Raw genomic sequence first — 127,253 nt, forward strand, 5'->3', positions numbered from 1 at the left:
AAGTGTATGAACTATGTAATATATGATTAATAATGATATATCAGTTTATCATTAAAGCCAATTAAGGGGGCCGGGGGGGGGCCTTCGTCAAAATTTTCTCGAAATTGACTTTATAGTTGTTTCTAATAGAGGGGAGTGATATCTATCAGATGCTTTTGGTCCCATGGAAAAATATTGTTTATAGACGAAATTATTATCGGTCAAATGTCAGCGCTTATGTGTAATTGTATTGCGCAAGCGATTTTCAATTTTTGAAAATCTTGAACCTCAAAAAATCGTCAAAAAACGAGGTTCAAGATTTTCAAAATCGAATAAAATATGTTTAAAGGCCTATCTCAAAATTCTGTTTGGCTCATCTCTTTTAAATTATCTCTAGAACATATCCTGAAAGTTTCAGGGTGATTGCTCAAAACATGTAGGAGAAAATAGATTTTTAGACTCGATTTTCAGGACACGTGATTGAAAATCGCTCGCGCAATACAATTACACATAAGTGCTGATCTTTGACCGACAATAATTTCGGCTAGGAATAATATTTTTCCATGGGACCAAAAGCATCTGATAGATATCACTCCCTTCTATCAGAAACAACTAAAAAGTCAATTTCGAGGGAATTTTGATGAAGACCCCCCGGCCCCTTAATTGGTTGATTGATCCACTGATTGGGTCCACAGTTAGCCCAGTTATACAGAGTAGGTAGGTGGGCGTAAATGTACGAATGTTTCCCAGCTCAAAAATTTGTGTTCAAGCAGGCCACTGGATTTTCTGTAAAGTAAAGTATTATTTATATTATTATATTTTCGAAAAGTCAATTTTTAACCATTTTAAACCATTTTTATAGATTTCTTTAATGAAATTCTGACCAGAACCAATCTATTATCACTTTTAAATAACTTTTATTCTGTTTGACAATCGTTACTTGTTGTGTTTTACTACTATTACTGAATAAAAAGCATATGTGTAAATTACTTGCCACGTAAATTACTTGACATGTAACTTACTTGACGCTGGTATTGACATGATCTGATATCTATGGATCTAAATAAACAAGTACATTATGTCTTGACATCAGAGTTAGCTTGTTTTAGCAAGATTTCAGCAAGAAATAACATGAAATGTGGCCAGCAGAAAACTTTTTTGTTTTTTATGTATAGTAATTTACACTAAAAACAGGAGAAAGTAGAATAGCATTGCTCCGAATCTGCTTAAATTTTGAGTCCCAAATTTTGCATACAGCTTCAGTGAAGTGGTATGCACCTTTAAAGATCAAGAATTAATGAATATTACAACAATCTCTTTTTAGTAAACAGCTTTTATTATAGAGTAGTTTTAGCCTGTAAAACATGACAATTTATGGGTATTTTGAAAACGCGATAACACAGAAACGAAGTGAGATATTTATAAGCGGTTTTTTGTGTCTAACAGTTTATAATCTTCTCTTTCAGACTCCAATCAAAGCTAGTGCCATAACTGAAATTTATTTTTTTCCATCCTTGTTCATGTTTCATGAAATTGCCCATATATATACTGTTTAATTCTGCACCATAGCATGTCTATTATAATATGTGCCTATTTTTCATCAGAGCTTAGGATTTGAGGTCCCTTCTGATAGCTGGTATCCTTTTGAGCTATTTCGTACTTCGTTATGCTTAACTTTCTTTCTGTCATAACATGTTTTAATATTCCATATTTTATCATTTCCTTCCTTGTTTATGTACAAAAATTTTGTTTTCCTTAGTTCTAATTTATTTGCCTATTTTAAATGTTTGATTGTTGAGTTTGATATGTTCTGTCATTCTTTTTCAAAAATTTTGTTTTCCTTAATATCATCATGTCATAAATTAAAAGAACAGGTTGTTGCGTAGGAATAAAATTGTAGATTGATGTATAAAATCTGGTTAATCCCATATCACTTACTCAACAGGCACTAAATGTTCATGTGAAGACTGCAGTGATAGGACTCTTCGATGTGGAACTTGGATGGTTTAAAACGAGTTTAGGAATCTCATACTCCTACTTTTAATACAGAACAACGCATCAAACAGTCACTGTTCACAATCTTCTATTTCTAGGTAAGCATGCTATACTTATAGCAGCTAGATTTTAGAATGTATTTCTACACTGTGCTCTAAGTAATGTTAACTAAACATAGTGCTTTTACCAAAACTCAACAGATATAATGTCAAGCTTGTTAAGAGTAAAATGAAACGCGTTGAGTAGAATGAAAGGCGCTGATACGATCACAATTACATACACAAATACATAGTACTTCCAAGATGGGAGTGATGGTTAATTATAAGGTAAAATGTATTATACTAAAATATAATATATAAAAGGCCCCTGACAATAATATAGATATTAATAAATAGTGAGTCCAAAGTGCCATTTGTTTTTAAATATTTAAAATTTCAGGTCATCTCCTACAATCGAGGATGGTATGGACTCTGTCTACAACTCTGAACTCACTTTTTCACCCAAACTAAACGAAGCAAGCTTGAAATTAGCAGAAAAAGCAGCTCACAAGTGGAGAAGCCGTGCTCCAGAAATACGGAAATCTCGAGAAAGGGCCCTTGTTGCTGAAGCTAATGCAGCATTTACTTTTCATCCAACAATGAATAGTAAGAGTCAAAAAATAATTTCAAGGATACGCAAGCATGACGATCACGATCAAGATAATGACTACAAAGGATCTAATGTTCAGCTTTCCTATGAGCAAGGAGATTATTCTTCCAACACTGTTCATTCATCCGATGAAAGCATGAATCTTTCATCCCGTGAACCATCATTCGAGACAGCATCTGTTCATGTTGCTCAAGAAGCTGAAAATTTCATTCAAGAAGTTTTATCATCATGCAAAGGAGAGATATCTAGTGATGAAGAAGATGAACCAGAGCAAGAAGACAAAAGAACAGAAAAGCCAAAAGAATTATCCCCTGCGCAAGAGGAGTTACCTAAACCACTTCCACGTAAAATGCTCAATCTTCCAAGGTCATTGCCGTATAACAATGCTGACTATTTATTTAAGATCAGATGTGCTAAGGAAACGGCTTTAGATGCTATTCGTTTGAAAAGAATTTTCACTATATTAGGGCCATATCCTTATTTGCGCAGAGCTCTGGTAAAAAGGGGATGGGTTGAAAAATTTAGTGACCATAGTTGTCAACCAATACTTGGTTCTCCACAAGCGATACGGCCTAGGCCCGCCAAAAAGAAGAAAAGAGCCTCAGTTAAAAAGAAGATTTCTGAAGTTCAAAACTCCTCTGAAAGTGAAGACTCAAGCTCAGATTGTGAAGATAGTGACCCAAGAAATGACCCAGAATTCCACCGTATTGTGTCAAGACTTTTGAAAGATATTTCTCCAACTTTCATATGGACCATAAAAAGAGATGATATAGACTTTAAGTACCTTAACCGAGAGCAAATAGTTAACCATTACTGCAAAGCGTCTTCTTTTACAACAAAGATTGGACTTTGTCAACATCTAAGGAGTTTACCTTGGTTTGATGCCAGTGATCCCAATGAATTTTTCCCCAGGTATGTTTTCCACAAACTAATTTCATTATGGGTAGGACCATGACAAATTTTAAATGATTCCACTATATAATTGCATACTTTTCATTCTGATATTAGTTGCAAATAGATATCAAAACTGATTGGATTTGTGCAATTCTCGTGTCGACTAATTTAAAGTCTTATTCTAAAAAAATAAGTACATGTTGATTGTTATGCATCTGTTATATATTAGATAATATTATGATTTTGAAACTTTTTCTTTAAGTAAATGTATGTAAGGTAAGTTTTCAAGATTAAAGAATCTCAGCAACCACTTTCTACAGTATCAAATAACAATCGTAAATTCCTCCAGGTGTTATCAACTCTACAGCGAAGAAGACAGAGGCGATTTTATTGAAGATTTTGAAATCTGTGCCTCACTATCCATTCTAAAAACGTATTGCAAACAGTATGAGGAGAACCTTAAAAAGGAAGAACTATCATCAAGTCAGGCTGAATCTGACAAAGACGATATCCCTGTTGTAGATGCTGTGAACTTGGTGCCACTTTCCGCTATCACTTTAGCTACAAATCACCTGAAATTTGTTATAAGAAAAGTTCAAAACGAGTTTTTAGATTTCCCACCTGATCCAAAAGACGAGATGAGTCATTTTAAAAGAAAGCAGCTTCTTGGATTCTCTTATTCGTTGACATCAAAAGATTTTATATTTGGATCTTTTGATAAATCCACTCATGCTCTGGTTACAGGAATGATAGAAGTGTTTGAAGTGATGAACTTAACTCAAAACAGTATTGATGGGCATACCAACACTTGGATAATGAAACCAGGAGCTAAATCGAGAGGGAGGGGGGTAGTGCCCCAAAACAACTTAGATGATATTTTCAAACTTGCAGACAGTTCAAAAGAGGAAAAATGGGTGATCCAAAAGTACATTGAGAGACCTCTTCTCGTGCATAGTATTAAGTTCGATATAAGACAATGGTTTATGGTCACCGATTGGAATCCTCTAACCTTATACTTTTACCAGGACAGCTATCTCCGTTTTGGTTCACGTGCTTTCACTCTTGACGATTTTGATCCTTGCATACATCTTTGTAATAATTCTATCCAAAAGAAGTTCTTATCTTCTCAGACAAAAAACGAAACTTCTTTCGCCCAAGGAAACATGTGGACAAGTAGTGCATTCAAAAAGTATCTTGATAGACAAGGTCTCCTCCACAAATGGGACGATACTATATATCCAGGGATGAAAAAATCTATACAAATGGTGATGATGACGATACAAGACATAATTGAGGACAGGAAAAACTCTTTTGAGCTGTATGGTGCTGATTTTATGCTAGATGAAGAGTATAACCCGTGGCTAATAGAAATAAACTGTAGTCCTGCTATGGGAGGCACTACTAAAGTCACTGAACGGCTGTGCTCTGAGGTTCTTGATGATTGTTGCAAAGTTATCATTGACAAGCGAGAAAACCGCTCAGCTTCAACAGGAAAATGGGAAATTATCTACAAACAACCTCTGGTTACCGTTCCACCATACATCGGCGTTCAGCTTGCTCTGGAAGGAAAGTATGTTCCCAAACCTACCCCTATTAGAAAGAAACTACAAGCTGAAGCTGACATCGACCGGCTTGCCAAGAAAGTGAAATCTCCGCGTAAACCCCAACCTGAAGTGATTGTATCACCTCGGAAACCACACGTTCAGAAACAAGAGCTGAAAAGCAGCAAGATAGTGGGGATAACGGTAGCTGATGAAACCCAGTGTAACATGAACTACAACACACTGGTTTGCAAACACTCTAAGAAATACGACACTGAGTTCTACACCACTGCTCTTGCTCTCAGCAAGGCACCCTCCACTGAACTCAAAACATCAACATCTGTCCCATCCTCCCTGCCCGTTTCACCGACCAAGCAGGTTGAGGCGTCTAACTCCACCACAGCTCTGCCTAGCATTCCAACAATTGTCGCCACACAGGAGAGATCCTCGCCACATCTATCCTCCCTGTCCATCAGTCCCATCTCGTCTACCCTACAGAACGAAGACAAGTGGACCGTTAAAAGGAAGAAGGGTCCTCCTAGTCGTGTCGTCTCCGAGTTGATACCTCACCAAATAAACCCTTACAGGTTGCAACAGATCATCAGTAGGCAGGCCAAGCCTAAACATTTGGATATGCTTGCTCTTCAAAACAGGTATTCGCATGGTAATGTTGGCTCAGTTGCGGTGTTAGATGTGAAACCAAAACGTCGGACTAAAATGGCCATGTCAAAAAAGAAGGTAGCTAAAATCAAGTCCCTCTCTAAAATGTCGAGCTGTCCGCACTGCGAGACGAAGAGTCAGACAGGTATTATCCTGAACTTACTGAAAGCAGGATCTCCGAACAGCTGTAAACCCAACCTTGTTACAAAGAAAACCGACCTAACCATCCAAAACCAGAGGCCCAAGAAACACTTTCGAGTTTCGTTAAGCCAGGTGTCAACGATGTCTCAAAGTGTTGTAGATATTCAGCAGACTGGATCGTCGTTGAAGATCGTCGGGGAACAGACTTCGAGTTAGGGTTTGTTGGGTATCTTTAGTTTTTACATTTTAGGTTTAACGTTAATCATAGATTTATTGTCGTTCAAGCGATTTTATTTTGATGAAAATCAGAGAGTCGACCATGTTATCCAATTTGAGATTAAATCGTGTTAAAGTATTTCGATCGGTTCTGAAAGAAATTCACGGAATTAATATTGAGTTCTTCACGGTATACAAGTATTATAACAAACAAGTTTGTCACAATATATAATCATATATGTTACGATCTATTCAAAGATTTAAGTTTAATTATATATCACACCATCGCATTATTAGAAATTTTAAGTCAGAAGATTGCATACTATTCACTTTTTATTTATTGAATGTAATAATTCTTCTCTAATATGATTAATAAGTTATTCTGAAAAATTTTTAAATTGAACTCTGAATCAACAGTTCATTGCATGAATTTTACAAACAAGGGGTATACTAGGAATTTAGGAGATTAGTATTATCATTACCGCCACTTGAAAGATGATTCGGGTAATTTTGCTTAAATTGATTAAATTAATTTATTCCAGGCTGGAGTTCAGTATCAAAGCCGTAAGGTTACTTTACTTAAGTAACCTTTACTTACTTTACTTAAGCCTAGCACATTGCTCGCCGGGTGTTAAATTCATTGATACTTTGATTTATAGATTATTAATAACGTATTAATAATGGATAACTAAGCTCTTTTGAGAAACGAATCACTTTTATGTACAAAGATGTGTAAATATTTAAATGAGAAATTGTATGTAAATATTAAGTTCGAAATGAAATGTGTATATATAAATATAGATCAAGAATCAATAGTTCCCACAGTCAGACAACGAATGAGTTTAAAAATTCCAACAAAATCTTTATAACATCATTGGTAAAACATTTTCGGACATCTTCAGTACCTAATAAAGATAAGGGTTAATACTCCAATTATATCAGAAAATTTTAATTTGAACTAAAGGATGTTAGCTGTAAAAAGAAGCCAAACTCTCAAAAATGGAATGGGAAGCACTCGGGTATGGGGGGTTGTGAGGCCCCAACTAGTCGGAAAAAATATACTAGTCCCTGCATTAAGGGTGAAATAATTTAAGGACCATTATCAAAAGTTTTATTTTCAAATAAAAGTGGCATACCAAAAGGATCACATGAATTAATACCATATGGTTTCAAAGTTCTGAGTTTTTGAATAAGTAGATGTTCGTTAACTTCTAAATTACTAGGACTAGAATTCTTTAGGATAAAAACATTATAAGAAGCATCAAAATCAGGTCTATTGGAAAGGTTATGTGAGTCTATTAGGTGAGCTGCTAAACTGTAAGTGTCACTATCATCAGATAAAAAATCATCACTATGTTTTAAGGAAGGGTCTTTCAATAGTTTATAATAGTTAGCTCTATGTTCGGTTACTCTTTCATGCAAAGTCCTAATGGTACGTCCAACATAGCAGAAAGGAGATGGACATAATTTACAAATGAATATATAGACTATGTTGTAGCTAGAACAGGTCCCTGGAGCTTGTCTTATCTTGACTCCATTAATACAATAACACTTTTCACTTCCTAAATATAGAAATGTACAAAGTTTTTCTTAACAAGTTACTTTAGTAACAGAGTGTTAAAACAAGTCGATTCATTGCAAATTCTGATTTGAACTGTGATCTTATAATACAATTTGGCATTTCACTGATAACGTGTTATGAAATGGGAACGCAAGTTTCAGTACAAGTTCTAAATAATTTCTAACTAATTTCCATAACAACTTATAACACTTATATAACACAGAAGATTCTATTATAAACTGTAGAAAGTAGAAACCACTGTCTATTATAGATGTTCCACTTTATATCGTATGTGTTCCATAGTACACCACAACTCCACATCACTCGTACGTAAGTAGTACACCACAACTCCATATCACTCGTACGTAAGTAGTACACCACAACTCCATATCACTCGTACGTAAGTAGTACACCACAACTCCATATCACTCGTACGTAAGTAGTACACCACAACTCCATATCACTCGTACGTAAGTAGTACACCACAACTCCATATCACTCGTACGTAAGTAGTCACCTCTACTATTCACTGTACTACTACTACTACTATAACTAGTAAGTAGTCACCTCTAGACTATGCGAATGTCGTGTGTAGGTCAGATTATCGGCAGATCTGTGGTGAGAATTGAGCAGTGAATACGGTCTGAACATAGGTTCGGCAAGCTTTGCTTATGAATGAGAGTTTTGTGTCGTGTAGTGTGGGAAAATACTAAACTTATTAAAAATATTAAACTTACTGATAGAAGTGAAAACAAGCAAGTTCAATAGTCATCAGCAAACTTTATTATCAATTATACTTTTACATCTTATATTTTTACATCTTTTTAATATTTTAGATAGTTTTCCTTCATGCAGGACTAATTAACTCTTTAAGAAGTTATTTTACTATCGAATTGTTAGAACACAGCACAGTGCAATATAATAATATATATATTATACTGTACAGGGTGGGCCAAAAGTCACTGTGCAAACGTTGGCCTTAATAGCTCAGTCACTGAGTGCCCAATTGAAACATTTTTTTCCGGTATGACTTACTACCACCACTGGTTCGAGGAATTTGCCAAATCGAAAAATATTCGTGTTCATTTTTTTTCAAATGAAGGTTCATTTTTGCATTTATTGGATATTCGGATCGAGCTAAATTTCATTGAATTGTGTTTGGCCATCCGAATTACGTTTGTCCTGAAAAATTAGAGTTGTAGCTTCTCAGATCACAGATGACCGAGATACGAAGCATAATGAGTTTATTCATTACGTGTGATCAGGTGATTGGCTTACCTAATCACGTGATTAGGTGACCCCGTTAAACATTACGGGAATCGTTAAGGTTGCCAAATTAAGGTGTCGTGTCACGGTGTCACATAATCACCCAGTCAATTTTGTTAAAACGAGATACACAAAATGCTTGATAACTTCGTCATTTCTAATCTGTTTTGCCTCATTTTTTTCAGATCAGAGGCAACATTTAATAATCTACCGTCTCTGAAAAAATTTGGCGTCCAGCATTTTCAGAGAGAACAATATAGGTGTTTAAATATTGAATGGGCGTAGTCTAAAATATTCGAATTTTCAAATTTTGGCGACAGAATCCTCGAACAAGAAGGTACAGTATGCTATCTGCAAAGCAACAGCTCTCAAATATAAAACACGGCGGAGGTACAAGACCAAACGTTTGCACAGTGACTTTTGGCCCACCATGTATAATCAATTAATATATTATCATGCTAATAAAGTATCAACTTCTTACGAGACGTTTTAACATTCTACATAATATTGTATGTTATTAATATAGTAATATGTCGCATATTTCACCCCTCCAGTCTAGCAAAACTATCTGTTTTTCTGCCAGCTGTGCAAGAAGCAAATAAGCAGCTTATCTATGAAATATCTGACTTACATTCAAATGGTCGGACATTTCATACCACAATATTGGTCCCTGCTTTCAAGTATCGGGTAATCAAACAAAATTTAAGATTGCACTAAACGTTTTAGCAGTGTGTGTCATCTGCAGTAGTAGTAGTATAGTAGTAGTAGTAGTAGTAGTAGTAGTAGTGCACACTCTGCATAGTGGGTGTAATCTGCACACCCTGCACACTTGGTCCTGCAAAGTGTCTGGCTCCAATGCACCAGCCTAGGGCGTGCAAACTGTTTAATACCTCCAATATACGTAATCTATTTCTTTTGATCCTTGCCGGCCCTTTTGTGACACGATGGATAGATAATAGAGTGTGATCAAGCTTAGCATGTTACGTAAAGTCGGTTAAAACAGCATCTGCACACGCTACAACGAGCAGTGGATGCTACTCTAGTAGCAGAGAGGGGTGTGCACAACGAGCAGTGCACAGTGGGCAGTGGATGCGGAGACTGCCGTGACTGTAAACGTGAATGCTAAAATGTTAAGAGTGTTAAGAGTGCAAAGAGTAATGTAAGTGCTATGAGTGCTGTGAGTGCTGTGAGATGATAAAGGCAATATTGAGAGTGTTACATTATCATATACATATTAAGCTAAGTGTTCCAAAACTTCCGTGTGTTTCGCGAAATAAAACCATACTCTGTATTATTGTGGGCACATCTTTATAGAACAGGTCAGTATAAATTAGTGTAACTGTATTGTTGTGTAACTGTCTAGATCTCACATTGTGGTCATGTTTACTTTAGGCACTTTAGAACGTAAGTACTTAAACGCTTAATTAGTTACAGGCTATGAAAGGGTATTCTCACTGGTTTAGCGCTGTGAATCCTACCACTTAGAGTCTTCAGCTATGAAAAGATGTGTTGGCCTTTATTGCAACTGGTTTAGCTCAGGAAATTCTTCTATTTAGACGCTCATATCAGAGAAATATCATAATATGAAGAGATGCATACTTTGTTATAAGTTATTTGTTAATTAGCGAAGACAATTCCGCATGTATTATAGTGGTATATCTGAGGGATATATCATAATATGAAAGGATAAGTTAGACTCCATTGTCATTGGTATAGCGCACATAATTCTAGAAATTAGATTCACATATTAGACTGTCATATATCTGTCTAAATACTACCTAATTAATTAACTAATTACTTAATTAGTCTGGAACTACAGTAAATGTTCTAAATCATGCTTTAGGATACAGTTGCAGGTTTAAAGGATTTTAATATTTGCTCATTAAAGCTTCAGAATTGTAAATTCCACAAATTTGATTTCTAAATTCTCTTAAAATGTCAAATTTTGACTTTTAATAATTAATATAATTAAATAAAGCAAATTCTGTTGTAGAGGTTTAATTAACAAATTTACAATTCCAGCATGGAAGAAGTTCCCGTTATTGTCTTTGAAGAGCCTGTATTTGGACGCAGTTTTCCTGCCAACCCCAACAAACGTAAAATCTCCAAAAAGTCAGAGCCAGAAAAGGAGCCCAGCATAAAACGGTTAAAGTTCGAATTTGAGAAATTCGCAGCGCAGAATACAAAGGAGAAGAAGAAGTACCGGTACAGTAAAATAGTTGAGTTAGGAGGATGGGCGGAGAAGGAGAAGACTATGCCGTTACCTCTAAAAAGGAAGATAGAAGAAGCGAAGAAGAAGAGACAGTTGAAAGATATTGAGCTGGGTAAGCTGGACGCCAAAAGTATGAGTAAAAGTAAAAAGAAGAATAGTAATAGATCAAGAAAGAAGGGAAAGGGTGGGGCGTAGTTTGAAATTGTAATAGGTTTTTAACTGTTAAACCTTCGAAGGTAGCTTGAATTCCGGACCTGATTTACTCTCTCGGGTTTTATTCATTAATATGACGTTTAAAGTTTAATTTATTGGGTTTCATTTACTGATTTCAGATTTTCAATTGACCAACATGGACATTTGTTTTACCAGTTTTGATAGAATATGATTTGAACTTATATTGACATGTACATTATGGGAGGCATATACCCGTATTCTTCTGAGCATTACTAAAAATGGGTGTCTGATTGCTTTTAGTACAAAGTCTAATGCCTCGTTACGGTCAGCCGCTCCATAATGTTAAATACTTGCTCTGCAATATTAAAATGCTCAATTTGAAATGGTGCCAGATCGTAATACGATAACGATGAATTTAGGGTAGGTGATGAGATTAACTCATTACCCTCCTATGGCAACTGTTGTATTTACTGTTTTATAACTTATTGTTGCACAGCAACCCTTGGATACTTTAGAATGCACTCATATAACTTAAAAATATCAATTCTTAAAAAATGTTACGGCACGTGAATCATATTCTGTGTCATAATCATTTGTTATAATCATTTGAGGTTATAAGAACATTCATGAACAGCAGCGGAGACTATGTAATTCTTCCAAGAAATTTCAACCACAATCTGCATCAACCTGTAATTGCATGCAACTCTGCCTCACTGTGTCTCGCCTGGTCGAGTACGTTATTGTGATTTCAAACTTTAAAACTCTGCAGTTTGAAACGACACTCTACAATTTACAACAAGTTCTCGAACATTCCAACAGCTAATTCAAACTCTGAAAACATTTAAACTATGTAAGAGAGCACTAATGTATAATGTTATGGTAAGCTGTAGGTTAACACAGGGAGCACTCTTTTTATTTTAACCGCACTTTAGCTCGTCTAGCAATCAGCATTATATCATGTACTAGTGTAATCCGGCCTTTATATCATGTACTAGTGTAACCCGGCCTTTATATCATGTACTAGTGTAACCCGGCCTTTATATCATGTACTAGTGTAACCCGGCCTTTATATCATGTACTAGTGTAACCCGGCCTTTATATCATGTAATAGTGTAACCCGGCCTTTATATCATGTAATAGTGTAACCCGGCCTTTATATCATGTACTAGTGTAACCCGGCCTTTATATCATGTACTAGTGTAACCCGGCCTTTATATCATGTACTAGTGTAACCCGGCCTTTATATATAATATGTATCATGTATCCTGAGCTCCAAACTGTTACCTCTGGAAGGCTGTTTAAAATATGTGAATTATTTAAAATATGTTTACGTTTATTATTAAAAAAATGTTCAAAATGTTCAAAAAATGTTCAAAAAAAATGATGTTGGTTGCTCTGATTGGTTTTAACATGATGTTGGGTGCTCTGATTGGTTGTGCCATGATGTTGGGGTGCTCTGATTGGTTGTGACATGATATTGGGGTGCTCTGATTGGTTGTGCCATGATGTTGGGGTGCTCTGATTGGTTGTGCCATGATGTTGGGGTGCTCTGATTGGTTGTGCCATGATGTTGGGGTGCTCTGATTAGTTGTGCCATGATGTTCGGGTGCTCTGATTGGTTGTGCCATGATGTTGGGTGCTCTGATTGGTTGTGACATGATGTTGGGGTGCTCTGATTGGTTGTGACATGATGTTGGGGTGCTCTGATTGGTTGTGACATGATGTTGGGGTGCTCTGATTGGTTGTGACATGATGTTGGGGTGCTCTGATTGGTTGTGACATGATGTTGGGGTGCTCTGATTGGTTGTGACATGATGTTGGGGTGCTCTGATTGGTTGTGACATGATGTTGGGTTGCTCTGATTGGTTGTGCCATGATGTTGGGTGCTCTGATTGGTTGTGACATGATGTTGGGGTGCTCTGATTGGTTGTGACATGATGTTGGGGTGCTCTGATTTGTTGTGCCATGATGTTGGGGTGCTCTGATTGGTTGTGACATGATGTTGGGTGCTCTGATTGGTTGTGACATGATGTTGGGGTGCTCTGATTGGTTGTTATCTGGTGGGAAAGTTACACACCCCCTGATGAAGTGCGGGATCACACTATACAACCACAGCTGACATTGAAGTAACAAGCAGGCAGTGAGCTGACCAATCACAAGCCATCCTTTTCCTTTTCAGCCAATCAGAGATCAGTATTGTCAGCACGTGGGCGGTGTTGGTCTAATGAGGAGGCCGGCTTCATCAGTGTATTAATTTGTGCAGTTGTGCACAAATACTACTAGTAGCACTAGTAGGAGCTGTAAGACATTGTGTGTTAGTCTCCACATCACAATATCTATTCAACATCAGCCACGCTCCTTAATGTTGTTATTTTTATATATATATATTGAATTAGCTCACATAGTCATAAAAGAAAAAAAAACACTTTTTTTAGTAAACAAAACTGGTCACGTGTCGTAGCAGGACTAAAACCAGCTCATTTCATGGATATGTGTTGAGTGGTAGTGCAACGTGACCTCACCTCACGATATAAAGCCATTAAGCCCTGCATTTTATATCAGCAAGCAAGCAATCACGAAATTTAGTGCTACCACATAAAAGTTTATTAGATCCTTCTTAAAATGCCACACATCTCCCATCAAGCTCTTTATCAACAGTAATAGCATTTTCTGAGCTGCAAACGTACATAATCATTGCGGAGTGTTCTAAATATTTAGGCTTTTGAGCTGCAGGAGTGACAAAAATAACAGGACACAGAAATTTGACGTTGTGAAAATGTGTTGCATGTCGAAAATAAGATCTGAGTCAGAAGTTGAAAGCTGAATGTGGCATTCATAAGTAGTAAGGACATTTTATTCACTCACATAAATGTGTCAATTAAATTAATTTAAAAGAAAAGAAAATGGTACACAGTTAAATAAAGACTTTATTAATGTTTTTGAAAGTAATTAAACGGCAGCGTTGTTAATTTATAAGCTAACTGTCGTTGAAAACTAAATTTAAAAGATCTCTAAACCTATTCCACCAGGATATGACGTAAAGTAAAGGACATGGCAAGTGTAGAGTTAGATCACACCCTCGCCTGCTACCCCCTAGATACAATGGACTACATTGCTCCTTTATACCACGAACCGAAAGTAGAAAGTGAAAGAGAAACTGCCGATAAGGAACCAGATTATGAGCCAGTTTATGGAGTTCTCATGTCGAGGCCAGAGATAATGGTTGAGAACAGTTTGAATAAACAGAACAAGCAACAGTCCTTGTTTGATCTTTTCAACGAGTATTCCCCCAACGAGAAGAAAAGAAAAACAGAAAGTGAAAGCGAAACTCACGTGATCCCCATCATGACAGTTGATCGTTTTGAAGAAGAACAAGCTAACCTAACCTACACACCCCCAGTAAAAGTCCAGAAATACGCCCCACTAGCACCACCCTCTCCTCCCTCTCCTCCACGTGACGGTTACCATGGTAACCCACGTGACATGCCCATGTTACTGTCTGAACCAGTGGAACAAGTCCACATTCCCTGCTCCTCTCCAATCACTAAACCAGTTACAGTGAGTTGTAACGAGGAAGAAGGGGTGCTCCACCCTAACCTGCTGTGTAGAGGATCACGTGGTAAATGTATTTACTACCAGGGGCAGTGGCTGACTCCCAACCAGTTCGAGTACCACACGGGCAGAGAGCGGAGCAAGTATTGGAAACGTAGTTTGTATGTGGATGGGAAGAGTCTGGTACATATCATGAGGGAGGGTAAGTTGACGGAACATGATAGGAGTTGCACTTGTGGACCCATGGAGAGGCGGAATGAACCTAAATTCTTTACTGGGGTCTCGTGATCAGCCCCCCCCCCCCCCCGATCAGGGTGATGTGCGAGTTTTTAAAAGTACGCTGTTATATTTGATTATTTGATGGGTTGTGGCTGGTCAAGAGAATGTCCGAGACGGAGTTCTCAGTTATTTATACTCAATATGCGCTGTTTACTGTATTTTATTCAGTTAGTGGTTAAGTGTCCTCTGGTGCGTTTTATCAAGGGGACGGATGAGGCTGTTTTCCAATTTAATAATATTTATTGTCTTTTGTGGCCCTTTTCATACCGCCGGATGGTTTTTAAAGCGATGACCGATATTGATTTTAACTGGTTGAACTTTGTAATCAACCCTGGTTTACCGCTTGTTGTTAAGATATTTTATATTTTATCTAAATATCGTAATTGAATATTTTTTACTTAAACGATATTATATGTTAAATAACTATTAATTTTAAATTGTATAATTTTAATTTCTTATTTTCTCCTGCAAATCATTGCTTCGATAGTTAAATAGACTTCACATAAATTGCAACTAACTCTTCACAATGATAACAAGCACTCGATTGGAAATATTAACAGTAATAGCATTTTCTGAGCTGCAAACGTACATAATCATTGCGGAGTGTTCTAAATATTTAGGCTTTTGAGCTGCAGGAGTGACAAAAATAACAGGACACAGAAATTTGACGTTGTGAAAATGTGTTGCATGTCGAAAATAAGATTTGAGTCAGAAGTTGAAAGCTGAATGTGGCATTCATAAGTAGTAAGGACATTTTATTCACTCACATAAATGTGTCAATTAAATTAATTTAAAAGAAAAGAAAATGGTACACAGTTAAATAAAGACTTTATTAATGTTTTTGAAAGTAATTAAACGGCAGCGTTGTTAATTTATAAGCTAACTGTCGTTGAAAACTAAATTTAAAAGATCTCTAAACCTATTCCACCAGGATATGACGTAAAGTAAACGATATTATATGTTAAATAACTATTAATTTTAAATTGTATAATTTTAATTTCTTATTTTCTCCTGCAAATCATTGCTTCGATAGTTAAATAGACTTCACATAAATTGCAACTAACTCTTCACAATGATAACAAGCACTCGATTGGAAATATTAACTGTCGACTGAACATGTGGTTATGGAAATATCAGGAAGAAACACACTCAAAGCCGCGGTTCAACATGAATCCGAGTCTGAAAAGGTCTACCGAAAATGACATTTTGGCGACTAGAATTTTCATTGAGAGCGCCTTGTAATTCCACATTGCACGCACGAACTTATTGCAAACATTGTAGAATTAACGTAGCTACCGCTGGGCCTTGTGACAGTCAACTTCTATCTCAAATATCTAAAATATTTTGCGCGATAATATATAAGTGAATAATATATATAAGTGATAACGCAATTGAAAATGCTATCAGAATACTCTTGCACTTCCCATGCTGTTATCTGTCAAATTACTTGCTAGCCAGTTCTTCCGTCGTTCTGTCAATCTTCAGTATGATCACTTCCTAGTCTCTCGACAGGTTCGGAGCTGATTACAGGAAACAGGACTGGTTTCACATCTAATGAGATCACCTGTTAAGCAAAAATATCACTTTTACTAAATTCTCAATACAACTGCTACTTGAAGCACTATTTCCTGTTCTCAAACCTATTTCACCCGATCTCTTATGTCTGGCTAAGTATCAGTCACGTGCAACTCCACCTCCACCCTATTGGCTGACAGTTATCACGGGGTCTGATTACACGACTATGACTGGTCCCTCAAGATCACGTGTCTCGTCTCCCGTTACCATGAGAACTTCTAACACTCGATTCAAGGTGGGGTGGGGTATTGCCATGCAATAACTGATGGGAGTTTCAGAGACCCAATTAAGTTATTACCCTCATTAGCAGCTTCTCTGACGATGTTCCAGTCAGTGTCATTTGATCAGAATCTCGTTCATAACACCACTTAGTTTTATCCTCGACATTAGCTGCTCTTTCTAACTGTTCACTTTTTGGCAGGTGTCTTGATTGGACAGCTGCTGCTTTTGATTTGGTTTTGATTGGATTTCCATCCTTTTCAGCTTGTCCGTACAGTATTTGATTGCCTTGTCTTCGTAAATAAAAATCATGTTGGCCGTATTGAACACCCTGGCTTTGATTGGATTTCTATATTATTATAAGCCGTTCTGAGCAGTATTTGATAATGGTCGGTGTAGTAGTATATAGTAATGTAGTAGTATATAGTAGTATAGTATAGTAATGAATCATCAGTGATTGGAATTAAGCACCTTGTCAGATAAAGAGATTATAGTGCACTGTTGAATTTAAAGTTTACTTTGTCTGTATGTTTAGTAAGCAAGATCTCCGCACGTTTAATCCTGCCTTGTGAAATACATGAGTTATGCAGCAGTAGTATATATATAATTGCAGCGGCTCGACTTCAAACGTTAGGGATACTTCATCGTGATTGTGTTATTTTCCGCTTGAGGTGAAATTTGTGAGCCAATCTTCCAAGAGAAGACTCAGATTTATTCGTTCACTGACAAATCGGCTAATTTGGGTTTTAAAGTGGCCCTCGAATTCGATGTTTTAATATGTAATTAAGTAGTCAATATCTACAAAGGGTTATTGTTTATTCAATTAAGTAGTTAATAACTACACAGGGTTATTGTTTATTTAATTAAGTAGTTAATAACTACACAGGGTTATTGTTTATTTAATTAAGTAGTTAATAACTACACAGGGTTATTGCTTATTTAATGTAACTCCTTTAATTCGATTTAACTGAGCCCTTCTTCCCAAGTGTTTCACATGGATAATCTGGGGATGTTTACAGACACTTTCCCTGCTAGTGTGTGCCCTTTCCCTAAATCCTTCAGCTTTCAGATCAAGAAAATAGGTACGTTTTTATTTTTCTCTTTTGTTTTTATATCTGCTGCAGTTTAAAGTACCGTACTTAAAATTCAGGCTAATAGGGTGGATTAATCATATATGCGATAATAGGCACATATAAATCACCCAGGACAAATATTCAGCCATGACTTCATTAGGGGTCGTTCAAATATTACGTAATCAGCCGAGGGGAGAGGGGGTTTCCAAATGATTACGCTAGTGTAATTTTGATACAATAGCTATGTGTAAAACTGATAACGGAGAGGGGGGGGGTTAAAAATGGTCCAAAAAGTGATTACCCCTAATAGAAATAGTTGAAATAGCAGAAAGAGATTAGTTAAAACCTTAACAAAACGAAATTGAATTGAAATTATTTTGGCCAAATGTTCAATCTATCAATGTAAAATTGTTTTGACTATATTTTATCTCTAAGATTTTACGATTACAACTTAAATTAAAGTTAAACTAAAAAGACTGAAAATCAGATTTCGGAAGTAGCAGTTAAGCATTGTAAGTCTTTCAATGTTAGATTGAAAGACAATGAGTTAGATGTCTCCATTCTTCTACTGCCTTTACCTAAAGTTACCTACAGTCTCTACTCTCTGTAGACTACCAAGCTAGTTAATATCTAGGGGGAACGGAGTAAAATGTCAGTAGAATCTATCGATCATTCACCAAGGCTTCTATCGTATCAAATTTTGAGAGTCCTGAATATGTTTCATACTTTTTTAGAAAACACGACTGAACAGATTTAATTATAAAAACCTGCAATGTTTGTTCCGTAGTGAGGTTTTGTTAGATACCCAGTTCTTCTTGCCTGCTTCCAGAACGTTCTTCGTCTCCTGCTGGAAATGTAGGTACCCGACTAACCCTCACTCCCCCGCCAGGTGACTCAGTGAAGACGAGCTCCACTGTATTACCTGACTAACCCTCACTCCCCGCCAGGTGACTCAGTGAAGACGAGCTCCACTGTATTACCTGACTAACCCTCACTCCCCCGCCAGGTGACTCAGTGAAGACGAGCTTCACTGTATTACCTGACTAACCCTCACTCCCCGCCAGGTGACTCAGTGAAGACGAGCTCCACTGTATTACCCGACTAACCCTCACTCCCCCGCCAGGTGACTCAGTGAAGACGAGCTCCACTGTATTACCCGACTAACCCTCACTCCCCCGCCAGGTGACTCAGTGAAGACGAGCTCCACTGTATTACCCGACTAACCCTCACTCCCCCGCCAGGTGACTCAGTGAAGACGAGCTCCACTGTATTACCCGACTAACCCTCACTCCCCCGCCAGGTGACTCAGTGAAGACGAGCTCCACTGTATTACCCGACTAACCCTCACTTCCCCGCCAGGTGACTCAGTGAAGACGAGCTCCACTGTATTACCCGACTAACCCTCACTCCCCCGCCAGGTGACTCAGTGAAGACGAGCTCCACTGTATTACCCGACTAACCCTCACTCCCCCGCCAGGTGACTCAGTGAAGACGAGCTCCACTGTATTACCCGACTAACCCTCACTCCCCCGCCAGGTGACTCAGTGAAGACGAGCTCCACTGTATTACCCGACTAACCCTCTCTCCCCCGCCAGGTGACTCAGTGAAGACGAGCTCCACTGTATTACCCGACTAACCCTCACTTCCCCGCCAGGTGACTCAGTGAAGACGAGCTCCACTGTATTACCCGACTAACCCTCACTCCCCCGCCAGGTGACTCAGTGAAGACGAGCTCCACTGTATTACCCGACTCCACGGAGGATATAAAGATGTTCGAGTCCCCGGAACGGGATTCGGAGGATTTTGAGAGGAGTCTGAAGAGGACAATGGAGTGTATTGCCCAGGTTAACTGCTTTTCTTGTTTCATCAGAACGTTATAAAATTGATTCGTAGGTTTGTTTTATTGGTCAAAACTTAATATTGGATGACGAAAACATTTTCGATAAGTATTAATATTATTTTAACCTGTTTTCACCATAATTTTATCCCATCAACAGACTCATTAACCGAGCCTTTTTATCAGGTCTGCGACACCACTGTACCAGATCCCTCCATCACTCCACTGAAACCCTCCTCAAATCTCGACTCCGCCCCTCTCAAACCCCTCACAGCCCCCTCCCCTCTCAAGCCCTCCAAACCACCACCGTACCCGGACCCAGCCCAACCCCCCACCTCTCCAAGACACCAGATTCTGGAGAACATTGGTCGGGAGGAGACTGTAGGGCCAATCAACTGTAAGAAGTTCAGTACGCCGCCTCATCACCCTTATCAGCGCCCCAAGAGGAGTAAACCTGATCGTACCGCGGAGTTAGAGGAGAATTGGCTAGAAGCCAGGGAGATTTGGGAGAGAAAACAGAAAGGTAATCAGTATCCTGTTGAGCAGGAACTGGGGCCGAAACCACCTCAATACCTATCAGACGCAGAGAAGAACCATCATCAGTATTTACCAGAATCAGACAGAAGACTTCCTCACATTAATTTACCAGAACCAGACAGAAAAGTTCCCAATTATCAAGTTCCAGAGTCAGATCCCAGGAACCTGATATTCCCCGGACCCCAGCAACAGACAGCGTGCGATAAGAAAACTAATGCTAACCCTGAACACTTTATTTTCCCTGAGTGTAACCAGGATCTACAGAAAGAGTTCTTCATGTTCTACATGCAGAAGTGTCTTCAGCAGAACATCATGGACCCTCCCCCTTATAGCGCTCACGGTTAGCAAAGTTATAATATTACATATTAAAGTTATAATATTACATATTAAAGTTATAATATTACATATTAAAGTTACAATATTAATATTAAAGTTATAATATTACATATTAAAGTTATAATATTACATATTAAAGTTATAATATTACATATTAAAGTTATAATATTACATATTAAAGTTATAATATTACAATATATTAAAGTTGTAATATTACATATTAAAGTTATAATATTACATATTAAAGTTATAATATTACAATATATTAAAGTTATAATATTACAATATATTAAAGTTATAATATTACATATTAAAGTTATAATATTACATATTAAAGTTATAATATTACAATATATTAAAGTTGTAATATTACATATTAAAGTTATAATATTACATATTAAAGTTATAATATTACATATTAAAGTTATAATATTACATATTAAAGTTATAATATTACATATTAAAGTTATAATACCTTCCGGGAATTATATCCACTAAAAGTCTCCGACACTGAGAGCTGATAATTTGCCGATATATCCCGCAAGGGAAGCCAAGGTATTATCAGCATAGACCTCAGACTGGCTGGCGGCAAGTTGTAAAACAAATAACACTGGCGTTCTATATATTAGACACTATATTGTATCATGCGCACGTATCGGATTACACCCCTTCCAATTCGGAACCGGAAAATATTATAATACATAATTGCTTGGCAATTTCGTGCCCGCGCGTTCCCTCCAGCAAGCTGTCGGGAATTATCGCGCTCAGCACTCATTAGCCAAGCTATTATTATATTATAATATTACATATTAAAGTTATAATATTACATATTAAAGTTATAATATTACATATTAAAGTTATAATATTACATATTAAAGTTATAATATTACATATTAAAGTTATAATATTACATATTAAAGTTATGATATTACATATTAAAGTTATGATATTACATATTAAAGTTATGATATTACATATTAAAGTTATAATATTACATATTAAAGTTATAATATTACATATTAAAGTTATAATATTACATATTAAAGTTATAATATTACATATTAAAGTTATAATATTACATATTATGTTATTGTTATGCTCGACTTATTGATATGATGTTCATCAACTAGACTTGTTGATGTTCATTACTTACTTACAAGTTGAGTTATCTAATCTAGATTGGGTAATAAATTCACGGCGTTTTTCGTCGCCTGTTTCAATCTATCCGTTATTAATATTTCTACCTGTTAATAACGTGCCATGTTTCTCTTCAGGGGGACCCTCAGCTAGCATGATGACGTCACGTGGTGGTATGATGACGTCACAGGCAAGTCCTCTTAACCAGTCAGAGAAAAGATTCGTTGACAGCACCACCTCTCCCATTCACCCCCAGTATTTGGAAAACAAAGAGAACTTCAGCCCTTCCCCTCAGACAAGATTCCAGCCAGATCAGAGTTGTCAATATAGTTCACCTCCAGTACCTAACCAAGGTGAGTTCCATTTTTCAGCTGAACAACAGTTTTAAATGAGATTACTAGGAGTTGGTTTTGTTATGGTTAGGGAGGGGGTACCAATGGTACCCCCCCGTTAGGGATCGTTCACATATTGCGTAAGCTAAACTTTCGTAATTTTTCTATTTTAGACCCCTTTTCCGTAAGCCACTTTACTCACAGCTATTGTGTAGAAATAACACTAGAGTAAGCTTTCCAAACATTCCTCCTCCAAAACTTCCTGCTTACGTAATTAATGTGAACAATCTCTTTGACAGTATCGAATTCTGTACTTGAGTTGATAAAATTCAAAATGTTAACATTTCCTGAGAAACTAAATCGCTTCCTTCTCGCAGGTATGGATGTAAAACCCCAGAGATTACACTTCAACTTCCCTAGCCCAGGTCCCGTGGGCACTAGTCACGTGGGCCCAGCGCCTGACCAGACCGGACTACCGCCCCCACAGACTCCCAACCCCGCCACACCCATCATGGGGCCCTCCCTCGACCAGTCAGCTGCTGTTCTGGGACCTAGCCCTGGGTATTACAACAGAACAGATAGCGGCACTTCTGCGGGGTATCCCAGAACAAACTTACCAGAAAGTGCTAGATTACCGCATCCGGAACATTCTAGAATACCACAACATTCCAAACTTTCAGTTCCTCTGTCAGAAAGTTCTAGACTGCCTGGTTCAGACCACGTGATAGAACGAGGAGAATCCCTGTCATCAATTCGACCAACTCTCCAACACGAACACCATGCCAAGGCTCAAGAAGTCCAGGATCAGAGATCACCTCACAGTCCCACACCCAGAGTTCCCACTCAGTTCAGAGACAGTTCCGAGAAGAACTATCAAGACACTTGCCCACGTGACCAGGGCCCACGTGACCAGGGCCCACGTGATCAGGGCTCACGTGATCATACACCTGATGGCCCACGTGACCTGGACCGAGCCGCGCGACCAGCAGAACTACACAAGGCGCCTCACCCGGCCCACAGACCACATCACTTAGGAGGGAGACCTCCTAACCTACCCTCCCATCTGTTCCCTAACGATACGAGACCTCTCCAATTCCACACCCCACCCCCTACCAGAGGGTTCCAGCCCCCACTACCTTCAGGGCCCAGATCAGCTAACCTACCTCTACACAACGTTAGAGGAGACTTTCTTCAAACCATGAGACCCAAACAAGAGCCCATGCCTCAACTTGATATGGGGTATTTTGACGCCGCGCGGGGTCTTGGAGAGAGAGGGCTGTCCCGAAATACCGTCAACATGCCCCTGGACAAAGAGAGAGGAGAGGTGTACCTTGGTAACCCTGGTAACAAAGCAGTACCAGACAACTTAGCTGCAGGGTATTTACCTTACCCTGATACGATGAGTAAACCTTATATCCCCGGAGGGGAATTCTTTACGAATAGCTCTGCTAAAGAGCGATTTAACTTCAGTTTCAAAGAAACTATTGGCAAGATGTTGTCGAAGAAGAAAAATACAGCAGCTTCAGACGTTAATCCGGCGGGGAAAAGGACCAAGTTTTCCAACGAACAGATCAGAGTTCTGGAGCACTATTATCAGAACGTTAATAAATATGTAACCGGGACAAACAAAGGAACTTTGTGTCAGGTTACTGGACTGGAGCTCAGTACTGTGTTGATGTGGTTTCAGAACAAGCGTGCCAGGGAGAAGAAGCAGAAGACTAATGTGTAAAGACTTTAAATTCTTCAGATACTTTAACATTTTTTATTTATGTGAATGCTTGGTGAGTTCTTAGTTGATTTAGATTTTCTTGAGTCAGATTTATTTTATCGTTACTGTTTTTATATTACTCTGCAGGTTGCTTTAATAGATTTGATTTAATTTTAAACCGAACTAATTTATTTTTATAACTTGTTACTTAAGTGCATGAAAACATTTTTAGGACACATAATTTTATAATATTTACAAATGTAATATGCGTTTACGTAAAACTTCTCAAATGGTCTGGATTGCGACAAATAGTTATGTTTATGTCAAGGTACTGTATTCTGCCGACTGTCGAGTAAATGTGTCGCAACATGTGTAGGGATTATTTCTATTTGTTTAATTTTACTGACAATCCTTGAATTTCTTGAACCAATAAATGATTAAAAATTGATATTTTATCAAATAATAGAAGTTACTTTTTATACCAAGCCAGTTTTAAAGCTTTATTCAGATTTCTGTCGATCGAAATAATTAAAACTGCTTCGAAGGGAACTTAATCTACCAAATTATAAGATTATCTAATTACATTTTAATTTGCGAAATGGTTTGATTAAAAAAGGTGAATAACAGATTAAAATATATTTACAGTTGTGGGAGATGAATTCATGTAAATAGTAAATTTATTTCATTGCAAAGCTTTAACTTGGAGTGGTTATTGTCTTTATAAAATAAACATTCCGCTACATCGTATTTACTTTTAGCATCTTGGAAGTTTTGGAAATGTATGAGCATTTGAGTAGTGAAACGAACTTCTTTGTCAAAGTTGTCAAATTTAATATTTATTGAACACGAACATAATCTACGAAAATCAAAAGATTCATAATATGTATTTTATTAATCCTAGAACTAGAAGATGAGAAATCAAGATCAGATACCGGGTTCAATAATTAAATATCATAATTATCGCTACTTAAAATTTGCACAAATAGGCACAGATGAAATATTAAGATTCACATCAGCATTAACTTTCTGTGCACAAATAGGAAATCATAATGAAAAATAAAAACATAGAAAGAGATGAATACAAGAGTTAACGAACTGAAATTAAAATGTAATTATTAAACTTAAAGTCAAGGGATACCCCTTCGAAATTACAGTAAAGAGTATTCAAACTGAAAGTCTGATCACAAAAATCGATTCTATCCTTGATCCTTTAATCACTCAACCAGACAAGGATGAATATTTGCCACTCAATTTATCTCAAAAAATCCAACACAAATTTATGGATGCGTTCTCCGAATAACCGTTAGAAATAAATGTTCTAGTTTTTAGTAAATGCCACATTTAGCTATCGGCGTGGCCGGAGGAGTTTAAGTTCATATTTAACTTATTCTCTTGAGTTTCCTTATCAACGTACGAACATGCTTGATCAAACTGAGGTTTCGTCAGATGGCGCCTTCTCATCAGGTATTATTCCTCCGCTGTCTTTATCTACAGGGAATAAGTTATAAATATAACATGTCATTTTATTATTAATATTATCTATCCATGACTCATTCAACAGGCGTTTTATCAGTATCATATTAGATTTTTAGAAAATACTATCTGTATTGTATTGTAAATATATAACCAAACTTAAATTAATAAAAACGGTAATTTAAAAAACCTGTAATGTGCCGGGAGTTCTGTAGTGAGATCTGGTTAGGCAGTGAATTTTTCTTGTCAGTTGTTTTTATTTCTTGGTTGTCACCTGCTGAAAATATATTTGATCAGGATTCCTCACTGTGAGTACTGGGTCCATTGCTTGAAAATTGATAAAATAGTGATAAATAATTAGTTGAGTAATTGTTAGTTAGTCAAGTAACTGTAACAGTGATAGTTGGTTGAATAATTGTTAGTTAGTTAAATAAGTAATAACTGTAACTTACCTGCTGTGGATGTTATGTTCGAGGTCTGTAACGAAACTAGTAGCGAAACAACCGAACGAATTTTGGAAAGGAGGAATTGTCGGAAACTTCTGATCGTCAGAACGTATATGTAAAAGTTGGCTACAACATTTATCATCGTCAAGAAAAAGAAAAATTTATAGAATTGGACAAGAAATAACTCGGAGGGATCTTTCATGCAGTTGATGGCGATTTCGTTAACAGCGTAAGGTAAGGTGGAGATGCAGTAGACTAAAGCAGTGAGGACCACAGTGAGAGTTCCTTGCCATGGAACACTTCCACCAACTCGTCTTGCAGATTTCCCTGCATCAGCTAGGTACTTCAGTATAGGAACTGTAGTGGCGACGATGATTATGTTTGGAACTATACCGAATATAAATCCCAATATCGGTGTTATTGTCTTCCAGGCATCAGAGTTGTGACCATAGTCACAGTTGTAAACTCGGTAGTCAAATTGAACATCATCTTTGTCTACAGCAAGGCATGATATTGGAAAAATAAGGGAAAAAGCCCAAATGAAGCTGCAAACTTGATGAGCTCCTTTTGTTGACCAACTTGCTGCTCGGAGAGGATATTTGAGTATCAGAAACTTGCTTGTAGTGAGCATTGCGATGAGAGACATGCTAGCTGGGAAAGCGAGGTAGCTGACGTACACCTCAACATAGCAAAGTGTTTTTCCTAAAACCCACGAGTTGGCTAGCAAGGAGATAGCAGCAGGAGCAAGGGCAGAGATAGAAAATATTAAATCAGAAACTGCGATGTGCTGGATTGTTGTGACTAAGATTTTGTTAATTTTGAAGGCGTCCTTCTGGAACGATGCAATCAAGATCAGAGTATCTCCAATAAGGGATGACAGGACGCCAAATAAATGGTAAGACGCCCAAAAGTATCTTTCTGCATTGTTGTGCATCCCGAATTCGATGTCCGAGTAGTTGTTTGAAGTGGTCATAACTCCGAAAAGATCTTTAGAGGTGGCTATATATGCTATATATATTCAATTCATGCTAAAATTCAATTAATTATTGTAATTGTATAATATATGAATATATAATATCATTTATAAGATCTTAAGCTCAATATGAAGGAGGATATCGTGATTTATAGAATCGAAGGCCTTAGCAAAATTAAAATACACAACATGATTTATAATGTTTTCATTCAGAGACAATGCCAAGCTATCACTAAAATCAACCACATTGGTTGTTCATGACTTGTGCTCTATGGAATGCCATGCTGCCTAGGATCAAGAAGGACGTTTGTCAAAGAAAGAAAGTTACTTTTAATAATCCGCCCAAAATGTTCATGACTTAACAAGTAAGAGATATTGATCTTAGTTTTCAACCTTTTATCTTTCTTAAATATTGGGACAAAATTGGCAAGTTTCCACTCTTGCAGAATTTTGCCGCTATTGCAGGATCCATGAAAATTTCATGTAATAGAGGATAAGCATTAAGCTATAAACCAATGGACAAATTTTTAAGAATGTTACCGTGTATACCATATTAGCCCTGCGCTTTATTTGAACTAGCAGGAACCCGTCTAACCCTAAAGTGGTGTCAAGACTCGAGAGACTAAAATAATTATTACCTATTTAATTCGCGTTTTTGACACCACTTGAGAGTCCAAATTTTGGGCACTAAAATTATTATTCCTTGGCCAATTTTTTATTTTTTCATGCTGATTTGAAGGCCATTAAAGCATTTGACCCAGTTACTCTAGTAGCAGGGAATAGTTGAGTGTGCACTTCGATGTACACGATTTCTGACAACACAGGGTTTTTTGTTAGATCATTCTTAACCAAAATCGATTAGGTACGCAATTTGTGTCGCTAGACATAACCCTACAGGGCAAATTTTCTAAATTACCCTCAGTCGCGTATACGGGATTTTTGTATTTCAGCTCCTAAAGGTCATAGAGACTTAAATTTTAGCTTAAAATTACCGCAATGGCCACATTTATATACAAGTTATGAAGCAACATAAGGTCTCCAGTGCTTCGTTTTATATATATTGACAAAAAACTGTTTTTTGGCTCAGCGAACCAAAAATGGCACTGAATTTTGGTAACTTGAACTAGGAAGGTCGTAGAGACATGAATTTTAGCTTAAAATGACCGCAAACATCATATTTATATACAACTTATAAAGCAATATAAGCCCTTCAAGGCTTATTTGTTAAGATATTGACAAAAATCAGTCATTTTTGTTAATGATGATATTATATAAATAAGTACATCATTATTCATTAAATACCATACTAACATTATTTAATCCATTCTAGGAAAATGATGTGATCTCGGAGGCTATTCGTCTACCCGACGTTGGTGGTTGCTCTACGGTGGACCAGTGCTACTAGCCACGCCAGTTGCAGTTGTATGTTGGTGGACTTGTGTTAGGAGTCGTGTTCTTCGGTGTGACAAGTGTGTACTATCGGTGAGAAGATAGATTACAGTTGCAGTGTACGGTCGGTGTGACCAGTGTGTGTACTATCGGTGAAAAGATAGATTACAGTGTACGGTCGGTGTGACCAGTGTGGACTATCGGTGAATATAAGTCAATTGGATTGTACTTAAGATAGATTCCAGAACGAAGAACTTCAGAGAAGAACTCCACAGATCTCAACAGAAGACAAGTGATAGTGTCGGTGTATTGTAGAGATCTCAACAGAAGACAAGTAATAGTGTCGGTGTATTGTAGTAGAGAAGTTACATTGATTGATAGTGTTTTGGGTACTTTATATAATTGAAGTGATTGAGTTATTATATATTGAATTACTATTTACCTTTGTTAGTCATTGCAGTGCGAGTGCGTAGTGGAGTGTGTTAGTTTGGAAAGCAATTGACTAGGAAAGATTCACTTAGTACAATATTGTGTATTATCTCATTATCAGTGTTCAAGTAGATAGTATTGTGTATTATCTAAATCTAATTATTCCAGTTTTATAATATCGTGTTTATCTTATTATCATTGGTAGCAGGTAGAGAAAAGATAAAGACATGGGAGGAGACCAACCACCTTTGTTGACAGAGGGGATGGATTACTTGAAGTGGAAACGTGAAGTCGGCATCTGGGAGTTGGGAACTTCAATAGCAGCTGCTAAGCAGGCAGCGGTGTGTGTCTTGAGGATCCAGGATTTCAAGGCAAGAGATTTTGCAACACGCTTAGATGTGACAGAGCTCAAGAAGACTGAAGGTTTGAAGTACTTGATGGCAGAGCTTGATAAGTATTTTAAAGAGGATAATACTCAGAGTATATTTCTAGGTATAGAAGATCTAGAAAAGTTTGTTAGACCGGAACAAATGAAAATGGCAGAATATATCGCTGAGTTCAAGAGACGATTGAACCGGATCGGAGAGTTGTTTAATGACACGAAAGATATTTATCATGATGGGATGTTGGCATACAGGTTGTTAACTCAGGCCAACCTGACCAAAGATCAACAGATATTGATCAAAGCTGCAATGGGGACTCAAGAGTTGACAAGTAAAGCAATTGAGGAATGTTTGAAGAGGTGTTTCGGTGACGCTGTTTTCTGTCGTAGATCCAGAATGGAGTTAGACACAGTGAAGATTAAGGTAGAACCTGGATCGGATGTGAATTACCATAGGGGTCAGTTTGATGAAAAGGATACTGACATCAGTGGTGATAACGGAGAATATGCATTCTATCAAGGATACAATAATCGAGGCCAAGGAGGAAGGAAATCGTTCTCTTCTGGCGGTTATAACAATTACTCCAATAGCAGATGGAAATCTGGAAATTACAGCAAACCATGGGAAAGAGACAAACAGCTCAATTCAAAAGAAAGGAATAACTCAGACTACAAAGATGAGTTAAATGCTATCAGTCACAAAACTGGCGATGTAGCAAGATGTTCAATTTGTGATTCGAATAAGCATTTCCGGGCAGATTGTCAACATAATCCCAATGTTAATGATGTTCGAAAGAAGGATTCGAGCTCAGTGTGTATGTATCAGACGTGCACGAATGGTAAAGAATCAAACAAAATTGACAATGACTACTGTGAGACAGTTCTGTTAGTCAATGAGACATTCAACAAGGTGTTGATTGACACTGGGACAACCAATAATGTGTGTGGTGATGTTTGGTTGAACACATTCTTAGAGTCAATGCCTGAAGAGTTGAAGAAAAAGGTCAGCAAAGTCGAGAGAAACTTGAGTTTTTGTTTTGGAGACGGACGCGCGGTCGAATCTATCAAATGTGTCATGTTACCCGTCAAGTTGTGTAACAGAGATTTCATGTTAGAAACATTTGTGGTTCCAGGAGAATTACCATTTTTGTTCTCTAGATGTAGCATGAAGCAACTGGGAGTATCATTAGACATAGAGAATGATCAGATTATGATTGGCGGAGAACGGCAACAACTGAAAGTGACCAAATCAGGTCATTATGTGGCAGATATCATGTTATGGGAAAATATGAAATCAGAGAAATATACCATTGAACAAACTGGTAGGGAAGAGAGTGTAAGGAAAGAGGAGATTGTTGATAGTGATAGTGACAGTGAAGATGAATTCTGTCCGAATGAATCAGAGGAAGTAAGCAATGAACCATCAGCAGAAGGAGTGGAAGTTTCGAGTGGAACTGAACCTTCAATAGAAGAATCTGGTAATGTAGAGACCAGTAGTGAACTAGTGAAGTTAGTTAAGTCAGAAAGTGTCGGTGATGAAAATAGAGACACAAGTGAGCCTGATGAATTTCAGAGTGCTTCTTCGTCTGATGAGAATCAAGACTGGGTAGATGTAGTAGTCAAGAGGAATAAGGTATTAGACTTTAAGAGTGAGGATGTCATAAGGTATAAATCAGCAGATCATACCAACGATGTGTGGCAGAGAGCAAGTGTAATTGGACCTGAATGGAAAGAAAATTCTGTAAGGAAGGAAGACATCAACGTCTGGAACTTGGTGAAAGAACCAGAAGGTACAACAATTCAATTGCGTCTCAGTGAGTGTCAAGTGCAGAAAAAATCACATGATTCTCCAGACACAGAGTCTAGTATTGATACTGTGATGATACCAAAGGAGAGATATGGTCAGGTGTGATGTGTAATCAGTTGAAGTGGAAACTATATATTTGTGCTAACTTGAAGAATCAGAGAGAAGCACGTTCTGATGAAAACAATATATTACTATTAATAGATATATACTATGTGTATTTTATACATATTAATTGAATATATACACTTTTGTATTGAGTGTATAAGATTTTCATTGTATACATTTCTAACACAAGAATATCTCAGATAGATGTATGATTGAAGAGAGACTATAAGAGGTAAGTATAATCAGGTAAGTGGATTAATACTTGTTTTAGAGTGTACTTTTCTGTAATGTCAGAGTTTTAGGAATAAATTATTATTTATGGGTAATTGTTCGATGTGAGTTTTCATCACGTCAGTTATCATTAACTTTTATTAACTTACTTTTGTGCCGTGGAATTTTATATCATGTTCGATTTTCATTCTTTTTACCGTGGATTTTATATCTTGTACGAATTTCATTTTTTTGCCGTGTTAGAATTTTACAGAGTTAAGTATTTTTAATGATAGATTTCCGATATTTATAAAGGGAGAGTACTATGTGATAATGTTCACAGTTGTTTGTGTTTTTATGCATGTTTTGTCGAGATTTGACTTGAAGGTCATCTAGCGATAGGGGATTGTCTTTATTTTAACAACAATATAGCATGTTAAGTTTTTGTTAAGCATGCAATGAGGGTTTTTTTTAAACAGTTAAAGTAAAATGTTTTAATCATGTGGGTTTTAAAGAGTGTATTAGAATGTTAAAAGAGTTTATTAGAGCTTTTGGCAGTGTTTTGAACGCTCGCGTGTGTAAGTTTATTGTCACAATGAGATTTTAGACGTAAAGGGTCTACTGGAAGTTCAGACGTAACGCGCGATTGGAATGTTATAGATATTTTGTTAAGTAATTACAGCATCTGTTTGATAAGTTTTGTGCCGCGCGCACGTACGAGTTTACGAATTTAATTTGCTTGTTAGGATTTTCGGGTTTTAAGTTTCGTATTTAATTGGCTTGTCTGACGACGGCAGTTTACTTTTAAAAAAAAAGTGGGGAAGATTGTTAATGATGATATTATATAAATAAGTACATCATTATTCATTAAATACCATACTAACATTATTTAATCCATTCTAGGAAAATGATGTGATCTCGGAGGCTATTCGTCTACCCGACGTTGGTGGTTGCTCTACGGTGGACCAGTGCTACTAGCCACGCCAGTTGCAGTTGTATGTTGGTGGACTTGTGTTAGGAGTCGTGTTCTTCGGTGTGACAAGTGTGTACTATCGGTGAGAAGATAGATTACAGTTGCAGTGTACGGTCGGTGTGACCAGTGTGTGTACTATCGGTGAAAAGATAGATTACAGTGTACGGTCGGTGTGACCAGTGTGGACTATCGGTGAATATAAGTCAATTGGATTGTACTTAAGATAGATTCCAGAACGAAGAACTTCAGAGAAGAACTCCACAGATCTCAACAGAAGACAAGTGATAGTGTCGGTGTATTGTAGAGATCTCAACAGAAGACAAGTAATAGTGTCGGTGTATTGTAGTAGAGAAGTTACATTGATTGATAGTGTTTTGGGTACTTTATATAATTGAAGTGATTGAGTTATTATATATTGAATTACTATTTACCTTTGTTAGTCATTGCAGTGCGAGTGCGTAGTGGAGTGTGTTAGTTTGGAAAGCAATTGACTAGGAAAGATTCACTTAGTACAATATTGTGTATTATCTCATTATCAGTGTTCAAGTAGATAGTATTGTGTATTATCTAAATCTAATTATTCCAGTTTTATAATATCGTGTTTATCTTATTATCAATTTTGGCTACACAGCTACACGCATTAGGAAAAATACCAAATTAAGCAACTACTTTGGTCTTTTTTTGACAAGTTTTGTGCTCAAGTTATTAAAATGTGCTTTGCAGTTGTATATCGGGTGTTTTCTTCCAATATGGGTTTCGGTATAAATCCGGAAGCACCCGGTTCATGGGTGATAGGGGTTAAAAACCCTGAAATGTCAGGCGATGGGCGAGCAATTGTATGAATTTGGTTATAAAATCACTCTTTGCTAGGGTTTGCTTTTTTAGATACATGATTTCTATAAGTTCTTGAAGGTACATCCGGCATGATGTAAAGTCTATATCAAAGCATTTTAATGTGGTTTTAACAAGTTGCAAGATATTCAAGTTCACAAATAAAACAAAGATTGTAGGTTATCCTTCTTTTACATATTGAATAATTTTGGCTACACATGTGAGGAAAGATACCAAATTGGTTTACCAAACAAAGATTGTAGGTTATCTATTATTCTTTACGTGATTATTGACGAAACTTCATAGTCAAACCTGTATTATTTTTTAATATTTAATATTTATCCACACTTTCTATAAGAATATTATTGGGAGTCATTTTTGTGGTTACAATTCGATTAAATCAGTATTTCCAAGCAAAAAAACTGTCCCAAGTATCTCCTCCAAATATGGTCCGCTAGTTCGAAATTTAAGCGCTTATAAACGTTATATTATATTATTGTTAGACATTACATTAGGGTAACACTATTGAGACCAGATGTAGTGATCTATTCAGATAAAGCGAAGAAGGTGCATCTGAATGAGGACAACTTTGCTGATCAAGAGAAAATAATATGAAGAGATATCAGCAGCTGACAGAAGAGATAGAAGCCAACGGATGGGCTTGCAAGCTCCAGACAGTACAAGTTGGAGTTCGAGTCATTTACAACTGCAGCCTCCAAACCTTTATGAACCACCTGAGCGTAAACTAAAGAGAAAAAGGCCTGCATGAAGATCGCTGAAATTAGCATGAGGGCACCATACACCATCTATCTGTCCAGAAACACCATTATATGGACAGATGATTTGGAGTAAGGCCCATAAAACATGTTTGATACCGCTATGAACCCGTTATAAGCCGGGGACTACCATGGAAGTGATATTGCTGTGTCGCTGAAAGACCCTACTACCATTCAAAGATGTACCTTATCACGCCAAACATGCTTGTAGGTGAATACTGAATATGCAATTATATAGTTGAACTACTGTATGATACTCCATTCAAAATAGATTTAAGATGACGTTAATGTACACTGTACAACATCCGCATCCACATCGTTTATCTGTGATCAAAAAGTTACGCTTTGATTTCCCGATTCAAAATACTGTCAACCCGAATAATTTGATAATAACTAAAAATGTACCTTTGAAGGTTAGTATCACCTTGGAAATAATTATTTTTACAAACTACCGTTCAAAACTTATAGAACGGTAGTTAGATTGGCTACCCACAATTATATTACAACGTCGTGGCCCGTGGGGTCAGTCGATATTGTTGCTATACAAATCAGGAGCAAGCGTCTTGAAACAGGATACCATAAATCTGTATAAGTAAGTAGTTTCATTCTACTTTTAATATTATTATTGGGTCGTTTACGTTTAAATTATATTTGGCCATTTTATAGCCTCCCCCTCAAAAAGCCCACAATTACTCAATATGTAAAAGAAGGATAACCTACAATCTTTGTTTTATTTGTGAACTTGAATATCTTGCAACTTGTTAAAACCACATTAAAATGCTTTGATATAGACTTGACATCATGCCGGATGTACCTTCAAGAACTTATAGAAATCATGTATCTAAAAGAGAATGATGTAGAGGGGGATGATTAGTAGTAAGAAAGCGGATCGATGTAGCGGAAAAAAGCAAACCATAGCAAAGAGTGATTTTATAACCAAATTCAGACAATTGTCTCGCCCATCGCCTGACATTTCAGGGTTTTTAACCCCTATCACCCATGAACCGGGTGCTTCCGGATTTATACCGAAACCCATATTGGAAGAAAACACCCGATATACAACTGCAAAGCACATTTTAATAACTTGAGCACAAAACTTGTCAAAAAAAGACCAAAGTAGTTGCTTAATTTGGTATTTTTCCTAATGCGTGTAGCCAAAATGACTGATTTTTGTCAATATCTTAACAAATAAGCCTTAAAGGGCTTATATTGCTTTATAAGTTGTATATAAATATGATGTTTGCGGTCATTTTAAGCTAAAAGTCAAGTCTCTACGACCTTCCTAGTTCAAGTTACCAAAATTCAGTGCCATTTTTGGTTCGCTGAGCCAAAAAACAGTTTTTTGTCAATATCTATAAAACGAAGCACTGGAGACCTTATGTTGCTTCATAACTTGTATATAAATGTGGCCATTGCGGTAATTTTAAGCTAAAATTTAAGTCTCTATGACCTTTAGGAGCTGAAATACAAAAATCCCGTATACGCGACTGAGGGTAATTTAGAAAATTTGCCCTGTAGGGTTATGTCTAGCGACACAAATTGCGTACCTAATCGATTTTGGTTAAGAATGATCTAACAAACAACCCTGTGTTGTCAGAAATCGTGTACATCGAAGTGCACACTCAACTATTCCCTGCTACTGGAGTAAGTCAAAAAAGTTTCAGTTGTATATGTTTTACGGTTTTTGCGGAAAGTCGCGTTAAAGTTGATGCCGTGGTGTCAGTAAAATGGCACGGATATATACACATATATATATCGTCTCGCTTTATATATAGTAAGATTAATAGCTGAAAGAAGCTTACTAACATGATCAAAGTCAATTTTAAAACCAGCATCATTGACATATGACTAGGAGATGACGAAGCAAATTAATATATCTCGTGCACTATACAATAAAATATTGTGTAATTTACGTGTTTTCAAATCCTACAAAGAAACAGCTTACCCCACAAAACCTAAAATTCTCATTTTTATTCACAAAATGGGCTACTCAAATCGTACAAAAAACTACTCACCCGCAAAACTTGGAAAATTTCCCATAGAATTGTATTCTGCAATAATTGTATCTTAACAATGATTTTGATAATTCACCTACAAATGCACTATTAGTTCCAATTTGTATTAGAGGTGGCCTAGTGACCCAATTGTTGCGTCATAATCAAGTCCCTTCATATCTGAATATAGATAGTCAAATGTATCCGCATAATTCGGTATCCTTTATATTATTGGATCTCCAGACAGAATCTTTTATCAAGGCGAAATCGAGTGATTTCCATATAATATGAGCAATGAAACGAACTTCTTTGTAAAAACTGGTCATATTTATTATTTTATTGAACACTAAAATCTGAGAAAATCAATAGTTAGGAATTCACAATATTTTAATTATAGAAGATGGGAAATCAAGTCAGGACTCAGATAACGGGTCTTCGATGATCAAATATTTATCAATACTTAAAATTCACACAGATAGACCAAGATTACTTATTATGTATGAACATTCGCATAAATTTTCTGTGAGCTATTATAGGAAATCATCTTGAAAGATATTAAATAAAAACACAAATAGGAATAATAATGATACAAGATTAATTAACACATTGAAATTAAAATGACATTATTGAGATCAAATGTTACCCCAACTAAAATCTGTCATTGTTAAATTGTCCTTACTTTAGAAGTGGAACACAATCATAATTTAAATTTTCTTTGGCTAACAGTAACTCTAAGATTTTCTGATTTGTCATAAATCTTACAGTTAATTTCAACTTAATAATAGTCAGAAGTATAATTCACAGTCTAACTGAAAGTCTGATTCCGAAAATTAGTTCTATCCTGCAATCACTCAACCGGGCAAGGATAAATATTTGTCACTTAATTACTCACAAAATCTAACATAATTTCCTGGAAACGTACCTCCGAATTCCCGTGAGAAATAAATCGTAATGTTCTAGTTTCTAGTAAATGCCACATTTAGCTATTAGTATTGGTCATGGTGTGGAGGAGTTTAAGTTCGTTAACTTCTTCTCTCGAGTTTAAGATCGTTAACAGCAGAACATCATGGACCCTCCCCCTTATAGTGCTCACGGTTAGCAAAGTTATAATATTAATATTAATATTAAAGTTATAATATTAATATTATGTTATTGTTATGCTCGACTTATTGATATGATGTTCATCAACTAGACTTGTTGATGTTCATTACTTACTTACAAGTTGAGTTATCTAATCTAGGATTGGGTAATAAATTCACGGCGTTTTTCGTCGCCTGTTTCAATCTATCCGTCATTAATATTTCCACCTAATAATAACGTGCCATGTTTCTCTTCAGGGGGAACTAGCATGATGACGTCACGTGGTGGTATGATGACGTCACAGGCAAGTCCTCTTAACCAGTCAGAGAAAAGATTTGTTGACAGCACCACCTCTCCCATTCACCCCCAGTATTTGGAAAACAAAGAGAACTTCAACCCTTCCCGTCAGACAAGATTCCAGCCAGATCAGAGTTGTCAATATAGTTCACCTCCACTTCCTAACCAAGGTGAGTTGCATTTTTCAGCTGAACAACAGCTTTAAATGAGAATACTAGGAGTTGGTTTTGTTATGGTTAAGGAGGGGGGGGGGGTACCAATGGTACCCCCCGTTAGGGATCGTTCACATATTACGTGAGCTAAACTTTTGTAATTTTTCCTATTTTAGACCCCTTTTCCGTAAGCCACTTTACTCACAGCTATTGTGTAGAAATAACACTAGAGTAAGCTTTCCAATCATCCCTCCTCCCAAAATTCCTCCTTACGTAATTAATGTGAACAATCTCTTTGACAGTATCGAATTCTGTACTTGAGTTGATAAAATTTAAAATGTTAACATTTCCTGAGAAACTAAACCGCTTCCCTCTCGCAGGTATGGATGTAAAACCCCAGAGATTACACTTCAACTTCCCTAGCACCTGACCAGACCGGACTACCGCCCCCACAGACTCCCAACCCCGCCACACCCATCATGGGACCCTCCCTCGATCAGTCAGCTGCTGTTCTGGGACCTAGTCCTGGGTATTATAACAGGACAGACAGCGGCACTTCTGCGGGGTATCCCAGAACAAACTTACCAGAAAGTGCTAGATTACCGCTTCCGGAGCATTCTAGAATACCACAACATTCCAAACTTTCAGTTCCTCAGTCAGAAAGTTCTAGACTGCCTGGTTCAGACCACGTGATAGAACGAGGAGAATCCCTGTCATCAATCCGACCAACTCTCCAACACGAACACCATGCCAAGGCTCAAGAAATCCAGGATCAGAGATCACCTCACAGTCCCACACCCAGAGTTCCCACTCAGTTCAGAGACAGTTCCGAGAAAAACTATCAAGACAATTGCCCACGTGACCAGGGCCCACGTGATCAGTGCCCACGTGACCAGGGCCCACGTGATCAGTGCCCACGTGATCAGACACCTGATGGCCCACGTGACCTGGACCGAGCCGCGCGACCAGCAGAACTACACAAGGCGCCTCACCCGGCCCACAGACCACCTCACTTAGGAGGGAGACCTCCTAACCTACCCTCTCATCTGTTCCCTAACGATACGAGACCTCTCCAATTCCACACCCCACCCCCTACCAGAGGGTTCCAGCCCCCACTACCTTCAGGGCCCAGATCAGCTAATCTACCTCTACACAACGTTAGAGGAGACTTTCTTCAAACCATGAGACCCAAACAAGAGCCCATGCCTCAACTTGATATGGGGTATTTTGACGCCGCGCGGGGTCTAGGAGAGGGAGGGCTGTCCCGAAATACCGTCAACATGCCCCTGGACAAAGAGAGAGGAGAGGTGTACCTTGGTAACCCTGGTAACAAAGCAGTACCCGATAACTTAGCTGCAGGGTATTTACCTTACCCTGATACAATGAGTAAACCATATATCCCCGGAGGGGAATTCTTTACGAATAGCTCTGCTAAAGAGCGATTTAACTTCAGTTTCAAAGAAACTATTGGCAAGATGTTGTCGAAGAAGAAAAATACAGCAGCTTCAGACGTTAATCCGGCGGGGAAAAGGACCAAGTTTTCCAACGAGCAGATCAGAGTTCTGGAGCACTATTATCAGAACGTTAATAAATATGTTACCGGGACAAACAAAGGAACTTTGTGTCAGGTTACTGGACTGGAGCTCAGCACTGTGTTGATGTGGTTTCAGAACAAGCGTGCCAGGGAGAAGAAGCAGAAGACTAATGTGTAAAGACTTTCAATTCTTCAGATACTTTAACATTTTTATTTATGTGAATGCTTGGTGAGTTCTTAGTTGATTTAGATTTTCTTGAGTCAGATTTATTTTATCGTTACTGTTTTTGTATTACTCTGCAGGTTGCTTTAATAGATTTAATTTAATTTTAAACCGAACTAATTTATTTTTATAACTTGTTACTTAAGTGCATGAAAACATTTTTAGGACACATAATTTTATAATATTTACAAATGCAATATGCGTTTACGTAAAACTTCTCAAATGGTCTGGATTGCGACAAATAGTTATGTTTATGTCAAGGTACTGTATTCTGCCGACTGTCGAGTAAATGTGTCGCAACATGTGTAGGGATTATTTCTATTTGTTTAATTTTACTGACAATCCTTGAATTTCTTGAACCAATAAATCATTAAAAATTGATATTTTATCAAATAATAGAAGTTACTTTTTATACCAAGCCAGTTTTAAAGCTTTATTCAGATTTCTGTCGATCGAAATAATTAAAACTGCTTCGAAGGGAACTTAATCTACCAAATTATAAGATTATCTAATTACATTTTAATTTGCGAAATGGTTTGATTAAAAAAGGTGAATAACAGATTAAAATATATTTACAGTTGTGGGAGATGAATTGATGTAAATAGTAAATTTATTTCATTGCAAAGCTTTAACTTGGAGTGGTTATTGTCTTTATAAAATAAACATTCCGCTACATCATATTTTCTTTAAGCATCTTGGAAGTTTTGGAAATGTATGAGCATTTGAGTAGTGAAACGAACTTCTTTGTCAAAGTTGTCAAATTTAATATTTATTGAACACGAACATAATCGACGAAAATCAAAAGATTCATAATATTTTATTAATCCTAGAAGATGAGAAATCAAGATCAGATACCGGGTTCAATAATTAAATGTCATAATTATCACTACTTAAAATTTGCACAAATAGGCACAGATGAAATATTAAGATTCACATTAACTTTCTGTGCACAAATAGGAAATCATAATGAAAAATAAAAACATAGAAAGAGATGAATACAAGACTTAACGAACTGAAATTAAAATGTAATTATTAAAGTCAAGGGATACCCCTTCGAAATTACAGTACAGAGTATTCAAACTGAAAGTCTGATCACAAAAATCGATTCTATCCTTGATCCTCAACCAGACAAGGATGAATATTTGCCACTCAATTTATCTCAAAAAATCCAACACAAATTTATGGATGCGTTCTCCGAATACCCGTTAGAAATAAATGTTCTAGTTTCTAGTAAATGCCACATTTAGCTATCGGCGTGGCCGGAGGAGTTTAAGTTCATATTTAACTTATTCTAGATTGAATTCCCTATCAACGTACGAACATGCTTCAAACTGAGGTTTCGTCAGATGGCGCCTTCTCATCAGGTATTATTCCTCCGCTGTCTTTATCTACAGAGAATAATTTATTAATATAACATGTCATTTTATTATTAATATTATCTATCCATGACTCATTCAACAGGCGTTTTATCAGTATCATATTAGATTTTTAGAAGATACTGTCTGTATTGTATTGTAAATATATAACCAAACTTAAATTAATAAAAACGGTAATTTAAAAAACCTGCAATGTGCCGGGAGTTCTGTAGTGAGATCTGGTTAGGCAGTGAATTTTTCTTGTCAGTTGTTTTTATTTCTTGGTTGTCACCTGCTGAAAATATATTTGATCAGGATTCCTCACTGTGAGTACTGGGTCCATTGCTTGAAAATTGATAAAATAGTGATAAATAATTAGTTGAGTAATTTTTAGTTAGTCAAGTAACTGTAACAGTGATAGTTGGTTGAATAATTGTTAGTTTAGTAACTGTAACTTACCTGCTGTGGATCTTATGTTCGAGGTTTGTAACGAGACTAGTAGCGAAACAACCGAACGAATTTTGGAAAGGAGGAATTGTCGGAAACTTCTGATCGTCAGAACGTATATGTAAAAGTTGGCCACAACATTTATCATCGTCAAGAAAACGAAACATTTATAGAATTGGACAAGAAATAACTCGGAGGGATCTTTCATGCAGTTGATGGCGATTTCGTTAACAGCGTAAGGTAAGGTGGAGATGCAGTAGACAACAGCAGTGAGGGCTACAGTCAGGTTTCCTTGCCATGGAACACTTCCACCAACTCGTCTTGCAGATTTCCCTGCAATATATAGTATAGGAACTGTAGTGGCGACGATGATTATGTTTGGAACTATACCGAATATAAATCCCAATATCGGTATTATTGTCTTCCAGGCATCAGAGCTATAACCGTAGTTACAGTTGTAGACTCGGTAGTCAAAGTGAACATCATCCTTGTCGACAGCGAGGAAGATTATTGGAAAGATAAGGGCAGAAGCCCAAATAAAGCTGCAAACTTGATGAGCTCTTTTTGTTGGCCAACATGCTGCTCGGAAAGGATATCTGAGTGTCAGGAACTTGCTTGTAGTGAGAACTGCGATGAGAGACATGCCAGCTGAGAAAGCGAAGTAGCCGACATATACCTTAACATAGCAAAGTGCTTTTCCTAAGACCCACGAGTTGGCTAGCAAGGAGATAGCAGCAGGAGCAATGCTAGAGATAGAAAATATTAAATCAGAAACTGCGATGTGCTGGATTATTGTGACTAAGATTTTTTTAATTTTAAAGGCGTCCTTCTGGAACGATGCAATCAAGATCAGAGTATCTCCAATAAGGGATGACAGGACGCCAAATAAATGGTAAGACTCCCAAAAGTATCTTTCTGCATTGTTGTGCATCCCGAATTCGATGTCCGAGTAGTTGTTTGAAGTGGTCATAACTCCGAAAAGATCTTTAGAGGTGGCTATATATGCTATATATAATTCAATTCATGCTAAAATTCAATTAACTATTATAATTATATAATATATGAATATATAATATCATTTATAAGATCTTAAGCTCAATATGAAGGAGGATATCGTGATTTATACAATCGAAGGCCTTTTTTTTATTTTTTTTTTATTAAATACTTTTCAAATTTTACAGAGTACAGCAATAGATGAATATAAAATAGAATCGTTCAAAATATCGCCCCCATCTGTAAAATATGATGGGCACCCAAACACGGTAAACACATAGTGAACTATGTCCGCAGTAACTTGGACCCATTACATCGAATCAATCTAAATCCAAAAATTTATGAAAAACTATTTAATAACAAACAAATCCATGGTGAATAACTGTGGATATATAGTCAAAATTGGTATTTCAATACGTCAAATTCCAGATACATTAGATACAGGTCTGATATGGTCATTAATGTGTGAGAAGGTGTGCGGGTGAAGTGTGATATGATGTTGAAAGTATAGGAAGGTAGATAAAAAAATTAATAAAACAAAAATAATAATAATATGGGGAGCAAGGAGACTAGGCTAGGCTGTTGTTTCACTATCCAATAAACATTTCCATAGATGCTTAGTGACCTCAGCTTTGAAAAGACTAGTAGACACAATCTGTCTTACCTGTAAAGGGAGTCCATTCCACAGTATATGAGTTCTGTAGAAAAATGATTTTGCCAGTGGGCTATTTGAGGTACATAAGGTGTGTGAATTCTGACTTAACTTAGGTAAAATTGATGACACAATAGACAGACTGTCGAGGTGGCAACGTCTTAGTCGAGAAGTCCCCTGATATAAAGAGAGATAGTGAGGCAGCGATACAGGAATTAAATTGTTCAGAACTTTGTGGAAAAAAATAAGATCATTCAAGTCAAACTTTTGAGACAAAGGGAGAATGTCGACAAGCTTGCACTTTTTGACATATTGCTCAGGTGGATAACTGCGGCCCTCTTCAGACAGAATCCATTTAATAGCTCTCTTTTGGAGACTTTCTAATTTATCACTAAGTGATTTATTACAAGGGCGCCAGATTATGGAGCAATTTTCGAATTGGCTACGAACCAGGGAGAGGTAAAGCGCCCGGCGACGTTTCTGATCAATGACAATATGGCCATTTCTTCTGACCATACCAAGTTGTTGGCAGGCCTTAGTATAAATTCTGTCGCACTGACTATTCCAACTTAGCTTAGGAGTAACATCGACTCCAAGATCTTTTTCTAACTCTACATACACAAGAGGAGAGCCATCAAGATTATATGCGAATGGAGGAGATAAAGATGGTTTTCCTGAAACAATAAGCACTTTACATTTTGCTGGATGGAATCGCATTTTGTTTCTTAGTGCCCAGTCAGAGAGATAGTCTATATCCATTTGCAAATTAGTATTATCAGAAGATGAATGTATTTTACGCCAGATTTTTGTATCATCGGCATACAAAACAATATCAGTATTATCCGAAAGGCCAAGAGGAATATCATTGATAAACAATACAAAAAGTAAAGGACCAAGGATAGAGCCCTGGGGGACACCAGAATTAACTGAGAGGGTAGATGACATCTCATTACCAATAACCACTCTTTGGTAACGGCCTTGAAGGTAATTGGTAAGAAATTTGAGAAGTGTACCATCAATGTTATATAAGGTCTTTAGCTTATGAAGAAGGATATCATGATTTACGGAATCAAATGCCTTAGCAAAATCAAAATACACAACATGATTGATAATGTTTTCGTTAAGAGACAATGCCAGGCTATCACAAAAGTCAACCATATTGGTTGTGCATGACTTGTGCTCTAAAAAACCATGCTGTCTGGGATCAAGAAGGGTACTTGTCGAAGAAAGCAGTTTACGTTTAACAATGCGCTCAAAAACTTTCATGACTAAACAAGTAAGGGATATTGGTCTATAGTTTTCAACCTCACTTTTCTTACCTTTCTTAAATATTGGGACAACATTTGCAAGTTTCCATTTTTGTGGAATGTAGCCGCTGTTGTAGGATCCACGAAAAATGCATGTTAGAGGGTAAGCTAAACCTACGGAACAATTTTTAAGAATTTTACCGTGTATGCCATCTGGTCCCTGGGCTTTATTTGAATTAATATTTGAAAGAAGCTTACGAACATCCCGATGATCGAAGTCAATATCAGGCAATTCAGTAGTGTGGCATAACACGGTTAACGCACGGTTAAGGCACGGTTAAGGCACAGTTAAGGCACAGTTAAGGCACGGTTAAGGCACGGTTAAGGCACAAGGGTTACATAAGGCACGGTTCTTAAGGCACGGTTAACGCACGGTTAACGCACGGTTAAGGCACGGTTAAGGCACAAACTGCCCAAAAGCAACCATTATGGTCGCTTAAGGCACGGTTAACGCACGGTTAACGCACGGTTGGGGAAATATAACATATAAACATACAAGTGGTTAACTAAGGCACGGTTAAGGCACGGCTAGGGAACAAGGGTTACATAAGGCACGGTTGAGACACGGTCACTTAAGGCACGGTTAACGCACGGTTAAGGCACGGTTAAGGCACAAACTGCCCAAAAGCAACCATTGTGGTCGCCTAAGGCACGGTTAACGCACGGTTGGGGAAATATAACCTATAAACATACAAGTGGTTAACTAAGGCACATGATCTGAATGTGACGATCTGTAAATTTTACAGTGCGATTCCCGCTATGAATAAATTTTCTAATTGTAAAGCAACAGCCCTGCTTCGTTTGACCGTCCTATATTTGAAATCCTTATCTCGATTAACGATCTCTTCAGGTAACAAAGCTCTTCAAATTAAGTTAACATCTCCTAGAGCTCACACCTGTTTATTTGAGCGAGGTGATCTACACAACCTACTTCGCAGTCATGTATCAGATCACATCACCCAACCTTGCTGCGTGCTGACACCACCCGCACACCATCAATACATGCAAACTTTTGATCTCGTTGATCAGCTGACATGGATCATATACCGAAACTAGCGCCACAGTGAAGGCATTTAGGGATGGGGGCGGCAGCAGAGTGTCGAGTTCCTCTTCGAGTTACCATGGCGAGTAAAGTAGTACTAGTAGTATTTTTAAGAGTAGACAATGAAAAGATGGGATGGTTGTGTTGAATAAAGCTGCGTTTATATACAACTGTGATAGAGTGACAGAGCTTGTTTATTTCGGGATATGATCCATGTCAGCTGATCAACGAGATCAAAAGTTTGCATGTATTGATAAGTGTGCGGGTGGTGTCAGCACGCAGCAAGGTTGGGTGATGTGATCTGATACATGACTGCGAAGTAGGTTGTGTAGATCACCTCGCTCAAATAAACAGGTGTGAGCTCTAGGAGATGTTAACTTAATTTGAAGAGCCTTGTTACTTGAAGAGATCGTTAATCGAGATAAGGATTTCAAATATAGGACGGTCAAACGAAGCAGGGCTGTTGCTTTACAATTAGAAAATTTATTCATAGCGGGAATCGCACTGTAAAATTTACAGATCGTCACATTCAGATCATGTGCCTTAGTTAACCACTTGTATGTTTATAGGTTATATTTCCCCAACCGTGCGTTAACCGTGCCTTAGGCGACCACAATGGTTGCTTTTGGGCAGTTTGTGCCTTAACCGTGCCTTAACCGTGCGTTAACCGTGCCTTAAGTGACCGTGTCTCAACCGTGCCTTATGTAACCCTTGTTCCCTAGCCGTGCCTTAACCGTGCCTTAGTTAACCACTTGTATGTTTATATGTTATATTTCCCCAACCGTGCGTTAACCGTGCGTTAACCGTGCCTTAAGCGACCATAATGGTTGCTTTTGGGCAGTTTGTGCCTTAACCGTGCCTTAACCGTGCGTTAACCGTGCGTTAACCGTGCCTTAAGAACCGTGCCTTATGTAACCCTTGTGCCTTAACCGTGCCTTAACCGTGCCTTAACCGTGCCTTAACTGTGCCTTAACCGTGCCTTAACCGTGCGTTAACCGTGTTATGCCACACTACTTTTGGGCAGTTTGTGCCTTAACCGTGCCTTAACCGTGCGTTAACCGTGCGTTAACCGTGCCTTAAGAACCGTGCCTTATGTAACCCTTGTGCCTTAACCGTGCCTTAACCGTGCCTTAACCGTGCCTTAACTGTGCCTTAACCGTGCCTTAACCGTGCGTTAACCGTGTTATGCCACACTACTGAATTGCCCAATATCAAAATCAACATCATTGACATAGGAGATGTCAGTGTCATAAAGTGAAGGATCCGAAAACTGGTTATAAAAGAAAGAATTGAAAAGTTCAGCTTGATCTTTGGGTTTGAACCGAAGCTGTCCAGAATAACTAACACAATTAGGAATACGGCAGGAGTTAGATTGATACTTAACATGTGACCAAAACTTCTTAGTTATAAGCGCTGGATCATCACTATTGAAAAGATTGTCTCTTATTTTGGCTGATGAAAGCCTCTTAAAATCTTTACGGCTAGTAACAAACTTTAACTCATCAGAAATAGAACCAGAAATTTTAAATTTAGCTCTGAGTCTATCTTTTTTACGGCATGAAGAAAAAAGTTCACTATCGAACCACGGGGGTTGCAAAATAAAAATACACAACATGATTAATTAATTAATTAATGAGGTTGATTTTTGTGATAGCTTGGCATTGTCTCTGAATGAAAACATTACAAATTTTGTAATGTTTTCATTCAGAGACAATGCCAAGCTATCACAAAAATCAATCACATTGGTTGTTCATGACTTGTGCTCTATAGAAAGCCATGCTGCCTAGGAGAAGGATCAAGAAGGACGTTTGTCAAAGAAAGAATTTTACTTTTAATAATCCGCCCAAAATGTTCATGACTTAACAAGTAAGAGATATTGGTTTTAGTTTTTAACCTCACTCTTTTTATCTTTCTTAAAAATGGGACAACATTGGAAAGTTTCCACTCTTGCAGAATTCGGCTGCTATTATATTATTATATTGTACTATCACCAAGATGCAGTTAAGTCTAACTGGTTAGACCTAACGCAGAGTTAGGCCTAAATTAGGCGTTAGGCCTAACAATAACTGTTACCAAGATGCAGTTAGGCCTAACGCCTTATTTAGGCCTAAACCTTACCAAACTGGTTAGGTCTAACTGGTTAGACCAAACTGGTTAGGTCTAACTGATTAGACCAAACTGCATCTTGGTGACAGGTAGGATCCACGAAAAGTGCATGTTAGAGGATTTGAAGCTATAAACCAACGAAATTTAAAATAATAATGTTTCCGTGTATATCATATCAATATGGGACCTGGGCTTTATTTAATAAAGTCCATTGGCTAGTTTCCACTCTTGCAGAATTTAGGAATCCGCGAAAATCCATGTTTAAAAATTCATAAGCCTTAAGCTATAAACCAACGGAAAAAGGAATGTTACCGTGTATACCATATTGGCACACCATATTGGCACTGGGCTTTATTTAAATTAATAGCTGAAAGAAGCTTACGAACATTGCATGATTAAAGTCAATTTTAAATTCAGCAACATTGAAATAGGACTAGGAGATAACGAAGCGAATTATCTCGTGCAGTATACAATATGCAATAAAATATTGTGTAAAATCTGGTCAAGTTTTTACTTTCAATTTCATTTTATATCCTTCCATCAGTTACTTCGAAAGAACTGCTCCTTAATCTTAACTTTAAGAAGAAAAATTATGATAATGCAGTAGAATTTGCTTCTGGTAGCTAAAGGGCCAATCAAATAGTTGCAAGCTGAGCTGGTGCCAAGGGATCATTCTCTGTAACTGAGAATTGATTAAATGGGAACTGTAAATAACGGCAAGCGCTATTTATTCTTAACTTTAAGAAGAAAAATTCATGATAATGCAGTAGAATTTAATATTGCTTCTGGTAGCTAAGGGGCCAATGAAATAGTTGCAAGCTGAGCTTTTGAAAATCCGAGCAAGTTTATTTTAATCGTGCTCCCTAATCTTAACTTTAAGAAGAAAAATTCATGATAATGCAGTAGAATTTAATAATAATATTGCTTCTGGTACTGGTAGCTAAAGGGCCAATCAAATAGTTGCAAGCTGAGCTGGTGCTAAGGTGTAAGGGATCATTCTCTGTAACTGAGAATTTAATTAATTCTTATAATAAGATGGAGCTACTCAACAAAAAACTTAGCTGCCAGCTTGGACCAAATATCATTTTAAGGAACTAAAAATTTGAGCAATGGAATTTCAATTATGCTATGGACTGACCTGGCAAGCGCTACTTTGTACTTCGCAAAGCCTTACTGGGCCTTGATGGATGATACTCGCATGAGCTTCCTTATCGAAATATTTCCTTTCTACCACTATCAGAAACAAGCACTAAATGTAAAAAGTCTATGTCGTGAAAATGTTCATGAAGGCCTCCCCTCTGCCTAGCCGCCTTAAGTCCGTTTTGACTCATTTTAACACAAAATAGAGGATGATGCATTCTTACCTGGGGACCCCAAGCTGATAGTGTTCATATACATACACTATTAAAGCTACAGCGGAATGACACTGTCATTGACAGGCTGAGCGTCGCCCAGTAAAATGCGATCTTACCGTTGATCGACACAATTTGAACTATTTTATCATTTGATTAGCCTAAGATTTCTAGGCTGCCAGAGTTTATACATCAAACTATTATACTTATATTACTGGGCCGCACTCAGCCTGTCATTCCGCCTAATCTCTATGTTTATGAACATGATAGCCTGAGGTCCCCAGGTAATACTTATAGAGTTATAGTGTTCAATGGTTGGTAAGGTTGCCAACTTAAACCTGTGGCTGTAGCAAAAAATACGATGTTTTGCCCGTAAAGCCTTTTAATAATAATGTATGTTAATGTAGGTAATTTTTGGTTTTTCTAAAATGGCTCCAATTGGAATAAATAATAATTTTATGTCCAGGGGCTGTATTCCGCCGACTGCCAAGTATTGGTGTCGCAACAATAAACATTTTGTATTTGTTACCTCATTCCCAACTTATAGAAATTAGAATTCCCATACTATCCCAGCGAGCGCTACACCAAGCATGCATAATGCATATGTGTCTATCTGCTATAATTTGAAAATTCAATTAATTATTGTAATCATTTAATAATTTATGAATATATATCATTTATAAGGTCTTAAGCTATGAAAAAGGATAGGGGATATCGTGATTTATAGATTATAGAATCGAAGGCTTTAGCAAAATCGAAATATACAACATGATTTGTAATTGTAATGTTTTCATTCAGAGACATTACCAATGTCAGGCTATCAGAAAAATCAACCACATTGGTTGTTCATGATTTGTGCTCTATAGATAGTCATGCTGCCTACGATCAAGAAGGATGTTTGTCAAAGAAGGAAAATTACTTTTAATAATCCGTTCAAAAATGTTCATGACTTAACAAGTAAGAGATATTGTTTTCAACCTCACTCTTTTTATCTTTATTAAGTATTGGGACAACATTGGCAAGTTTTTACTCGGACGCTGAAGCCAGCCGCCTTAAGTCAAGTAAATCAAGTCATTCGCTAGTTTCCACTCTTGCAGAATTTGGCCGCTATTGTACTTGTAGGATCCACGAAAAATTCATATTAGAGGATAAGCATTAAGTTATAAACCAACGGACAAATTTTTAAGAATGTTACCGTGTACACCATATTAGCCCTGGGCTTTATTTGAACTAGCAGAAACCCGTATGGTGTCAAGACTCAAGAGACTAACATAATTATTACCTATTTAATTCTCCGCTGTCTTTATATAGAAGGTCTCTATAGAAAGCCATGCTGCCTAGGAGTAGGATCAAGAAGGACGTTTGTCAAAGAAAGAAACTTAAACCAATTAATAGCTGAACGAAGCTTACTAACATGATCAAAGTCAATTTTAAAACCAGCATCATTGACATAGGACTAGGAGATGACAAAGCAAATTATTATCTCGTGCACTATACAATAAAATATTGTGTAATTTACGTGTTTTCAAATCCTACAAAGAAACAGCTTACCCCACAAAACCTAAAATTCTCATTTTTATTCACAAAATGGGCTACTCAAATCGTCCAAAAACTACTCACCCGCAAAACCTGGACAATTTCCCATAGAATTGTATTCTGCAATTGTATCTTGACAATAATTTTGATAATTCACCTACAAATGCACTATTAGTTCCAATTTGTATTATATTAGAGGTGGCCTAGTGACCCAATTGTTACGTCATAATCAAGTCCCTTCATATCTGAATAGCAGCTGTAGGATAGTCAAATGTATCCGCATAATTCGGTATCCTTTATATTATTGGATCTCCAGACAGAATCTTTTATCAAGGCGAAATTGGGTGATTTCCATATAATATGAGCAATCAAACGAACTTCTTTGTAAAAACTGGTCATATTTATTATTTTATTGAACACTAAAATCTGAGAAAATCAATAGTTAGGAATTCACAATATTTTAATTATAGAAGATGGGAAATCAAGTCAGGACTCAGAGTCAGATAACGGGTCTTCGATGATCAAATATTTATCAATACTTAAAATTCACACAGATAGACCAAGATTACTTATTATGTATGAACATTCGCATAAATTTTCTGTGAGCTATTATAGGAAATCATCTTGAAAGATATTAAATAAAAACACAAATAGGAATAATAATGATACAAGATTAATTAACACATTGAAATTAAAATGACATTATTGAGATCAAATGTTACCCCAACTAAAATCTGTCATTGTTAAATTGTCCTTACTTTAGAAGTGGAACACAATCATAATTTAAATTTTCTTTGGCTAACAGTAACTCTAAGATTTTCTGATTTGTCATAAATCTTACAGTTAATTTCAACTTAATAATAGTCGGAAGTATAATTCACAGTCTAACTGAAAGTCTGATTCCGAAAATTAGTTCTATCCTACAATCACTCAACCGGACAAGGATAAATATTTGTCACTTAATTACTCACAAAATCTAACATAATTTCCTGGAAACGTACCTCCGAATTCCCGTGAGAAATAAATCGTAATGTTCTAGTTTCTAGTAAATGCCACATTTAGCTATTAGTATTGGTCATGGTGTGGAGGAGTTTAAGTTCGTTAACTTCTTCTTTCGAGTTTAAGATCGTTAACTTCTTCTCTTGAGTTTCCCTGGCAACGTACGAACATGCTTCAAACTGAGGTTTCGTCAGATGGCGCCTTCTCATCAGGTATTATTTCTCCGCTGTCTTTATATACAGGGAATAAGTTATAAATATAACATGTCATTTTATTATTATTTATCCATGACTCATTAAACAGTTGACCATTGTTAATGATCTGGCCCGGCGCGCGCTACTTCGTAGCTCTTGCCACATTTCGAGAAGAAAGCGGCGCGCGCTACTTCGAAGAAATTTAGACGAGTAACATCCGTCAAATTAAACAGGTGTTTTATCAGTATCATATTAGATTTTTAGAAAATACTGTCTGTATTGTATTGTAAATATATAACCAAACTTAAATTAATAAAAACGGTAATTTAAAAAACCTGTAATGTGCCGGGAGTTCTGTAGTGAGATCTGGTTAGGCAGTGAATTTTTCTTGTCAGTTGTTTTTATTTCTTGGTTGTCACCTGCTGAAAATATATTTGATCAGGATTCCTCACTGTGAGTACTGGGTCCATTGCTTGAAAATTGATAAAATAGTGATAAATAATTAGTTGAGTAATTGTTAGTTAGTCAAGTAACTGTAACAGTGATAGTTGGTTGAATAATTGTTAGTTAGTTAAATAAGTAATAACTGTAACTTACCTGCTGTGGATGTTATGTTCGAGGTCTGTAACGAAACTAGTAGCGAAACAACCGAACGAATTTTGGAAAGGAGGAATTGTCGGAAACTTCTGATCGTCAGAACGTATATGTAAAAGTTGGCCACAACATTTATCATCAACAAGAAAGTGAAAAATTTATAGAATTGGACAAGAAATAACTCGGAGGGATCCTTCATGCACTTGATGGCGATTTCGTTAACAGCGTAAGGTAAGGTGGAGATGCAGTAGACAACAGCAGTGAGGACCACAGTGAGGGCTCCTTGCCATGGAACACTTCCACCAACTCGTCTTGCAGATTTCCCTGCATCAGCTAGGTACTTCAGTATAGGAACTGTAGTGGCGACGATGATTATGTTTGGAACTATACCGAATATAAATCCCAATATCGGTGTTATTGTCTTCCAGGCATCAGAGTTGTGACCATAGTCACAGTTGTAAACTCGGTAGTCAAATTGAACATCATCTTTGTCTACAGCAAGGCATGATATTGGAAAAATAAGGGAAAAAGCCCAAATGAAGCTGCAAACTTGATGAGCTCCTTTTGTTGACCAACTTGCTGCTCGGAGAGGATATTTGAGTATCAGAAACTTGCTTGTAGTGAGCATTGAGATGAGAGACATGCTAGCTGGGAAAGCGAGGTAGCTGACGTATACCTTAACATAGCAAAGTGTTTTTCCTAAAACCCACGAGTTGGCTAGCAAGGAGATAGCAGCAGGAGCAAGGGCAGAGATAGAAAATATTAAATCAGAAACTGCGATGTGCTGGATTGTTGTGACTAAGATTTTGTTAATTTTGAAGGCGTCCTTCTGGAACGATGCAATCAAGATCAGAGTATCTCCAATAAGGGATGACAGGACGCCAAATAAATGGTAAGACGCCCAAAAGTATCTTTCTGCATTGTTGTGCATCCCGAATTCGATGTCCGAGTAGTTGTTTGAAGTGGTCATAACTCCGAAAAGATCTTTAGAGGTGGCTATATATGCTATATATATTCAATTCATGCTAAAATTCAATTAATTATTGTAATTGTATAATATATGAATATATAATATCATTTATAAGATCTTAAGCTCAATATGAAGGAGGATATCGTGATTTATAGAATCGAAGGCCTTAGCAAAATTAAAATACACAACATGATTTATAATGTTTTCATTCAGAGACAATGCCAAGCTATCACTAAAATCAACCACATTGGTTGTTCATGACTTGTGCTCTATGGAATGCCATGCTGCCTAGGATCAAGAAGGACGTTTGTCAAAGAAAGAAAGTTACTTTTAATAATCCGCCCAAAATGTTCATGACTTAACAAGTAAGAGATATTGATCTTAGTTTTCAACCTTTTATCTTTCTTAAATATTGGGACAAAATTGGCAAGTTTCCACTCTTGCAGAATTTTGCCGCTATTGCAGGATCCATGAAAATTTCATGTAATAGAGGATAAGCATTAAGCTATAAACCAATGGACAAATTTTTAAGAATGTTACCGTGTATACCATATTAGCCCTGCGCTTTATTTGAATTAATAGCTGAAAGAAGCTTACTAACATGATCAAAGTCAATTTTAAAACCAGCATCATTGACATATGACTAGGAGATGACGAAGCAAATTAATATATCTCGTGCACTATACAATAAAATATTGTGTAATTTACGTGTTTTCAAATCCTACAAAGAAACAGCTTACCCCACAAAACCTAAAATTCTCATTTTTATTCACAAAATGGGCTACTCAAATCGTACAAAAAACTACTCACCCGCAAAACTTGGAAAATTTCCCATAGAATTGTATTCTGCAATAATTGTATCTTAACAATGATTTTGATAATTCACCTACAAATGCACTATTAGTTCCAATTTGTATTAGAGGTGGCCTAGTGACCCAATTGTTGCGTCATAATCAAGTCCCTTCATATCTGAATATAGATAGTCAAATGTATCCGCATAATTCGGTATCCTTTATATTATTGGATCTCCAGACAGAATCTTTTATCAAGGCGAAATCGAGTGATTTCCATATAATATGAGCAATGAAACGAACTTCTTTGTAAAAACTGGTCATATTTATTATTTTATTGAACACTAAAATCTGAGAAAATCAATAGTTAGGAATTCACAATATTTTAATTATAGAAGATGGGAAATCAAGTCAGGACTCAGATAACGGGTCTTCGATGATCAAATATTTATCAATACTTAAAATTCACACAGATAGACCAAGATTACTTATTATGTATGAACATTCGCATAAATTTTCTGTGAGCTATTATAGGAAATCATCTTGAAAGGTATTAAATAAAAACACAAATAGGAATAATAATGATACAAGATTAATTAACACATTGAAATTAAAATGACATTATTGAGATCAAATGTTACCCCAACTAAAATCTGTCATTGTTAAATTGTCCTTACTTTAGAAGTGGAACACAATCATAATTTAAATTTTCTTTGGCTAACAGTAACTCTAAGATTTTCTGATTTGTCATAAATCTTACAGTTAATTTCAACTTAATAATAGTCAGAAGTATAATTCACAGTCTAACTGAAAGTCTGATTCCGAAAATTAGTTCTATCCTGCAATCACTCAACCGGGCAAGGATAAATATTTGTCACTTAATTACTCACAAAATCTAACATAATTTCCTGGAAACGTACCTCCGAATTCCCGTGAGAAATAAATCGTAATGTTCTAGTTTCTAGTAAATGCCACATTTAGCTATTAGTATTGGTCATGGTGTGGAGGAGTTTAAGTTCGTTAACTTCTTCTCTCGAGTTTAAGATCGTTAACAGCAGAACATCATGGACCCTCCCCCTTATAGTGCTCACGGTTAGCAAAGTTATAATATTAATATTAAAGTTATAATATTAATATTATGTTATTGTTATGCTCGACTTATTGATATGATGTTCATCAACTAGACTTGTTGATGTTCATTACTTACTTACAAGTTGAGTTATCTAATCTAGATTGGGTAATAAATTCACGGCGTTTTTCGTCGCCTGTTTCAATCTATCCGTTATTAATATTTCCACCTAATAATAACGTGCCATGTTTCTCTTCAGGGGGACCCTCAACTAGCATGATGACGTCACGTGGTGGTATGATTACGTCACAGGCAAGTCCTCTTAACCAGTCAGAGAAAAGATTTGTTGACAGCACCACCTCTCCCATTCACCCCCAGTATTTGGAAAACAAAGAGAACTTCAACCCTTCCCCTCAGACAAGATTCCAGCCAGATCAGAGTTGTCAATATAGTTCACCTCCACTTCCTAACCAAGGTGAGTTGCATTTTTCAGCTGAAGAACAGTTTTAAATGAGAATACTAGGAGTTGGTTTTGTTATGGTTAGGGAGGGGGTACCAATGGTACCCCCCCGTTAGGGATCGTTCACATATTGCGTAAGCTTAACTTTTGTAATTTTTCTATTTTAGACCCCTTTTCCGTAAGCCACTTTACTCACAGCTATTGTGTAGAAATAACACTAGAGTAAGCTTTCCAATCATCCCTCCTCCAAAACTTCCTGCTTACGTAATTAATGTGAACAATCTCTTTGACAGTATCGAATTCTGTACTTGAGTTGATAAAATTCAAAATGTTAACATTTCCTGAGAAACTAAATCGCTTCCTTCTCGCAGGTATGGATGTAAAACCCCAGAGATTACACTTCAACTTCCCTAGCCCAGGTCCCGTGGGCACTGGTCACGTGGGCCCAGCGCCTGACCAGACCGGACTACCGCCCCCACAGACTCCCAACCCCGCCACACCCATCATGGGACCCTCCCTCGATCAGTCAGCTGCTGTTCTGGGACCTAGCCCTGGGTATTACAACAGAACAGATAGCGGCACTTCTGCGGGGTATCCCAGAACAAACTTACCAGAAAGTGCTAGATTACCACTTCCGGAACATTCTAGAATACCACAACATTCCAAACTTTCAGTTCCTCTGTCAGAAAGTTCTAGACTGCCTGGTTCAGACCACGTGATAGAACGAGGAGAATCCCTGTCATCAATTCGACCAACTCTCCAACACGAACACCATGCCAAGGCTCAAGAAGTCCAGGATCAGAGATCACCTCACAGTCCCACACCAAGAGTTCCCACTCAGTTCAGAGACAGTTCCGAGAAGACATATCAAGACACTTGCCCACGTGACCAGGGCCCACGTGATCAGGGCCCACGTGATCAGACACCTGATGGCCCACGTGACCTGGACCGAGCCGCGCGACCAGCAGAACTACACAAGGCGCCTCACCCGGCCCACAGACCACCTCACTTAGGAGGGAGACCTCCTAACCTACCCTCTCATCTGTTCCCTAACGATACGAGACCTCTCCAGTTCCACACCCCACCCCCTACCAGAGGGTTCCAGCCCCCACTACCTTCAGGGCCCAGATCAGCTAATCTGCCTCTACACAACGTTAGAGGAGACTTTCTTCAAACCATGAGACCCAAACAAGAGCCCATGCCTCAACTTGATATGGGGTATTTTGACGCGGTGCGGAGTCTGGGAGAGGGAGGGCTGTCCCGAAATACCGTCAACATGCCCCTTGACAAAGAGAGAGGAGAGGTGTACCTTGGTAACCCTGGTAACAAAGCAGTACCCGACAACTTAGCTGCAGGGTATTTACCGTACCCTGATACGATGAGTAAACCTTATATCCCCGGAGGGGAATTCTTTACGAATAGCTCTGCTAAAGAGCGATTTAACTTCAGTTTCAAAGAAACTATTGGCAAGATGTTGTCGAAGAAGAAAAATACAGCAGCTTCAGACGTTAATCCGGCGGGGAAAAGGACCAAGTTTTCTAACGAGCAGATCAGAGTTCTGGAGCACTATTATCAGAACGTTAATAAATATGTAACCGGGACAAACAAAGGAACTTTGTGTCAGGTTACTGGACTGGAGCTCAGTACTGTGTTGATGTGGTTTCAGAACAAGCGTGCCAGGGAGAAGAAACAGAAGACTAATGTGTAAAGACTTTCAATTCTTCAGATACTTTAACATTTTTATTTATGTGAATGCTTGGTGAGTTCTTAGTTGATTTAGATTTTCTTGATTCAGATTTATTTTATCGTTACTGTTTTTATATTACTCTGCAGGTTGCTTTAATAGATTTAATTTAATTTTAAACCGAACTAATTTATTTTTATAACTTGTTACTTAAGTGCATGAAAACATTTTTAGGACACATAATTTTATAATATTTACAAATGCAATATGCGTTTACGTAAAACTTCTCAAATGGTCTGGATTGCGACAAATAGTTATGTTTATGTCAAGGTACTGTATTCTGCCGACTGTCGATTAAATGTGTCGCAACATGTGTAGGGATTATTTCTATTTGTTTAATTTTACTGACAATCCTTGAATTTCTTGAACCAATAAATCATTAAAAATTGATATTTTATCAAATAATAGAAGTTACTTTTTATACCAAGCCAGTTTTAAAGCTTTATTCAGATTTCTGTCGATCGAAATAATTAAAACTGCTTCGAAGGGAACTTAATCTACCAAATTATAAGATTATCTAATTACATTTTAATTTGCGAAATGGTTTGATTAAAAAAGGTGAATAACAGATTAAAATATATTTACAGTTGTGGGAGATAAATTGATGTAAATAGTGAATTTATTTCATTGCAAAGCTTTACCTTGGAGTGGTTATTGTCTTTATAAAATAAACATTCCGCTACATCATAATTACTTTTAGCATCTTGGAAGTTTTGGAAATGTATGAGCATTTGAGTAGTGAAACGAACTTCTTTGTCAAAGTTGTCAAATTTAATATTTATTGAACACGAACATAATCTACGAAAATCAAAAGATTCATAATATTTTATTAATCCTAGAAGATGAGAAATCAAGATCAGATACCGGGTTCAATAATTAAATATCATTATTATCACTACTTAAAATTTGCACAAATAGGCACAGATGAAATATTAAGATTAACTAGATTCACATTAGCATTAACTTTCTGTGCACAAATAGGAAATCATAATGAAAAATAAAAACTTAGAAAGAGATGAATACAAGAGTTAACGAAATGAAATTAAAATGTAATTATTAAACTTAAAGTCAAGGGATACCCCTTCGAAATTACAGTAAAGAGTATTCAAACTGAAAGTCTGATCACAAAAATCGATTCTATCCTTGATCCTTTAATAACTCAACCAGACAAGGATGAATATTTGCCACTCAATTTATCTCAAAAAATCCAACACAAATTTATGGATGCGTTCTCCGAATACCCGTTAGAAATAAATGTTCTAGTTTCTAGTAAATGCCTCATTTAGCTATCGGCGTGGCCGGAGGAGTTTAAGTTCATATTTAACTTATTCTCTTGAGTTTCCTTATCAACGTACGAACATGCTTCAAACTGAGGTTTCGTCAGATGGCGCCTTCTCATCAGGTATTATTCCTCCGCTGTCTTTATCTACAGGGAATAAGTTATAAATATAACATGTCATTTTATTATTAATAATAATATTATCTATCCATGACTCATTCAACAGGCGTTTTATCAGTATCATATTAGATTTTTAGAAAATACCGTCTGTATTGTATTATGAATATATAACCAAACTTAAATTAATAAAAAACGGTAATTAAAAAAAACCTTCAATGTGCCGGGAGTTCTGTAGTGAGGTCTGGTTAGGCGGTGAATTTTTCTTGTCAGTTGGTTTTATTTCTTGGTTGTCACCTGCTGGAAATATATTTGATCAGGATTCCTCACTGTGAGTACTGGGTCCATTGCTTGAAAATTGATAAAATAGTGATAAATAATTAGTTGAGTAATTTTTAGTTAGTCAAGTAACTGTAACAGTGATAGTTGGTTGAATAATTGTTAGTTAGTTTAGTAACTGTAACTTACCTGCTGTGGATCTTATGTTCGAAGTTTGTAACGAGACTAGTAGCGAAACAACGGAACGAGTTTTGGAAAGGAGGAATTGTCGGAAACTTCTGATCGTCAGAACGTATATGTAAAAGTTTGCCACGACATTTATGTTCATCAAGAAAGCGAAACATTTATAGAATTGGACAAGAAATAACTCGGAGGGATCTTTCATGCACTTGATGGCGATTTCGTTAACAACGTAAGGTAAAGTGGAGATGCAGTAGATGACAGCAGTGAGGACCACAGTGAGGGCTCCCTGCCATGGAACACTTCCACCAACTCGTCTTGCAGATTTCCCTGCATCAGCTAGGTACTTCAGTATAGGAACTGTAGTGGCGACGATGATTATGTTTGGAACTATACCGAATATAAATGCCAATATCGGTGTTATTGTCTTCCAGGCATCAGAGCTATAACCGTAGTGACAGTTGTAGACTCGGTAGTCAAAGTGAACATCGTCCTTGTCGACAGCGAGGAGGAGTATTGGATAGATAAGGGAGGAAGCCCAAATGAAGCTGCAAACTTGATGAGCTCGTTTTGTTGGCCAACATGCTGCTCGGAGAGGATATCTGAGTATCAGGAACTTGCTTGTAGTGAGGGCTGCGATGAGGGACATGCCAGCTGCGAAAGCGAAGTGGCCGACATATACTCTATAGCAAAGTGCTTTTCCTAAGACCCACGAGTTTGCTAACAAGGAGATAGCAGCAGGAGCAAGGGCAGAGATAGTAATTGTTAAATCAGAAACTGCGATGTGCTGGATTATTATGACTAAGATTTTGTTAATTTTGAAGGCGTCCTTCTGGAACGATGCAATCAAGATCAGAGTATCTCCAATAAGGGATGACAGGACGCCAAATAAATGGTAAGACGCCCAAAAGTATCTTTCTGCATTGTCGTGCATCCCGAATTCGATGTCCGAGTAGTTGTTTGAAGTGGTCATAACTCCTAAAAGATCTTTAGAGGTGGCTATATATGCTATATATTGAATTCATGCTAAAATTCAATTAATTATTATAATTATATAATATATGAATGTATAATATCATTTATAAGATCTTAAGCTCAATATGAAGGAGGATATCGTGATTTATAGAATCGAAGGCCTTAGCAAAATCAAAATACGCAACATGATTTGTAATGTTTTCATTCAGAGACAATGCCAAGCTATCACAAAAATTACCCACATTTGTTGTTCATGACTTGTGCTCTATAGAAAACCATGCTGCCTACGATCAAGAAGGACGTTTGTCAAAGAAAGAATTTTACTTTTAATAATCCGCCCAAAATGTTCATGACTTAACATTAACAAGTAAGAGATATTGGTCTTAGTTTTCAACCTCACTCTTTTTATCTTTCTTAAAAATGGGACAACATTGGAAAGTTTCCACTCTTGCAGAATTCGTCTGCTATTATATTATTATATTGTACTATTACCAAGATGCAGTTAAGTCTAACTGGTTAGACCTTACGCAGAGTTAAGCCTAAATTAGTCCTAACTCTGCGTTAGGTCTAACTGGTTAGGCCTAACTGGTTAGGTCTAATTGGTTAGGTCTAACTGGGGCTAAGACCTAACTCAGAGTTAAGCTTAAATTAGGCCTAAATTAGGCGTTATGCCTAACAGTAACTGTAATACCAAGATGCAGTTAGGCCTAACGCCTAATTTAGGCCTAATTTAGGTCTAATTTAGTCCTAACTCTGCATTAGGTCTAACTTGTTAGGCCAAACTGGTTAGGTCTAACTGGTTAGACCAAACTGGTTAGGTCTAACTGGTTAGACCTAACTGCATCTTGGTGACAGGTAGGATCCACGAAAAGTGCATGTTAGAGGATTTAAAGCTATAAACCAACGGAAATTCTTTTAAAAATGTTACCGTGTATACCAAATCAATATGGGACCTGGGCTTTATTTAATAAAGCCTATTGGCTAGTTTCTCACTTTCCACTCTTGCAAAATTTGGCCGCTATAATTGTAGGATCCCCGAATAATTCATGTTTAAAAATTCATAAGCCTTAAGCTATAAACCAACGGAAAAGGAATGTTACCGTGTATACCATATTGGCACTGGGCTTTATTTGAATTAATAGCTGAAAGAAGCTTACGAACATTGCATGATTTAAGTCAATTTTAAATTAAGCATCATTGAAATAGGACCAGGAGATAACGAAGCGAAATATCTCGTGCAGTATACAATATCAATATGCAATAAAATATTGTGTACAATCTGGTCAAGTTTTTATGTTTTAAGAGCTACTTTCAATTTCATTTTATATCCTTCCATCAGTTACTTCGCAAGAATTCTGGTAGCTAAAGGGCCAATCAAATAGTTGCAAGCTGAGCTGGTGCTTAGGGATCATTCTCTGGAACTGAGAATTTAATTAATTCTAATAGTAATAAGATGGAGCTGCTCAACAAAAAACTTAGCTGCCAGCTAGGACCAAATATCATTCTAAGGAACTGAAAATTTGAGCAATGGAATTATGCTATTAGCATATTACGTAATCAGCCGAGGGGGGAGGGCGGGTTTCCAAACGATTACGCTAATGTTATTTTGACACAATAACTATGCGTAAAACTAATTACGGAGGGGGAGCTGGGGGGGGGGGGGGGGGGGTTAAAATTGTCCAAAAAGTGATTAAGTAGATCCTAGAATGGATTAAATTATGTTAGTATGGTATTTAATGAATAATGATGTACTTAATTATATAATATCATCATTAACAATAATATGTGAACGACCACTAATAGTAATGGACTGGTACCGCGACAATTGACCCCCCGACAATTGACCCCTATGTAATTACACTGGGGTCAATTGTCGCGAAATCTAGGGTTGAGTACGACAATTGACCCCCCGAAAATTGACCCCCCGACAATTGTAATTAATCAAACTGGGGTAAATTAATCGGGTTAGGGTCAGGGTTAGGGTTAGGGTTAGGGTTAGGGTTATGGGTTAGGGTTAGGGTTATAGGTTATGGGTTAGGGTTAGGGTTAGGGTTAGGGTTTGGGTTAGGGTTAGGGTTAGGGTTAGGGTTAGGGTTAGGGTAAGGGTTAAAGGGTTAGGGTTGGGGTTGGGGTTGGGGTTGGGGTTAGGGTTTGGGTTAGGGTTGGGGTTAGGGTCAGGGACAGCTGTTCCTGGGTCAGGGTCCTGGGTCAGGGTCAGGGTCAGGGTCAGGGTCAGGGTCAGGGTCAGGGTCAGGGTCACTGGTCAGGGTCAGGGTCAGGGTCAGGGTCAGGGTCAGGGTCAGGGTCAGGGTCAGGGTCAGGGTCAGGGTCAGGGTCAGGGTCAGGGTCAGGGTCAGGGTCAGGGTCAGGGTCAGGGTCAGGGTCAGGGTCAGGGTTAATTGTATTCAATTATATTTTCGGGGGGTCAATTGTCGGGGGGTCAATTGTCGCCCACCCTAATGGACTGACCCGGCGGCCGGCAAGCGCTATTTATTCTTAACTTTAAGAAGAAAAATTCATGATAATGCAGTAAAATTTAATATTGCTTCTGGTACCTAAAAGGCCAATCAAATAGTTGCAAGCTGAGCTTTTGAAAATCCGAGCAAGTTTATTTTTATCGTGCTCCCTAATCTTAACTTTAAGAAGAAAAATTTGTGATAATGCAGTAGAATTTAATATTGCTTCTGGTAGCTAAAAGGGCCAATCAAATAGTTGCAAGCTGAGCTGGTGCTAAGGGATCATTCTCTGGAACTGAGAATTTAATTAATTCTTATAATAAGATGGAGCTACTCAACAAAAAACTTAGCTGCCAGGCGCCAGCTAGGACCAAATATCATTCTAAGGAACTGAAAATTTGAGCAATGGAATTATGCTATGGACTGACCCGGCAAGCGCTACTTTGTACTTCGCAAAGCTTTACTGGGCCTTGACGGATGATACTCGCATGAGCTTCCTTATCGAAATATTTCCTTTCTACCACTATCAGAAACAAGCACTAAAAGTAAAAAGTCTATGTCGAGAAAATGTTCATGAAGGCCTCCCCTCTGCCTAGCCGCCGTAAGTCCGTTTTGACTCATTTTAACACAAAATAGAGGATGATGCATTCTTACCTGGGGACCCTAAGCTGATAGTCTTCATATACATACACTATTAAAGCTGCAGCAGAATGACACTGTCATTGACAGGCTGAGCGTCGCCCAGTAAAATGCGATCTTACCGTTGATCGACACAATTTGAATTATTTAATCATTTGATTAGCCTAAGATTTCTAGGCTGCCAGAGTTTATACATCAAACTATTATACTTATAGTGTTCAATAATTGGTAAGGTTGCCAACTTAAACCTGTAGTAAAAAACACGATGTTTTGCCCGTAAAGCCTTTTAATAATATTAATAATGTATGTTAATGTAGGTAATTTTTGTTTTTTCTAAAATGGCTTTATAATTGGAATAAATAATAATTTTATGTCCAGGGGCTGTATTTCGCCGACTGCCAAGTATTCGTTTCGCAACAATAAACATTTTGTATTTGTTACCTCATTCCCAACTTATAGAAATTAGAATTCCTATACTATCCCAGCGAGCGCTACACCAAGCATGCATATGTGTCTATCTGCTATAATTTGATAATTCAATTAATTATTATAATCATTTAATAATATATGAATATATATCATTTATAAGGTCTTAAGCTATGAAAAAGGATATCCTGATTTATAGATTATAGAATCGAAGGCTTTAGCAAAATCGAAATATACAACATGATTTGTAATTGTAATGTTTTCATTCAGAGACATTGACAATGTCAGGCTATCAGAAAAAATCAACCACATTGGTTGTTCATGACTTGTGCTCTATAGATAGTTATGCTGCCTACGATCAAGAAGGATGTTTGTCAAAGCAGGAAAATTACTTTTAATAATCCGTTCAAAAATGTTCATGACTTAACAAGTAAGGGATATTGTTTTCAACCTCCCCCTTTTATCTTTATTAATTATTGGGACAACATTGGCAACTTTTTACTCGGACGCTGAAGCCAGCCGCCTTAAGTCAAGTAAATCAAGTCATTCGCTAGTTTCCACTCTTGCAGAATTTGGCCGCTATTGTACCGCTATTGTACTATATATTGAATTACTAATTACCTTTGTTAGTCATTGCAGTGAGAGTGCGTAGTGGAGTGTGTTATTCTGTAAAGCAATTGACTAGGAAAGATTCAAGTAGTACGGTATTGTGTATTATCTCATTATCATTGTTCAAGTAGATAGTATTGTGTATTATCTTAATCTAATTATTCCAGTTTTATAATATCGTGTTTATCTTATTATCAGAAGGATCCACGAAAAATTCATATTAGAGGATAAGCATTAAGTTATAAACCAACGGACAAATTTTTAAAAATGTTACCGTGTACACCATATTAGCCCTGGGCTTTATTTGAACTAGCAGAAACCCGTATGGTGTCAAGGCTCAAGAGACTAAAATAATTATTACCTATTTAATTCTCCGCTGTCTTTATCTTCAGGGAATAAGTTATAAATATAACATTTCATTTTATTATTAATATTATCTATCCATGACTCATTCAACAGGTGTTTTATCAGTATCATATTAGATTTTTAGAAGATACTGTCTGTATTGTATTGTAAACATATAACCAAACTTAAACTAATGAAAAACGGTAATTTAAAAAACCTTCAATGTGCCGGGAGTTCTGAAGTGAGATCATCTGGTTAGGCGGTGAATTTTTCTTGTCAGTTGTTTTTCTTTCTTGGTTGTCACCTGCTGACAATATATTTGATCAGGATTCCTCACTGTGAGTACTGGGTCCATTGCTTGAAAATTGATAAAATAGTGATAAATAATTAGTTGGAGGACTTCGCCGCTTCGACGCGCCGCGCGAACTAGCATTCGTCGATCGTTGCTCTGCTTCGCAGAGCAACGATCTCGATGGGTTGACATCGTCAACCAAAATAATTAGTTGAGTAATTGTTAGTTAGTCAAGTAACTGTAACAGTGATAGTTGGTTGAATAATTGTTAGTTAGTTAAATAACTGTAACTTACCTGCTGTGGATGTTATGTTCGAGGTCTGTAACGACACTAGTAGCGAAACAACGGAACGAATTTTGGAAAGGAGGAATTGTCGGAAACTTCTAATCGTCAGAACGTATATGTAAAAGTTGGCCACAACATTTATCATCGTCAAGAAAACGAAACATTTATAGAATTGGACAAGAAATAACTCGGAGGGATCTTTCATGCAGTTGATGGCGATTTCGTTAACAGCGTAAGGTAAGGTGGAGATGCAGTAGATGACAGCAGTGAGGGCTACAGTCAGGTTTCCTTGCCATGGAACACTTCCACCAACTCGTCTTGCAGATTTCCTTGCAATATATAGTATAGGAACTGTAGTGGCGACGACGATTATGTTTGGAACTATACCGAATATAAATCCCAATATCGGTGCTATTTTCTTCCAGGCATCAGAGGTGTAACCGTAGTTACAGTTGTAAATTCGGTGGTCAAAGTGAACATCATCCTTGTCGACAGCGAGGAAGATTATTGGAAAGATAAGGGTGGGCGCCCAAATGAAGCTGCAAACTTGACGAGCTCTTTTTGTTGACCAACTTGCAGCTCGGAGAGGATATTTGAGTATCAGGAACTTGCTTGTAGTGAGAACTGCGATGAGGGACATCCCAGCTACGAAAGTGAAGTCGCCGACATATACTCTATAGCAAAGTGCTTTTCCTAGGACCCACGAGTTGGCTAGCAAGGAGATAGCAGCAGGAGCAATGCTAGATATAGTATATATTAAATCAGAGACTGCGATGTGCTGGATTATTGTGACTAAGATTTTGTTAATTTTAAAGGCGTCCTTCTGGAATTGTAAGCCGTGATTATTTGATCTAGATTATTTGATAGATTTTAGATAGTATTGTGTGTAATAAGGCAGTATTGTGTAAGAAGGTAGTATTGTGTAATAAGGCAGTGGAAGTGGAACATCCAGTTCTGGTCTGTGGTTAGGAAAAGTTAGGGAAAGAGAAGACAATGGCGATAATGGGTGGAACCTCACCTGGGCAGGCGAGAAATATATCACCCTCTAGAGGAGAGACAATGAATTTAGGAAACCTCAGACGTAAAGCCTTTGTGTAGATATAGAGTCAAAGATAGATGTGAGTTCTAACAAACTATGGATTCAGAGGTCATCAGACAGGAAGCTTCGGTAAAAAGATGAATTGTCGTAACACCTGGACTCGGGACAATGAAGCTTTAGTGGGAGATAAGACCAGCTGCCAAAGGTGTGAGCAGGGGCACGTGAGTCTGGTTAGAGAGGTCGGGTGAAAAACCACGGACGGGTCAGTATTTATATCTGGGGCTGGACCTGGAAAAGAGAGATAGAGTTTGCCCGATTCGAGGGCCATTGATATAGGTTACTTTGGAGCCAGGACCTGTTACGTCAGGGTCCCGGAAAGAGCATTATCGTGGTCTGTAGTTAGTGAACTGTGCGGAGGACATGAGCAGTCTGGCTTAAGCGTAGAGAGAGTCAACAATGGTTAACTCAGGAGAGCAGGAATAGGCTGTGTTGTAGCCAGGGTTAACACGGGTTAATCCAACACGAGTGGGTTCGTGTCAACAACAATCGGGCTCAGGTAGAGCGAGAATGAACTATAGTGGATTTGGGCCTGATATAAGGACGGTCAGCGAGGACTGAAAGTGTTATGTAAGTGTAGTTTAAGGGTAAGACTTCGTTAGAGACGGTTAACGATGGTTAACCGTGATAGGTAAAGGTAGAGTAAGGACGTGTGTTTTACAACTTAGATGTAGGGCGTTATAAGTCAGAATAATTAGGAAGTGTATTTTGTAAGTAATTGAATTGTTAATCATTTTGTTTTTACCCTTTTTTAACATCATTATTACTTTCGTTTTTTTTGTTCGTAACCTAAATTACTACAAATAATCTACGAATCTGAAGCAAGTGATGACTGCTTACAAATGGCGCGAACGGTAGGATCCTATTTTATTATAGGATAGATTGTTTGTAGTTTAATTAAGGTAGGGAGGAGATTACTTATTATTCAAGGGGGAATTGACAGGTTTGAGGAGTATAGTTACGTTATGTTGTAACAGTGTTGCCAGGTACCGTTGTCAGATTAGTGCAGTGCAAGAGCAGTAAATGAAGGCACGGTTAAGCGTGAAGTTTAAATGATATTTTTGGGTTTCTTTCATCATGGAGGGGAAGGGAGGTTAGATACCGGAGGGGCACAGGTTAGGAGGGGCTGAGGAGATATTTTGAGGAATAAATGTCAGTCCGTTGAGAGATTTTATCGAGAGAGTGTTATGATTATTATCGAGGGGGGTACGTGAGCAGTTCATGGTTTACTGTTTCTTATTTTAAGTTTTAAGACGGCAGACTTGACATACTTTCAGCCACCAGAGCCTCAGTGGGAGTGGCTGCCTGCTGAATCGTTCTGTTGTGTGTCAGACTTGTTTTCTTTTTGTAGCGCTACGAATGTTTATATTATGGAAGATAGCGAGAGGGGGAGTTTGGAGAGGGGGAGTTTGGAGTGGGCGAGAGAGGTATGGGGAGAGAGATGAAATTTATATAAATGAGACCCGGGTGATGCTAGCATTGGAAAGGGAGAGAGAGGTTATTCGAAGAGATGTGACGTCACTAGTGAATTTAAGCAGTGTATTGGTTTGAAAACGTGGTACGTTTTGAGTGCGTTTTATGTTTTGAGGGGTGCCAGGGTATGGTATTTTCTATGATGAAAGAAACTAGTTATAGTTATAGTACTGCTTTTTATGTGAAGAATGTGATGAATTAGCAGGTCGAATATTCGAATAGGATGATACGAAAGCAGTTTTGTAATTAAAGTCAAGATGTTACTGTGTGAGACACTGGTTTAATAATGATAGTAAAACCCGAGAAATACAGGGCTGAGAAATGTAACGGACAGGTGAGTATTGTATTGAGTGAGTGAAGTGCAAGATAGAAAGGTATGGTTGTACTTTTATTGGTGTGCACTTGAAACATTTATATTAGGTTGAAGTATAATATCGTGTTACGTCTGAGCTGTGTGTTTAATATAATAAGAGCACCTGGGGCTGAGCCATGATCTAAGATACATATAGAGTGGCTGTCGTTAAATGTTTAGTTATAGTTTGCGAGTTTTTAAAAGTATTCAGTTTCCTCTATTAAACAAGATAGCGGTTGTTTGCTCAGTTGCTTGTTTTGCGAATAGTTCCAATTTGATACTAGTGGTGACTAGTGGAATTACTATTGGAGGTGGTGGTACTAGTGGTGACTAGTGGAATTACTATTGGAGGTGGTGGTACTAGTGGTGACTAGTGGAATTACTATTGGAGGTGGTGGTACTAGTGATGAATAGTGGAATTACTATTGGAATATGGTCACATGGTGAGAGAGGATAAATAGTGGAATTACTATTGGAGGCATGGCGAGAGAGGATAAATAGTGGAATTACTATTGGAGCATGGTGATTGGTAATAAATAGTGGAATTACTATTGGAACACGGGAGGTGACAAATAGTGGAATTACTATTGGAGCATGGTGAGAGAGGATAAATAGTGGAATTACTATTAGAGCATGGTGAGAGGTGATGAATAGTGGAATTACTATTGGAACACGGAGGTGACAAATAGTGGAATTACTATTGAAACATGGTCACATGGTGAGAGAGGATAAATAGTGGAATTACTATTGGAGCATGGTGAGGGGTAATAAATAGTGGAATTACTATTGGAACACGGGAGGTGACAAATAGTGGAATTACTATTGGAGCATGGTGAGAGAGGATAAATAGTGGAATTACTATTAGAGCATGGTGAGAGGTGATTAATAGTGGAATTACTATTGGAACACGGGAGGTGACAAATAGTGGAATTACTATTGAAACATGGTCACATGGTGAGAGAGGATAAATAGTGGAATTACTATTGGAGCATGGTGAGGGGTAATAAATAGTGGAAATACTATTTAAGAGGTTATAAATAGTGGAAATACTATTGGAACATGGTGAGAGAGGATAAATAGTGGACTTACTATTGGAACATGGTGAGAGAGGATAAATGGTGGAATTACTATTGGAGCATGGTGAGAGGTGATAAATAGTGGGAATACTATTGGAGCATGGTAAGAGGTGTTAAATAGTGGAAATACTATTGGAGCATGTGCATGGTAAGAGTTGATAAATAGTGGAAATACTATTGGAGCATGGTGAGGGGTAATAAATAGTGGAATTACTATTGGAACATGGTAAGAGGTGATAAATAGTGGAAATACTATTGGAGCATGGTGATTGGTGACGGGTGAGAGGTTGTATTAGAAATAGACACTTCGAGGCACAAGGAGATATTGCGCTGGCGATACTAGAGGTAATTATAAAGGTGCTGTTGGACCGTGGTGAGTACTGATATTGGAAGGAGACACGTAAATCAATTTGGAGATATTGGCATTGCAGTGGCAATACTAGTGGCAAATAGTGGAAATACTATTGGAACATGGCGAGTGGTGACAAAGCATTAACCATTATTCCAGGGTAGATCTAGAAGGAGAAACATTTGAAGGAGACACAAGGAGACATTGGATCGGAGGCATTGGATCGGAGACAGATTGGATGACAGATGGACTGGAGGTCACATAGAAAATTGGATCGGAGACAGATTGGAGGACACATGGATTGGAGGTCACATAGAAGCATGGATCGGAGACAGATTGGAAGACACATGGATTAGAGGTCGCATGGAAGTATGGATCGAAGACAGATTGGATGACAGATGGATTGGAGGTCGCATGGGAGCATGGATCGGAAAAATAGAGAAGCCGAAACAGAGAATAGATAGCTTGAAGAGGATGGTCGAAAAAAGAAGAAAAAGGGACCTAAAAGGAAAAGAAACTTAAAGAAGAAGTGAATGAAAAGGAAAGACGGATAAAAGACCCAGCCATGAAGAATGAGAGTTGCCAACAATAGAAATAATGCGGACCTGCAGAAAAAGAAAAGAAAAAGGCGTGAAAGAGCAAACAGGGAAGAGCCGAAAAGAAGAAATAGTCCAAAAGAACTGATGCACATTGCTCAGTACGTAGGGACAATTGATGAAAAGCTGGAAGGAAGCTGGAAGATGGATGAAAAATACACGTTAACACATTGGAAAAAGACACAGGGGAACATTGGAAGAAGGCACATGGAGTCCTGTGAAGGAGACAGATGGCATTGGGAAGAGACATGTGGAAACATTGGGAGGAGACACACGTGTCTCCACGTGTGGAGACCTGTGAAGGATACACGTGAACACATTGAAAGAAGACACATGGACACATTGGAAGAAGACGCATGGAGACATTAGAAGGAGACATGTGAACACATTGGAAGAAAACACACAGAGAAATTGGAAGAAGAGACATCTGAAAACATTGGGAGGAGACACGTGGAGACCTGTGATTTGGGAAGAAGACACAGATATGGAAATCTGGAGGGAAGAACAGTACGATAATACAGGGGACTGTCCAATATGTTGGAAAACGAGTGGAAGACGGAGACATGGTGTGAAAAGAAGAGAGAGACGCAGAGAGGTTGACAAGTAAGAGGAACATCAGTGGAACAAGAGAGATACACAGTAAAAGAAACAATGGAACGATGTTTGGAGGAGACTCGGAGACTTGGAGACTTACCAGGTTGTAAATACATTCTAGTAGGAGCAGTTGAATCCAAATGGTTTTACGCTATTCTTCCAACCTAAAAACGAAGATTTGATAGATGTGGAAGAGTAATGAATTTATAAAGTAAACTTAGACTGGATTGAATAACTATGGGGGATTATCATCCCCCAGGGGCGGTGGAGAAAAGCTGATCAATACATACCTGGAAATGAAGATAGGGAGCGAATCTAATCATCCGGAGAGGAGCTGCTCACCATATCATTTTGGATAGGAAGACTTGGATTCGGAGTCGGAGCTGTCGGGGCAACAAGTATAGTGGGGAAAAGTACCCGACATAAAGTACAAAGTGACACGAGGAGGAGGAGCAGGGAGATCGTCAGAAGAACTGATTTCGCCATGTTGTACAGAGTCAGACATAATTAAGACGGAGTGAAGTAAGTCAAGCATTATACTTATATAGACAATAGAACATAATATGAAGATGAACAGTGAATAGATGGCCCGTCATGGTGTTCAAAAAAGAACAATTTTATTTGGTTCTGGGACAGAGTAATGAGTTTGGTAGAGTAAGAATTTTGAAAAGTGAGTTAAAGATAGTCTTGAAACGATAGTCTGTAGTACGAGATTTTCTATAAAGTTATTATATGCACTATTATAGTAAAGTTCTAAAAAAGCTCAGTTTTTGTAAAGTTGTGTAAGCCGTGAATATTGAGTGATTAGGAGCAGGCATGGAAAAGAGTCTGTAGTACGAGATGTTCTATTAAATTATTATACTACATATATTATAGTAAAGTTCTAAAAAAGATCATATTTTGTAAAGTTGTGTAAGCCGTGATTATTTGATCTAGATTATTTGATAGATTTTAGATAGTATTGTGTGTAATAAGGCAGTATTGTGTAAGAAGGTAGTATTGTGTAATAAGGCAGTGGAAGTGGAACATCCAGTTCTGGTCTGTGGTTAGGAAAAGTTAGGGAAAGAGAAGACAATGGCGATAATGGGTGGAACCTCACCTGGGCAGGCGAGAAATATATCACCCTCTAGAGGAGAGACAATGAATTTAGGAAACCTCAGACGTAAAGCCTTTGTGTAGATATAGAGTCAAAGATAGATGTGAGTTCTAACAAACTATGGATTCAGAGGTCATCAGACAGGAAGCTTCGGTAAAAAGATGAATTGTCGTAACACCTGGACTCGGGACAATGAAGCTTTAGTGGGAGATAAGACCAGCTGCCAAAGGTGTGAGCAGGGGCACGTGAGTCTGGTTAGAGAGGTCGGGTGAAAAACCACGGACGGGTCAGTATTTATATCTGGGGCTGGACCTGGAAAAGAGAGATAGAGTTTGCCCGATTCGAGGGCCATTGATATAGGTTACTTTGGAGCCAGGACCTGTTACGTCAGGGTCCCGGAAAGAGCATTATCGTGGTCTGTAGTTAGTGAACTGTGCGGAGGACATGAGCAGTCTGGCTTAAGCGTAGAGAGAGTCAACAATGGTTAACTCAGGAGAGCAGGAATAGGCTGTGTTGTAGCCAGGGTTAACACGGGTTAATCCAACACGAGTGGGTTCGTGTCAACAACAATCGGGCTCAGGTAGAGCGAGAATGAACTATAGTGGATTTGGGCCTGATATAAGGACGGTCAGCGAGGACTGAAAGTGTTATGTAAGTGTAGTTTAAGGGTAAGACTTCGTTAGAGACGGTTAACGATGGTTAACCGTGATAGGTAAAGGTAGAGTAAGGACGTGTGTTTTACAACTTAGATGTAGGGCGTTATAAGTCAGAATAATTAGGAAGTGTATTTTGTAAGTAATTGAATTGTTAATCATTTTGTTTTTACCCTTTTTTAACATCATTATTACTTTCGTTTTTTTTGTTCGTAACCTAAATTACTACAAATAATCTACGAATCTGAAGCAAGTGATGACTGCTTACAGAATGATGCAATTAAGATCAAAGTATCTCCAATAAGGGATGACAGGACGCCAAATAAATGGTAAGACGCCCAAAAGTATCTTTCTGCATTGTTTTGCATCCCGAATTCGATGTCCGAGTAGTTGTTTGAAGTGGTCATAACTCCGAAAAGATCTTTAGAGGTGGCTATATATGCTATATTTTCAATTCATGCTAAAATTCAATTAATTATTATAATTATATAATATATGAATGTATAATATCATTTATAAGATCTTAAGCTCAATATGAAGGAGGATATCGGGATTTATAGAATAGAAGGCCTTAGCAAAATAAAAATACACAACATGATTTGTAATGTTTTCATTCAGAGACAATGCCAAGCTATCACAAAAAACAACCACATTGGTTGTTCATGCCTTGTGCTCTAGAGAAAGCCATGCTGCCTAGGATCAAGAAGGACGTTTGTCAAAGAAAGAATTTTACTTTTAATAATCCGCCCAAAATGTTCATGACTTAACAAATAAGAGATATTGGTCTTAGTTTTCAACCTCACTCTTTTTATCTTTCTTAAGAATGGGACAACATTGGAAAGTTTCCACTCTTGCAGAATTCGGCTGCTATTATATTATTATATTGTACTATCACCAAGATGCAGTTAAGTCTAAGTCTAACTGGTTAGACCTAACGCAGAGTTAGGCCTAAATTAGTCCTAACTCTGCGTTAGGCCTAACGCCTTATTTAGGCCTAAACCTTACCAAACTGGTTAGGTCTAACCAGTTAGACCTAACTGCATCTTGGTGACAGGTAGGATCCACGAAAAGTGCATGTTAGAGGATTTAAAGCTATAAACCAACGAAATTTAAAAAAATAATGTTTCCGTGTATACCATATCAATATGGGACCTGGGCTTTATTTAATAAAGCCCATTGGCTAATTTCCACTCTAGCAAAATTTGGCCGCTATAATTGTAGGATCCCCGAATAATTCATGTTTAAAAATTCATAAGCCTTAAGCTATAAACCAACGAAAAAAGGAATGTTACCGTGTATACCATATTGGCACTGGGCTTTATTTGAATTAATAGCTGAAAGAAGCTTACGAACATTGCATGATTTAAGTCAATTTTAAATTCAGCATCATTGAAATAGGACCAGGAGATAACGAAGCGAAATATCTCGTGCAGTATATAATTATAATCACAGTGCTGGCAAGCACGAGCGGTGTCTTTATTGGGGGTATACTATGTACCCCCTTTACTATTGTACCCCCTTTACTTTTATACCCCCTTTACTATTATAACCCCTTTACACCCCCTTTGGTACACGTCGGAAGCCTCTTTCGTGCACGCGAAGCGTGCACTCCGGCCGGAGGCGGCGGCCGAAGGCCGCCGCCTCCGGCAGGAGTTTTTCAGGCATTAAGACTCATCGGGAGTCGTTCAGCAGATTTATTTTTAGTTCAAAACATTCTAATTTGATGTCAAAGATGACAGGAATAAAAAATAGTTATGTTGAGATTTTTAAGAAATTTGCATAAAATACTCGCCAGCACTGTTATACGAAATTCGGTAAAAAACCCAAAATCGCCATATTCAGGTGCCTTAAATACCATGTTAAAATTGAGTTAGAGATCTGAAACTTTGCAGGGCGTCTAGACGTTGACCAAATCGACTGCAAAAAAAGTTTCAGGTTTCAGGAGCATCTGGAAATGGGTTTTCTTGAACCCCTGTTTTACGACAGATTGTCGGGATATATATCTATCTATCTATCACCTTAATAACACCAGAATGTGTGTGTGTGTGTGTGTCTGTCTGTCTGTCTGTCCGTGTGTAATTTCCGGTCGGTTATACAAAAAAAACGGTAAGAGTTACGGGACTGATTTTTTCGGTATAGTGTCGACAAAACTCTGATGAAGCCCATAGGAAATTTTTAAAAAAATCGGCCGGTGGTTAGTGGTTTTATTGATGGTTTTGTACCACAAATGTTACATAAAGTTGCTTGAGCAGAACGGCAAGAGTTACGGGGCCTGCTCTCTCTTTCTCTCGCTCTCTCTCATTACTGTGTAATATGTTATCTGCTGCATTTAAGTAGCGTCATAATTGGATTAGCCCGGAAGATTTGCTGTAATGTTATACCTTAAGCTTATTAGGGGAGGGAGTACTGTTAGTGTTTGGGGTCTGTTTGGACTGCAGAGAGAGAGTTCATACGACAATGTTATGCGTGTTTTCAAATATAATATGCGGGTGTGGTGCGGAGTTAACAAGGGTTAATTTCTATAACGATTTAAATAAAAATAGAAAGCGGTTCAGGACGGGAGTGATGAGGTGTAATACTCGGTGTTCAGACCTTATGATCATGGAATGTGGTGCCTAATAATGATTAAATTATCCACAAGAAATAACTGATTATGAGATTATTGTTTAAGAAACTATTGGGTCACCTAATGCGGGTTTTGACTCAGCGGGTAATTACTCCTACCCTTTTTAGCTGCGGCAGTGAAATCCCGGCCGTAGGCCGGGTTACACTAGTATACATATATTCAGGGATAGACGCTTTGCCAGTCAATTATAGGCTATATTTAGGTGTCCGTCGATTCAGAAGCTTTAAAGATACAGCCATTTCGGACCACAGGTCTTGAAGATAATTGTTTAAACTTTAGTTTACATTATGTTAAAAAGTAATTTAACGTCATCATCACCACTTGATGACGTCATCAAGTTAACCATTTTCAAAACTTGATTTTTCACAAAGTAATCATTTTTCAAATCGATTTTACGCCATTAAGGAGTAATTTTATTCAGAATTTGAGGACATTTTCATCTTAGATAATTGTTTAAGCATTCTGAAAATCTACCGGAAAGTTTTTCTAGCTTGCTCCTTCATAAAGATATTCGCTATTGAAGTTATTGCTTTTTTAAAGAATAATTTTATAAAAACGCTAATTTTACGTTCTAGTATTCTCTGGTGTTACACCATCCCTTGGGTTGTGGAGCTCAATTTTGCTTCCTAAAGGTCTAAATTGTGTCATAGGCTAGTTTTAAAGTTGAAAATCGAAAAGTTGCACACGTGGGGCCACGCCCAAATTGATAGAAAATTGCTAAAATCACTGAAAATTGCTGTTTTCACCAATTTCCGTCAACTTTGGAGTGCCGTTGTGATAACAGTTCTTCTTGAAATACTTTAAAACTTTTCATGCTTATCAAACTATATATAAAACACCATCATGCAAAAATTTACGGTGATTCAATATTGGAAGGGTTTCAAAGGGTTTCAAAATAAAATGATCATTACAATAAACATTGTGTCGGATCTAAATTTTAAAAAATAAAGATAAAATGAAAGTCAAAAACGAAATAACCGAAACCTGTCCTGAAAAATGCACGGTTGACGGTTATAGTCTAAAGAGTTTAAAAACCGAGCTATTCTAAAAAGGAATGTTCATGACGCGAACAACCAGTCCTTTGTGTCCATGCCTAAGATCCACACATAAATTCCACACTAAATCAAAAGTGTGAAACGCACACGAAAAATAACACACTGTCGGATCCACGTTTCGCATGTTGAGTCCGTGAGTCATGTTGTAGGTCCTTCCTTTTCTTTTCTGTCACTCGGGGGGAACCTCCGCTTGTTCACTTTACTCAAGAATCTGGCAGTTTCTCTGATCAATAGGATATCCTTGAAGAGGTCGGCAAAGGTCTCCGCTCCAGAGGTGATCATGGTTCTCGCCTGCTGACCTATGTTTCGCCTCAGGTCGTCGTAAAGCGAACAATCCGTGAGAATGTGTTTCTCATCTTCAATGATCGGCTCAAACATTGGTAGTTCGGCCAGTATACCGACAGCTTCAAGGTCTGATGAAGAACAGTGCTTACAAATGCGACTGAGCGGATTTTCACGGTTAATGGCGTATCTACCGGTCTCGATGTTGAACTTATGAGCACTCATTCTGAACTGCGCCAGCCGCTTCACCTCTTCTCCACTGAGCTGCAGGTTCAGGTACGCTTCAGCTGTGAATTCACTTTTGATAGTGTTGTAGAAACTGAGCTTCCGGTTGTTTTGCCGCTCCTCGTTCCAACAGTTAATAAAAGTACTACGTAGTGCTGTTTTGAATTGGTTGGGGTAGGTCAACCTGCGAGATGATACTGACTGAAGGCTTTGTCGGAGATCTTCTATACCTTTGTACCATGGCAGATTGAGTGTGCGTTGTTCTATGAACGCCTGTCTGGCTAGACTTGTGCAACCAGCTCTGTCCATTTGCTCAAGTCGGTTGAAATACCCAAATACTTGCTTTGATGCCTTTATCACTAGGGGGCAGCGGCCTGTATCACCCCATACACTCGCATTTGAGGTTTTTCTGCCCACTCCTAAGGTCCACTTGAGGAATGAGAGATGAAGCTTTTCGAGAGGATCTCTTGCAGTCTCCTTCAGGAGAGATTTGGTGTTGATATTATCTTGATAGTTTCTGACAAAGAGAGTCTCTGGGAGCCACACCTGACATCCGTATGTCACAATCGGTACCACAAGCGCGTCGAATAGCTTGAATACGATTGTTCGCCTGAAGTGTCTTAAGTCAATACTGCTTTTTAGCGCGAAGTAGCTTCTGAGACCTTTTTGCTTCAGTTTGTTCTGTGCTACTGCTGAAGAACCGTTGAGGGTAAAGGTTATCCCGAGGTAGCAATATTCTCGAACTGATGTGATGTTGGATGCGCACGCAACTTCCGCTCAAGGTTTGCACGCGCGCGCGAAAAGTGGCATGCAACGTATGTCAACGAAAGGTTCAAATTTTGCTCATTCGTGATTTTGAACAAATTCTGCTTTGCCACGACAGTTCAATGTCATTATATATGAATTTAATGCCAACTTGAATGAGCATAAAGTGGCATATTCAGTCAGTGATCGACCGATATGCTTACCTAAACACAAGGAAATGTTTTTAAAGGAAAAATTTCGAAATTGTTGAAATCACCTCCTTATTAATATTAATGAAGTTATGAGTTTACATTTCGGCTTTGTAAAGTACCCTGACATTATATAATCAAAAAGAGATGATATTTGACCAAAACCCATAATCATGGGTAGAGTGGAGCGCTGCCAGTGTCTCTCTTTCCCAAACAAAAGGCAATGATATCAATTTGAATGACCGTTATCAAATGCAAAATGATACCGAGAATGAAATCGGTCGCTCGCTTTTCCCATTCATTTACAATTTAAATAGATTACATGTTATAAATCGAAACTTATTACAATTCGTAAGCCATGAATGAGTGGGAAAAGCGAGCGACCGATTTCATTCTCGGTATCATTTTGCATTTGATAACGGTCATTCAAATTGATATCATTGCCTTTTGTTTGGGAAAGAGAGACACTGGCAGCGCTCCACTCTACCCATGATTATGGGTTTTGGTCAAATATGCAATAAAATATTGTGTAAAATCTGGTAAAGTTTTTATGTTTTAAGTTACTTTCAATTTCATTTTAATAATTTATATCCTTCCAGTTCCATCAGTTACTTCGCAAGAATTTCTCACTAATCTTAACTTTAAGAAGAAAAATTCATGATAATGCAGTAGAATTTGCTTCTGGTAGCTAAAGGGCCAATCAAATAGTTGCAAGCTGAGCTGGTGCCAAGGGATCATTCTCTGGAACTGAGAATTTAATTAATTCTAATAAGATGGAGCTACTCAACAAAAAGTAGGGTTTCCAAACGATTACGTTAGTGTAATTTTGACACAATAACGGCCAGGTAGCGCAGTTGGTTAGCCAGCTTTGCAATCGTGAGGTTGCGGGTTCAAATCCCACTGCCTGCCTGGTCGTGGGGTGAGTGTCGTTGACATTCAGCTAAGGATCGTGAGTGGTCTATGCAGCCCCCGGTGTACTCAGCCGAATACTCGAGAAATCGGGTGTGAGGGTTAAATGAGGAGCTGCACATTGCAGCAAAGTCTCGGGCGAAGAAAGTATGGTACACACTACCTTAACCGTCACTGGCTAAAAACAAATTCTTCGGCTTCCTGTAATTGGCTGGTTGCACTTGTGTAACAATATGGCTGTTGGAATACTCCGAAGTAAAATAAGTGTCTAGATTATAAAAAAAACTATTCGTAAAACTAATTACGGAGGGGGAGCTAGGGGGGGGGGATAAAAATTGTCCAAAGTGATTACGTAATATGTGAACGACCACTAATGCCATAGCGCTTGCCGGGTCAGTCCATTAGTAATGGACTGACCCGGCAAGCGCTATTTATTCTTAACTTTAAGAAGAAAAATTCATGATAATGCAGTATAATTTAATATTGCTTCTGGTAGCTAAAGGGCTGATCAAATAGTCGCAAGCTGAGCTTTTGAAAATCCGAGCAAGTTTATTTTTATCGTGGTCCCTAATCTTAACTTTAAGAAGAAAAATTCATGATAATGCAGTATAATTTAATATTGCTTCTGGTAGCTAAAGGGCCAATCAAAAAGTTGCAAGCTGAGCTGGTGCTAAGGTGTAAGGGATCATTCTCTGTATCTGAGAATTTAATTAATTCTTTCTCGTCAGGGTTAGGGTTTCAGCATATGCTTTTGTTAGAGATTGGGTTAGGGTTTCGAATAGTCGCTCAGGGCCAGCTAGAGAACCTGTAGAAAAACTCACGTGACAGTAGAGTGTAGTGATAGTCATCCTCTACTGTACTCAGATCTGGTTTTGAAGTAAGGCACTCAGCCAGGGGTGATTTTCAGAATTTTACTAATAATAAATTTTACTATAAATTTTAATTTTCCTTTCCCTATATTCAATTATACTTATAGTCACATCATCAAGTACAGTCAGGAAATTATATTTTATCAACTATGTAAGAGCATACTTATCACTCAATTTTCCAGATCGGAATCATTTGAAGCCGGTTCATAGACAATGACACCTTTCATAACCAAAATTAGTAAACTCGTATACGTATTTTAATTAAACTTTGAATTCACCGATCGAAGCCAAATGATTTGATAAAAACCTACGAAAAGGTAAACAGTAAACAACAAATCTCATTCCATTAAAGTATATTTACAATTAATTTATATAGTTATACTATATATACTGTTTTTGTGAACAGATACATTGTGGTTGCAGGGATGGATTAGTGTACATCGCAAACCTTAATCTAGTAGCAGGGCATATAATAGTTGAGTGTGCACTTCGATGTACACGATTTCTGACGACACAGGGTCCTTTGTAATAGGTCATTTTGACCCAAAATCGTTAAGGTACGCAATTTGTTTCGCTAGAGACAACCATACAGGGCACATTTTCTAAATTACCCTCAGTCGCGTATATGGGATTTTTGTATTTTGGCTCCTGAAGGTCATAGAGACTTCACTTTTAGCTTAAAACAACCGCAAAAGTCACATTTATATACAAGTTATGAAGAAACATAAGGTCTCCAGTACTCCGTTTTAAAGATATTGACAAAAAAATGTTTTTTGACTCAGCGACCCAAAGATACTAAAGTATTTAACTTCGAGTGGTTATTATTTAGTAATCTTTATTTTCAAAAAAAAGTCTTTCTGCTTCTTTAAATTTAGTTAACTCACATTAGCAGTCAACACAGTTTCATCAATAATGGTAAAATGTTATACTTCTAGGATTAATTCTTTAAGAAAATGAAAACCTTATCAAGCTATTTAATTATGTAAAACATTTAGTGGGCTCTACTCAGGGCATACGAAGCTTTATAAGTATATAATTAGCTACTTATTTTAGCAGGATAAAGCCCCAGTGTTATCGGTAAGTTGATAGTAAAACATCTTTTTTGCAGGCAGCTCGGCCTCAATTATGGGCACCACTGTTTCTTGAGAAAACACAATCTTTAGTCAGATGATATGGTCTCAGCAAATCACATACAAAGCAGCCATTTACACAACATACACTTCCGTCTTGTTGTTCGTCAGATTAAAACACGAGTAGTGTAGTGTTACCATGGTTACACTACTAGTTACCATGGTTACACTACTAGTTACCATGGTAACACTACAGAGTAGTGCAGTGTGCACAGAGGGAGGGAGGGAGGGAGGACACGTTTACCACAAATCTGTAGTGTTAAACTATCCCCGGTTTAATTTTATAGGATCCTATGGAAATCCTTCCAAGTTGACTCATTCTACAGTATCACGTAGAAACAGAATCCTATACTTGTTACAGTATCCCATGGTTACGGGGTCACGTGGTTACAGTATCCCATGGTTACGGTATCCCATGGTTACGGTTTCACGTGGTTACAGTATCCCATGGTTACAGTATCCCATGGTTACGCTGTCACGTGGTTAATGCTCACCTCCGACTTGTATATCTGGCACAAATTCGATCCAAGCGGGAAATAATACTGCGTCCTGGCATGATTTGAAATGTGGTTTGATAATTATTTAATTGAATAATTGGTCCATCAATTAACTCCTTAACGACTGCCTCTTTTCGTTCATTTCCCGTTTGAATTGGACGCCGTGTTGTGGGGTGTTGGAGGATATCACGAGGGACAGCTCTGTTCGTGGGATGTCCTTGTTAGCAAACATCTGAAATATTACTAATATTACTGGAAATATATATATACTTCTGTATACTTCAGTGATTGGGCTGATGACTCCAGTGAAAGGGCTGGTGACTCTAGTGAAAGTGCTGGTGACGATGAGAAAGACCATAAACCAGGGATTCCTTCGGGAGCATGTAAGATTATATCCAAAGTTTGTTCGCCAATGGGGTGTGTCTGGGTGTCAAAGATCTTCAAGGTGGGTGCTACTTGTGATGAACTCTAGAAGGATGGGGTGGTAATACTCGGTCTGGCCGTCTGGAAGCCCATAGAATTCCAGTTCAGAAACCGAGTAAGGAGGTGCGGCTACTGATGAGAAGCCTCCTTAAAGTTTATTTGGGTTAGAAACGACATCTGGGTCCCTACCCTCGCACAAGATTATTCTCAATTTTCTTGTTGTGTTCCACAACTATACTTCTGTATACTTCAGTGATTGGGCTGATGACTCCAGTGAAAGGGCTGGTGACTCTAGTGAAAGTGCTGGTGACGATGAGAAAGACCATAAACCAGGGATTCCTTCGGGAGCATGTAAGATTATATCCAAAGTTTGTTCGCCAATGGGGTGTGTCTGGGTGTCAAAGATCTTCAAGGTGGGTGCTACTTGTGATGAACTCTAGAAGGATGGGGTGGTAATACTCGGTCTGGCCGTCTGGAAGCCCATAGAATTCCAGTTCAGAAACCGAGTAAGGAGGTGCGGCTACTGATGAGAAGCCTCCTTAAAGTTTATTTGGGTTAGAAACGACATCTGGGTCCCTACCCTCGCACAAGATTATTCTCAATTTTCTTGTTGTGTTCCACAACTATACTTCTGTATACTTCAGTGATTGGGCTGATGACTCCAGTGAAAGGGCTGGTGACTCTAGTGAAAGTGCTGGTGACGATGAGAAAGACCATAAACCAGGGATTCCTTCGGGAGCATGTAAGATTATATCCAAAGTTTGTTCGCCAATGGGGTGTGTCTGGGTGTCAAAGATCTTCAAGGTGGGTGCTACTTGTGATGAACTCTAGAAGGATGGGGTGGTAATACTCGGTCTGGCCGTCTGGAAGCTCATAGAATTCCAGTTCAGAAACCGAGTAAGGAGGTGCGGCTACTGATGAGAAGCCTCCTTAAAGTTTATTTGGGTTAGAAACGACATCTGGGTCCCTACCCTCGCACAAGATTATTCTCAATTTTCTTGTTGTGTTCCACAACTATACTTCTGTATACTTCAGTGATTGGGCTGATGACTCCAGTGAAAGGGCTGGTGACTCTAGTGAAAGTGCTGGTGACGATGAGAAAGACCATAAACCAGGGATTCCTTCGGGAGCATGTAAGATTATATCCAAAGTTTGTTCGCCAATGGGGTGTGTCTGGGTGTCAAAGATCTTCAAGGTGGGTGCTACTTGTGATGAACTCTAGAAGGATGGGGTGGTAATACTCGGTCTGGCCGTCTGGAAGCCCATAGAATTCCAGTTCAGAAACCGAGTAAGGAGGTGCGGCTACTGATGAGAAGCCTCCTTAAAGTTTATTTGGGTTAGAAACGACATCTGGGTCCCTACCCTCGCACAAGATTATTCTCAATTTTCTTGTTGTGTTCCACAACTATACTTCTGTATACTTCAGTGATTGGGCTGATGACTCCAGTGAAAGGGCTGGTGACTCTAGTGAAAGTGCTGGTGACGATGAGAAAGACCATAAACCAGGGATTCCTTCGGGAGCATGTAAGATTATATCCAAAGTTTGTTCGCCAATGGGGTGTGTCTGGGTGTCAAAGATCTTCAAGGTGGGTGCTACTTGTGATGAACTCTAGAAGGATGGGGTGGTAATACTCGGTCTGGCCGTCTGGAAGCCCATAGAATTCCAGTTCAGAAACCGAGTAAGGAGGTGCGGCTACTGATGAGAAGCCTCCTTAAAGTTTATTTGGGTTAGAAACGACATCTGGGTCCCTACCCTCGCACAAGATTATTCTCAATTTTCTTGTTGTGTTCCACAACTATATTACTAGAAATCTTACAAATATGCAGTATTAGTAAAATATGAAACATATTACCAGACTGATCGTTTTTTAAGAGATTGAGGATAAAAACCTACTAATGAGTGTTTAACAAGTTAGACAGGATAAACTGTTTAACAAGTCTAAGATGTAAAGTTATATATTCTGTGTGCTTGTCTTTAATTAGCATACAATGACAAGTTACATGAAGTATAATTAACTGTTAACATACTAATTGCTCATAATTAATTATACACTTTTGTGTTTCAGCTGAAATTAGATTTATTTTTAAATGGAGCCCAACAATATTCACACTTAATACTTTCAAAACTATTATATAACAAACAATTTGACGATATGAGTATGACGTAAAAATGTCGATACGTTATTCAGCTATTTATTTCCATTAGAATCTGTCTTCACTGAGTCTATTCAGAAACAATCAGAAATTTGAATGAAAGAACTATCAAATCATGAGACTCAATAACACTACACGAATCCACCAGAATATTCACACTGTTTAACTTATTATATATATATATCCAAAAATTCACAAATTGTTCCAGAAACATTGTGTTGCGATACATCTTCTGTTTTTTACATGATCGATCAATTATTTCTCAAAGATATTTTGTAAATCAAATGTTCGGAGAGTTGTCCAGAGTAAAGAGTAAAGAGTTAAATAACTGAAAGGTAAAATGTTATGGAACTGGATAACTACTATTTTACTGTTGGCAAAATGCCAGGCTGGTTGATGTCTGGTAAGCCAAAGTGTTTATAAAAGTATTTAAGTAGTCATGTTTACTGGACAACGCCAGTAACAAGACGTCGTAACAAGTGGTAGCTAGTGGTAACTATTGGTAACAAGTAGCAGCAAGTGGTGGCCAGTGGTAACTATTGGTTACAAGTAGCAGCAAGTGGTAACAAGTAGCAGCAACTATTGGTTACCACTTGTAACCAATAGTAATAAACATTAAAAGATTAAAGCCTGAGTTCCCATGAATCGTCACATAAAGTTTAGAGTTTGTATGTTCCAAGGAAGTATAGTCATGTCGTCATGGTTTTGATAAAAGTGGGTATAGTATCGGCACGGTTAAAAAATGTCGTCATAGTTATTGGTTATGAAGTGTTGTCATGGTTACGAAATGTCGTCATGGTTATTGGTTATGAAGTGTTGTCATGGTTACGAAGTGTCGTCATGGTTATTGGTTATGAAGTGTTGTCATGGTTACGAAGTGTCGTCGTGTCCGTCACGTGCCAACGCTTCGTACACGCACTTTGTCGTCAAGAACAGGGATATCTTGTCCCTTGGGAGCTTGTTAGCATGTCCAAACATCTGAAGATAATTATAATAGTTTACCCACTATTATACATTATAATTTATAATATAATATAATATATAATTATAATAGCGTTGCTGGAAAAAGTTCAGTCATATGTCTAAACAGTGTAATATCCGGGTTGGAACACAATCTATTGGTCGCATTGTTGGAATGTTTCTGGGGACAAATTTATAGTGTTCCCGTTTATTATTGCGACTAGGAAAACAAACTGTATAAACAGTATTTAAATGTACGAACTTGCAGTTTTCACTTTGTCGGATAAAAAATATTCTGTAAACTTTACCTGGAAGTATTTAGTATTCATTTATGGTTGAGTTTGTAATATCTGTGAAGTGTTGTCATGGTTACGAAGTGTCTGTGATCGTTTAACACATAGTTGACAGTTGTCAGAATTTCATGGTGTTATAAGTATAATGGGTATCCCCGATGTTGTCAAAATGTTTGAGTCAATTTTTGACGGGTCACATTTACGAAGTATAGTGTGCATGAGTGAATAAAAATCTAAAAATAGAATTTGGGTAGAATGTGATCAACAAAACCGGCTATTTATTCTTGACACTTTCAAATTACCCAAGATATCATTATTAACTTCAATCCTTCTCAGATCTAAAAATGTGGATTCCGGTGGGGTGGAGGGTGGGGGGAGGGGGGGGGGGGTTGAGGGATGGTGGGGAGGGGGGATGGTGGGGTGGGGTGAGTGAGGGATGGTGGGGGTGAGGGAGGGTAAGGGATGGTGGGGTGGGGTGGGGGTGATAATGTTTTGATAACTGACAGCAATAAACCACCCAGCTTCCACTATTAAATACACAGTTTAATCACTGACCTGAATTGGTTATTGGTTATGAAGTGATGTCATGGTTACGAAGTGTTGTCATGGTTATTGGTTATGAAGTGTTGTCATGGTTACGAACCTGTATCAACCTGCCGCTTATTTCGGCGACCTGCTTATCGTTGAGGTTAGTTTTACTAATCTTAGACAGGTCTGAAATCATTTTAGGGAGCTGTTTAGCTGTCACCATTCCTGATTTGTTGGTGTCGTACTGGTCAAATAATCTGAAAGATTTGATATTAATGGTAACTAGTGGTAACTAGTGGTAACTAGTGGTAACTAGTGGTAACTAGTGGGTACCGCGACAATTGACCCCCCGACAATTGACCCCCCGACAATTGACCCCCCGACAATTGACCCCCCGACGATTGACCCCTATGTAATTACACTGGGGTCAGTTGTCGCGAAATCTAGGGTTTAGTACGACAATTGACCCCCCGACAATTGACCCCCCATGTAGTTACACTGGGGTCAATTGATCGGGTTAGGGTCAGGATCCTGGGTCAGGGTTAGGGTTAGGGTCCTGGGTCAGGGTAACGGTTAGGGTTAGGGTTAGGGTTAGGGTTAGGGTTAGGGTTCCGGTTAGGGTTAGGGTTAGGGTTAGGGTTAAGGTTCGGGTTAGGGTTAGGGTTAGGGTTAGGGTTAGGGTTAGGGTTAGGGTTAGGGTAAGAGTTAGGGTTAGGGTTAGGGTCAGGGTCAGGGTTAGGGTCAGGGTCAATTGTATTTAATTATATTGTCGGGGGGTCAATTGTCGGGGGGTCAATTGTCGGGGGGTCAATTGTCGGGGGGTCAATTGTCGCCCACCCAACTAGTGGTAACTAGTGGTTAAATGTTGGGTCACCTAACCATATCTGCCGACATTTGATTGATAAATCGTATCGTTAAACTATCGTAAATAATCTTATGGCAGTGGTTGTCAAAATAAGTATATAATTTAATATTATATATATATAATATTAACGTTGTAAATACTAATTCTCTCACTTTGATTTATATGTTTATTTGAATGACAAATTCTTCACAAGGTTGAGAATTAATGAATTATTTTGTCAAGCATGCTCCCAATAAATAATACTGACTACCAAATAGATATTTTGCATATTTAGCGTGCGAGAACTATTGTGATTTGTGATATATACCGCAACTAGCGGTAACTAGTGGTAACTAGTGGTAACTAGTGGTAACTAATGGTAACTAGTGGTAACTAGCGGTGCAACTAGCGGTGACTAGTGGTAACTAGTGGTAACTGGTGGTTACAAGTAGTAACTAGTGGTAACTAGTGGTAACTAATGGTAACTAGTGGTTACAAGTAGTAACTAGTGGTAACTAGTGGTAACTAGTGGTAACTAGTGGTTACAAGTAGTAACTAGTGGTAACTAGTGGTAACAAGTGGTAACTAGTGGTAACTAGTGGTAACTAGTGGTGACTAGTGGTGACAAGTGGTAACTAGTGGTGACTAGTGGTAACAAGTGGTAACTAGTGGTTACAAGTAGTAACTGGTGGTAACTAGTGGTTACAAGTTGTAACTTGTGATAACTAGTGGTAACTAGTGGTAACTGGTGGCAACTGGTGGTAACTGGTGGTAACTGGTGGTAACTAACCTATCAAATTCCTCCTTAGTAAATCTTTTCCTCTCTTTCAGAGCATTCGTAAACCTTTCCTCTACCGGGAAGATAGCTGCCATCTCATCAATCTCAATAACACCTGGATAACATTAACAATTACATAATTACATAATTACATAATTACATAATTACACAATTACACAATTACATAATTAAATAATTACATAATTAAATAATTACATAATTAAATAATTACATAATTACATAATTACATAATTACATAATTACATAATTACATAATTACACGATTACATAATTAAATAATTAAATAATTACATAATTACATAATCACATAATTAAATAACATTGCACATGCACAAGAATTTTGACATTTCTGGCTGGGATTTTGATAAGATCATATCAAAATGTTGCAAATACAATTAGTACTTATGAGACTGATGACGTTTGGAACAATTTCTCTTTTGAAATTACTAGTGGTGACTAGTGGTAACTAGTGGTAACTAGTGGTAACTAGTGGTAACTAGTGGTAACTAGTGGTAACTAGTGGTAACAAGTGGTAGCTAGTGGTAGCTAGTGGTAACTAGTGGTTTCTCTTACCGTTATCATCAGTATCAAATGTTTTGAAGAAAGTGTCCAGGTAGGTAACGTTATTCAGGTCAACTTTCACACTGTTCACTTTCAGCATGTCCTTCATGAAGTCCTTCGCCTCTGCGGGTGAATATAACTCATGAGATTTTTGAATTTTCATTCAAGTTTTGAAGAACAAGACTTAATTTAACACGTAAATAAATTAAAGGCGACATTTTCGGTGATCTACGACATCAATTCAATTTTGATTTGACACCGCTTTTTAATGATTATTCAGTAATATAATGATTATTCAGTAATATAATGATTATATTAATAATGATTACTCAGTATTACCTGTAAAATCCAGATACCCACTACAATCCTTGTCATAATGGCACCAGATCTCTAAGAAGTCCTGACTGGAGAGCTGGGCCCCCAGGTTCTGGGATTGTATGCTGTACGCTAGCAGGAAGTTCTCTTCTGTCGGAATTATCTTGGACTGGGGGAGAAGGATATATAGCATAGGCATAGGACTAACCCCCTTGAACAGGACTAACCCCCCTTCAACAGGACTAACCCCCCTTCAACAGGACTAACCCCCCTTCAACAGGACTAACCCCCCTTCAACAGGACTAACCCCCCTTCAACAGGACTAAGTGCCCTGGCACGGAGTGGCTTAGGCCTACAGATAAGGAGATAAGACCCTCAGACCATCCCAACTCTGGGGGTGACCGACCTTTGCTGTGATATAAGCACTTTTCTATCAAATGTGGATTTAGCTGCTACTCCCATAACATGTGTTATATTAAACATATTTTAAGAGCTTCACGTTGCGAACAAAAGACCCATTTCAGCTGAAGTAGAAGTTTACAAAATGGATAAAAACTAATTAAGTTCATCTAGATCAGCTAACCAGTTCTTTAGCTTCTAACTTTCCGTTCTCGTTGTCATCTATCATTCCCATAATCTTGGTTTTGAACTTCTCATATTCTGCTTCGTCAACGTCTTCTCCAAGAGTTACCTCTGTGAGATCCCTGAGCAAATTATTAGCAAGTCTTTACACTATACTACAAGTCTTTCCTTAGTCTCTTGTTGAAATCAAAGACAGATTTCATTAGGTTACATTCTTACCAGTCCTTATTTAGAGGTAATCAAGCCAGATTAAAAAAGGCTATGTGATTTTTAGGGACGAAATTTAATACTTAAATTTTTTGGATTTTACCCGAATCATTGTACAACGCAAACGTAGGATGGAAACAATTACAGGGCCTATTCTTTGTTAAACGATTTAAAGTTTCAGTTTTACAATTACCTTAGGAACCTTTCAAGTTCGGAGTACTCCAAAAAACCACTACCGTCTTTATCATAGAAGTCCCCTGAAATTAGATATAATAATAATGTATATATATATTATATAATGTATTAACCCATAATATATCCAGAAAAGGAGAATAATCTGTAATTAACATGTGTTTTCATCAGTCGATCAAAAGGTTTAATAAGTACATACAAGTTATAGATTTTGTCTCTCGATATAGCGTTGAGTAGAAAGTATACCGTTTTACTCGTATTAAAATTATTATATTCGATTTTTTTCTCTGAAATTGTAACGCGGTTAATTTTCAAGATTTTATTTTTATAGCTCTCTCTCGATTTTTTCCTTTTCACCCTTTTGAAAAAAGGCAATAGTGAAAGGTTACGAATGGAGGTTTTTGCAGAAAAACGTGGATTTTGGAGATAGCAGTAGGCGGGTTTGAATATGATGTCATTCCGTCCGTTACCATGCAACGAAAAAGTTGCGCGCGCGCGAGGATTGCTTGCGGAGATGTGATGTATAGATAGCCTGTGATCTATGAATGCGCGGCGCGACTGTGTTTTAATGTATATGATGCATGTAATGTATAATATTACTATTAGGTAATACGCCCAATTTGTACGTGGCACGCATAGTGTATTGATGTGTACACGAGTATAGTTTACCTTTGCTGATAATTTCTTGAATTACAGATACAAGTTAAGTTCTACGGCAATTGAACTGAATGTCAAGTGTTTCCCGTATTTGATGCATAATTTATCAATATTATTATCATGCACATGAAGATTGAAGTGAGCTGATTGGAGCTTGTACTTAAATTTATAGTAAATGTGAAATGGAAATCTAGCGTCCGCCAAAACAAAACAACGGGCGCAATTCTTGTTAGAGTTCTGATCGTCTTTATGAATTGCTGTATTACCAAGACGAGTTCGTTAGTGTTCTCCTTGGTCATTTCATGTTTAATTCCTGCTTAAAGTTTAATTCCTGTTTAATAACAACACCTAAACGAATAGGTAACTAGGTAGGTTACTAATAGGTAACTGTTGCTATGGTAACTAGGTAGGTAACTTATAGCAGAGCTAACAAACATATTCCTTGCATTAAACCATGTACTGTATATTTTTATCGTTTCTTCGACCGAATTTTCGACCAATCGTTCAACCGACCGATGGAATCTTCATGCGTCACAACTAAAATTGTGGGTGATCTGAGGGCGCAGTCTAAACTAAAATAGAATCTATAATTTGTGGACGGTATTTTCTAATTGCCATGACGTCATAACCACGGTAATACGTCACAGAATCCAATACCTCCGCATAAATTCCTCCACTACAATCTACTGTGCACGTCAGGTAATACGTCACAGCATCCAATACCTCCGCATAAATTCCTCCACTACAATCTACTGTACACGTCAGGTAATACGTCACAGCATCCAATACCTCCGCATAAATTCCTCCACTACAATCTACTGTGCACGTCAGGTAATGCGTCACAGCATCCAATACCTCCGCATAAATTCCTCCACTACAATCTACTGTGCACGTCAGGTAATACGTCACAGCATCCAATACCTCCGCATAAATTCCTCCACTACAATCTACTGCGCACGTCAGGGAATACGTCACAGCATCCAATACCTCCGCATAAATTCCTCCACTACAATCTACTGTGCACGTCAGGTAATACGTCACAGCATCCAATACCTCCGCATAAATTCCTCCACTACAATCTACTGCGCACGTCAGGTAATACGTCACAGCATCCAATACCTCCGCATAAATTCCTCCACTACAATCTACTGCGCACGTCAGGTAATACGTCACAGCATCCAATACCTCCGCATAAATTCCTCCACTACAATCTTCTGCGCACGTCAGGTAATACGTCACAGCATCCAATACCTCCGCATAAATTCCTCCACTACAATCTACTGTGCACGTCAGGTAATACGTCACAGCATCCAATACCTCCGCATAAATTCCTCCACTACAATCTACTGTGCACGTCAGGTAATACGTCACAGCATCCAATACCTCCGCATAAATTCCTCCACTACAATCTACTGCGCACGTCAGGTAATACGTAACAGCATCCAATACCTCCGCATAAATTCCTCCACTACAATCTACTGCGCACGTCAGGTAATACGTAACAGCATCCAATACCTCCGCATAAATTCCTCCACTACAATCTACTGTGCACGTCAGGTAATTCAAATAAATTGGATCTTTTGAACGTTCATTACACCTTTTCATTCAAGATCGTCATATTATACCATATCTACTCACCACAACATAACACATCACTACATTACCAAGCCTATATATAAGCGCTGTATAATACTCAAAGAGTCAGTGTACAAACTTTCAAATACTAACAGAATGAACAACCTGGTTTGATCCTTCTGTACTAATCTTCTTATATTGTTATCTATTGTTACCTTTTTATCCTCACGAGTTAATTAGGATTTTGGGTACCTGGCTATGGTTCCTCCCCTGGTTACCCTGGTTACCCTGGTTAACCAGGCTATGGGCCGTTAACCTGGCCCATGCAGGACTAGTTTATTTATAGTTGATTTAGTTCGATAGACTCAGTTCTGCATTTGGTCGTATCACCAATTTTCCCGGAAATTGATAACAAATTTCGCAAAATGACTCACAGAGTCTCCTGAATTCTTTGCTGGTGAAGTGCTTTTTCTCGTACAGCTGGCACAGGATAGAGGACTTCCTGTTCAGTGCCATTGGTCTCCTGAAAGAGTTTGATTGTTATGTTGTAGTCGGAGATAATTGGGATTTAATTCCTTCTTTTGGTTCTAGTCGGTTGTTATTACTTTATTAAGTGTCGTCGTGTGAACTTATACTATGGTAACTGGTAACCATAGTAACTGTGCCGTCGTGTGAACTATAGACTGTTGTTGAGGAGTAATATTTTGTCCGAACGGGTAATTTTGAGTTTGAAGCTTGTTAAACCTGTCACTTGTTTAAATATATTGAGAAAAGTTTGATTTTTAGTCTTAAATCAAAACCATTCAGAAACCAACTTGGTAACTGGTAAAAAATGGTAACTGGTAACCAATGGTATTGGTAACTGGTAACCAATGGCATTGGTAACTGGTAACCAATGGCATTGGTAACTGGTAACCAATGGCATTGGTAACTGGTAACCAATGGCATTGGTAACTGGTAACCAATGGTAACTGGTAACCAATGGTAACTGGTAACCAATGGTAACTGGTAACCAATGGTAACTGGTAACCAATGGTAACTGGTAACCAATGGTAACTGGTAACCAATGGTAACTGGTAACCAATGGTAACTGGTAACCAATGGTAACTGGTAACCAATGGTAACTGGTAACCAATGGTAACTGGTAACCAATGGTAACTGGTAACCAATGGTAACTGGTAACCAATGGTAACTGGTAACCAATGGTAACTGGTAACCAATGGTAACTGGTAACCAATGGTAACTGGTAACCAATGGTAACTGGTAACCAATGGTAACTGGTAACCAATGGTAACTGGTAACCAATGGTAACTGGTAACCAATGGTAACTGGTAACCAATGGTAACTGTATATATCACTGATTATTGTTGACAACAGTTAAACACTACTGTCTGGGTCACTGATTACGATTTGTCCCTGACCACTATTATAAGTGACCACAATCTAGTGTATACTGGTGATTGGTTACAACTAACCAGTGATTATTGGTCACTGATTAACATTTGGTTTGGTAAATGGTTGTCACTGGTCTTTGATGACCGCTCTTCTAAGTGGTCAGTTATCATTTCAGTGCCCTTGATCAATAATAAGTAAAAACCATTTCATATCAGAGCCCAGGTAATGACAGTTATCATTGCAGTGCCCTTGATCAATAATAAGTAAAAACCATTTCATATTAGAGGTAATGACAGGGACAATTGTTTTGGATGAGAGCTGCAATGCTGAAAATGACAGCCGAGAACTCAAAAAAGCAATGAAGGGGATTGGAACAGACGAGGCTGCAATTATTAAGATTCTGAGTAACCGGACAGTTGAACAGAGATTAGATATTTGTACCAAATTCAAGGTAACGTTTTCTAATCCACATTGTCATTTTATTACTTTGGCATATAAATACGAGAATTTTACAGTGATTTTAGTCGTCTCATTTTAATGTAATGGTATTTCATCTTTACAAATAACAACAATGGCGATCACATTAAATTTCAGAAAATGTACGGCAAATCCCTCAAAACGGAACTGAAATCGGAGCTCAGCTCCCATTTCTTAAAACTGGTAAAAAGTTTAATCCTGCCAGTACCCCAGCTGCTGGCTAAAGAAGCTCACCGAGCCATAAAAACGAGTATGCCCCACTCACTTATAGAGGTATTAATTGGCATGGATAATAGGAGCCTTAATGAACTAAAAATATTCTACATCCAAAAATTCAACGTTTCAATCGAAAGGGACCTTGGTGGTATGTTAAACGTGAGCAGCGGTTACAAACGGTTGGTTCTAGCAATTCTGCAAGGGAGCAGAAACGAGAGCGAGATACCGGACCCAGCCCTAGCTGAACAAGACGCTAAAGACCTCTCAGAAGCTGGACCTAACAGGTTCGGCACGGAGGATCCTGTTTTCAACGCTCTGCTGGCTTCCCGAGGTTACGAGCACTTGAAGTTGGTGTTCGCGGAGTACAGGGTTGAAGCGTACGAGGATATTGGGGAGAGCATACGATCAGAGATGATAGGGGAACATCAGGAGATATATCTACAGATCGTTAACCTGATCAGGAGACCGACAGCGTGCTTTGCTGAGGCGCTCTTCAAAATCATGAAGGGAGTAGGGACAGACGATGACGAACTAATACGGGTTATAGTGTGGAGATCAGAAATAGATCTGGAGGAGATAAAAGTAGAGTTCGGGAGACTGCTGGATAGGAGTCTCAGTGACTACATTAGTGATGAGACCAGTGGGGATTACAGGTCTCTTCTGCTTGCCATTGTCAAATAAGTCTCTTTACACATTCCAGACAATCGAAATGAATATAATATGAATGAATGTTTTCGTACAGCAGGGTGTACAGGATATGAAAAACCAAAGTTGCAACGCTCCGTGGCCTTGTCAGTTTTGTTGATTATATAGAAAAGGTACCTTTCAAGTTTTGCAATTCCTCGCGGGATTATATAGAAAAGGTAGCTTTCAAGTTTTGCAATTCCTCGCGGGATTATATAGAAAAGGTAGCTTTCAAGTTTTACAATTCCTCGCGGGATTTTATAGAAAAGGTAGCTTTCAAGTTTTGCAATTCCTCGCGGGATTTTAAAACCCGTAACAGCTGGTTTAATTGAGATTTTGAGATTTTATTGTTACTGTTAAGGTTTTTCGGCAGTTTTATTTTCTTATTCTTAATCAAATGATAGCTTCCCCTTATCAACAATGTAGTTTAAATTTTTTTGCTGTCAATGTTCTAAAGATCCAAACAGCATACATTTTACATAGTATAAAACAGCATCTTACTTCGTTAACGTTTTAAGCTTTTTCAACCACATTTCTTAACAAACGATTAATTTCCTCGCTGATCACAAAAAACTGGAGCAACACCACAAACAAACAAAGTACAAACCAGTGTCCACACTACTATATATAAACCAGTGTTCCACTAGACTGCAAACTAGGACCCTTTATTCAGAAAAATAAAAGAAATAGTTTCATGGCTGAACATTAAGCAGGAGGCCTACTGATTAGGTGGTCTGTAGTAGGAGGCGTACTGGGAGGCGTACTGGAGTTACATTAATAATCTGTGAGGTGGACCACTGATGCACAGCTGGTGCACACTGCACAGCTGGTCCGCATATCCTACATTATCGTTGTGTGCGCTTAATAATACATGTTGCGACAGCTCTCGTAGCTTTTAACAGGTTATATAGGAAGGGGGTGCAGGTGTTTCTGAGGGAACAGTCACTTGTTTGTTACTGGTAGTGTAACTATGGTAACACTTGTTTGTTACTGTTACAGTAAGGGAACTTGTCAGGCTAGTTGTTGTAAATATTTATGATTTCTTACTCCGCAAGCAATGCTAGTATTTCTTCATATATGCGGGCAGATGTTGCGATAAATGTTGGAGGTATGGCCTGGAATTTTCTAGAAGTAAGTTTTTGGACATGAGAATTTAGGGTCCATAGGGTGACTGGCAAAATTGTTGCCAACAAATTTACAAATTTGTTGACCTAAGAGATTACCAAAATGTGCCATTAACTGAGGTTTTATGTGGCTTTAGCAATATGCTACTATGGTAACTATGGTAAGTATGGTAACTATGGTAACTACTCTAACTTACCTTCTTCTTTTATTTTCCACCAGAAATTGCTTTGCATCAGACTAGGGTTGCCATTATCGGTACACAATTTTTTATCGCGATAATCGATAATTTTTTCTAAATTATCGCGATAATATCGGTTATCGGCGATAAATTTGGCAATATAATTGAAGTCATATTTGTATGCACTCTGCATACTTGCATTATGCTCATATGCTATGTTACATCTTGTGCTGATTGCTTTGTTAAAGAATCAATTGCAATATTGCCCTTTTATGTAACAAGCCCATATTTCATAGACAAAATATGTTCTTAAAGACAATTATTGCTTCTAGCAAAACATTTTTTAAAGTTTGCTGCCTGTTAGCTGTGAACAGACCTATCGTGCGAGGGTATCTGTCCTTGCTACCGTAGTCGAATCGCTGCCCTAATGTAGGTCTGATAATTCTTTTATCAGCGGGATAGGATTGGAATCTGGCATCTGAAATTGTGGGAGTCGCCTGTGAGTCCTGAGGACCAATCGTCGAACTACTTGAGAAGCTCAATCGCTGTTAGTCTCTTTCTGCTTAAACAACCGCTGGTGCAGAGACTTAGAGTTACGTATCAAGGTTGACTTTGTGATCATTCTGTATTCTTGTCCTACATCTTCATTTAGAATACCAGGGTCCGAGTAGAACTTTACCAGCGATACGAAGTGAAGGTTCTTTCTCTTGGCATATCGTGTACGTAGCCTATCGAGAAGGGTTCGAGAAAGTGGCGAGTCTATCTCAGATCTCTTCTAGCTTGCTGTCAATGAACTAAATAATCACTTCTGCTTGAGCGAGCATGCTTCCTCTTTTACACAGAAACTCTTAACTCAGTTACAATCTTGAACGGTGTGAGAGCTAACTCATTCTCTTGTACATCCAGTTTAAGATTGCCTAGCTCCAAGTCATCTAAAATGCCGTGCACTGCATCAGTTATCCGGTCATATCTCTCCAACATACTGCACAGCGAGCTCCAACGAGTTTTTTAGTCTCGTTGCAGTGTGAGTTCCTTTCCGTGCTTCAACAATAACTTCGTCTGGCCATACAACCTTCATTAAACTGCAAATTATGCTAGCACTGGGTTTTAACTTTACAAATAGAGAAATAGATTCGAAAAATATGTTAAATGTTGGCCATTTTACCCTAATAAAAATGTGTCGTTTATCGCGATAATTCTCGAAAATTATCGCGATAATCGATAACGATTTTTGGGAAATTATCGCCGATAATTATCGGCCGATAATATCGGTTGGCAACCCTACATCAGACATGATTTCACCCGATAAACTAAAACAAAAACTAGATAGCATAAACGATGATCTACTTCTAAGATCGAGCCAAAATAACCCCACTCGAAAACAAACTACAAATATCCAATATATACGTTGTCTATTTATTAAGTAATGCACTATACCCGGAGAAAATAAAGAGATTGCTAAAGCAACATCATCACAGGTGTAAACAGCTAAACTGTAAGCAGATTCCCAAATATGTGTGTTACCCCCGCTAGGTTAGTAGGTTACGGGCAGGTCGCAGCTCTAACTCGGGCAGGTCCCAGCTCTAATGCATTTAATGAGGTGTTGATTCAACCTCGTTCAAAAGTAATTTCCTTAATTCGACCTGGGCCCTGTCTCATCATCTGTATAGTGAAATTTAAATGTATTAGGTTAAGAGTTAGGTGGAGACATCTTGTGGGAACCTCATAGTGTGAGTCAGAGTCAGAGTCAGAGTCAGAGTCAGAGTCAGAGACAGAGACAGGGACAGAGTCAGAGACAGAGACAGGGACAGAGTCAGAGACAGAGACAGGGACAGAGTCATAGTCAGAGTCAGAGTCAGAGTCAGAGCAGAGTCAGAGTCAGAGTCAGAGTCAGAGTCAGAGTCAGAGTCAGAGTCAGAGTCAGAGTCAGAGTCAGAGTCAGAGTCAGAGTCAGAGTCAGAGTCAGAGTCAGAGACAGAGACAGGGACAGAGTCAGAGACAGAGACAGGGACAGAGTCAGAGTCAGAGTCAGAGTCAGAGTCAGAGTCAGAGTCAGAGTCAGAGTCAGAGTCAGAGTCAGAGTCAGAGTCAGAGTCAGAGTCAGAGTCAGAGTCAGAGTCAGAGTCAGAGTCAGAGTCAGAGTCAGAGCAGAGTCAGAGTCAGAGTCAGAGTCAGAGTCAGAGTCAGAGTCAGAGTCAGAGTCAGAGTCAGAGTCAGAGTCAGAGTCAGAGTCAGAGTCAGAGTCAGAGTCAGAGTCAGAGTCAGAGTCAGAGTCAGAGACAGAGACAGGGACAGAGTCAGAGTCAGAGTCAGAGTCAGAGTCAGAGTCAGAGTCAGAGTCACAGTCAGAGTCAGAGTCAGAGTCAGAGTCAGAGTCACAGTCAGAGTCACAGTCAGAGTCAGAGTCAGAGTCAGAGTCAGAGATGTCATTCTAGGTTTATATCTGCAGCAATTCCGAACTGTGACAGGGATGACGTTATTAGTCTGTATATATTATATATATTAGTCTGTTGTAGAAACTTAGAAAGGAACTGTCAGAAGTTGGCACTGGCACCACTTGTCAGAAGTTTACGTAGGCAATTTGGCGATCGTGCGAATAATTAGTTATGTCAGACGGTTTTAAAGTTGTGCATGCTGATTGCTGCTGCTGATGCTGGGTAACAAAAACATGGTTTCTGAGTGTTTACGATGTTAAGATCAAAGAATGGTCATTAAAGTTTGCACATCGCAGGTAAATTAATTATTGATCTCAGAAGAAGTCCATGCAATTTTACAAGAGATCCCAATTGGAAGACTATTGAGCCTTTTGAACTTACGGAAATATCTTGGTCACTGCGTATTAATGTAATGAATCGGAAAAACAGCCAATTCCAACAAAACCAAACTTTCAAAAAAAACAAAAATGTTCACAAAGAATGTGTGTCCTATTACATATAAAGACTGAATCATTTCGCAACATCATTACTATTATGCAAAGTTTAAACTTACTTTTGTCTAGATCCCATGTTGTCACTAGTTGTTACACTAGTTGTTACTATGGTTACTGCTTTACTCTGCTGCCTGTTGTCACAGAGACTATCCCTCACACAAAAACAATAAACTCACAGCACTGCTACTAAAATATCACATTGAACCTACTACTACTACAGTAGTAACTAAACTAGTAACATGAGCTCAAAAGTACAGCGCTTAACAAAGTACTCTAGTAGAAACACAGTGAAATTAGTCGGATAACTGTTCGCATCACAGATCTTACATGACAACATAAAGCTGATGACAGATGACTATAAAACGTAGGTCACTCAATGGACAATGCCTAATTATCTAATTAAACAATATCTAATTGACCAACAGCTTGATGCGTGACTGTGTGTGCTTGTGGAATGTGTGCTAATTAAGTGCCGGCCTGCATGGTAGGTACACAGTACACATACCAAGCTTTAACTAAGTGAGTAATTGTGCTCACAGGTAACACTTGACTGTGACTGGTAGTGTAACTATGGTAACAGTAAAATAGGTTGAAACGTAATAGAGCAAAACTTGGACGCGGTATAGGAAGTCTGGTTACACAAATCAAAATCTACAGACGCTGAGTAAATAGCTCTGGATATTAATATACAACAGACGCTGAGTAAATAGGTCGGCATAATAATCTACAACAGACGCTAAGCAAATAGGTCGGCATAATAATCTACAACAGACGCTAAGCAAATAGGTAGGCATAATATTCTTTAAATTGTTGGTGTAATAATGACAGCTGGCTCTACTACTCTATAATACTGCAGTAACTATGGTAACTAGTAGTGTAACTATGGTAACAGTACTACTACTCTATACTGCAGTAAATGAGTTGCTAATCGTTGCAACTAACTCCATAAAGAGATTACATTTTACAACTTCGCTTGACTCTGGTGTGATTAAGCTCTAATGACTGAGAATCAGAAACTTGCTACATATCGAATAGAATAGAATGACGATTCGAGCAAAACTTTTAATTTTATACTGCGACATGATGAATTTGCCACCAGCTCTCAAAGCCATGAATCTGGTGGCACTTTTACCTGATCTTCTATAACAACACAAAACACACACAACCTGATCTTCTACTCACCGTGTAAAATAGTTGACAGGTAGCAAAGGGTCACACTATAGAGGTCACAATTTCTGTGAGGATCAACAGTTTGACAAGTTGTGTACTTATAACGGTTAAATGTTTGTAAACAGCTTATATTTATAACGTCAACAAAAGTACTGTGCACAAAGTAAACAAAGAGCTGTGCACAGTAAAGTTGCAAAACAATAATTCTAATGTTTATAAATAGATGCCCGACATGTTCATACTATGCGAATAAAGTATAACTTGTAACTGGGTGGTTACCATGGTTACTGAGCAATAACTTGTAACTGGGTAGTTACCATGGTTACTGAGCAATAACTTGTAACTGGGTGGACGATACATTTTATGTTCATGAGTATAATACCCATTTTATATGATTAATGAACGATATCGGTGGAGTTCTAACGAAAACTGACTGCTCTTATGATTTATCAGACAAATTTATCAGCGATAATTTTATCTGGTGGTAACTCTATTTTCTCATTTTATAAGGACTGATAATACAGAATGTAACTAGTAGTGTAACTATGGTAACTAGTAGTGTAACTATGGTAATACAGAATGCGATAATATATGACCAATTATCGATTCTCAGCTGCTAAAAGAGTAAAATTGGAGCTTTGATCCTCTCATATTTCGTCTCAGGATGAATTAAAAGTCGGAGAATTTAAATGTAATCTAACCTAATCATTATAGCCAGGACAGCTATATTTATAACTATAACCCTAATCATTATAGCCAGGACAGCTATATTTATAACTATAACCCTAATCATTATAGCCAGGACAGCTATATTTATAACTATAACCCTAATCATTATAGCCAGGACAGCTATATTTATAACTATAACCCTAATCATTATAGCCAGGACAGCTATATTTATAACTATAACCCTAATCATTATAGCCAGGACAGCTATATTTATAACTATAACCCTAATCCCACTATTGAGGGCGAGCTTCCTTTCTATCTGCTTGTCTTTCAATCTGCCCAAACCCGAATACTCAAACGAGAGAGGAATTCAAAAAGACCATAAAAGATTGAATAATCCGACTGCAGGGACCGTAGAAAGATTGAATAATCCGACCAGGGACCGTAGCCAAAATACAATTATTATTATGTTTATAGGCCGGTCGCCTATAAATATCCAAAAGTTGGTCGCCTCAAAAGGTGGGTGACAGAAGGAGCATTACAAAAGGTGGGTGACAGAAGGAGCATTACAAAAGGTGGGTGACAGAAGGAGCATTACAAAAGGTGGGTGACAGAAGGAGCATTACCAAGGATTGTCCCTCTACACAAAACATTGCAACTAGTCTCATTACAGTGATATCAGTAAACAAAGGCAACAATCTCTGACGTGCACAGTTTCTAAACGCGAGCACGTTGTAACCATAGCAACCCAGTGCGAGCACATTGTAACCATAGTAACCCAGTGCGAGCACATGAATATTTACCAACCATAAATGACAGCCATTATTGACACCATACCAATAATTATAGCGTCCTGTCAGGACAATTCATTATCATTTGCCATGGCCCGTAGTCCGTACTGATAGGGGTGAAGTTTGTGGCCCCGTAATAAGGTTTGTGGCTCTCGCCCCTCAGTGCTTATAATACAGCTATACAGTGCCTATACTCAGTGCCTATAATGCAGCTATACAGTGCCTATACTCAGTGCCTATACAGCTATACAGTGCCTATACTCAGTGCATATACAGCTATACAGTGCCTATACTCAGTGCCTATACAGCTATACAGTGCCTATACTCAGTGCCTATACAGTGCCTATACTCAGTGCCTATACTCAGTGCCTATACTCAGTGCCTATACAGCTATACAGTGCCTATACTCAGTGCCTATAATACAGCTATACAGTGCCTATACTCAGTGCCTATAATACAGCTATACAGTGCCTATACTCAGTGCCTATAATACAGCTATAGTTATTTGTCAACAATACTATCATTCCTCGTTGATCCCTGCAGGGCCTGTACCCTAATTGCAGTGAGTAGCGAGCAGTAATTAGTTAATAGTCATGTCAGTAATTACTGACTAATTACTGACTAATCACGGACTAATTACTGACTAATAACTGACTAATTACTGACTAATTACTGACTAATTACTGACTAATTACTGACTAATTACTGACTAATTACTGACTAATAACTGACTAATTACTGACTAATTAGTGACTAATTACTGACTAATTACTGACTAATTACTGACTAATTAGTGACTAATTACTGACTAATTACTGACTAATTACTGACTAATTAGTGACTAATTACTGACTAATAACTGACTAATTACTGACTAATTACTGACTAATTACTGACTAATAACTGACTAATTACTGACTAATTACTGACTAATTACTGACTAATTACTGACTAATTAGTGACTAATTACTGACTAATTACTGACTAATTACTGACTAATTAGTGACTAATTACTGACTAATTACTGACTAATTACTGACTAATTAGTGACTAATTACTGACTAATAACTGACTAATTACTGACTAATTACTGACTAATTACTGACTAATAACTGACTAATTACTGACTAATTACTGACTAATTACTGAATAATTACTGACTAATTACTGACTAATTAGTGACTAATTACTGACTAATTACTGACTAATTACTGACTAATTAGTGAACGATTAACTGACCGTAACTTAAAGTGTAACCACCACTGAATTATCTTAATTACAAACTCGTTGACGATTACCACCGATTGTACGATGATTCTAAGATAAAGACCCTGTAAAGCTATAAGCTCGAAAATACGAGTTTTTAATTGGATACCATAAACGACAAAAAATCAGTGTAAACTATTATTGCAAATTTATTAACTTGAAGCCTTGCCGGCGCTTAAAAAGGCTGTGATTGCAATAAAACGAGCTTGAAAATCGTATTTATAAATAAATAAAATCTGAACACGGAAAAAACTTACCCGACTTTAAGTAGCTGATTTTTGCCCATATTAGTACAGACAGAGCAGGTGCAGCAGGTACTATATCACAAGAAAATCCACGAAAAGACAGGTCAAATGCAGGTGTATATCTCCCAATTCTAATGTTAATATCAGATATCACACAACAAAATAGTCCAGCTGGTACGGTATCATCTTACTTTATAATGGTACTGTTAGCGATATCAGCTATTAATGGATATATAGTCTGATAGTATTATCACTATTATATTACGAGGTCACTTTGACTGGAGCGATCATTGTTTATCATTTAACACATATCATGCAACGTGTTGCTCATAATTATTTATATTGTTCATGATATCGACCCAGTTCGAGTTCTCTGTGACCCAGGTCGAGGTCTCTGTGACCCAGTTCGAGTTTTCTGTGGCCCAGTTCGAGGTCTCTGTGACCCAGTTCGAGGTCTCTGTGGCCCAGTTCGAGGTCTCTGTGACCCAGTTCGAGGTCTCTGTGACCCAGTTCGAGGTCTCTGTGGCCCAGTTCGAGTTCTCTGTGACCCAGTTCGAGGTCTCTGTGACCCAGTTCGAGGTCTCTTTACTGCTTATTTCTGTAATTTCCAGCTTTTGTAGCGCCTCTTATATGGGTTTATAACTTTATGACAAATCTGTCGAAGTAATTTTAATGGCGTTACAATTACATAGGGAGAAAAATTTGAATATTCATGAAAAAAGCTATTATTAAATCTCTAAAGTTTAGTTTCTGTCTGTCTTTGTGAATAGTATAGGCCGATTAATTAAGTAATTATTGTCTTCAGCATATCTCAAGTTTATTTACTGTCGAAACAGTCACAGTAGTATATGATATATACTACTTGTTACAATGTTAATAAGGCCGGGTTACACTAGTGTTAATAATAATGGCAAAGAAGTTTGAAACAGAGAGTGAACAAAATATGAAAGCAGTTATTAACGTAGTCTTGAAACGTTTTGTTAAGTTGTGTAACGTAACATGGTAACACGGCAAGTTGTGTGTATCTTTGTCGGAAACTGGAAATGACAAAGTCGGATGCTAATGACTTTGTTGACAGATGGTGGAGTCAAATTGCAAGATGTAAACTTGCACTATATAATGTCACTATATACTTGCACTATATAATTTCACAATATACTTGCACTATATAATTTCACTGTATACTTGCACGATATAATGTCACTATATACTTGCACTATATAATTTCACTATATACTTGCACTATATAATGTCACTATATACTTGCACTATATAATGTCACTATATACTTGCACTATACAATTTCACTATATACTTGCACTATATAATGTCACTATATTTGAGAGAGCGAAAGACTGGAAGCTGATATGGGACGAGGATACACTACCTGCCCAGTTCCCACAGCACATCTACAACACAGCGGAGAGACCCGACATTGTAGTATGGTCGGATAGTTTGAGAGAAGTAGTTCTGATTGAACTGACTTGTGGTGACGAGAGTAACTTCAGTGACCAAGTAGCACGTAAAGAAGCACGCTACAACAGAGAGCTGATTCCTGGCATCGACGGGTGCGGTTGGAAAGCTCTGCTCTTTACGGTAGAGATTGGGTGCTTCTGGCACCATACTGTACCAGCTCTATTCAACTACTTTGGATTGGCGAAGAGAACGAAGAATAAAGCCCTGAATGAGGCTGCTTTGGTCGCTCTTCGATGTTCCTATACAATCTGGTTAGCCCGCGACAACAAGAAATGGTCTACCTGCTACGACATCGCAAGGAGGCCAGAAGTCATAAACTGTGAAAGCTGAGTGTTGGGCCCATAAAACATGTTGAAAGCTGCAACCAGGATCACAAGTACTGGTGGAATACAGAATGACTTGCTAATCAGATTTATAGATGGAGTTGCTATCGAAAGATATAGAACTCAGGTAAACATCTAACCTGTAATAGTTTATTGTTGATTTTTCTCTTGCACTATATAATTTCACTATAAATTTGCACTATATAATTTCACTATAAACTTGCACTATATAATTTCACTATATACTTGCACTATATAATGTCACTATATACTTGCACTATATAATGTCACTATATACTTGCACTATATAATGTCACTATATACTTGCACTATATAATTTCACTATAAATTTGCACTATATAATGTCACTATATACTTGCACTATATAATTTCACTATAAATTTGCACTATATAATGTCACTATATACTTGCACTATATAATTACACTATAAATTTGCACTATATAGTATATAATTTCACTATATATTTGCACTAGAAGGGATCTCTAAGAAATTGGTGTGTTGTTGTACAGTGTACACAACAAAACTTAATTGCAATTGAGCAAGTGAATGCCCTTAAGTTGAAGGGATTGTCTTAGGCTTCATTTTACTATAATAAAACTATCCAAGACTGAAGGTGATCGATTAGTAGAGTAGTCGAGGGTAAATTATTTTGAGTTTAAATAATTATGGGAGACCGCTAAAACTTTGAAATATCTAAAATCTTACCTTATCTTTTATTTGTAAATATCTAAACGCTTAAAGTTTTTATGGAAACAGCATGCCAGATTAATTAATATTTTTGAGTGATTTTTGACATATTTTTTGACAATGTGGCTTGATTGCAACAAGAGTAGATAATATGAGGAAAGGCAACTCTCAATTTTAGTAGATTAAAGTATGGGCGTGACAGCCGTTAACATCAACGTTTTAGAAGTCGGAACTTTAACAAATGAGGTATTAGCATTATTAGAGGGGATGCATTTTAGTGATACTGTAACTACAGTCTAGTCCTATACGAGATAACACTTTTATATGGCATGATTAGCACAACAAACCTTACATAAATGGGCAAGTGGGCGAATGTCCGAACACTAACAAGCACGCACCGAGTCTGTATCTTACTATATGGACACGTTCATTTGAGTTTGAGGATATTGGTAAATATAAGTGACCCTATTAAAAGGCACAGTGTAGTTGACTTTGTCACACTATGAAATTACACAAACCCTTGATGGTTAGGATAATCGTCTCATCCTCTAGGCTAACTTTGTCACATAACGATATCTTAATCAGGTGATAAGATATTGCTTAAATACGGCCGGCACGGAAATGGTTACATTGTCACACTATAAACATGTGACAGAGTAAATATGGACCCCTTGCTGCCGTTTTTGACCAAAATTTTGAGTGTCCAGTTGATTGGATGGCTACATATGACCATTACCTACATATTTGACGACTTTTTTCGTTAGATGGTGCACTCAGGTTTACTGTGTCACACATTTAAGAAAATATGTGAAGAATGTTTAGGGAACCCTGATAAGCAATGCTGAGTAGTGTAGGTTTATTTAATGGCCTGGAAGTGCTAGGAATTGTTATTATATCATATAGTCGCAAGGAATTAAAACACAGAAGGCACAGACAAGTTTACTTTGTCACATAATCTTGATGATATCTGAACATGTGTGAAATTGAACAAATAATGATATACCAGCTTAAACCCTTTGTATTACGTACTATGGATCAAACAACACTGCTAGTACCATGCACCAGTCACATAAATCATTATCGGGTGGTAATATGTTAACAGTGTCACAATTAAACTACCGCAACATGGTCAAAAATAGGGTAATTTCGTCACAAAAAAATTATTATAACTCTGTCAGTTCCTTGCTGGCAAAATAACTAGTTTATCGAAATTTTTTTGATGATAAAGTTACATAGTATTCTAATAGAGGTATAGTTCTTCAAAATAGGGGCAAGACATGTTTACTTTGTCACATCAGTTATTATAAGAGTTAGGTAATCGTCATCAGATTAACCGATCTTTTTCGTAGTATGGATCGATTAATATAGGCAATAAAGCATCCTAATTCCTATTCCAATTTTAACACACTATCTTGATATTGTTGGGGCAGGAAAAGTTAATTTTGTCACATTTTTAGTGACTTAGACAAATTTAACCTGAAATTGTTAAACTTGAGCTCTGATGTTCTGGACAATATTCTACCAATCGTTTCTGAAAGAATGTTGAATTCTAATACAGTTATAGATAAATAGATCTTCAAAATAGGGGCAAGACATGTTTACTTTGTCACATCAGTTATTATTAGAGTTAGGTAATCGTCATCACATTAACATATATTCTTTTGTAGTTTGGATTGATTTATTTAGGTAATAAAGCAGCCTATGCTAATTTTTACACACTATCTTGAAATTGTTGGGGCAGGAAAAGTTAATTTTGTCACATTTTTAGTGACTTAGACAAATTTAACCTAAAATTGCTAAATTTGAGCTCTGATGTTCTGGACAATATTCTACCAATCGTTTCTGAAAGAGTATTGAATTCTAATAGAGTTATAGATCTTCAAAATAGGGGCAAGACATGTTTACTTTGTCACATCAGTTATTATTACAGTTAGGTAATCGTCATCACATTAACATATATTTTTTGTAGTTTGGATTGATTTATTTAGGCAATAAGGCAGCATAAGCTAATTTTTACACACTATCTTGAAATTTTTGGGCAGGAAAAGTTAATTTTGTCACATTTTTAGTGACTTTGACAAATTTAACCTAAAATTGTTAAACTTGAGCTCTGATGTTCTGGACAATATTCTACCAATTTTTTCTGAAAGAATGTTGAATTCTAATAAAGTTATAGAATATATAGATCTTCAAAATAGGGGCAAGACATGTTTACTTTGTCACATCGGTTATTATAAGAGTTATTAAAGGAGACTATTTCATTATATAATCATTGTTTTTAACCTATTTGCGATTTCGTATAATTTTTTGTGACAATGTAAACATCAACTGATCTTAACTTGCATCAACTACATTGTCATCATGTAAAGTTTTCCCGCCTTTCAAACCAAAATCAGATATAAATAATTCGCCCAAAATTTTAAATTCCATATATTTGTAGGTTTGCCGTGTTCCTACTTTAATTTACTTTGCGTTCTTTACTTTGAGAAGGAGCAAACAAAGAGAAACGAGGAGGATAACAACGTTAGAACAAAAGGGTATATTAGGGAATAGAACAACACGTATAAACAAGACCGACTAAAGGGAATAGGGAAAATGTGGGGGAATAGGGAAAGTGTGGGATAACTTTACTCCAAAACTTTTACTATTTATATGGGCTGATTGCTTGCGAGGCAATACTAACGGTGCATCTGAAATATCTAATCAGTGCGGGGCATTGCTTAACTAAGCTTAAAAACGGTTTAACTAATGAGCCAAATAATTGCTTAAGATCGCAATGGCTATTGACACTGAACATAAAACGGTTTGAACTTGGAACCAAATACCGTTAACTTTAAACCAACCAATATCTGGGATCCCTACATATTGTGACAGAATTAACCTCATTTCCCAATAACCAAGTGCCTGTATTAGCTAACTTTTCAAAGCAACATATTTAAGGGCTATGATTGGTACTCCGTACTTGGTAGATCAACCATCAAATAATGAGTAAAAAGGGTTTTGAGGACACATCACAGTAGAATAGAGGTATGGTATTCTGAGTGTGACAAAGTTACCTAAATATTGCCTTGTAACCGTTCAATCCGTGCCCTTTAACCAATGTTGTATCATAATTGTTAGATTGACCTAATCTACTATGTTTCAGGCCAAGAAATGGTAATTAGACAACTGCAGTTAATTAAGTCACACAAAATGTGACATTTGATACATTTTAGTGCCTAACAACAATAGATTTTCTTTCTGAGCAGTGCATATGGGAGTATGGGTTATGTGGCTAATGTTCAGAACTTCTGAACGTGCTAGGTTAATAGATGTCAAAATTAAGCCACTATCGTCAAAAACGCTATTATTTTTATTTACCAATATCCTCAAACTCAAATGAACTTGTCCATATATACCTGCTAGTTACCACCTAGTTACCACCTAGTTACCACCTAGTTACCCCCTAGTTACCACCTAGTTACCACATAGTTACCACCTAGTTACCACCTAGTTACCACCTAGTTACCACCTAGTTACCACCTAGTTGCCCCCTAGTTACCACCTAGTTACCACCTAGTTACCACCTAGTTGCCCCCTAGTTACCAACGTGATGTGAGCTGCGAGATGATGGTAGCTGGGATATCGCTCTGTTATTTGTTAATATCTATCATATTATCTGGTTAATTGCACGTTTATTTATTGATGGACTTATAATATTATGTCGTAAGATCTCTTAAATCTTCTTTGTTCATTAAAGATTTATGAACAAGAAGAGTGACAGTTTCAAAAGTTTTTATTTGAATCCTTCCTTCTTTAGTTCTTTAGGTCAAGTGTAAACTGAAATATCATCATAATTACAATTTAAATTGGTATAATTGGTAGACCTGTTCTGTTGTTATGACAACTACATATATTTTGGTTGTATGAGACCTCCGTATTTAAGCGGCATACTCCCCTAATTACTGGTCGATGGCAGCCCTCTTATAAAGTGTTTCTTTGTATGGACGTTCTTCTAGGAAAAATGTAAAAAACAGCGAGAAGTTTAAACTTAAGTTTTATATTTGTTTGAAACTGTTCTCAATTCACATCATGCTATGCAATACTTACACTATTTTTAATATATAACTTAAATCTTTCACCATAAAATGTTGAACTTGAACATCGAGATTACCAAAAAGGTATGATTTGATAATCAGCACCATTCTTCCATGTAACTCCACCGCGATTTGAATATATTCATAATGTCTCGTTGCTAGTTTTACCATTATCAAGTTACACGGTTTATACAAGTCTTATGATTAATAAGTTTTATGATAAATCCCAAGAGTAAAATAGATACTTTACACCGACAAACACAAATCTAATTGCAGTAGAGGCGAGGCAGGGTGTCACTGCGTGTCAAAAAAGTTCGAACAAAAACTAATCACCTAATCAACTAAATAATTATTAATCAATTACCTAATCAACTAAATAATTATTAATCAATTACCTGAGTGGGGAGGGAGGAAGAGAATCAGTGTCAAAAGAATCATTTCTTTTACCCAAGCTCTTCACCTTACTCCATATTCCTTTCAACATTGTATGTTGCCAATTGTTGCCAATTGTTGCCAATTGTTGCCAATTGTAGCCAATTGTTGCCACTAAGGAGCATGAGCACGCTATCTGACTCTCATTAGTATATCATCACGTGCAGAGATGTGTTGGGAGCTGGCTATACGGAAATAATAAACATTATCCCTACTTTTTAACTGTTTAATAAAAGCGATTATTCTTGCTTTTCAACTGATTATAAGCGAGGAAGTAAAGAAATAACAACTACAAACGCATTAAAAAGGAGGCAAGGGAGGATATCATGTTCCAGATTATGAATAAAATGGTACGGAAATGTGTTCATTAATAGCCGGATATAGTTGAGACTCGACCAATAGCAAAGATACGCAAAACTATTATTAACTTAAACAAATCCATTAGCGCACCAAGAAAAACGCAAATATTAACTAGATATCAATAATAAAACCAACGTTATAATAAACATTAAACGACCATGGCAGTATAAACTGTTAAGTGAGAAGTTTAAAAGGAATAAAGCTAAGGAGTACAAAATCCTAATTATAGGTAAGCATTACTAGAACACCCTGTCTAAAACTATAATATTTCCAAAGTTAGACATCTGAAGCTGTACAACTATAAATCGATAAGACTTAAAAGAAAATCCAGAAAACTAGTAACTGTGAAGTCGTAAGGCTTTCTCAAAGACTATGCCACACTATACCCTTACTACTATACCATACCCTTCAGCAGAACTTTCTTAAGTCTTAGTAATAGTATCATAGGAATTAGTTTTTCTATTACTTTTTGACAGTAAGTTAATTATAAAAGAAAGAATCGAGAGGTACTAGAGTTTCAGAACTGACGATGTAATGAACTAAAAAGAATTGACGAAATCGGAAATTTGTCGACATTTGTCGATGAGGTCAAAATCTTGACGTAAGAAACTGCTTAATGTAGGAGCGTAATGTTAATGGAGGAGAGAGGAAGTGCGATGTAGGCAAAGAACTCTTAATCAATTATCGACTGGTATCAATTTGGTGTCCAGGATATCCTATTGCAACCGAAGCCGGGATTCAACCGTTTTAGGAATTATGTGGATGGGACCGAGGGGGCTGCATTAATTCAAACGGGATAAAGCTAGTGAGTTGAGAAGATAATATGTAATTATCAGTGTCGCTGGGCAGTGGCGTAACGAAGGGCTCTGCGCCGAGGGAGGGGGGCGTCATCTTAGGGGGGGGGGGGCGCCAAATCGTCGTTTGAATATAGGACAATTTTGAAAACGTAACTACGGTACTAGAGCACAAGCAAAACAAATTGAACCCGATGGAATTTTATATGTTAAAATTTTTACTGAACAAATTGTGTCACAGATCACTGGATTGGAAGCATTTACTGTTGATTGAAGGGTAACAAGACCCCGTCTGCTTTATGACCACGAAATCCCGGAAGCAGTACAGATCGATTTCGAGTTAAGCCTTGCATACTAGATTAGACTTTCTTACAGTGCTTTAGTTTTGTACATCAACTCTTATACACGAGAAATAATTTCCCATTACAAACGGAATACAAGATTATCAATTAATAAATTAATGGTGCCAAACTTTGCATTGTGGAATGTGGCGATATGACGTTAGTGTACCATTGTGGGTTTGTTATTATATATATATATATATATATATGTTATATATTTCAAAGTACAATTACAAGAATATTTCTGCAGAATATGTCAAAGGTGTCAAGAAAAAAAGTGGCAAATTAAGTAATTAAGTGTTTGTGAATGAGTTAACAAACTAATAATGTGCGAATAACGAATGTGTGAAACTAAAGATATACACAAATCACGTACGTACGTACCTCGTACAGTGGCGTAACGTTGCCTGTTGGCGCACAGCGGGGTCGGCGGGGCCCTTCGTTACGCCACTGCGTACGTATATACAGGGTGGGCCTAAAGTCAGTACCCATACGTTTCTGACACCGTGACACGATACCTTAATTGGGCAGCCTTAACGATTCCCCGTAATGTTTAACGGGGTGACCTTATCACGTGATTAGGTAAGTCAATCACCTGACTTACTTTTGGCCCACCCTATACATTATGCATAAACATGATAAAGTACACGTACGTTTAAAACGGCCAATGGGCATTTTTTTGTGAAACTTGGTTTCGAGATAGCAGTTGACCAACAAACTAGGACCGGTGACCGAACTTTTGAGGGGGTCCCGGACACCAACCGCCAAACGGTGCCTGTGGGGCAGCGACGCCCATATTTGGTACAAATTAGGCCCAATTTGGTCTCACATACCCAAACCCAGGTTTAAGATGCTTTACTTGTAGCTATAAGTGGTCTCCTGAACTCGTATATGAAATTTCATCACGATTGGACACAACATTAGTATTACTGAGTTATGATCCAAAACCATATGCCCAAATTTAATAGATTTCGGCCCATAAATTGGTAAAATATAAATATTTTTGAATGAGACTAACTTTATGTGAAAGGTAAGCTTCCACAAAAATTATTAAAAGTTAAAAGTAAGTTCAAAGCTTTGTCTGATCAAAATGATACGATCATGAGAAAGGTGATAAAATTAAATTCAGACCCAACTGCGACAAGATGGGCTAAAGCAACAATTCAATAAACCCTGTACTCACAAATACAAGCATTTTTAATTTTTACTTTTCCACCACAAGACTCTGAGCTACATTTCAACTTCATCTTGAAGTAAAGTCAGCATGCTTGACACGCCAAATTTGTTTATATATGTATTATATTCAATGAAATTTAAACACAACCGCAAAAAAATAATCACGAATCAAATGAAGACTCGGTATTTTGTACTGAGATTCAAGTAACATAGTAACTTGGTAACCATAGTAACTAACTCAGTGCTAAAAATAAAAAGCATCCTACCTATCAAACTATGCCGAAAACAAAAGTTATGTCACAGAAGAAAGCGACAAGGATGAAAGACTTGACGGCTGACATATTTCAATTTCATCTAAAAGTGAAGTCAACGCTGACAGTTACACAATTCTGCTATATATAATACTATATAATACTATATAATACTATACAATACTATATAATACTATGTAATACTTTTTAATACTATATAATACTATATAATACTATATAATACTATATAATACTATATAATACTATATAATACTATATATTACTATATAATACTATATGATACTATATAATACTATATGATACTATATAATACTATATAATACTATAGAATACTATATAATACTATATAATACTATATAATACTATATAAGTATATAATAATGCCTTCACCAAAACCGTTGAAAAATTATTTTTGCCTATAGTGACTTAGTGAAAGTTCATTTCCCATTTTAAATGCTGTCAAATGCGGAAAGAGCTCATTACATTTATGAGACACCATTTACATTTTGTGGCCAAATTTTTGCTCAGTAGATACCAACCCCGATAAATGTAAACTTGGACTATGTTGCAATGATATGAATCAGGAACACATAGATATTACACAATTGGTAACACAGTCCGACCGCCAGCCTGCCAGTTAATAGGATACCCAAAATTATTGCCAAATAGCCAAGAATACCTACTTATACTCCCAAGTCCGGGCATTTACACATCAGTTTAAAGTGTAATAGTGGAATATTTATATTTTAACAGTCTAGCCTAGTTGGCTAACCATTATATACCATATCTAGATTGCTATAATTATATCATGAACTTGCTCTACGACGTAGTGGTGCAGAAAAAGTACAGAAAGAAAGCTACAAAAGTAGAAGGAACAATATATTGAATGATAGAACCTTAAAAGCTCGAAGAGATTAAAGTAGAACTTTGAAAAGACTAGTACCATATTACCATACTCTTTGTATGTCAAAACTTTAAAAAGAGTATAATAAAACTTTGAAGCGACAACTTATTGAGTAGCAATATTATAAACGACCTCGTAAAATTTAACCCAAATTCAGAATAAAGTAAGATTCCTAAATATTTCTTCACAAGTATAATAGGCTATAGTCCTAATTGAATGGGTGTGTTATTCCAGTTAAGTGCGTGAATTAGTATTATTGATACAGATTATCATTAACAAATTTAATTATTTAAGAGCAAAACAATAGTCCAGTTTTTGAATAACCAACTGTATTGCCAAGATAATAACCACAATTACTGAGGGAACTAGAGGGAACAACATTGATCTAAACCTGTAGAATTAAGATTAAACTCTTGGTGAAACCATGGCCACAAACCTTTTGAATAACTAACAAGAATATTAAATAGAGTAGGCGTTACTTGTTGAATATTGAATATTCACCTGTTAAACGAACAGAGCCCACGCCCTTCTTGCTTCCACATAGTGACGATTTTAGTGAAGGAAGTTACATAGTTCTGTTCAACGTAATAGTGGTTTACCGGTCAAGTATTTTAAACTCTTCCTCGATTCTCTGACTAAAATCATATTTTGTATTGAGATTCTATGGTTACTACGGTAACTATGGTTACCATAGTAGCCTTATTGTAATGTCAACTACAGACATTATAACTTCAAGGCCTGGGTTTCACATATATAACCATATAACCTATGCTCTTGATTTTACGTAAATGAATCATATTTAACTAGTACCTTCTTCCACGAGTATGATATCTTTATTACATAATTATACTTATAAAACATAAATAGATAAAATCTTAGGTAAAATATTCGGCACGAAATTAAAAATGAGCATGATTTAAACAACAACAAAATTCTTCACTTTTAGAACTACGAAATCAAAATCACAACATACAAACCAACCAAATATAAACCAAAGCAAATTATTAATGAAGCGTAAACGCGAAACTTGTAAAGAGTTAAAGCACCGTGCAAACTTGTTGATTTCTACGTCAGATATATATTCCAATGTTTCACGTTAAAGATGTATAGCGAAGTACCGATATTCTTAATACTTCCTCGGTCCCTGACGTCACTCAATAATGAGTTTTAACGATTTGGAGGAACCGTGAGACATTGGTTTGATGTTTTGTATTTGTGCAGGTTATGTTATATGTTATAACATAACCTGTTATTATATAACATATTATGTGTGATAATAAACAAGTTAATATTAATGGATTTGATCTTATGAGAATGACAACTACTGGGGAGAAAGACTGTAAAACCTATCAGTAATATTATCAAGAGTGGTTGCAAGTGTTGACGTTTAATTTATATTTAAAATTGGTAAATTCATAGGCTAAGTAGGCTTATAAGGGATAAAAACCAGTAGGTTACCATGGTTACTACACTGTTATAAGGGATAAATTTACGAAATATAGTATTGGCAACCGCTTGTCAAGATATTGTAAAAAAATTTTCTTTTTTAGGCAAGAAATTAACACTATCAAAACTACAAATCTTAATTTAAGTTAACTTAAGTAGGTTACCATGACTACACTGGCACACGTACAAGGCACACCTTCGCAACAGTGACAAAAAGGGGGGGGGGTCAGGGGGCGCTACTCGGTACACTGTACAGGGGGGGGGGGGTCAGGGGGCGCTACTCGGTACACTGTACAGGGGGGGGGTCAGGGGGCGCTACTCGGTACACTGTACAGGGGGGGGTCAGGGGGCGCTACTCGGTACACTGTACAGGGGGGGGGTCAGGGGGCGCTACTCGGTACACTGTACAGGGGGGGGGTCAGGGGGCGCTACTCGGTACACTGTACAGGGGGGGGGTCAGGGGGCGCTACTCGGTACACTGTACAGGGGGGGGGGTCAGGGGGCGCTACTCGGTACACTGTACAGGGTGGGGGGTCAGGGGGCGCTACTCGGTACACTGTACAGGGGGGGGGTCAGGGGGCGCTACTCGGTACACTGTACAGGGGGGGGGGGGGGTCAGGGGGCGCTACTCGGTACACTGTACAGGGGGGGGGGGTCAGGGGGCGCTACTCGGTACACTGTACAGGGGGGGGGGGTCAGGGGGCGCTACTCGGTACACTGTACAGGGTGGGGGGTCAGGGGGCGCTACTCGGTACACTGTACAGGGGGGGGGTCAGGGGGCGCTACTCGGTACACTGTACAGGGGGGGGGTCAGGGGGCGCTACTCGGTACACTGTACAGGGGGGGGGGTCAGGGGGCGCTACTCGGTACACTGTACAGGGGGGGGGGGTCAGGGGGCGCTACTCCTTACACCGTACAGGGGGGGGGGGGTCAGGGGGCGCTACTCGGTACACTGTACAGGGGGGGGTCAGGGGGCGCTACTCGGTACACTGTACAGGGGGGGGTCAGGGGGCGCTACTCGGTACACTGTACAGGGGGGGCGCTACTCGGTACACTGTACAGGGGGGGGGGTCAGGGGGCGCTACTCGGTACACTGTACAGGGGGGGGGGGGTCAGGGGGCGCTACTCGGTACACTGTGCAGTGTACACGTTGCTCGTGAAACTAGATAGTACGTTGGTACTCGTCTCAGAATACCAGACAGACGGACGCGTCAACAGTGTTAAAAAGAGATAATTTGTACAGTGCTGATTGTTACTCAACAAGACGGGAGGATGGTAACTAGTGGTGTAACCCTGGTAACTAGTGGTGTAACCCTGGTAACTAGTGGTGTTGCCATGGTAACTAGTGGTGTTGCCATGGTAACTAGTGGTGCAACACTGGTAACTAGTGGTGTAACCCTGGTAACTAGTGGTGTTGCCATGGTAACTAGTGGTGCGACACTGTAAACCATAGAACAAGATATTGGGCAAAAGTACCCGAAATCACAAACAGAAATTAAAAACATGATTTTAATGACAGTACACTAGCGTAAGTGTTCGTGTAGGATATATTCGATATAATGGTTGTCATGGTGATATATTCGGCTCATATTATGAAAGGTTGGCCAGGAAATGTTTAACAAACAGTAATTCTAGAAGGGTACACGTTGTTGAGGTGTAGCAGGGAATATAATTAATTACTTGTCATCGACACACTGATAAAGATGGGAATGGAATCATTTATGGAAATGTGGATTACCGTTTTTGGGTCCTGTCATCTTAGCCTGTGTAGTCATGGTAACCTACTGTCAGCATGATTCAAGGAGTTTAAGTAGGTGTTATTATGGCTTGTGTAAAAACCCCGCGATTTCAGAAGATAATGTGCAGCAAAGTGCTTTGTCAAGTGACCTCATGTCTGTTGATAGTGGTGATGTCATGTTTGTTGAGTTGGTGGGTCGAGAGGTTTCTTTGGAGTTTAATTGGGAGAAAACATAATATGACTTTGTATAATGACACATAAATTATGCGACATAATGACACACAAATTATGCGACATAATGACGCAGGAGAAAAATTTGTCAGAATGTGAAATGTGACAGGCAAATTTATGAAGAATTGGGTATATATGAATTAATTGCATGGTGAAACAGTGCTCAGACAGTTCAGCAGTAAAATAAATTATGAATTAAACGTAATATTAAATATATTCGTTTGTGACAGCATGTGACGTTAAACAGTTTGTGGGAAATCATGGTCTTAGATTCAATAAGAAAAATAAATCATGCTCATAAACAAAATACATTATGCTCGCAAAAAAATAAACTGTGCTTAAAAATAGAATAAATTTCAATTATGCTTTTACAACAGCGATAACGCTAGAAAACATCAACATAATGCAGAATGCTCCCACACCAGCTCTTACAAAATGCTTGAAAACACACTTACATGAGAGGGTCCAGTGACATGACGGAATCCTGGGAGTGGTGTAACCCTGGTAACTAGTGGTGTAACCCTGGTAACTAGTGGTGTAACCCTGGTAACTAGTGGTGTTGCCATGGTAACTAGTGGTGCGACACTGTAAACCATAGAACAAGATATTGGGCAAAAGTACCCGAAATCACAAACAGAAATTAAAAACATGATTTTAATGACAGTACACTAGCGTAAGTGTTCGTGTAGGATATATTCGATATAATGGTTGTCATGGTGATATATTCGGCTCATATTATGAAAGGTTGGCCAGGAAATGTTTAACAAACAGTAATTCTAGAAGGGTACACGTTGTTGAGGTGTAGCAGGGAATATAATTAATTACTTGTCATCGACACACTGATAAAGATGGGAATGGAATCATTTATGGAAATGTGGATTACCGTTTTTGGGTCCTGTCATCTTAGCCTGTGTAGTCATGGTAACCTACTGTCAGCATGATTCAAGGAGTTTAAGTAGGTGTTATTATGGCTTGTGTAAAAACCCCGCGATTTCAGAAGATAATGTGCAGCAAAGTGCTTTGTCAAGTGACCTCATGTCTGTTGATAGTGGTGATGTCATGTTTGTTGAGTTGGTGGGTCGAGAGGTTTCTTTGGAGTTTAATTGGGAGAAAACATAATATGACTTTGTATAATGACACATAAATTATGCGACATAATGACACACAAATTATGCGACATAATGACGCAGGAGAAAAATTTGTCAGAATGTGAAATGTGACAGGCAAATTTATGAAGAATTGGGTATATATGAATTAATTGCATGGTGAAACAGTGCTCAGACAGTTCAGCAGTAAAATAAATTATGAATTAAACGTAATATTAAATATATTCGTTTGTGACAGCATGTGACGTTAAACAGTTTGTGGGAAATCATGGTCTTAGATTCAATAAGAAAAATAAATCATGCTCATAAACAAAATACATTATGCTCGCAAAAAAATAAACTGTGCTTAAAAATAGAATAAATTTCAATTATGCTTTTACAACAGCGATAACGCTAGAAAACATCAACATAATGCAGAATGCTCCCACACCAGCTCTTACAAAATGCTTGAAAACACACTTACATGAGAGGGTCCAGTGACATGACGGAATCCTGGGAGTGGTGTAACCCTGGTAACTAGTGGTGTAACCCTGGTAACTAGTGGTGTAAGCGCTTGAAAACACACTTACATGAGAGGGTCCAGGGACATGACGGAATCCTGGGACGAGGCTCTGTTAGGGTTGCTTGCGGAGGAGGCTGTCCGTTCGTGGTCCTGACTGAACGAGTCCGGGCTGAACAGACCGCTCAGTGTCCGGGTCAGTTTGCTGAACGCTTTGTTGAACATCCGGGTTTTCTTCTGAGAGTAACTGTTGAAATTGCAGTTGGGGATTGAGTAACGAGGGTAGTTGCGGCACTGTAGGGGGAACTGAAGAGCACAAATCCTGTTAAATTTGAAATTTAAATGACAGCTGCGTAACAAATTCAGAACTGCTTGCAAATTCAAATTCGTTGAAATTGAGCTCGATTAGAGGAAGAATTGGGGATGAGCCCTGGGTGGTGCCCCCGTGGTTACCATGGTAATAATGTAAAACTACAACTCTTGCTCTAACGTCTTGTGAGGTAACTAGTCTCACCTTGCAGTTACTGTGTCTCGAAGCAGTAACCAGGGGTAACCAGGGTAACAGCAATTGTTGGTTTAAAGAGTTACGCGGTTTCAAAGTATGGAGACGTTTATAATAAAGGGGAGTGTCTTTTGGTAGGAATCACAAAACGAAGCTGTAGAAGCCGGAGTGTTCGTTACCCTGGCAACAGTGTCACGTGATACGGCAGCTGAAGAGCTATCAAAACCATTAACCAAGATTTAAGTCAGTTCGGGTAGGTCATTCTTGAGGCAGATCCATTATAGATGACTACAGCTAGCTAATAAGGTCAGATAAGGTAGACATTAATGAATTATATTTATATGCAGCTTCTGTAGAAGTTTCGCGGAGTATTAGAGCCTCGTAGAGAGAGTATTAGAGCTCCGAAACTCTTTAAAAATCAAATGGTTACATTAAAGCAGTAAAGAGCGAGTAAGAACCTCTTACAATATGTAAATTATAAACGGTAGTTCGAACTGCTGGCACAGTTTTGGTATCAAATATCAGCGAAACAATCAACAAAGAATGAGTGGCGTAACGTGTGAATTATCACTCTTATATCTTAATGTTAAAAGTGGTGAACGACGTGAGTTCATGTGGTAACTTCATCTGGTAACGTCAGGGGGTGGAGCTGCTAAAGAAACATTCATAGAAATGGTTTTAGATAATGCATCGTTAAAAGTTGACTTCTTCTTTAGAATTGTGAGGAAATAAAGTCCGCTCTGATCAAGATATTCAATACGCAAGGATGATTTCTGTAGCTAACATGAATATGTTGAACACTAACGAACTCGTCTTGGTAATACAACAATTCGTAAAGACGATCAGAACTCTAAAAATCGAGAGAAAGCTATAGATGTACTTGCCAAATTCTTTTGCACGGAATAAGTTCATGATGGCCCCATATTCTTTGAGCATTGAGGCTTTTAAGGTTGTCTAAGAGGTTTAGTTGGACCCGAGGGAATGGTAGCTGGGACATTCATTTATGACGTGGTCCTCGGTTTCAAGGATTGGTGTTTCAAAGAATGGTAGTTCTTCGAAGAACCGCATGACGTCGGTGTCTGAGGAGCAGCAAAAGCGACATGTTTTCACTGCTATGTTGTAGCGATCTGCAGTGTAGCGACCTTTCTCTACCCTCAGATCGTGACTGCCAGATCGAAGTTTAGCAATGTTAGCTCTTTTAACCTTGCATGGGTGCTGTAAGTACGGTTCTTCACCAAACTCAGCTTTGACCGCAGTGTAGAATGACATTAACTAGTAGTGTAACTATGGTAACTAGTAGTGTAACTATGGTAACGCAGTGTAGAATGACATTTTAGGCTGATTGTGAAGATCCTCCTTGCAATACATTGAGGGAGGACGGTCACTGTCCAGGGGGTTCTTCCTGTGTCGCCGTAACAAAAGTTGTTATTTGCCTTTTTGTGGAAACCCAATATCATTTAAGAATTTTCAAGTGAGTGGTTTCAAGAGCATTTTTTGTTGCTGCTTTGGAAAGACTCGCTTCTTGATTTTTCGAGAGGATGGCTTTCACGATGTTGGTTGATGGCAGCCAATCAGGGCATCCATATGTGGCCACTGGCTTGACTAAGCTATCGATGAGTTTTAGCATCGTGCTAGTGGTAAGGGCTCTCGTGTCAATAATTCGTCTCAAAGAAAAGAGTGAGCGAAGACCTTTCTTGCTAAGTTCATTGATCGCTTGTTTAAGGGAACCGTTCAGAGATAATTGGATTCCAAGATAGTAGTATTTTCTGACTGGTGCGATGTCCAAGTTGCCTAGTTTGAAGCCGTAAGCACATTTCAGTATTCGTGAGCTTGTGTTGAGGACCATCACACTGGTTTTGTTGATATTCACAGACAGCTCCCACTTTTCAGCATAGTCATGCAAGCAATGTGTGTGTCATACCTGCATTAGTATCATACCTGCATTACCCTGGCAATAGTGTCAGGTGATACCTGCGTTACCCTGGCAACAGTGTCACGTGATACCTGCGTTACCCTGGCAACAGTGTCACGTGATACCTGCGTTACCCTGGCAAAAGGGTCACGTGATACCTACGTTACCCTAGCAACAGTGTCACATTATACCTGTGTTACCCTGGTAACAGTGTCACTTGATACCTGCGTTACCATGGCAACAGTGTCACGTAATACCTGCGTTACCCTGGTAACAGTGTCACGTGATATCAACATTCAACATACGCATTAGAGGGAGTTGATATAACTCAGTAAACTTCAGCTTAATCCACAAAAACTACTATTAGGAAAGAAAACCAGGGGGATAAAAAGATGAAAATGAAATGTGCAAAAAAACCTTCAAAAGTAAAAATAGCTAGTGCTACGATCAATAAAACAACGAAATTTTAAGTCAACACAAGTTAACTGTAACAGTAGACGTGTATAAGTTGATGTAAGCTATCAAAGCAGGACAGAAAATTGAAAAGACGTCACCAAACATGAATTAATAAACTGTTCGGTAATCGAATAGTTAGGTTAAAATGGGTCATGTTGGCGTCAGTAAAACGTCAGGGAATTTCTATTTGCACTTTTAATACTTTCAACACTTTATAAATGTATAACCAATAATTTTAAAATATGAATATGACGTCAAATGTCGAAACGTGATCTGTTTACCATTATTATGCAATCTTCATAACTAAGTCTATTAAAAAACAGTGAGACATTTTCTCGAAAGAGTTTAATTTGAGCGTATATGAGATTGTATTGTTTCATTGCACTGAAAAGGAAAAGCTAATTAATTAGAACACTGTAAATATCGTGTAATTATGATATTAGATATGTGTAAGATATAGTAATAAGGGTAAAGATAAGAAAAAGCTTTGCAATAATTTGCATCAATGCGGTACAAGATATTTCAAATAACGTCACTGCATTCAAATACATGTAATTTATATTACCCTTATTAAGTGATTATAATTAAGTGATTACAATTAAGTGATTACAATGAGGTGATTACAATTAAGTGATTACAATTAAGTGATTACAATTAAATAATTATGATTAATTGGATTATCAAATATTAATAATTATAACTCCACTTTTGATCTATTGACGGCCACTTATTATTTTCATAATCGCACCAGTTTTTTGTCGTTTTTTTTTCAGGGAGTGCGATTACAAAACTAATCGCTTTGCTTTGAGAGCAACCGAAAACATATTAAGTGCGATTATATAGGCTAATCTTTAAGAGTTAAGTGCAGAGTTAAGTAAGATAACAGAGTCAATTAAGGGAACACACAGCAGGCAAGCAAAACGTTCAAACTAAACAATCATCACAACTGAAAATAATAGGACCTAATCTTGGTCCATCCCATCCTCTCTTCCTATATCGGCCAATAGCAATCGTTGAGTTATGTCATGTGACTCAGATCCGACCAATCACATATTACAGGAGCAATGTAAGTGACATTCGATCCTCGGATATTTCATATCATGAGGTTTTCTTTTTCAAAGCCTGACTTCAGTAACCGACTGTAGTCATTATTGCAGTCTGAAAGTCAATTCTTATTTTAAGTAGTTGGGGAGAGAGTGCACTGTTGGGGAGAGCATATAACTACATTAAAGTAAGGTGCTTCATAAATTCTACAAATTGCACAGCTCTCAAGTGCAGGCTTTATTTTCATAAAACTTGCATGAAAATAACGTCGTCAGTGTACTTGAAGTTAGAAATATTTCGGATTCAATGGAGAAAATATTGATCTTTTGATTAATTGAGAGAGAGAGAGGGACCCCACACTTGCTTTTTTTCAGGCCACAAAATACAAAAAAAGCGACCATTTCTTACAACATTCCACTCACACCGCTACACATGGCACAGTACTATTATAGCGATCATCACGAACAATATAAGCTTATAAATATGAGTAACACTAGGCCCAGCAAAGAGTAAATTTAGTAGAATTAATGAACTAGTAGAGATTATAAACCACTATTGGGATGAAAGTGAGATGAGCTAAGTATTAATTAATTTGCTTCTGCACTCCTTGGCCCGTGACGTAAATTATTATCTTATATCTATAATAGACTACTATAGTCGATAAGAATGTTATGTATTTAGTAAGGAGCTTATAGACTACTGTAAGTATAAGTCGATAAGAATGTTATGTATTTAGTAAGGAGCTTATAGACTACTGTAAGTATAAGTCGATAAGAATGTTATGTATTTAGTAAGGAGCTTATAGACTACTGTAAGTATAAGTCGATAAGAATGTTATGTATTTAGTAAGGAGCTTATATACTACTGTAAGTATAAGTCGATAAGAATGTTATGTATTTAGTAAGGATGTGCTCAGTATTCGCTGTTGGGAGAAAACGATCAAATCAGTAATTATTTACATAACCCTAACATAACCAAACCAGTCATAAGAGCAACAAATCTTAACCGAACCGACATTTTGGTCGTTTCCTAACTGATATCAAATGTAAACAGATCAGAAGGCAAGCAAATTGCTTAGCCATATGAACAGTGTAGTAAAACAACAGATTCAATTATATATCCACAAATCTAATAATTTGCATTCTATACTGGTCCAAGTACCAACACTGAATACATACAAACCATCCAACCACCACTGAATACATACAAACCATTCAACTTTGAAAAACATTATCACTACTGCATTCAAAATATACTTCATTTAAAATTTCGAGAAATTGAGGTGGAGACTGGAGGGATCAAAGGTATAAATGGATTGTCTTGACTCCCTCAAAAAATAACACCGATCCCTTGCAAAACAACACGTATCATAGCAACACGTATCATAGCAACACGTATCATAGCAACACGTATCATAGCAACACGTATCATAGCAACACGTATCATAGCAACACGTATCATAGCAATGTAATCAGTGTTGTTATTGTTTAATACACAGCACAACAGAAAGTTAACAGATTTATACTCTCTGACTCCACATAACAGTATCAAGTAACATCAAACAAGGCATTTATCAGGATTTTCACACCCGGGTTGTGTAAACCCCATCATCTTCAGTAACTTCAGTCGAGTGTTAAGTTTCTAGTTAAGAGGGGGGGGGGGGGGGCTTGCTGTTCGGAGACTCTTACAAATGTTTTGTTGCACCGTGCACAATACGTGGCCACATAGAACTAACTCTTAGATTAGGAAAACGACTGGAATTCTTTATTTGATTGTACATGTTACCTGTAATCTTTAAAAGCATTCAATCCAATTATGAGCTGAATTTTCCTACCAGTCTACCACATGCTAGCAAAAGTGCCAATGTGTCTGAGGTGACCAGCAATACTGGTCACGTGGGATAACGTGTAATGTGTCTGAGGTCACGTGACCAGCAATACGATTCTCAGAAAGGCGGGAAGTTTTGTCACGTGACCAGCAATACGATTCTCAGAAAGGCGGGAAGTTTTGTCACGTGACCAGCAATACGATTCTCAGAAAGGCGGGAAGTTTTGTCACGTGACCAGCAATACGATTCTCAGAAAGGCGGGAAGTTTTGTCACGTGACCAGCAATACGATTCTCAGAAAGGCGGGAAGTTTTGTCACGTGACCAGCAATACGATTCTCAGAAAGGCGGGAAGTTTTGTCACGTGACCAGCAATACGATTCTCAGAAAGGCGGGAAGTTTTGTCACGTGACCAGCAATACGATTCTCAGAAAGGCGGGAAGTTTTGTGCCGTTCATTGGAAATAGTACAGCTCCGTTAAAACTAAACATAACAAAAGATAACAAACAAAAAAATGTGAGTAAAATTGTAAAATGTGCAATCAATAAAATGGAATTAATGAACTGTCCCGATGGGCTCATGGACTAAACATATTGGAATACTCCGTGACTAAAATACTGAAAATAGACTAACTCTAAGACTAAATTACAATAATAATAGTACTGGTATAATAAATATATATACTACAAAACCCGTGGTGCACTCTCAGAGAGGAAGCTAATAGTATTTTTTGTTAGTAAGTTTAAATCGCGTCAAACAATATCCTACACAACCGAAGATAATTATGTCAAATTTTTCACGGACATAATTATTCACGATCATGACCACCGGTGGCGTAACGTTGCTCTGCAACGATCTGGAAGGGTTGACATTGTCAATCAATGAAAAAGAACACGTATACTGAAAGTCTATTAAAATGCTGATTAAGTCCGTGTCTCAGGAGACATCACACAATTAATCTTACTTGGATTAAGTTTAATTTACTAAGCATATTATATATATGCAACACTTGGTGAAGTTGAATGATTTAATTTAATTTCGAAACCAAATTGGACGGAACAAACGTTAAATAAACTTTGCTCGTGCGGACCATAGTCACGTGACAATTTCCTGCCTCCTGATTGGTTGCCTTTTGAGTACGTACTTATTATCTCTCTCCTTTATCACGCCACTAAATCCACTTGTCTCACACGCGCTTCTCTGATAGTTATTTAGAATATATATTCGCATGTATCCACATTCCACACTATATTTACATTACACGTTCAACGTGATATCATTATCAGTGCAGTGTGTACAACACCAACTACACCAGAGTAGGCCCTGCCATCTCGAAGTGGCTTCTCTGATAGGCCGAGCAAAGTCACGTGACAGCGACACACGACAATTTCGTTGGTTGTCATGGCGATGGTGCGCGCTGATTGATTCACAGCTTCACGTGACTTAGATACTCTATTCTGGTTGGCCCATTTGTGACAGAGACGCCTGAGGGTCGTATGTTTACTGTTTAGGGCAGAGTTCTTCGAAATATAATGGAGATAATTATAAGATAAGGGTTGTTCTAAGTAGCTACTCGAGTATTTGAGTATCATGCACGTGGGCGCTTTTCACTGAGTATATCATTATAATTTGTGATTTGAGCAAACTGCAAATCACCTCGAATAGATTATTGCTATCCTAAAGTTACTCTAGTAGCAGGGCATAGTTAAGTAAAATGGATCAGTGGTGATCGGTAAAACCTACTCCAGTTATACAACGAGGACAAACTTGCTACGGAGCAAAAGAAATTGAATATTCTCTCTGTTAAACAAAAGTTTATTTATAACGATCTTATGATCTTCTGATTTAAAATAGTGAACATAAGACGTGAATAATAAGAGGGAGTTATTTGCGTGAATGTTTAGTTACGAACGACAATGATTTCGTTTTATGATTATTTTGAAAATTACCTATATATAGACTAGGTGACACTGGGATTCGAACCCTGAACCTTCTGCGCAGAAGGCGGATGCTCTAACCACTAGGCCACCTAGTATAGTTACCTATATATATATACAGGATTAAATAGGATTAAACAGGATTAAACATAAATTTTTCAATGAGAGCCCTAACACTCACGTCTTGAATATACATCAATATAATAGAAATAAATAAATAAATAATGTGCAAGAGTGTTCTTAAAATAAAAATGTAAAAATCATAAAAATTTAACTTCGTCACATCTTTTGTTGAAAGAGAAACAAGTGCAAATAATATAATTTAGTTCCCATGAACATATTGTTCCAAAATGATATGATATGGTGATCGTGATATGAAATGAAATGAAGCTCGACTTGACTGTCACGTATCCGCAGAGGAGTTCTGTTGAGGTGTAGCGGGGACTTTACAGCTGGACTTCAGCAGATCCTTCTTAGTGACTTCCTTCTTCGGGAAACGCCTGTTGTTTGCTCTCACCAAGAACCTCGCTGTTTCTCTTATGAGGCTGACATCTGTGAATAGCCCCTCTAAGTTTATTGTTTACCCCATATACTCAAGCAAGATGGAGTACCTATTTGTTTGCAGTGTTTGGACATGATTCTCAGTAACCTATTAATAATGTATTCAGTATTCAGTAAGTTTGATTATTATGGAATATTTGAGTATAAATCTGATCTGTAACCGTCCCTTTCAATTTTGAGCCCACATTTTTCACCGCTGACACTTATTTAACCTCACGTTACCGATAAGTTAAAACCGCGGCGTGCAACAATAGTTACCTGATTAATGACAAAATCATGCCACCTACAAAAGCTGGCACTTCTTCTGGCAGTGAATGAGTGAGATATTAGGTAATCGTACTGCAGTAGTAACCATGGTAACGAGGGTAGTGCGATACGTGCAGATATTAAAACTGGGCTCCTCATTCTACTGCTTCTGGTGAACTAATGACGTGACAATGTATCGCTCAATAAATAACGTGACAATGGGAATTGTGTAGATAAGAGAGCAATAAACACGTCCACAGAAAATTCGATTATTTACAGAAACCATTATCGTGGGATATCTGCAGTAGTAACCATGGTAACGAGGGTATCTGCACTTGCTTTGAGAAACGTTTAATGTGCAGAAAATCAAATTGTGCGCAGTTAAGAGTAACGTCTTAGAGTCAGAGGAAAGACCATGCCTGTAAAAACATTTAAAGTTTATGACGGGATGGCTGAAAGTTGCATCCTGTCCAAATTCTATTGGCAGATGGATAATAATGGCAAACCGTAGTCAAAATTGTTTTAAATATTTTGCTCGTCACGACAGTGCCAGGACAGTGCCACGACTGTGCCACGACAGTGCCACGACAGTGCCACGACAGTGCCACGACAGTGCCACGACAGTGCCACAACGGCGCGTCGAAGCGGCGAAGTCCTCCAATGTTAACAAGTTCTTTACGACTACACGTGTTCTTTACGACTACACGTGTTCTTTACAGAAAGCTGTAAGGAAACCGTTCTCTGACAGATTACCAACTTTATCTTTAAGTTTATCAAGACACTCGTCTACCATCGTCATTTTGCTTTTATTAAATTGAACGTCACAGCACGCAATAAATTTACATACAACAATGTTAAACAATTGGAGTTCACACCACTTTTTTCGTTTTTCAGGTAACTTTGACGTCAATTTTATGGACGTCAACTTAATTTGTGCGTCAAAAATTTGTTTCAAAAATGTATAATACTATTCTATATTTTAGTCAGCAAAAGTACTGAAGCAAGGGGGTTGGGGTAAGTCATTGCCTTTAGTAAATCCGAGTGCCATGAAATATTACAAAGTTTATTGCATTGAGTTTGTGACTTGGATTATTAAGCATTTAAATTCGTTATCTGACTCTTTCTAACACTGTTAAATATTATCATGTCCCTCCGCAAGCAATCCTCGCCCATTTTTTATATCCGTGGTTTTCGATATCAAGCTAAATGGAATCAAGCATTTAAAACCTTATTTGCTACGAACATGTCTGGTATAACAAGTATAACTGCAACTTAACATGCCTACTTTTGATTTAATTTAGTGCAGCGTGTGACAGCTTGAAACCGTGTTCTATTCTGGTTTCCTTATCTCTAATATCTGATTTACCACTAATTTGGAG

The 127,253-nt window shown here is 37.8% G+C and overlaps 6 protein-coding genes across 9 annotated transcripts; 5 read left to right on the forward strand and 1 right to left on the reverse strand.

The window, feature by feature from the left end:
* The first annotated feature begins 1,969 nt into the window (after window positions 1–1,969).
* LOC134814149 (tubulin monoglycylase TTLL3-like) lies at window positions 1,970–6,147 on the forward strand. The gene is made up of 3 exons (XM_063822188.1): window positions 1,970–2,072; window positions 2,413–3,534; window positions 3,866–6,147. Exons 2-3 carry the CDS (start codon window positions 2,438–2,440, stop codon window positions 6,072–6,074), a joined length of 3,306 nt encoding a protein of 1,101 aa, XP_063678258.1. The 5' UTR covers window positions 1,970–2,072; window positions 2,413–2,437; the 3' UTR covers window positions 6,075–6,147.
* A 4,774-nt stretch (window positions 6,148–10,921) lies between these two features.
* Window positions 10,922–24,570, forward strand: LOC134814463 (uncharacterized). Its single transcript, XM_063822588.1, has 7 exons — window positions 10,922–11,255; window positions 14,331–15,118; window positions 18,787–18,793; window positions 19,708–19,829; window positions 20,009–20,699; window positions 21,970–22,185; window positions 22,542–24,570. The coding sequence occupies exons 1-7, from the start codon at window positions 10,925–10,927 to the stop codon at window positions 23,891–23,893; spliced, it is 3,507 nt and encodes a 1,168-aa protein (XP_063678658.1). The 5' UTR covers window positions 10,922–10,924; the 3' UTR covers window positions 23,894–24,570.
* Window positions 24,571–37,011: 12,441 nt separating this feature from the next.
* Window positions 37,012–38,901, forward strand: LOC134813843 (RNA-binding protein 33-like). The gene is made up of 2 exons (XM_063821722.1): window positions 37,012–37,207; window positions 37,613–38,901. The coding sequence occupies exons 1-2, from the start codon at window positions 37,012–37,014 to the stop codon at window positions 38,899–38,901; spliced, it is 1,485 nt and encodes a 494-aa protein (XP_063677792.1).
* Window positions 38,902–54,618: 15,717 nt separating this feature from the next.
* Window positions 54,619–57,359, forward strand: LOC134813700 (uncharacterized). The gene is made up of 2 exons (XM_063821549.1): window positions 54,619–54,828; window positions 55,185–57,359. The coding sequence occupies exons 1-2, from the start codon at window positions 54,630–54,632 to the stop codon at window positions 56,519–56,521; spliced, it is 1,536 nt and encodes a 511-aa protein (XP_063677619.1). The 5' UTR covers window positions 54,619–54,629; the 3' UTR covers window positions 56,522–57,359.
* Window positions 57,360–79,987: 22,628 nt separating this feature from the next.
* Window positions 79,988–108,725, reverse strand: LOC134813974 (calbindin-32-like). 4 transcript variants are annotated; one of them, XM_063821928.1, is made up of 9 exons: window positions 108,487–108,725; window positions 90,796–90,884; window positions 88,131–88,194; window positions 87,732–87,852; window positions 87,173–87,317; window positions 86,846–86,956; window positions 86,264–86,366; window positions 84,745–84,886; window positions 79,988–80,503 (listed from the first exon to the last, which is right to left on the reverse strand). In XM_063821928.1, the coding sequence occupies exons 1-9, from the start codon at window positions 108,573–108,575 to the stop codon at window positions 80,381–80,383; spliced, it is 987 nt and encodes a 328-aa protein (XP_063677998.1). In that variant the 5' UTR covers window positions 108,576–108,725; the 3' UTR covers window positions 79,988–80,380. The 4 variants fall into 4 exon arrangements, with proteins under 4 accessions (XP_063677998.1, XP_063677999.1, XP_063678000.1 ...); XM_063821929.1 differs by lacking the exon at window positions 108,487–108,725 and adding an exon at window positions 101,519–101,576; XM_063821930.1 differs by lacking the exon at window positions 108,487–108,725 and adding an exon at window positions 97,425–97,920.
* Window positions 92,027–93,357, forward strand: LOC134814175 (annexin A13-like). The gene is made up of 2 exons (XM_063822224.1): window positions 92,027–92,207; window positions 92,351–93,357. The coding sequence occupies exons 1-2, from the start codon at window positions 92,046–92,048 to the stop codon at window positions 93,128–93,130; spliced, it is 942 nt and encodes a 313-aa protein (XP_063678294.1). The 5' UTR covers window positions 92,027–92,045; the 3' UTR covers window positions 93,131–93,357.
* Window positions 108,726–127,253: the final 18,528 nt, after the last annotated feature.

This window comes from Bolinopsis microptera, chromosome 4 (genome assembly GCF_026151205.1).
Source record: "Bolinopsis microptera isolate Bmic1 chromosome 4, MBARI_Bmic_1.0, whole genome shotgun sequence".
NCBI lineage: Eukaryota > Metazoa > Ctenophora > Tentaculata > Lobata > Bolinopsidae > Bolinopsis > Bolinopsis microptera.

Excerpts from the sequence above, each read along its gene's own strand:
- LOC134814149 (XM_063822188.1), top strand. The coding sequence starts at position 2,438 with ATGGACTCTGTCTACAACTCTGAACTCACTTTTTCACCCAAACTAAAC. Across the intron at positions 3,535-3,865 it reads CCCAATGAATTTTTCCCCAG|GTGTTATCAACTCTACAGCG; the intron begins GTATGTTTTCCA and ends AAATTCCTCCAG.
- LOC134814463 (XM_063822588.1), top strand. The coding sequence starts at position 10,925 with ATGGAAGAAGTTCCCGTTATTGTCTTTGAAGAGCCTGTATTTGGACGC. Across the intron at positions 11,256-14,330 it reads CGCCAAAAGTATGAGTAAAA|TAAAGGACATGGCAAGTGTA; the intron begins GTAAAAAGAAGA and ends TATGACGTAAAG. Across the intron at positions 19,830-20,008 it reads CAATGGAGTGTATTGCCCAG|GTCTGCGACACCACTGTACC; the intron begins GTTAACTGCTTT and ends CCTTTTTATCAG.
- LOC134813843 (XM_063821722.1), top strand. The coding sequence starts at position 37,012 with ATGACGTCACGTGGTGGTATGATGACGTCACAGGCAAGTCCTCTTAAC. Across the intron at positions 37,208-37,612 it reads ACCTCCACTTCCTAACCAAG|CACCTGACCAGACCGGACTA; the intron begins GTGAGTTGCATT and ends CAACTTCCCTAG.
- LOC134813700 (XM_063821549.1), top strand. The coding sequence starts at position 54,630 with ATGATGACGTCACGTGGTGGTATGATTACGTCACAGGCAAGTCCTCTT. Across the intron at positions 54,829-55,184 it reads ACCTCCACTTCCTAACCAAG|GTATGGATGTAAAACCCCAG; the intron begins GTGAGTTGCATT and ends TCCTTCTCGCAG.
- LOC134814175 (XM_063822224.1), top strand. The coding sequence starts at position 92,046 with ATGACAGGGACAATTGTTTTGGATGAGAGCTGCAATGCTGAAAATGAC. Across the intron at positions 92,208-92,350 it reads ATATTTGTACCAAATTCAAG|AAAATGTACGGCAAATCCCT; the intron begins GTAACGTTTTCT and ends ATTAAATTTCAG.
- LOC134813974 (XM_063821928.1), bottom strand. The coding sequence starts at position 108,575 with ATGTTGAAAGGAATATGGAGTAAGGTGAAGAGCTTGGGTAAAAGAAAT. Across the intron at positions 90,885-108,486 it reads CTTCCTCCCTCCCCACTCAG|GAGACCAATGGCACTGAACA; the intron begins GTAATTGATTAA and ends AAACTCTTTCAG. Across the intron at positions 84,887-86,263 it reads ACTAAGGAGGAATTTGATAG|ATTATTTGACCAGTACGACA; the intron begins GTTAGTTACCAC and ends CAAATCTTTCAG.